The 137,497-nt window shown below is 35.3% G+C and overlaps 25 protein-coding genes, 1 non-coding gene and 2 pseudogenes across 29 annotated transcripts in view; 16 read left to right on the top strand and 12 right to left on the bottom strand.

Moving 5' to 3' along the window:
* Positions 1-9,805: 9,805 nt before the first annotated feature.
* On the top strand, positions 9,806-12,557 carry LOC108849668 (indole-3-acetic acid-amido synthetase GH3.5). Its single transcript, XM_018623259.2, has 3 exons — positions 9,806-10,339; positions 10,449-11,377; positions 11,760-12,557. The coding sequence occupies exons 1-3, from the start codon at positions 10,014-10,016 to the stop codon at positions 12,341-12,343; spliced, it is 1,839 nt and encodes a 612-aa protein (XP_018478761.1). The 5' UTR covers positions 9,806-10,013; the 3' UTR covers positions 12,344-12,557.
* Positions 12,558-23,499: 10,942 nt separating this feature from the next.
* LOC108808394 (G-type lectin S-receptor-like serine/threonine-protein kinase At4g27290) lies at positions 23,500-26,304 on the top strand (annotated as a pseudogene).
* Positions 26,305-29,286: 2,982 nt separating this feature from the next.
* On the top strand, positions 29,287-30,544 carry LOC130510714 (zinc finger protein CONSTANS-LIKE 4-like). Its single transcript, XM_057007299.1, has 2 exons — positions 29,287-30,034; positions 30,131-30,544. The coding sequence occupies exons 1-2, from the start codon at positions 29,504-29,506 to the stop codon at positions 30,284-30,286; spliced, it is 687 nt and encodes a 228-aa protein (XP_056863279.1). The 5' UTR covers positions 29,287-29,503; the 3' UTR covers positions 30,287-30,544.
* Positions 30,545-34,907: 4,363 nt separating this feature from the next.
* Positions 34,908-36,217, bottom strand: LOC130511916 (protein SPOROCYTELESS-like). Its single transcript, XM_057009771.1, has 3 exons — positions 35,594-36,217; positions 35,322-35,489; positions 34,908-35,208 (listed from the first exon to the last, which is right to left on the bottom strand). Exons 1-3 carry the CDS (start codon positions 36,077-36,079, stop codon positions 35,059-35,061), a joined length of 804 nt encoding a protein of 267 aa, XP_056865751.1. The 5' UTR covers positions 36,080-36,217; the 3' UTR covers positions 34,908-35,058.
* A 6,193-nt stretch (positions 36,218-42,410) lies between these two features.
* Positions 42,411-43,904, bottom strand: LOC130511917 (uncharacterized). The gene is made up of 6 exons (XM_057009772.1): positions 43,442-43,904; positions 43,276-43,353; positions 43,119-43,153; positions 42,972-43,027; positions 42,786-42,884; positions 42,411-42,678 (listed from the first exon to the last, which is right to left on the bottom strand). The coding sequence occupies exons 1-6, from the start codon at positions 43,844-43,846 to the stop codon at positions 42,620-42,622; spliced, it is 732 nt and encodes a 243-aa protein (XP_056865752.1). The 5' UTR covers positions 43,847-43,904; the 3' UTR covers positions 42,411-42,619.
* A 56-nt stretch (positions 43,905-43,960) lies between these two features.
* Positions 43,961-44,033, top strand: TRNAF-GAA (transfer RNA phenylalanine (anticodon GAA)). Its single transcript has one exon. It is a non-coding gene; the product is annotated as a tRNA-Phe (tRNA).
* A 595-nt stretch (positions 44,034-44,628) lies between these two features.
* LOC130511915 (NAC domain-containing protein 72) lies at positions 44,629-46,055 on the bottom strand. Its single transcript, XM_057009770.1, has 3 exons — positions 45,772-46,055; positions 45,409-45,677; positions 44,629-45,322 (listed from the first exon to the last, which is right to left on the bottom strand). The coding sequence occupies exons 1-3, from the start codon at positions 45,950-45,952 to the stop codon at positions 44,870-44,872; spliced, it is 903 nt and encodes a 300-aa protein (XP_056865750.1). The 5' UTR covers positions 45,953-46,055; the 3' UTR covers positions 44,629-44,869.
* A 3,805-nt stretch (positions 46,056-49,860) lies between these two features.
* Positions 49,861-52,461, bottom strand: LOC108852677 (ABC transporter G family member 9-like; annotated as a pseudogene).
* A 6,026-nt stretch (positions 52,462-58,487) lies between these two features.
* On the top strand, positions 58,488-60,017 carry LOC108855746 (uncharacterized). Its single transcript, XM_018629636.2, has 3 exons — positions 58,488-58,738; positions 58,811-59,016; positions 59,593-60,017. The coding sequence occupies exons 1-3, from the start codon at positions 58,649-58,651 to the stop codon at positions 59,816-59,818; spliced, it is 522 nt and encodes a 173-aa protein (XP_018485138.1). The 5' UTR covers positions 58,488-58,648; the 3' UTR covers positions 59,819-60,017.
* Positions 60,018-60,883: 866 nt separating this feature from the next.
* Positions 60,884-62,189, top strand: LOC108855745 (E3 ubiquitin-protein ligase RMA3). The gene is made up of 2 exons (XM_018629635.2): positions 60,884-61,045; positions 61,254-62,189. The coding sequence occupies exon 2, from the start codon at positions 61,276-61,278 to the stop codon at positions 62,032-62,034; it is 759 nt and encodes a 252-aa protein (XP_018485137.2). The 5' UTR covers positions 60,884-61,045; positions 61,254-61,275; the 3' UTR covers positions 62,035-62,189.
* Positions 62,190-62,303: 114 nt separating this feature from the next.
* LOC108852698 (beta-glucuronosyltransferase GlcAT14A) lies at positions 62,304-64,509 on the bottom strand. Of its 2 annotated transcripts, XM_018626195.2 has the most exons (5): positions 64,359-64,509; positions 63,372-63,980; positions 63,225-63,300; positions 63,034-63,149; positions 62,304-62,943 (listed from the first exon to the last, which is right to left on the bottom strand). In XM_018626195.2, exons 2-5 carry the CDS (start codon positions 63,955-63,957, stop codon positions 62,441-62,443), a joined length of 1,281 nt encoding a protein of 426 aa, XP_018481697.2. In that variant the 5' UTR covers positions 63,958-63,980; positions 64,359-64,509; the 3' UTR covers positions 62,304-62,440. The 2 variants fall into 2 exon arrangements, with proteins under 2 accessions (XP_018481697.2, XP_056862864.1); XM_057006884.1 differs by lacking the exon at positions 64,359-64,509 and having other exon boundaries at positions 63,372-64,069.
* A 1,114-nt stretch (positions 64,510-65,623) lies between these two features.
* Positions 65,624-66,261, top strand: LOC130511462 (exosome complex component RRP41-like). Its single transcript, XM_057008462.1, has 3 exons — positions 65,624-65,788; positions 65,907-65,985; positions 66,095-66,261. Exons 1-3 carry the CDS (start codon positions 65,755-65,757, stop codon positions 66,228-66,230), a joined length of 249 nt encoding a protein of 82 aa, XP_056864442.1. The 5' UTR covers positions 65,624-65,754; the 3' UTR covers positions 66,231-66,261.
* A 7,564-nt stretch (positions 66,262-73,825) lies between these two features.
* LOC130511615 (proton pump-interactor 1-like) lies at positions 73,826-76,856 on the top strand. 2 transcript variants are annotated; one of them, XM_057008837.1, is made up of 7 exons: positions 73,826-73,988; positions 74,340-74,727; positions 74,821-75,012; positions 75,093-75,272; positions 75,358-75,552; positions 75,649-76,272; positions 76,357-76,856. In XM_057008837.1, the coding sequence occupies exons 2-7, from the start codon at positions 74,374-74,376 to the stop codon at positions 76,633-76,635; spliced, it is 1,824 nt and encodes a 607-aa protein (XP_056864817.1). In that variant the 5' UTR covers positions 73,826-73,988; positions 74,340-74,373; the 3' UTR covers positions 76,636-76,856. The 2 variants fall into 2 exon arrangements, with proteins under 2 accessions (XP_056864817.1, XP_056864818.1); XM_057008838.1 differs by lacking the exon at positions 73,826-73,988 and adding an exon at positions 74,012-74,167.
* A 10,687-nt stretch (positions 76,857-87,543) lies between these two features.
* LOC130494330 (early nodulin-like protein 2) lies at positions 87,544-89,459 on the bottom strand. The gene is made up of 2 exons (XM_057009642.1): positions 89,236-89,459; positions 87,544-89,141 (listed from the first exon to the last, which is right to left on the bottom strand). The coding sequence occupies exons 1-2, from the start codon at positions 89,417-89,419 to the stop codon at positions 87,703-87,705; spliced, it is 1,623 nt and encodes a 540-aa protein (XP_056865622.1). The 5' UTR covers positions 89,420-89,459; the 3' UTR covers positions 87,544-87,702.
* A 4,498-nt stretch (positions 89,460-93,957) lies between these two features.
* Positions 93,958-97,654, top strand: LOC130510451 (probable alpha,alpha-trehalose-phosphate synthase [UDP-forming] 4; the record flags this gene model as incomplete). Its single annotated transcript, XM_057006781.1, is given in 14 exon segments — positions 93,958-94,340; positions 94,440-94,554; positions 94,665-94,766; positions 94,850-95,000; positions 95,081-95,169; positions 95,247-95,295; positions 95,451-95,551; positions 95,714-96,109; positions 96,198-96,365; positions 96,440-96,562; positions 96,655-96,742; positions 96,830-96,960; positions 97,068-97,169; positions 97,266-97,654. Coding segments are annotated over 14 exon segments (2,232 nt in total), but the record flags the coding sequence as incomplete, so codon positions are not given.
* Positions 97,655-97,690: 36 nt separating this feature from the next.
* On the bottom strand, positions 97,691-98,287 carry LOC130511574 (uncharacterized). Its single transcript, XM_057008734.1, has 2 exons — positions 98,105-98,287; positions 97,691-98,008 (listed from the first exon to the last, which is right to left on the bottom strand). The coding sequence occupies exons 1-2, from the start codon at positions 98,216-98,218 to the stop codon at positions 97,817-97,819; spliced, it is 306 nt and encodes a 101-aa protein (XP_056864714.1). The 5' UTR covers positions 98,219-98,287; the 3' UTR covers positions 97,691-97,816.
* Positions 98,288-99,884: 1,597 nt separating this feature from the next.
* Positions 99,885-100,286, top strand: LOC130511573 (S-protein homolog 9-like). The gene has a single exon (XM_057008733.1). It carries the CDS (start codon positions 99,885-99,887, stop codon positions 100,284-100,286), a length of 402 nt encoding a protein of 133 aa, XP_056864713.1.
* Positions 100,287-100,863: 577 nt separating this feature from the next.
* Positions 100,864-103,042, bottom strand: LOC108854604 (uncharacterized). The gene is made up of 5 exons (XM_018628208.2): positions 102,542-103,042; positions 102,147-102,409; positions 101,925-102,042; positions 101,607-101,815; positions 100,864-101,467 (listed from the first exon to the last, which is right to left on the bottom strand). The coding sequence occupies exons 1-5, from the start codon at positions 102,872-102,874 to the stop codon at positions 101,035-101,037; spliced, it is 1,356 nt and encodes a 451-aa protein (XP_018483710.2). The 5' UTR covers positions 102,875-103,042; the 3' UTR covers positions 100,864-101,034.
* Positions 103,043-103,316: 274 nt separating this feature from the next.
* Positions 103,317-106,050, bottom strand: LOC108854606 (uncharacterized). The gene is made up of 4 exons (XM_018628209.2): positions 105,768-106,050; positions 105,177-105,402; positions 104,998-105,102; positions 103,317-104,300 (listed from the first exon to the last, which is right to left on the bottom strand). Exons 2-4 carry the CDS (start codon positions 105,364-105,366, stop codon positions 103,591-103,593), a joined length of 1,005 nt encoding a protein of 334 aa, XP_018483711.1. The 5' UTR covers positions 105,367-105,402; positions 105,768-106,050; the 3' UTR covers positions 103,317-103,590.
* A 729-nt stretch (positions 106,051-106,779) lies between these two features.
* Positions 106,780-112,310, bottom strand: LOC108855212 (uncharacterized). 2 transcript variants are annotated; one of them, XR_008945244.1, is made up of 21 exons: positions 111,947-112,310; positions 111,734-111,866; positions 111,520-111,656; positions 111,385-111,430; positions 111,095-111,307; positions 110,519-111,025; positions 110,315-110,449; positions 110,031-110,246; positions 109,858-109,947; positions 109,516-109,760; positions 109,340-109,428; positions 109,000-109,040; positions 108,866-108,896; positions 108,657-108,779; positions 108,326-108,543; positions 108,139-108,234; positions 107,929-108,041; positions 107,673-107,808; positions 107,470-107,574; positions 107,120-107,378; positions 106,780-107,045 (listed from the first exon to the last, which is right to left on the bottom strand). XR_008945244.1 is itself a non-coding variant. In XM_018628976.2 (20 exons), the coding sequence occupies exons 1-20, from the start codon at positions 112,219-112,221 to the stop codon at positions 107,178-107,180; spliced, it is 3,150 nt and encodes a 1,049-aa protein (XP_018484478.1). In that variant the 5' UTR covers positions 112,222-112,310; the 3' UTR covers positions 106,780-107,177. The 2 variants fall into 2 exon arrangements, 1 of the variants encoding a protein (XP_018484478.1); XM_018628976.2 differs by having other exon boundaries at positions 106,780-107,378.
* Positions 112,311-115,618: 3,308 nt separating this feature from the next.
* On the bottom strand, positions 115,619-119,311 carry LOC108849285 (protein PELOTA 1). Its single transcript, XM_018622833.2, has 16 exons — positions 119,073-119,311; positions 118,898-118,980; positions 118,536-118,611; positions 118,276-118,350; positions 118,138-118,194; positions 117,772-117,817; positions 117,599-117,674; positions 117,424-117,499; positions 117,289-117,321; positions 117,108-117,176; positions 116,893-116,999; positions 116,658-116,730; positions 116,420-116,458; positions 116,235-116,329; positions 116,030-116,136; positions 115,619-115,948 (listed from the first exon to the last, which is right to left on the bottom strand). The coding sequence occupies exons 1-16, from the start codon at positions 119,121-119,123 to the stop codon at positions 115,875-115,877; spliced, it is 1,137 nt and encodes a 378-aa protein (XP_018478335.1). The 5' UTR covers positions 119,124-119,311; the 3' UTR covers positions 115,619-115,874.
* Positions 119,312-121,075: 1,764 nt separating this feature from the next.
* On the top strand, positions 121,076-121,614 carry LOC108851504 (uncharacterized). Its single transcript, XM_018624944.2, has one exon. It carries the CDS (start codon positions 121,223-121,225, stop codon positions 121,427-121,429), a length of 207 nt encoding a protein of 68 aa, XP_018480446.1. The 5' UTR covers positions 121,076-121,222; the 3' UTR covers positions 121,430-121,614.
* A 1,779-nt stretch (positions 121,615-123,393) lies between these two features.
* On the top strand, positions 123,394-123,898 carry LOC108851695 (uncharacterized). Its single transcript, XM_018625157.2, has one exon. It carries the CDS (start codon positions 123,501-123,503, stop codon positions 123,687-123,689), a length of 189 nt encoding a protein of 62 aa, XP_018480659.1. The 5' UTR covers positions 123,394-123,500; the 3' UTR covers positions 123,690-123,898.
* Positions 123,899-126,894: 2,996 nt separating this feature from the next.
* On the top strand, positions 126,895-127,428 carry LOC108851808 (uncharacterized). Its single transcript, XM_018625276.2, has one exon. It carries the CDS (start codon positions 127,044-127,046, stop codon positions 127,230-127,232), a length of 189 nt encoding a protein of 62 aa, XP_018480778.1. The 5' UTR covers positions 126,895-127,043; the 3' UTR covers positions 127,233-127,428.
* A 1,318-nt stretch (positions 127,429-128,746) lies between these two features.
* LOC130511465 (uncharacterized) lies at positions 128,747-129,232 on the top strand. Its single transcript, XM_057008469.1, has one exon. It carries the CDS (start codon positions 128,763-128,765, stop codon positions 129,042-129,044), a length of 282 nt encoding a protein of 93 aa, XP_056864449.1. The 5' UTR covers positions 128,747-128,762; the 3' UTR covers positions 129,045-129,232.
* Positions 129,233-133,202: 3,970 nt separating this feature from the next.
* On the bottom strand, positions 133,203-134,196 carry LOC108854696 (RPM1 interacting protein 13). The gene is made up of 3 exons (XM_018628317.2): positions 133,839-134,196; positions 133,672-133,758; positions 133,203-133,523 (listed from the first exon to the last, which is right to left on the bottom strand). Exons 1-3 carry the CDS (start codon positions 134,136-134,138, stop codon positions 133,389-133,391), a joined length of 522 nt encoding a protein of 173 aa, XP_018483819.1. The 5' UTR covers positions 134,139-134,196; the 3' UTR covers positions 133,203-133,388.
* Positions 134,197-134,440: 244 nt separating this feature from the next.
* On the top strand, positions 134,441-136,328 carry LOC130511463 (uncharacterized). Its single transcript, XM_057008464.1, has 5 exons — positions 134,441-134,790; positions 134,867-135,167; positions 135,262-135,420; positions 135,511-135,806; positions 135,882-136,328. The coding sequence occupies exons 1-5, from the start codon at positions 134,584-134,586 to the stop codon at positions 136,107-136,109; spliced, it is 1,191 nt and encodes a 396-aa protein (XP_056864444.1). The 5' UTR covers positions 134,441-134,583; the 3' UTR covers positions 136,110-136,328.
* Positions 136,329-137,251: 923 nt separating this feature from the next.
* LOC108854694 (dehydrogenase/reductase SDR family member FEY) overlaps positions 137,252-137,497 on the top strand; it is a 2,319-nt gene continuing 2,073 nt past the window's right edge. The window contains 1 exon segment of the mRNA XM_057008466.1: positions 137,252-137,497. This exon segment is cut by the window's right edge and continues 50 nt beyond it. Within this exon segment, the coding sequence (XP_056864446.1) occupies positions 137,312-137,497 (186 nt within the window). The 5' untranslated portion in view covers positions 137,252-137,311.

Genomic DNA, 137,497 nt, shown 5'->3' with positions numbered 1-137,497 from the left:
TTGGTTTCCAACCAAAAGTCATTTACTTATTTTCTTCTTCTTATATTTTTGTTGTATTCCATTTCCTTTTTTCGGAGAATATATTGCGAAAAACTCATTGATTCTTTACTATTGTCAACCTTTTATGAAATTTCATTAAAAATGGTTGGTAACTAATGAATGAATATATCCTGTGTAATTTTATTGTTATTGTATTACTTGGTTATTCAGAGTTGTATATTAACTTGATTTAATAACCTAGAAAATGAATTTCTCACTTGGCATCATTGCATTGCTATGACTTTGCTTATATTTCTGTAAAATCATCTACTAAATGAAGTACGACTTGCTAATTTTTTAAGGCATGGTACTTGGTTTGGCTTGTTCAAGTAATTGTAATTAGGACTTGAACTTAACTTGTTTAAAACAAATATTTGCTATATCAAGTATTTAAGTGAAAACAATTTGTTATCTTTTCTTTTTATTAAATTCTTTTTATTTGAATCTAATATTTTTATCTGATTTTAGTTACAGTATACATAAAAGATAAAATATGTTAAATATATAATAATATTTTAGAAACAAATAGCGAATAATAAGCAAAAACAAGTAATGAGATAAATAATGAAAGATATAAAGATATTTGACACTTGACTTACATTGCAAATAATAAGATACATTGGTTTATTATCTGATTTAAAAATGTCGACAACTTGATTTTTTAAGACGAAGCAAAAAAATAAACCAAATAAAAAAATTATGGTTCATCTAATTTTAAAATTTAAATGGATTAAAGTTTTGAAACTATCAAACTAGCTAATTTTTTTAAACAAAAAAAATATTTAAGAACGAAAAACAAATACAAACGAGTTAAATAGATAAGTTTTTACAGATTTGGTATTTAGCTTTCGCTTGTAAGTTTTGATATTTTAGCTTGCGCCTGTAAATTTTGATTTAAAATACTTATTATTTGGTTTGATCACTTCAAATATTCGATTTTATAGAATAAATACGGAGCGAGTAGCAGGTACGAGCGGAGAATCGAGTATATGTGCCCAAACCTAAAACTAATTTTCTAAAGCATTTCTAAGTACGCATTGATGTGAAATAAGCTGCTAATATAAATAAAATTAGATGTCAGCTATTATACAGAAGGCTTTAGATGTTATAATCATGGATTATCTTTTAAGAGTCTAATTGTGTTAACCTCTTTTTGACCCATCTTGTCAACTTTATTTTACACATGAATTTTATCCTAGCCTAAGGCAATCAAGTTTATGGCTACTTTTTCCCAAGTTTATAAGTACTTAGTGGGAGATAAAGATAACTAATCATGGCTGATAGAAAATATCAAATATTTAACTGTAGTGAAATATTGCAAAAGGTGAAACCGACACACTCATTTTCTAGGTTAGTAGGTTAGTAGCATGTGGTTTATATTTATGCCCATCCATTCTGTTGGTTGTGTTGTGTGTTCTCTTAAAAGTATTCTTACATAAATCATATGGTATTAATTTTAGTTATCTTAATAAACCTCTTACTCTATAGTCTATAGAAAGAAGTTCTCAAGTTTTTGGGTCTCTTATCTTACTAAATGAAGCCATGAACAAATAAACATATACTACCTCAGTTCCATAAAAAAAGTTTCAAGAGTTTTAACGTTGATTAAGAATATAATAAATGTTTACAACTTAATTTACTATTTACTTTTTTATACATTTTCCAATAAATATCTACCAATAAAATTTAATCAATTTGAATATCATAATTAATATTTTTTAAAAATATACAAATGTACTTTAAAAATATAGAAAATTTAATTTTGTGGAACAAGAATAAAATCTAAAAAATCTTATTTCGGAAACGGAAAGAGTATTACATCACTGAAACATTTGTAGTATTGTTATGAACATATCAAACGAAGCCATGAACAAATAAAACTGTTAGATCAGAGTACTAGAAAGATGGAAACTAGGCACATTCCAGTATATTCCCACAAAACCGAGATGTCGTCGAGTGATGTTTAACTAGGCCTATGTTTAACTATCATTTGGCGTTATCAATAGTCAAGACGGACTGGTTTATTTTGTAAGATTTGGAATAAACTACTGTGCAGTCTTAGTATAGGAACGAGATAGCCGTACAGTGACATGCCACTGTGAACAATTAGTAATTGATTGACTTCACAGCACTTCATGCCAAAAACATATATAATTTTGGAAAATAATTCGAACAAGAAAAAAAACCAATGAATAGTTTAAACCCAAATCCTATATTTAAAAAAAATAGAAAATTATCCATATCTACTTTGTTCAAAAAGTTTTGCTAATTGTAAATAAACTATCATTGTAACTATAACTATATTAGTTCAAAAAAAAAAAGAAAAAAAAACGGTATGATAATGCATTACTATAACTCTTGAGGAGTAAATGGGATATTTTCTTTTGAATGAATGTAAAAACTATTCAATCAAAACTTCTGTTACATCAAATGCATCTGTTTTGAATTGCAAATTACATTTAAAAAAAAAAAATTCAAAATCTCCTAAAACTCTTCAACCTTGTATTCTAGAGCCAACCCACACACACAATCCTTCCTCAAGATAACTATGACCTTTCCCTTTGACTACCAGCAGCTTCAATCTGATCAGTTTGTCTATACATTTGATCAACACGCGTTCTTCTCTTGGCTGCTCACCATGCCTACGAGCATTTCGCTCCCTCCATACACTATGCACCCAAGCCTGGAAAGTGTATCTGGTGATGAATAACTCAGTGGATGTAAATCTAGAACTTGACTGTGATACAACATCTAGAAGCTCATTCCGTTCAAAAGTGAATCTATTCTTCATAATCCCTCCAACCAGCTCCTTCCATATCGTACCAGAATATCGACACTTGAAGAATAAATGCTGACAAGTTTCCTGTTCTTCTTGGCATAATACACATAATGTATTCACTAAATTATTCCACTTCTGGATTTTATTACAAGTTTGCAATCTATTTCTAGCAGCCACCCATAACATGAAAGAGAATTTAGGAGTTGATTAGGGAAACCATACTCCGTTATTCTATCTACATTCCGGTTGAGCCTGCTTCATATATAACTAAGTCCTCTTTGTAGAAAAAATATTTGCAAACCGGTTTGGTTCATTTAGTAAAGATGTCCGACATTTGGGTCTGATTCTGCTTGGTTATTTGACCATAATTTAATTGAGATAACACGTATTTGGATGTAAGGATCCGTGAGATTAGTTTTTGGTCTATAAATTTTTGTGATCCTCACGATTATTTAAAACATAGATTAGAATATAGTAAATGAGACTTCAAGAGAGCCTAGAGAAATGAATCAATAATGGAGAGTAGTAAAAACAAACGAGAGAAGACATGGATTTCAAATTGTCAATGCTTCTTTCAATCTCAAGAGCTTTTGTCCTGTTTTAGTGGGCTACTTTAGTAGTTACCACTAAAAATATAAAAAGATAAGGATAAATAAAACTGAACATTTCAATTAACTTCTTGATCAAATAAATATGGATCACCATAAACATTTTACTTTCTCCTCCACGAACTATCTATTTCAAAATCAATAGATTATTTCATGATATGACATCACATCAAGTAATAATTTTCAATAATAGTATTACTTGTTTCTGGAAATTTTTGAGGCATGATTAATGAAATCGTAAAGGAAAAAGACTGTTTACGTACTCATTTGAGGGGGAATGGAGTTTTTGAAGTAATTGATTGAAGAAGCTAGCAAGATGTGAAGAGAAAAGATGTTAGGATTTATATTTTCTTTGGATTTGTTCTTTTTATTTGTTCAAATATCACTACAAGAAAACGTGGCGTTAACGACCAATGTTAACGACTACAGATTCGTGGTCGTAATTTTGGAACCACTTTACGATCAACTTACGACTAAAGCACAATTGGTCGTAAATTGGTCGTAAAGTTACAACTAATACATGTAGTCGTAAATTAGTCGTTCATTAAAGACTAATTTACTACCAATGGTAGCATTGATAGTAAATTGGTTGTTTATTAATGACTAATTTACGACCAATATTACATTACGCCATAAACTTGAAACCCTAAACCCTAAACCCCAAACCTCAAATATCATATCCCAAATATCATAAGTTTTATACACTTTCATACTCAAAATACAAAGTTTTATTTTTTAAATAAAATTTCATATATAATTGAGCAAACATGATGATAAGTTATATATAATTTGAAATGCAATATCAAGAGTTTAATAATAGTAAAACACAAATGGTCTTATATAATGAAACTTGATCACTCGTCATCAGAAACATCATCCACTTCATCATTTTCTTCAAATTCATCTTTGTTGGCTTCGAACGTTGTATCTTCTGGAAGTTCTTCATATCCCGGATTATGTTTAATAATAGTAAAATACAAATGTTCTAACACAAATAAGTAAGAAAATGATGAAATGGATGATGTTTCTGATGACGAATGATCAAGTTTCATTATGTTAGAACATTTGAGGTCATGAGGTTTGGGGTTTGGGGTTTGGATTTCGAGTTTAGGGTATAATGCATTATTGGTCGTAAATTAGTCATTAGTGAACAACCAATTTACGACCAATGACACGTGTGGTCGTAAATTGGTCGTTCATTAAAAACTAATTTACTACCAATGGTGGCATTGGTAGTAAATTGGTTGTTTATTAATGACTAATTTACGACCAATAGTGCATTATGCCATAAACTTGAAATCCTAAACCCCAAACCTCAAATATCATATCCCAAATATCATAAGTTTTATACACTTTCATATCCAAAATACAAAGTTTTATTTTTAAACAAAATTTCATATATAATTGAGCAAACATGATGATAAGTTATATATAATTTGAAATGCAATACCAAAAGTTTAATAATAGTAAAATACAATTATGTTAGAACATTTGAGGTTATGAGGTTTGGGGTTTGGGTTTCGAGTTTAGGGTATAATGCACTATTGGTCATAAATTAGTCATTAATAAACAACCAATTTACGACCAATGACACGTGTGGTCGTAAATTGGTCGTTCATTAAAGACTAATTTACTACCAATGGTGGCATTGGTAGTAAATTGGTTGTTTATTAATGACTAATTTACGACCAATAATGCATTATGCCCTAAACTTGAATCCTAAACCCCAAACCTCAAATATCATATCCCAAATCTCATAAGTTTTATACACTTTCATACTCAAAATACAAAGTTTTATTTTTTAAACAAAATTTCATATATAATTGAGCAAACATGATGATAAGTTATATATAATTTGAAATGCAATACCAAAAGTTTAATAATAGTAAAACACAATTATGTTAGAACATTTGAGGTTATGAGGTTTGGGGTTTGGGTTTCGAGTTTAGGGTATAATGCACTATTGGTCGTAAATTAGTCATTAATAAACAACCAATTTACTATCAATGCCACCATTGGTAGTAAATTAGTCTTTAATGAACGACCAATTTACGACCAAATGCACCTTTAGTCGTAAATTGGTCGTACATTTACGATCATTGTACGACCATTAGTCTTTATTTGGTCGTACATGTACGGCCAATTTACGACCACCCGTAAAATTCTATATATACCCATCGCATAGCCATTTGGTTGCACACTCACATCTTACTTCCCTCTCCCTTACAACCAATCGACTTCTCTCTCTATGTATTTTTTTTTAAGTTCTAGGTGGTTAGTTAGGTGATTAGATTAGGTTTGGAATTAGTTTAGGATGTAATTAGTTTAGGTTTGGAATTAGTTTAGGATAAAGTTAGATTATTTGTTTTAGATTATTTTAAAATAACTATTTGAATTTTTTATAACCATCCATGTTTTTTTTCCAGATTGACGATATTGTTTGGCTAGCGGTAGAAAGAGACTTAGAAACCGAGGAACCTCATATGGGAGTACCTTTTTCGGTGAGACGTCGGATCCATCAGTTTCTACCTCCCGCTCTTCAGACAATGTCCCCGAGAGCCAAACTCAGTTTTAATTATTTTGTATTTTGAATATTTTAATTTCATGAATGTTATATATTATGTTTTATGGAATTTATCAAATTTGTATTTTTTTTTAACTTTATGAATTTTAATTATTTAATTATTTTTTTATTTTATTTAAATAATTTAGTAATTAAATTTTACTGTGCGTTGTAAATTAGTCTTAAACTAACGACTAAGGTATATATGATCTAGATGTAAGGTAGTCGTTAATTTATGATCATTTTACCTCCACGTCGATGTACTTTAGTCGTAAACTCATGACTAATTTACATCTAATATACGACCACATTTTACGACTAATTTACGACTAAAATTGTACATCTGATTTACGATCAATCCTCGTAGTCGTAAATATACAACAGATTTACGACCAAATCTTTGAGTCGTAAATTTACGACCAATGTACGACCAATTGGTGATTACGACCAGCGTTTAACGACCAATCACAATTGGTCGTAATTTGGTTGTAAATCCCTTTTAACGACCAATTTACTACCAATTTTGTAGTCGTTAAAGTCATGTTTTCTTGTAGTGTATGATGCACTAGTTGTAAAAATGTTTTGATTGAATAAATTTTACATTCATTTAAAAAAAAAAATCATTTGTAGTTTTCTTAGCAAATTAATGTTGTAGATGTCAACTGGTAATAAATACTTAGTAACCATTTTAATAACTGGTAATAAATACTTAGTAACCAAAAAATGTAGCTGAGGACTTAAGCTTCGAGCATATCACTCTATGATAGGTTCATACTACGCAATAAAATCATCTTCAAGATTCAACGAAAGAACATGCGCATTTGTAACATTATGATTTGAAGTAGGGCAAACCCGATGATACGATTTGAGGAAGAAAACTCTTTTTGATATTTTATAAAAACACTCTTTTAGATTAAAGCTGTGAAAAATATGAGACATGTAGAAAAAGAAAACCTCGGAGATAATATCGGAAAGTCAACGGCAAAGGAGTTAATATTAGACTGTCGATGTCTCCTGCCGACGCCACAACCTTCCGCATACTATTAGCAAAACTAAAACTGCGAAAGAGTGTGAAAAGAGTGTGAGTGTACGGATTTCTTTTAGAATACTCAAAATCAGAAAAACATACACGCTTTCTTAGCTTTGGATATGACACATACGCGCATGATGCGTCCATAGTGCACCTGGTCACACCTGATTTTCGGTGGGGAAACATGTTGGGATATTACGTGTATAACAACCAAAAGAAATATAAAAGTAAAGAACATTATGAATCATCTAGATAACCACAAAATGTTGATATTCATAATAGTGAGCCATTTAAACAAGGAGAATACGTAAATCCAAGAGTTCGAATCACTTAAGACATTGAACTTTGGTATGGTGTACGTTCACCTTTGAAATTAGTCAGATTTTCAGTAAAACATTAAACATGGAAAAAAATAGGAGTTTGATAAAGTACAGAACCTCAATGTTAGGACACTTTTAACCTATCTTTGGTATTTGGAAATGGTGACTGATCGTCACGATTTGTGGGTCTTTGGTATTTAAACCATATTTATATCGCCTTTTGAAAATGTCGCAAAGCTAAAACACGTTTGATACGCTGAAAATTCAAAATTTATACCGAACACCATGATATTGGAGGCAAATGAAATAAAGTACTAATTTTCGAGTTTTTCTGATAGATATACACATTCTTTATACTTTATAGTCAAGCAAGTACCAAAGTATTTGACTCCATAATACAAAGACGAAACTAAGATTTTTTTTTTTGTGCTAAAATTTGGAAGATTGTTACGCTATATATATATGCACACGTCTGCGTACGAGAATACGAGATAATTTGTTAGGCACGATTCTAAACCCTATCCTATTACAGGCTTTACAGCGTATATCAGCCATTGGATTTTTTTATCTTTTTTTATCTTTTGCAGCTATCCAGACACTAATCTTACGTAGACGTACGTAATTCTTTGAATAAACTCAAGTAATATGATTGATGGACTTCTTCTCTAGAATACAAAGGAACATTCCGAAACAGAAGATTTACAGAAAATCGTTTCCGGCGAAAATCATTATTGTAAAAACAAAATAAAAACACATATCTAAAGTATATATGCTTGCTAATGAATACGTCTACCATCTAACTGTAACGTTTAAAACTAGAAACGTCAAATATTATCCGTTGGTGTAGTTTATGCAAAGTTTCACGTTGATTGTGTTTTATAAAAAGAAAGAAACTGAAATTTCCAAAAGAGAGTTCACACCAACAAATTTTTGAAATAAACTCATTTGATACACGGATAATAATGAACCAAACAATTTGATCCTGCAAAATAGCTAGTCAGTGTGAATATCTAATTTTCACATGCAGCAATTGGATTTGCTGTTTTTTTTTTTGAAAAAAGGATTTGCTGTTTTTGATAAACCGATTCCTAAGAAATTAGTAGGTTTTCAGATTTGGATATTTCGGACTATCAAAAAGATAATATTATATATATTCAAAATAAACAACGTGAAGGCACCAAACTTGTAGAACAGCAATAGTTCCGTACACGTGTCAACCTATCAAGTGTGATATCCAGCTGTCTGGTCCCCCCTCACACACACCTCTCGGATTCCTCTCTCGCCGTGATAACATTCCGTCTCAAAATAACTCCGTTTTCGAGAGATGTGTTTTAATACTTGTTAGCTTAGGGTATTAAAAAGGGTTAAAGTTGGTTTGCTGGTGATTCGTGGGACAACACGTACGACATTGCTGCGGATTAACCGGATATTGCCGGTTTCAGAGAGCTGGTCAACCGAGTAAAACCCCGTTATAAAATCCGTGCCCCCATCTCTCATGCACTGTTGTTATGGATGGATACTTATTTTAATGTCATGTATACTTTTTTATATTCTAGTGTCTAGCCTGATTGAGATAGCTAGTTAATGGATTTAATTATATGTTTTGTACATGATTTCTGAGCATGTTGGTATACTGGATGACTGATTTGAGTATTTTAGTTGCAAAAATAAAATATACTAGACTCAGTATTGCACCGAACCAGTAAACTACTCCCTCCGTTTCATATTAAATGTTGTTGTAAGGAATTTTTTTCGTTGCAAAATAAGTGTCGTTTTAAGTTTTCAATGCAAAATTTATTAATTTTATTATGCATTTTATTTTTCTATTGATTGAGATGTATGGGTAATTATATTTTTGTATGGAAAATATGTAAAATTTAATGATTTCTTAATCCGTGTGCATAACTCTAAAATGACACTTATTAAAAATAGAGGGAGTATTAATTAGTCACATTATTACTGTAATATAAGTTCGTTAATCTGCATAATCATGCATACCAAATATACAATGCAATTTTTTGGGGTAAATATACAATGCAGCCAGTTATTGATGGATATAAATTCAACTGTTTCCAGTAACGGCTGTGTAAAGTAAATTGTGATAATTTTCCTTTGCTTTTACAAAAGTAACATCTCCTTTTGCCATTGAACCATTATTTTGTAAAGTGATTTTCTTAACAACAATGCAAAACGTACGTACTGATGGTCTATTACAAGTCTCTTACAATTATATGCCATGTCAGCTCAAGCATATGTCAAAGTCTATATCTTTTCTTAACATAAAGTCTAAATCTTCATAACAGTTATAGTCGTACTCGTACATGTAGTTTTAAATCTTCGTAAAAGTGACTATAGCTTTTATATACACATTTGTTTTTTCCAAAAATAAATATCCAAAGTGCAAGTAAGTATATGAATTGCAGAGTACTAAAAGTTCTAATTATATAGTGATAGATGTCCCATGACATGTTATAGCAATTGACGATTACACCCTTCATCTTCCTCAACGTCCATGCCTAGTTCCACCTTCCTTTCATTCTCTTCTATATATATCAACACTTCTCTTTCCTTCTTCCTCACACACTAAAAGCTCCTAAAAACCATAAGCTCATCTACTCCACACCCATCTCAATCTTTTCCATCTTCTCACATTTACAATCTCTGAAACCAAACCATGCCTGAGGCACCAAAGTTTGAATCTTTAGATGCTTTCGATCTGACCCTCGACGAGAAGAACAAGAGAAAGCTTCAGTTAATCGAGGAACTGACCTCCAACGCCGACCAAGTCCAGAGACGTGTCTTGGAGGAGATCTTGACCCGTAATGCTGACGTGGAGTATCTCAGGCGACATGACCTCAACGGTCGCACAGACAGAGAGATTTTCAAGAACGTGATGCCTGTTATAACCTACGAGGATATCCAGCCTGAGATCAACAGGATTGCTAACGGTGATAAATCTCCTATCCTCTCTTCAAAGCCCATCTCCGAGTTCCTCACTAGGTTCGTTATTAACACTCTCTATTCTCTCTTCTTGAAGATGCTCTGTTTGTGCTCTGTTTTTGCTCTGTTTTTCAAGAGCCTTACAAGCTTTCGATATGTTCTTTAACAGCTCTGGGACATCTGGTGGAGAGAGGAAGCTAATGCCGACAATCGAAGAAGAACTAGACAGAAGATCGCTTCTCTACAGTTTCTTGATGCCTGTAATGAGCCAGTTCGTTCCTGGTCTCGACAAAGGCAAAGGAATGTATTTCTTGTTCATCAAGTCTGAATCCAAGACACCAGGAGGCCTACCTGCTCGTCCTGTCTTAACCAGCTACTACAAATCTTCCCATTTCAAAGAAAGACCCTTTGACCCTTACACCGACTACACAAGCCCCAACGAGACCATCCTTTGCCCTGACTCTTACCAGAGCATGTACTCTCAGATGCTCTGCGGCTTATGCCAACATCAGGAGGTTCTTCGAGTCGGTGCTGTTTTCGCCTCTGGTTTCATCAGAGCTATCAAGTTTCTTGAGAAGCACTGGACCGAGCTGGTACGTGACATCAGAACCGGTACACTAAGTTCCCTGATCACTGATCCTTCGGTGCGTGAGGCGGTTGCTAAGATCCTTAAACCGAGTCCAAAACTCGCAGATTTTGTGGAGTTCGAGTGCAAGAAGAGATCCTGGCAAGGGATTATCACTAGGTTGTGGCCTAACACAAAGTATGTGGATGTGATTGTGACCGGGACAATGTCTCAGTACATTCCAACTTTGGATTACTACAGCAATGGCTTGCCTCTTGTTTGTACAATGTATGCTTCCTCCGAGTGTTACTTTGGTGTCAACTTAAGGCCACTCTGCAAACCCAGCGAGGTCTCTTACACGCTCATACCAACCATGGCTTATTTCGAGTTCTTGCCTGTTCATAGAAACTCAGGTGTTACTAACTCCATCAATCTACCTAAAGCACTCACGGAGAAAGAGCAACAAGAGCTTGTTGATCTTGTTGATGTTAAGCTTGGTCAGGAGTACGAACTCGTTGTCACCACTTATGCCGGTAAGAAAAATGAGAAATGTCCTATTTTATAACAATAACATTCGTTTTCCATAAAAAGAAACAGTGCATACACAGAATTTTTGTTTTCAAAATAACGTTTATTAAAAAATTTAAAAACTTTTTCTTTATATTTGGATTTAGGGTTAGTTATCATGGTTTAGAGTTTAGTATTGAAAGAGTTGAACTTAGGGTAAAGTTTAGAATTCAGAGTAAAATAATCATTTTTGCTATTTTAGTGATTTTTCTGTTAAGTGCTAATTTTGTCGTAATTTTGTCATAAAAATAAAAATAAATAAAGAAATTTCTGTTAATTTATAACAAAAAAATATTACATTTTTAAGGGTCTAGTCTTATGTTTGTGTGCTTTGTGATTTTGACGCAGGGCTTTGTAGATACAGAGTTGGTGATTTGTTGAGAGTGACTGGATTCAAGAACAAGGCACCTCAATTCAGTTTCATATGCCGCAAGAATGTGGTATTGAGCATAGATTCCGACAAGACCGACGAAGTTGAGCTTCAGAACGCGGTGAAGAACGCAATGACACACCTTGTCCCATTTGATGCCTCACTCTCTGAATTCACAAGCTATGCGGATACAAGTTCTATCCCTGGCCATTATGTCCTCTTCTGGGAGCTATGTTTGGATGGAAACACACCAATCCCTCCTTCTGTCTTTGAGGATTGCTGCCTAGCCGTTGAAGAATCGTTCAACACTGTTTATAGACAAGGAAGGGTTAGTGACAAGTCCATAGGCCCGCTAGAAATCAAGATTGTTGAGCCAGGGACATTTGATAAGCTCATGGATTATGCCATCAGCTTGGGAGCATCTATTAATCAGTATAAGACGCCGAGATGCGTGAAATTTGCTCCGATTATTGAGTTATTGAACTCAAGAGTTGTTGATAGTTACTTCAGCCCCAACTGTCCTAAATGGATCCCTGGTCATAAACAGTGGGGAAGTAACTAAGATGGAATCAGAAACCGTGTGAAGAGATAGTCTTTGAAGTAGAAGGTTTGGGACTTGCAAAGGATAATCTCATGTCTCTGTAATCTTGATTTTAGTTTAGCTTCTTTTTTTTTGGTATTTTTTTTTATGCATAGCCCCTTTGGTTTTGAAAACCAGTTGTACAAAATCAAATCATATTTCTCTAAGCAACTCTCTGTCCTCTCTCCATCACTTTTTTGAGCCTCTAAACTTTCTAATTTAGTGCTTTACTGGCTGGATCCTTTATCGTTAGCAACGTTAAATTGCAATTTGCTAAGTTGATTTTGTTAAAAGCAAATGCAAAATCATGGATGGGTTGAAATGGCACCTTACTATAGAACTAGAGACATACTAGTCTTTATATAAATATAGGTTAACCATGAAGGATGAATACAGTTTGAGAAGAAGAAAAACAAAAAACAAAATGAAACACTGCTACTGAAAATTCATAAAATATACCATAATTGATATTATGTAACTTAGCTGTTTTAGCATGATCAGAAGGAACGTACGTAGACGCATCCACAAACAAATAATTTCCCATAATTTTCATATATAAATATCATCATCTTGAAAGTAGCAATAAGTATTAAAGAGAAGATAGATACATCATCATACATTCAAGTCTAGATACAAGTGTTCCCCAAGTAAGCATCAAAGACAGCAACACTGGCCTGGAATTAATGTTACTTTGGCAGGTCCATTTTTATTGACATATAAACAACCCATAAATTGAATAAAAAACTTACTGTATTTAAGTTGCATAATGCATACCATCTCTTTTCTCTGTAAATATCCCTCAAAACTTTGTGTGTAACTGCATCCAGAAGAACAGTTCATTATTCGGTCTAAGTTGGTACCTATGGCCTGTGGGATCTGACTTCCTGTCATCCTGTGTCGAGAGTAACATCTTTAATCAAAACTACGTAATATTGATTTTTTTTTCTCCTTGGCGACTAGTGGATGGGGAAACAAAACTTGTTAATTTTAATAGTGGCGCAGCAATATACATATTATCAAACATTTGTCATACTAGTGAAGAAGATTAGACTATATTATGAATTTTTTTAAAAATTATGAATTTAAGAAATAGTGTGACTCTTCTACAGCTGAAGTAAGGATTTTCTTCTTCTTCTTTTTTTTTCCATCTAGTGATTTTCTTCTTCTAATTATCAAACACACCCTTTACAATAAAAAGAAAATGTATGACTTTTTACAGATAGCGACCCAAAAGCCAGTCATATTGAACTACTACAACTACAGTGTATTGTCTATCATAGATACTTATCTATGTAGAGACAATATTTAATTACCGTTAAATGTTTGCAATAATTAAAAACTGTACTTGAGTACTATGAGCACTGACATTAAAGATAAGGTTGTCTTGTCTCATGTCACAACCCATTCTTCGGTGAGACTGATAATTAGAAGAAAAAAATCCTTACTTTAACTGCTCTGTTAATACTCTCTTTTAACTCTTTAGGCTTCGAATGGTAAAAGCGGTTCAAGCAGTGCAGATCAAGCAGATCAAGCGGATCAAGCAGGAGAAGTGTAGATCAAGCAGATCAAGCAGGAGAAGTGCAGATCAAACAGATCAAACAGAATATGCAGGAAAAATGCGGAACAATCAGAACAAACAGTTATTATAGTTCAGAACAAACAGTTATTATAGTTCTAAATGAAAAAGTCCAAATAAAGTAGATTAAATGTTTAAAAGATTATAATAAAATATATCAAAGTATATAATATATAAATATAATACATAAATAACAAAAATTATTGCACTAAATTAATAAAGTCACAATTTTAAAATAAAAATTTAATGATATATCTCTTCCATTATTGTTCATATTTCAATTATATTACTATATATTTTCATAATACATATCATAATTAAATATATAAATGAAATATACATCTCCTCTTCATAAGTATACATATTTAAATTATATTACTATATATTTGAGTGATACAAAATACGCATCTCTTATATTAGTATACATATTTAAACTATATTACTATTGAAATATGTATTATATTAAAATGATTATTTTAAAAAGTAAAAATTATATGACAAAAAATAATAAGTAAAGATATGATAATTTTGTATTGTTAAAGTTGTAGATAAAATAAAGTAAAAATATTATATTTATAAGACTAGATAAATATATTTTAAAGTTATATGTTGTAACAAAGTTATTTATTGACCAAACAAAAAAAAAGCAAATCAACACCACCAAATGTTAGCGGATGAGATCTGATTTTTTCACAAAAAGACAAAAAATATTGAACTGCATGCAGATCTTCCGCTTGAACTGCTTTTACAAACAGAAAATGGTGAATGGTGAATGCAGTGCGGGAGAACTGCATGTGGCGGGAGAACCGCACTTGTCCCGCTGTTTCATTCGGACCTTAATTAACATGATATTTTTTTTGTTTTCTTCAATATTCATCCATCCACGTATATTTTTTTATCAGCAACATTACAGACTCATATTTGTTATAATTATATAAAAAATAACAAATAGAATTAAATATTTATTTTGTTGACTTTTGATCTCAATCAAAGAGTATACATTTAGATCGACGTAAAATGAATAGAATTTACTTGGGACAAGGGCATAAACAGCTCTATTGGCTCGAGGATAATAAAACTGAAGAGAAGTTCAGGGGCGCGAGAATCTAACACCAACATACCCGTACAGAACCGACCGGTTAACTGCTGCTGTCTGTGGGGGACTCATATACAGAGTCAGGTGTACAGTTTTCTCCATAACAACCCTTTCAGATCACAACAAGTGTCCACAACCTTGCGTTGACTGGGTCCTATCGGAGCCGATAAACAGTTGAACACACGGTTGTTCACGTGATACTGTCTTTTTGTTGTCCTGAAGTTTTAACAGAGTTAAAAAAAGTACGCGTTGTCTGGTGGTTATGATGACAGATGGGATGAGGTAGCACAAGTGGTAAAGCCTTGAGGGCCAATGGTCATGCTCCTGAGTTCGAACCATCTGGAGGGGAACTACCTCTTCCATGTCACCAAATGCGGTACTGAGTGTTGGGCCTTGTCCTCAGCTCAGGTATAACCCTCACGGGTGAAGTGGACCGCTGCCTGATCGGGCCCGGAGGAATAATCCGCGTAAGTGGAGAACCCCCGGATTATCAAAAAAAAAAAGTTTTAACAGAGTTTATTATTATTATTTTACATTGTTTTAAATTAGGTATATATATAACTAATCAATTTAGGAAAGTTCATAAAAAATTTAAGCAAATCAAAAGAGGAAGATGGTAAGAAAAATGAAAAAGAAATATATAGGCTGTCACTTGTAACCACAAAAGGAATAAAAAATAGAAAAAAGGAATGAAAAAATAAAATAAAAGAAAAATTCATTCCTCTCCTAATTTGATAAGGAATAATCGTAGTTTTTTATTCCTTAAATCTTAAGGAATGTTAAGGAATCATAGATAACAAATATTCCTTGTAAATGGTGTAAATTGTAAGGAATGCTAAGAAATTAGCTATTCCCACACATTCCTTTGGTCACCATTTGGAGTCATATTTGATAAAATCTATAAGAGCTACTTTCTCAAAGAAAAAATGTTGTAAGAACTAAAGGTAAAGTTTATTATTAGTGTAAGCAATCTAGAAGCTAATTAGTGTTTTCTTATCCTCCATAGCCACCTTTTGAAACTTTTTGACTGAAATCATCCGCCATATATAGTGAATAGGTGTTTTCTTTTCGTTTTTTTAATTAAGGACGGTGAATGAAGAGTATGAAAGTTATTTGAACATGTGACAAACCAAAACATGTATCCATCAACCATACTAACTTTGCAAAACAATGATTAAATTTTATCATCAATAACGATATACATTACACTAACTTAAAACAGAGGTTTAAATTCAACTTCTGAGTAATGACTGAGTGATAACACTTAACACAAATTATTGAACTGTAAATTTAACATGTCATGATTCAATAGTAGTCAGTTATATATTAAGAATAGAGTCTACAAAAAATATACACTTTTATTTACTAAGCGAAGCTTTCTTTAGTTGTGCATGTATGATGTACCATTTGGATGCACCATCAACTATGCCCCATACCTGTGAGGTGGATCGGAGACAGTGAACCCATAGAAACACATTTCTGTAACTATAATAAATCGAACGTATTGAGGTAATAGACAAATGTGCGGTGGCACAGACAACTATTCGGTGTAGGATTTGGGAGGTCACACTTGGAGTTCACAATTGAACTTATCTGCTGAGAGTATGTTGACTTCTGACCGGGTCTCTCGGCATACCCCGCACGTGTGGCAGACATTGCTCTGGTCTTCTTTCGGGCGTACATTGTAGGCCGTATATACCGGACATCTTGGCCCGTTTCTACTGTTGAAGTAAAATGACATTGACTGACGAGTTCTTCAATTCCAATCTTCTTTTATCTCCAACTTTAAACCATCCTGTAGAAGACAAACAAGGATATAAACCTTCTGATTTATCCCCCACCCCCCAAAGTACTATTCGTCTCGAGTATTTAGCAACCGAGTCAACACTTTGATACAATCTCTTACAATAAATACAATATAATGTAGTACAGGGCATTTTCCAAAAATATGTAGTGCAGGTATATGTTTATTCATATTTATGCAAAAGGTAGAAAATTTCGATCTCCCTGTAATCAAGTTTTAGAAGGTAACTTTAAATACTCTGCAGTGACCAATTAACCATAGTCTATCATTATTTATGGACCTCCACAAAGTATTAAACTAACATTAATAACGAAACAGTAAACATGCCCATCTTAAATGAGTTTTGTTGCTACATTGGGACGATGACATGAGCACTATAATCTATCTTATTAAAACTGAAACATTCTATTGGATCTAACATTTATTCTATTGGACCTAACATTTATTTTGTAAGTTTTTAAATTAAATACACCTTATACTTTATAGTTAAACCTACATTAAATCACTAATGTTCCTTTTTTATACTACTATCCATGTTTCCAAACAATATACTTATTTCTTTATACTACTATAAATGTTTCCAAACAATATATTTTATATACTACTATCAATGTTTCCAAACAATACAATAATTAATCTTAGTTATTTTATATCCATCATTTTTTAAAAAAAATTTGTAGAAACGTCATAATTTCATAAATTGTAAAATAACGAACTTTAAAATTTGAATTATAAGATTACAAATTATGAAACTATTACAACTTAAATCAAATTAGATTACATATCGGTCATCCATTAGTTCAATCGGTTAGTCTCGGGTTTTAGTGATTTTTTAATATGAATATTTTAAAAACCTAAATTGAATTGTTAAATCTTCGGATTAACCGGTATAATCACAATCGGGTTTAATTTAAAAACACTGATTTAAATGCAAAAATATTTTAAATACACACTCTTTAAAAGTTACCAAAATATTTGATAAGTTATTAGTGAAATTTTCTATCGTAAAATATTCCACGCTTCCAAAGCGCGGATCAAGATGTAGTATTATTATAGAAGGATGATAAAATAATAATTATTAACTAAACAAGTTCATCATGGGCTGTTTAAACCCGGCACATTAGAATATACATGCATACACGCATAATGTCGGTATGCAATGTTTTTATGTCTCAACCCCATTGTTTTTTTTTTTGTTGTGAAAAACCATCATAAATATCTTCTTTTCTTGTCGTAATTTTATCGAACCAAATTGTTCATCCACGACCAACCACATGAAACTTGTTTACATATTATAATATGGCAACTTACATGAACTATGATGATAAAAATGAAACGTTAACCAGTGTGATGGTAGTAATTACTAAATATTACTATGCTTTTGTGATCATATTTTAATTAACGAATCAATTCTTTCTATTATATGACCCACATGAATTAATGAATGAGCTTGATTGCTTTAGTCTTTAGGATACCATCATTTCGACTTTTCGTTTTGCCCTAACAATTGAAATGTTAATTTAAAAATCTATACCACTGTAGAGCATCTCCAATCCCGGTCTATTTTCTACACTAAACTCTATTATAGAGTAAAATCTTCTCCAACCACATTCTATATCTCACTCTATAATAGTGCAACTCTATTTCTTACTCTATATTTGGAGTAACTCTATTTCTTACTCTATTTTAGAGTGAAACTTTTTTATTTATACTTTAGTCCTTTTATTTATCAATTTTTTTATTTTGTAACTATTTATTTAGTTTAATTATGCTAACAACACATAATTATGTATAAAACAATATATATATATATATATATATATATAACATTTAAAATTTATTATTATTAGCTAAAGAAAACAAGCACTAAAATTAAAAATATTTATAAGATAAAAAAACTCATTTCACAAACTGAAATTTGTTAATGATCATTTGTGAGAAAGATACATTAATGGGGATGTTTAAGTTAAAATGTATTATGTTGTTAGTATAATGTAATATAATTATTAATATAATATGTTTGATATAGATATATAATTTATGAAAAATAAAATGTAAAGGATCAATTTGTAAATTTTGTAAGTAAAAGCTATTAGTAATAAAATTAGAAAATATTATATTTAAGAATATTCTCTTTTAGTGTCAAATATAGAGTAAACCATTGGAGTGAAACTTTACTCTATTTTAGAGTAACACTATTTTAGAGTGAAATCTACTCTAATATACTATATAGATTTTTTTTTTTGCTAAAATATATATCACTGTAATAGTTACCTAATTTTTTTGTGTGTTCACTTCTAAAACATGAATGCCAACTACCGTTCTTTTAATTATTCTAGTTACAAACTTTAGGGTTAGTAATCTAGTTTACAACATTTTAAATCGAAGTTTATGACATCCTATTTGATTGATAATGAACAATTATAAACTCTAAAGAGTAAATGAAGCCATAATCGAAGAGCTAAAGAAGAAGATTAGTGCTTTCTTCTTTTCCTTTTCAGTAATGAAAGTCTCTTTGATATTAAAAAAATCAATTTACTAGATAAAATCATGACCATCAAAAGAATTAATGCTTAATTTCCGGGTCTTGCACATGCAACAGCTTATAGCCAACATAATGTTGTCAGTCTTTCATACAGCACTGGAATTATTATGTGAGATCCGTTAATATTATATTCAGGGCTAGTTTATTTTGGATTTATATCCCCTTTCTTTTTGGCATTACTCTCATGGATTCTTCGGATATGTTATTATATTTGGCCAAATTAAGTAACCCCTCTTTAAGTTACAACTAGATTTTGATCCGCGCTTTCAAAGCGCGGATTTATGTTTGGTGAACATTTTATATAATCACATTTATATAATCCGTCTTGTATATGCATTTATATAATCCGTCTCATATATGTGTTTTATATCCGGGTTTATGTTCGGTTAAAACTATATTGTACATGTATTTTTAGGTTTTTAATTTTGAATTAGATATTTTAAATATAAATCAATATAACAGTTTTATAGTTTTGATCGGTGTTTTGAAACCCGACTCGGACCTGCGGTTGAACGAATTACCGGTTTGTAACCCGGTATTTTTAATATTGTGATTTTTTCTAATGATAAGACAAATTCGGTGATCATAAGTTGGAAATTTGTTTAAAATATATTTATATTTTTCAAAATCGTTCTAAATGATAATGATTGTTGTCAAAATTAATAATTTTAGAATTAGAAAACCGGAATAATAGTATCAAACATGGAAATAATCGATGCAATATCAAACAAAGAAATAATCGCAGGTCGAAATTAAATTAGGAAACAAGTGATTAATGATAAATCAAAAAAATAATTAAGAAGAAACTGGCGCAGAATGTCCAGAATACCCTTAATGAATACAAAAGAAAGGTTCTTCGATAAGGTTAAAAAGAGTAAAAATCCAAAACATGCTTGTACTTTAATAGTATAGATTATGTTGTTTTATATGTCTTGATTTATTATATCAACTAAGTCGTACCTCAAATCGAATAAATCAATTTGATCCCAAATGTTCGACTACTAAACATACTTTAAGTTATAAGACTAGTTTGGACCCCTCGCTTTCTCCCTAGCTCATAGATATGACCAATCCACAAAGAGTTATTCAAATACTTTAGTATAGTAATAATTTAGTAGGTAAGGTTGTCTATCAATAAAACTATATATGCCTTTTATCAACTAATCCTGTGGGTAGAGTAAAGGCATGGTGTAGTTTTAATTGTAATGTTAACATCTCAGTTAATTTACATGCCATGATGATCACTGTAATTGTCATTTATAATGCTAGCGAAAAAGCTGTCGTAATCTTACTTAAACACACACACATATAAATTAGTGCCTGTGTGAACAAAAAAATTAATGCCTGGATTTCTCGCCCGTTAAATTTGACAGTACAATATTTATGCTATGTAAGGTGTATGTTTATTTTATCTTTACGGTTGAACCAATAACATTAATAAGTGAATCAACAACATATAAGCAAAAATATGTTAACTTCATCTTTCGATGAAGATTATGAATTAGCCTAATCTTTTGGTATGGACTACCTTCTTTTTTTTTTCTCTATTGTAACCAATACATATGTATATTAAACGAGCCATTTTTTTCTAAAAGAAGTATCAGCTATGGACAACAAAATATGTTCTCTGTTCACGGGTTGAAGTAATCGATTAGGTGTTTTTCTTCTTCAATTCAACTGTTTTAGATTTTCATTTTTATTAATATCACTTGCTTCATATACCTTTCGGGATACAATATCCCTTTTGAATTATTAGAATAATATTTAAACTTTATTATCCAGTGTGAAAAACTAACACATGTAACATTTTAGAAAAGAGTGAATATAAATTATTGGGTCGGTTTTTCATTTTATCATTTAATGGGAAACTAGAGATACTATTGCCAGGTCATCTGTTTTAAAGCTGATAAAGAAAACAATAAAACATGATTATGAAAAATATTTTAATGAAATCTCTTATTATATTATCACATATAGTTTTATTTATTTAAAACTAATATCATTCCAATTCTGGATAATTTAAAAACTATGCAGAATATAATTTGATCATATTTAGAACATTTATTAGATTTGTCGTTTAACATAAAAAACAAAATGGTCATCTACTAACAGTCCCATGGATATGGGCCAGGCATCGCAAAGACTGGTTAACATGTAGAAGTTGTGGCGCTGCATCTATCTGTGTCAAGGCCCAAATCGAGATGACCTCCACTAACCGAAACTTCGTTTCTACTAGCGCATAAGTTGAATCATCTATAGATTTAATGATGTTTGTTTACAATTACATCATTCTGGGATCTGTTTTGGTGGTATAACAGTTGTTTTGGTGTTGTTTTAAAATATTAAATATTCTAGAGCTACCATTTAAAAACAAAATCCAAATCCTTATCAAAATGTACAAATTCTATTTAAAATTTTATTAAATCTAAAATTTTCATAGTTTTCTCAAACACATGATCCAATAAAAATCCTCTCAAAAAGTCATAAAACACACAAAATCACATTTATACTTGATCAGCTGATTAACCACGAAATCACATTTATATTTGATTCTTTCCTTCATAAAATACCAGAAAACATAAATTTATGCTGAAAATCTGAATATGGACTTATAGAAGACGAACTAAAATTTTGATATAAACTTTCATTTCCCTGCGAAATCAGACAACAGTCATTTAAAACAAAAACACCTTCAACAAAAAGCAGCAAATTAATAAGTACAAAACTCTCTAATATGACCGAACTGTCAAGTGTCAACGACCACTCTGAATGCATCTTCAGATCATCACATAAAGTAGCAGATCAGTATCATTCACTAGTAGCTCTGAGGCTGTGACACTAACCAAACTGTCAACGACCAGGGCCGACATAGATCATAAGGACCTTTGGGCAAAAAATTTTTTTTGACTCTTTAATAGTTAAAGTTACAATTTTAGCATGTTTATTTAAAAAATATATTGTTTAAAATGTTATTAAATTTAGATATGAAAACATATAAAATAAAAAAATTAGAAATACATGTAAATTTATTTTTGTAGTTAACAAAATTTAATTTTTTCTTTAAAAAACACTTTTTCAAAAAAATTGAGCCCCAAATATCATGGCCCTGGGGTGATCGCACTGCAACCACAGCCGGCACTGTCAACGACCACATAGTGCATCTCAAGATCAAAGCATCATAAAATGAGAATGATTTCATCATCAATAGCAGGATTTCAAATCCAAACCCATCACACAAAAGCAACACCAATATAGAATTGTGTCAAAAAAAGATTATTCAAAATTACCGGGGATTGTATATTATTACAATATTAAAGTTAAGACTAAAAGTAAATCATCATTAAAAATACACGGTAACATATAAATCATATACTTATGTTAAATATTTTATCTATATTTAATATTAAACAATAATATTTCTGACTAAAAATAAATTAATTTGTATTTATACATGATGAACATCAAAATAACAAATCAATTTATGCTAATATTGTATTCATCCATAAAATCACAAATGTTATCAAAATAATATATTTAAAATGAAAAGGAAAATTAACTAAAAATAATTTAAGAAAAATATGAAAATTAGGATTAGAGCATTAAATAACACTAAAAGTTTGACAAATAATAAATATAATATAATATAATATTTTTTAAGAGAATACAAATATAGTGTTTTATAATTATTACTTTTATGTTTTTGTTTCAGTGTTTTCAAAATCTAAATTATCGAGAATATATAATGTTTATTGGTTAATGTTATTTTGTTGAAGTTTTATGGGTTGTGATTATTTACTAATCCTTACAGTGTCATTGAATTTTTTTCGTTTCACAAATACAATAAGTAGTTAATTTCAAATTTTCAAATTTGATTATTATTATAGAAAAGATTTTGATCCAAAATCTATATCTTATAAATGAAACTATAAAATAAAAAAAAATTAGTATATTGATTATCAATATGAATATTGGAAGTTTATAATTTATAATAATAAAGTAAAATTGTATCTAATTATAATTTTATTTTTTATAAAAATAATATCAGAATTAAAAATCGTTAGGTATTATATATATTATTAGTCCGCACCTTGTGTCTTGTGTGAACGATCAACTAGTATTTAAAAAAAAAACGTCATTACCAAATTCCAACTCTGTCCGGTTTCACAAGAGGCGCCATGGAAGCAATTAGTGGGCTTCCTCTGCTTCTCATCTCTCTGTTTTTAACCTTTCTTGTTGCGCAAGAAACGAATATTATAACAGCAGACCACAAATTAAAAGATGGGGACACTATTGTTTCAAAAGGTGGGAGCTTCGAGCTCGTTTTTTTCTCTCCGGGAAGATCAAGAAACCGCTATCTCGGGATTTGGTACAAGAAAGTCTCTCTTCAGACAGTTGTTTGGGTGGCAAACAGAGATTCTCCTCTCTACGGCCTCCCAGAGCCCTAAAAATCAATGGAAACGGGAGCTTATGTCTCTTCAGTGGCATAAGCTCTCTCATCTGGTCATCATCCTCTTTAAGATACCCTATTGTTCAGATTCTTGATACAGGTAACTTAGTTGTGAGAAACTCAGGGATGGATCAAGATTACATATGGCAGAGTTTAGATTACCCTGGAGATACTTTTCTTCCAGGAATGAAATATGGGATCAATTTTCTTACCGGTTTTAACCGGTTCTTGACATCTTGGAAATCTCCAGATGATCCATCAACTGGTAATTACACAGATAAAAAGGATCCAACCGGTGTTCCGCAGTTTTTCTTGAAGAGAAACTCGGTTGATAGTCTTCAGGGCTGGTCCATGAATGGTTTAAGATTCACTTGTATGCCTAACCTAGAACCTAACCCTATCTATCGGTATGAGTTTGTGTTCACAGAGGAAGAAGCTTACTACACTTACAAGCTTGATAACTCTTCAGTGATCACAAGAATGCAGTTTAACCCTAATGGAGCTTTGCAACGTTACACTGGGGTCGATAGTCATTGGAACTTCTATCTATCTGCTCGTGGCTCTTACGGAAGCTGCAACATCAATGATTGTCCAGCTTGTAGGTGTTTAAATGGGTTTGCTCCTAATTCTCCAAAGGCTTATTCTGATGGGGATTGGTCAAACCCAAAGGGTGTGTTAGAAGAGTCAAATTGAGTTGCGGTAAAGGAGAAGAACATTTTCTGAAGATTTCAAAGTTGAAGTTACCTGATACAAGAGCATTGTGGTAATGATAAGAGCATGGATTTGAATGAATGCAAAAGGGGTATGCTTGAGAAACTGTTATTGCTCACCTTATTCTCCTTTGATATTAGAGATGGAGGAAGAGGATGCATTATTTGGTTTGGAGATTTGATTGATATAAGAGACAGTATGATGAAAATGGACAAGATCTGTATGTGAGGCTTACTACTTCAGAAATAGGTAGGCTAAGACTTTGTGAAATAAAAAATATTGTGTTACATCTCTTGATCATTTTTTTTTGTTTGATCACAGAAAAGTATAATATCTAAGACGTGAAGGGCAAGAAAAAGATGATGCTCGTTATACTATTATCTACAGCATTGTTTCTTTTTTGCCTATGCATAAGTCTGACTGTATGCAACATGAGGAAAAGAAAGCAACTTGCAACAATAGGTAAATGATCATGGCTCTATGAAAGTGAAGTATAAGGATTTAAAAATGTGTTTATAAGTTTGTAAACTATTGATTTATTCAGATACTTTGCAGTGCGTTTTAGACCTTGTTTCCAGCAGGAAACAAGGGGAGGAAGATCCTGAATTACAGTTTCTTGATCTTCAAGTCACATGTGGATTCTCTGATGATAATAAGCTCGGACAAGGTGAGTTTGGACCAGTCTATAAGGTAATAAGTCACAGCTTCTTGTCCTGTTTTTCAGATTAAATGGTAAGATCTTTTTTATTGTATTATTTCACTTGTCTTCTGGAGAAGAAATCGCTGTAAAGAGGCTTTCAAGAACGTCAAAGACAAGGAATAAGAGTTTAAGAACGAGATCAAGCTAATTGCAAAGCTACTACACCGAAACCCTGTCAAGATTCTTGGATATTGCGTGGAGGAAGATGAAAGAATGCTTAGCATCAGCAGAACAAAATAAAAGCCTGGATTCTTTCATTTTCGATCAAGCGCGGCGCAAAGAACTTGATTGGCCTATACGTTTGGAAATAATCAAAGGGATTGCTGGACGGCTGATGTATTTCCATCAAGATTCAAGGCTTAGAATCATACACCATGATCTCAAAGCAATCAATGTTTTGCTTGATTCTGACATGAACCCTTAAATATCAGATTTTGGATTGGCTTGAACCTTGGGAGGAGATGAAACTGAAGCAAACACAACCAGAGTGGTTGGATCATGGTAAGACTAGCCATCTTTACTGACTTGCAACACAAGCTAACAGTTCTTTTAAAAAAGGGATTGTTTTATATCGTTCTGTAGTGGATATATGTCTCCAGAGTATCAAATCGACGGGTATTTCTCACTAAAATCCGATGTCTTTAGCTTCGGACTTTTGGTATTGGAGATAGTATCAGGAAGAAGAAACCATGGTTTCTGCAATCAAGAACACAAGTTTAACTCAGCTTATTTTAGTCTTACCTCAAAAGTACTCATAATTAACTTTGTACACAGAAGTTAAGGCATGTTAGTTAATCAATGAAGCTTTCAAGGAATCATGTACAGATGTTTCTGAAGTGTTGAGAGCAATTCATATCGGTCTGTTATGTGTACAACAAGATCCTATAGATAGACCAAACATGTCAACGGTGGGTCTGATGTTGAGTAGTGAATTGTTGCTTCTTGATCCCAAGGAGCCTTTGTTTTACAACGAGCGAAATCTCTTGTTTTATGACACTACATCGATTGATCTTGAGGTTCCTTCCAATAATTTACAAACCACGAGTGTAATGGAGCCAAGATAAACCTTGTAATCGATCTTTGTATATTCTATAGTATTCTCTAACTATTTTGTGTAAAAATGCCTATATATTGTAATAAAAGTGTTGAAGCCATGATCCAAAGTTTTCCTATTGATTTTAGGTGCTCGGTCTATTGTAACTTCCGAGTATTTACGGGGTGGACATAGAGTTCGGCAAGTAAGAAGTTTTACAAGAATTTAAAATCAGATTCATATACGTTTAGTGATTAGATGGCACAAACTGATGTTCACCATAAAAAGTTCAAGACCTAAAATTTGGCACATGAGAACGTAACAGACATAATTAAGATGACTGTTGTATCTAGTACTAAGAGATCTCACCTAATGCTTACACTACAACGTGGAGAATGTAAGAGATACCTAAAAACGTGAATGCCAAGAAGAGAAAGAAAACGTGGGAGAAAAAGAAAAGAGAAAGAAAAACGTGGAGAAAGAGGCTCGTGTATGATTCATCCTTCGGCCTTAACTTGTGGTCTTTTTCTCATAGACGTGTCGTCTTATGGGTTCTTCTAAACGTATGGTTTTCGATATGGAGCATTATTGGACTTACTGACAGTTTTATCCGATAACTCTTTATATAATATTCGTCTGTTCGTTTAAATACCGATACATAGAACTTTTATTCATCTTTAATCAGACAAAATCATTAAAGAAACTATGTACTACATCTGTGGGAGATAGAACTCAGTTCTTATCGGATGGCTTTGGATAATTAGACTAGTATATCCATTAATATCCTGCCAACTTAAACCAACAAATTGTTACCTAATAATAGCCAGATTTTTAAAACAATCTGAGTATTTAAAAATTTTAAGTTGTAATAGATAAAACTTTTAAATGGTTGAATATACCTCTAAAACCCATACATGCTACATCTCTTTATGACAACTGAGAAGAAGGGATGTATTCAACTATTCTGAAAAGAATATAGGAATAGTAAAACAAAATCGTATTATTAATAAACAGACAACAAACAAACTGACTTACTTTTATTTATTTTTGTTACAGCTTTGTACCTTTATATAAAAGGTGGCGTCAGCAATGCATATCCTCTAAAACCCATACATGCCACATCTCTTTATGACAACTGAGAAGAAGGGATGTATTCAAATATTCTGAAAATTCATTTATATAAATCATGTTCATTATTCAAAGTTCTGAACTGTTCTAAAGTTCTTATCCACACATTTAGGGAAGTAAAAGAGAAACCACAGTAAAGAAGCAAACTACCACACACCACAAACTTCGTGCATTCTGGTGGTTTTCATCTTGACATCTCATCTTCCTTTGATTCTTTTTGATTCTTCACGTAGGCTTTCCCCATATCAAAGCATGCCACATGTGCACAACTTCCTCTTCACATCACCATGTGGTTATACTTTATCACAGATTTAACTTTTATTTTTCTATACTGAGTTCGCCAGAGCCACATACACACACTCACCACAAATTATACAACCATATAACAAAAGAAGACATAAGAGAATTATGGTCCAAGTAAATCATACTCGGTTATATTATAAATGTTTATTCCACCACCCTCATACGAATATAATTTTTCATTTTATTATCTCTACCGCAAAAGCAAAGAAACACAAATGTTTCGGATCACTTTGGAAAGAGAAAGAAGTATGGGAGAAGTAAAAAAACAAAACAAGTGGTTATAAAAGAAAGAACTTAGAGAGAGAGAGAATACTGGGGCCCATTGGACTTCTATTTACGGTCCAGACAACGCCCAGGTGGGCTCACGTGGCTCTTTAGCTCATTGAGAACCTGATTCGTCCACGTAGGACAGGGCAGAATCTCTCTCTCCTTCTATCATGGCTGAGATCTCGCCACGTCATCGATTATAAAATCTCCACACAAAATATCTCGAAACTCAACCAAGAGTTGGTCGCCATGGGCCCATACGCATTAAGTGGTTTTCAAATTAAAAAAAAAACTATGGTACATATTAAACCAGAGCTGTATGTTCAAATAATGATATATACAAGTATATACTTATTTTAATAACCGAGGATTTAAACCCAATAACCAAACTCATTTGACATTCCTGTCATATGATATTCGCAATACCTAATCACGATTGAAATATCAGCGAAAAGACATAAAATATAATTTACAGTTCCATGATAAATTCTGCAATCGATAGATGAATATACAATAACTTGATTACCTTTCTATAAGACTGTACAAGTGTTATAATCTTTCCCTGAAAGAATAGTTATAATTGTAAGTAAGTACATACTAAAGTTTGGTTTAAACACACGAGTCTTTTGTTTTAACTTTCTGGCTTCTAGCATCTATGGCTAAATTAACCGACTGTCACAAGATGACTTATTGGTATTTATTGAGCAAATTGTACGGTTATGAAGCTAAAATGTCTCGAAAATATTTTGTTAAGTGCTAATAAAAGTTAAACAAAAACATCTTATCCCTAAAACTAAAGTCGAGGATAAGCCATAAATCTTAAACAATAAAGAATTACTAGCAAGTGAATTTTTTTTGCAGATATAGAAATAGAACTGATCATTGTTCCAACAAAAATATAATAAAATGTTTTTTTAGTGAAGATGCTCAAGGTCGAAGAAGAGATATGACCAAGGCTGAAGTCTATAATCCAAAAAATTAATATCCTACTTGCTGGTACAGTTGGCTATGAAATGAAGTATTACCATAGGAGTGATAATAAAGTTGCTGATAGAATAGCAAAAGAGACTGCTACGTTTGCGTCTATTGTTCCTAAACTGTATTTTATGGTGCCTAGTTGGTTGTTTTCTTGTTTAGAGGCTGATATGAACTTTGTAAGACATTGTTTTGGGTAATATGAAGTAGTTGCTGAGTTAAAAAAAAAAAAGTTGAACGAATCTCTTAATATAAAGATTAAACTAGTCTCTAATTAATTCAATACTCTAAGAAGTTAAGTATTGTTAAATAAAATGAGATGGTTCCTTCCTTATTCCTGACCACAGAATGACAGAATTGAAAAAAAACATGGGTGCTCTATAAAACAAAACCATTGTGAAACTGAAACCAAAGAAGAGAAATAGATTTTTTTTGCTGGACACAGAAAAAGACGAAACTAGCCTCTTCTTGCAACTTGCACTTTCCTCTTCTTACTGTCCCCAGAAAAAACAAGAACAAACAAAGGACACAATCTTGTCTCTTGAGAGTTGAATCTAATGGGAAAGAAGTGTGATTTATGCGAAGGTGTTGCGAGAATGTACTGCGAGTCAGATCAGGCGAGTCTATGCTGGCACTGCGACGCTAAAGTTCACGGCGCTAACTTCCTCGTCGCTAAGCACGCGCGATGTCTTCTCTGCAGCGCCTGCCAGTCACCCACGCCGTGGAAAGCCACGGGGCTTCGCCTCGGCCCCACCTTCTCCGTCTGCGACTCTTGCGTCGCTCTTAAATCCGCGGCCGGCGGTAGAGACGGCGTAAGCAGCACTGAGAGGATTCAGACGGAGAGTCCTGGCCAGGAGATCAATGGTTTCGATAATGACGACGGCGCGGAGTCTTACGATGATGATGAGGACGAAGATGAAGACGAGGAGTACAGTGATGATGATGAAAATGAAGATGATGAGGAAGAAGCTGAAAATCAAGTTGTCCCGTGGGCTGCGGCGGCGCAACCGCTTCCTGTAGTGAGTTCATCATCGTCTGACGGTGGAGGCGGAGGTCCGGTGGCGAAGAGGAACAGGGAATGTTACGATGTACGGATATGTCTTTTTCTCAGTCAGTTTTGTCCTAACAATTATAAGTTATTTTAAAAACTTTTTCTAAATGATGTTTTTTTTTTTAAATTGCAGGAGGAGATCGGATGCTCTTCAGCTCAAGAGTCAAACTGTTCTCGGCCGTTGAAGCGACCGACAAGAGAGGAACCAGTGTTCAAATCAACGGCTGCGGTTAACTCTATCATCAGATTAGAAGGAGAGAGTCTCCGAAACATTGAACGACGCCGTTGATATTCATCTTCTTCGTCGTTGTTTTCTCTGTTCTTTGCCATTTCCAAAACGAGGAGAGATCTCACAGCCGTTGATTCTCTCCTCTTTCTCTTTGGGTAAAATCACCACCGTTCGTTTCTTCTAACGAAAGACTTGTTTTAGTGATGAGGTAGTTCATTTTTTGTAATTTTAAATGTTTGTATTTGAATATCATTTTCTGATTTTGTTTATCTAAGTAATTAATTTGGATTCTTATGTATTGAAATGGTTATTATTAGATTCGAATTTAATATTTAGATTATAAGTTCATGCATCAAAGGAATGGGCGAGAATGGGTGACAAATGGACACATTGATTTAACGCAAAGAAAAAGTAAGTACTTGATTGTGGTTTGCGTTGTTATTTCGACCACTCAAAAATAAAATTGTGGGACTTCAGAAAATAGATGATATATATTTCAAGAATTTTTATGGTTTATGGGTCGTGAAAGTTTCTTTCATTCGCCAAGAACACTGAACCTGTCATATCTGACCTGTCTGCGAACTGTTTTCGATGGTCCATGAGGATAATGTCATATCATCTTCATGTTTACTTCCCTTAAGCTTATCTCAATCTCATCATCCTCGTTGATTCACATGATCTCATCTTTTTTGTATGCCATAGTACTCTGGATAATATAAAGAAATATTCAGATCTTACCAAAACACGTTTTACTTTGTTTAAGAAAATTCGGTGGCTTTCACTAGCGCTGGGATTTTGACCCGAACCGATTGGTCCAAACCGAACCGAACCGAGCATTAAGGAAATTGGTTAGAGTTCGGTTATCAAGAACAAACCGATCGGAAGCTGTTTTAAAAATGTTCGGTTAGTGTCTCGGTTCGGTTCGGTTCATGATATCCGATCGGTTAACCGAAATTTAACCTACCTATATATACATTTCTCCAACCTTATTTGTCGGCTTAACCTAATCAGTTTCTCTTTTTCTCTCAAACATGTGCCTTCGATTCGGCGGTTCTCAGTTCTCACCCTAGCAATCTCGTTCCCGTCGTCTGATTCTCACATCTTCCGACAACAAGGTAGGTTCTTCAATCTGTCATGTAGTTCTGTGTAGTTTTTGAGTTTGGGTTCGTTCGATTTGGGAGTTAAGGTTATCAATTAGGGGTTTATGATTTGTGTCAAATTATTTATTGATTACTAGTGTGACAGTGTCTCTTAGGGTTTGTCTATTGATTTCCAGTTTAGGGTTTGAGTTTGCAATTGATTTGGGAGTCGGTTATCAGTGTGAAAGTGCCTGGAATAATGAATTGGGATGGATTTGTTGTTTAGACGTTTAGGGTGAGTTCATGTCGAAGGATTTGTCAATTGATGAGTGTCTTGTGTGTTGTCTGTTGATACTCTCTTTCTCTCTAACTTGATTTTTCTTATTATGTAGATGGGAAATTGTGAAGTCTATGATGAACTACGTAGAGAGGGCAATTGATTTCATGTTTTGTTTGGTTCATCATTATGATTTCTTTTGGTCCCTGATTCTGTATTTTGGACATTCTCAGTATTATTTTGAAACTAGGTGAATTTCAAAAAAGTACGAACAATTATATGTTTTTCTTGTATTGATTTATGTTTGTCTTTCTGATGTTTTGTAATTTTTTCAGGTCTTAATCGAAATAACCGAAAATATCCGAGAATTAAAAAAAAAAAAAAATTTTTGGGTGAACCATTTAACAATTCGGTTACTTTCGGAAATAAGTTGAAAACCGAACAAAACCGATTTCCGAACCGACCCGAACCGAATTTAATTTCGGTTTTCTTCGGAACTAGTTTTAAGAAATCCGGTTAACCGAAAACCGAAAATTCGGTTCGGTTCGGTTTCGGAAAACCGAAATCGCAGGCCTAGCTTTCACAATCAAAGCATGACTATCGTCAAAAGTTTCAAGCTTTAGTCCATACTCTCAAAAGTCAAAACCAAAAAGTAATGGACATGGTCTTTATCCCATACGTTGAGTTTGACAATTAGCTTAAAGCCTTAAACTGTACACTAATTAATCACCTAACATTCATTCATTTATTCAACCATAACGTGATCTACATTTACACGAACGAGACATCATAAATGAAGGATATAAATTCAAAACTGAAACAGGTGACGAGACTTGTCTTTCCGAATCATTTATTGAACTGGATCGAACAGGCCAGACTAAAGGTGACAAGTTTTTAAAGAAATTCAGTTGTCATTCACTATGACCAAAAACGAAAAATGAAATGTGGTATTCAATACTTTTTTTTTTTACAATATACCTCCCAAACTAGTTTTAATCGGGGTGGACCAGCTATGAATGACTTGGTCAAGTTTGGAAAAATTGCTATATAGCAAATCATCATCAATGTTTTTGTATCAATTGGAATTAAATCAAACCAGATCGATCGACGATGAAGATCATAGTCACAAAAGGGTTTTAGTGTTCATACCAACTCCTTCATTGTTTAATGCGAAAATTCATACATGGCGAATCATAAAATAAAAAACAAAAGTGGACTGAGAATAATGAAGCCAGAGGAGATTCCAGAGATCTCTTGATTGAAATTTGATAGCACAAACACACACACGTACATACTCCTCTGCACAAATCTACCTAAATCTCATATGGTAGTTTCAAAGCCGAAAATGTAGTTTCTATATACCTAGCTGTGAAGAAGGTTGATCCAGTGAGCTTCTAAGACGCATTTTACTCATCTGTAAAAGGAAGATAATTAAGCTTTGGATAATCAAATTATATGCAGTGATGGTATTTAAAGACAACTCGTAACGATGAAGTAGTGTAAGCTTTAATGTCAAGTTTCCTTCTAAAGCTGTAACCTTCAAAGAGCACACAAGACGGATCACTGAATTAAATCAAGCAAAAGACCATTGATATTTTCTTTTTAAAACCCTAGGCTTTGACAATCTAATACATATTTTGCATCATAGTTAGAACAATAAGTTGAAGAACACGCGAACGTTCTGCGAAGCAGCTTAGTGGAACTGTTTATCTGATTAGTTTACTTTTAATGGGCCGGGTTTTTATATTAAGGGCCCATATGTCATATTTTCTGGTGGAAAAGAAAAGCTACAAATTTGACTTTTTGAGTATTTGACTCGATCAATATGTCAGACAACATATACCTTTTTTGTTAAAAGTAAAACAGACAACATATACTTTCTATTGAATATTGATATATATCAAACATACATTGAATTTAACAATTAAAAGTGCATGATTGATGCATCTTTACGAAAAACTGACAACATATGTATATCCAACACACAGTTCTACCTATATAACAATCGTAGAACACAGGAAGAGGAATCATAGGGACGACCTGTTAAATAAGGTGGAGGCTGAGATTGATTTATTCGGGTGAAGAATTCACAGAACATGGATGTTGCATTGCTTTGTGGAAATGCAAAGGTTTGCCAAACAAAGGAAGAAATTTTGGACTAAGGGACACATGGGGACTAATAAGAGAGGAGTAGGGCATCAAAAACAAAAAGAAAAAACAAAGAGAGGAGCATCCAGCATGTAGCTGGTCAAATGGAGTCTGGTTTCAATATGCGACGCCCAAGTATTCCTTCCCTTCAGTGGCTAGCGATGAAGAATCGTCTAGCAACGTGTGATCGAATAACAAAATGGGACTCAAAAATCAATGCCTTGTGTGTCCTATGCAAAGGGCCATGGGAATCACGGGAAAACCTACTTTCACATGTTCTTATTTAGCTTTCATGTGGGAGAAGCTGATAAAAGGGATGCTGGCAGAGAAATACACAGCGAATTGGGTTTGCATTACATATCTAGTGCAAACAAAAGATATTCCCGACCATGCATTATGTGATTTGGAGAGAAAAGATTAGAAGGAAGCATGGTGAGGCTGAGTCGCCACATCCTCTACTCATAAAATATGTGGACAAATATTGAGAAATAGAACTCTCTCATATAGGCTGGCAGGAGACAAGTACAAAGAGACACTTCAATACAACAAATCTTGATTCTTTTTTTTTTCAGTTTCACAATTCTTTTGATTTATCTTTCTCCCTCTCAATGATGCAGCACTCTAATGCAACAAAGGCTTTTGATTGAATAAATTTGACATTCTTTCATAAAAAAACTTTGCTTAAAAATTTCACAATCATATAATTTTTTTTTTGATGAAAGACAATTATATATATATATATATAAGATTATAGATGAAAGGAGGTGTTTGAAAAAAAAGAGATAAGGATCTTCTAGTGCTACTCAATCTCCCAGTTATAAATCATATATCTATCTCTATATGTTGTGCAACATCTTTGGACAAGCTAAAATGAAGAACAATTTGATATATTTATCTCATCAAATCAACAGGAAAATCAGACACAGTTCTTAAACCGAGGATTAGATGATAACCTGAATCGTGACATCATCATTGCATAACTAAAGAAGCACAAAATGGTTCCAAGCCCCAAGAGATCTGACACAGCTTTAGAGAGAGAAAAAGAAGAGATGTCTCATGACACAAATTAAGGAAGAGAACAGAGAACATATGTCTGAGTGTTTAGGTTAGAATCTCATAATAACAACCAAAAGGGTAATCAAAAACCTGATTCTTTCTTTCGTTCTAGCCTTCAGATGCATACACCAAAAAGGTTTTTCTTCTTCTGTTCCATAATTTTTTTTTTTTACTTTATTATATGAAATCAAAAAGACGATTTGTTTATATTCTATAGAAAGAGAAAAATGTGAAAATTCTCCAGAGATGTTTCAAAAATAGTTTAAGAACATTTAAAGCTTCAATGTCAAATCGATGGTGGATGTGTTGGGACTGCAATCACCAACTGATGTAGACACTGATGAAACCGGGAAGAAATCGTACTCCTTCACATCTCCTGTTTCGTTCCTAGGGTTTCCGTTCCAAAGTTCCTCCATTGAGCCCTAATACACCATTAATTGATAACAAGAAAACAAGATCAACAACTATAAATGCATATATATCTTTTAATATATGTTCAAAATGTAACCGTATGATTTGTAGCCTTGTTAAAAACCTGATTAGTGGGAGCAGAAGGTGGAGCTGAGTATCTGGCAATTCTATGATCGTAGAAGAAGCCTTGGTTCCTCTGGTCTGGTGGAAGAAGATGAGGAAATACTGTGTATTCCGAAAACCCACCACCGTTGGACCGTACCACATTTTGATCTTCATTGATACGTTGCTTCTACAATAAAAATAAAAATAAAGAAAAATCAAAACCCTTTGGATGCCAAAACCATTATCAATCATATTTTTCTTAGATGAAAAAAAAAACGATTGAAACCAAACCTTGAAGCAAACATCACAGTGATTATTGGAGGGGTTATACACTTGAGGATTTGGGATTGAAGATGGCTCTACAAAACCCCATGGAGGATAAACCGGGATCTGACCTGACCCGACTCCGCCACCAAGGAACATGCTTCGAGTGTTAGGCCCACCAGTACCGTAGCTTGGGAAGCCTTGTAGCACAACACCCGGGTCGGGTGAAGGGGTAGCGTTAGGGCTCGCTGCCAACGTATCTCCTCCTCCTTGGGCTTCGATCATGTTCTTTTTTTCTTCTTCGATTCTGAGTCGCTCGAGCCTTGCCACACCCATCCCTCTCAGCGCGGGTTTCTTCCGTTTTGGCTCACCTGTCTTCGATCCCGGTTCCCCACCACTACTCTTCTGTGGCGGCTCTGTCAGGCTCTCGCTGGAGTCGTTGACAAGGTAAGTGTTTCTCATAAGCTCGTTTGGGTTTTGGTTTGTTGGCGTGAAGAAGAGAGGAGTCACCATTGGTGATAATCACTGAAGAGGTTTGAGAGGGAGATGAAAAGAGGAGAAGGCAAATAGCTTTCAAATCTTATCTTATTCCTGATTTCTTTGTATATATGTCTTGTGTATATTTACTCAGGCAATCTACTTATCTTTATCTTTTTTACTTTGTGTTATTTCCAGGGACTATATGAGGATAAGCTTATCTTCTCCTTTTTTTTTACCTTAGAACTTTTAACCCCTATACTAGATTAAGGCCTTTTTCTTTGTCAAAGATTAAGGCCTTTTTAGTTCAAAATGATAAGTAGAAAAATACGCTTTTCCTTACCTTCTTATTTTTATAGTTAACCAGATATAATTATTCTTTTTGCTTTTGCATGCATGTTGAACTTATGTCTATAAACTCAAGTTACATTTGACAGAAAATGGGTTTACTCTAAATCACTAATCCACATTTTGTTCGGGTTTAAGTCGAGAGACATCTGCAGTATTATGTATTTATGTTAGTGTTTTGGATTATATAATCATGGGAAAGAGTAAATGAACTACTCTAGTAACTAAGTATAAGAGAGTTCGTAACTGAAATTATGCTATGGCACGAATGTATGATTGATTGATGCAGGCATTGGATCTAGGAAGAAATTCAACAAAACAGAAAGGTAGTTAGTACTAGCTAATCTTCACTTTTGTTGGTTATACCCATTAAATGGTGCATTCCTCTCTTTCGATTCTTACTCCTAATTAATTCATTTATATCAACCTACTTTTATCAACAATTGTAACAGACTAACTATATATATTGTGTGAGCGAAGAATGTAATATTAAAATCAAAGCTTCCAACTTTTTATCGATTTATTTCTGCAATATTTGTTCTTAGGTAATATTGTGAGAATCCAAATTTGGTACCGTCGAGGCAGCATATCGGAGGTTGGGGCAAGACTCACTCGTGATGTTTGAATCATACGGTCCAATAAAAACAGTGCGTGGTCACTAGTGTATAGAACCGGCGGAGAAGAAGATAGGTGTCGGGACGTGAGACCATTCGCCGATTGTAGCAAGCGATGTCTGAAGTAACGTGATTTTACTCAGCTCATGTCATCTAAAATAGGCAAGTCTAGTTACAGTCGCAGTTATATTTATCCTTTCAAATATACATATAAATACATATATATAACCTTTTTCAATGAAAATACATGATAATTATGCTTACAAGTAAATCTACGGTGTAGTTAAAAAAAAGTAAATCTACGGTGAAGTGTGAAATCTTTAGCTATAAATGTATTATATGAGAAGATATTTTCAATGTTGTATTAATTGTTAATTTCTTTACGCAAAATTTTAAATGCAAAAGATGTGTCTATCATATCTTATTTTATTTCTTTTAATTAGCTTTTAGGTATTTGAAAATTTTACTTTTTACCCAAAAGGGAAAAACTGGCTGTGATATATATGGTTTCACATGAGAAGATGATCACTACAGCAAAAGTAATTGCAAGACTCGTGAATTACGGAGAAGGTTGGGAAAAGTAGCAGAGTAGAAATGATGGCTGCATCATATAAGAAAAAACATCTTAAAGCTGCATCCATGTTAGTTCTTGCATCAGCCCAACACCTACAATTAGAAAATTATTTAGAGATATTTTGTTTATTGGCTATTTTTACACTAATCTTAAGAAAACAACTCTGAAATATATACATAAATTACACCGTGTTCTTATAATTATAAACATCTTCCTAAATTTTTCTTATATTATTTTCAAGAGTATCTATCATATACACAGATGTTACTCAGAATGATTTTGTCACAGTTAACCAATTAGATTCCATGAAAAATAGTCTGGATTGGGAAAAGTCCAAACCGCGTGACCCTTCCAACATATCTACCAAGCCTAGAACGCAAGGCGAGATAATAAACAAGGTATCCTAATATATCAATACAAAATATATAGTCATTTATATATATATATATAGAGAGAGAGATTGTATATTGCGGTTTAGCTTAACTAACAAAGTGTAACATCTCCTCTGATTACTACTAATAGCTAATCCTTGAGTTAGAAAAAAATGAGATGGTTATTGTAAGTTTAATTGTTTTTCACAGTCATTTTCAAAAAAAAAAAAAATTGTTTTTCACAGAAGATCATGTGATTAAAAAAATTAACGAAAACTGAAAGAATGAAATAAGAATAAAATGAAATAGCTAAACAATATATTGGTTACTGGATACAGTTTAACTGATGTTTTAAAAAAAAGAATATGTAATCGAATAAATAAACTAATATGGATGCATGATTTAGTATAGATACTGCTTAGATTGAATTGTGGGCTAGGACAATGGACGAGCGGAAGACCCCACATGTGCAAAGGCCGAGCGGAAGACCCCACATGTGCTTTCATGTTAAGTTACGAAGTGTGGCCCAAATGACACGTGTAAGAACGGGGACCACTCCTAGGGTTTATATTGCTGGATTTAGGCAGGCATGGAAAGATTCTTGGGATCGGTGAAGCATATTGTGTCCTTTCTAAGAATGATTGGATCCTTTCTTTCTTCTTCTTTGATCCTTTCAAACAATTTTTAATGCTCATATCTAGGAGAGAACCAAGATAACAAATTATATACAGTATATACTTTTATTTGGTTAATGAAAACGAAGTGAGATGCAATGATTTCTATTTTTCTTAACCATTTTTTAGGTTTTATTTCAGATGAAGTATGTTGCTTCCGTTTTTGAAAGCACCGTGATCAAATTAATTATGAATCGTAGAATATAACGATTATTTTGATTCCGAACAAGAAAAAACATAGACAAATTACCAGAATTGTAAAACCTATTTACATTTGTGAAAAACATTCACACGATATGTAATTACAGACATTATTTATACAATAAGATGCATTATATACTTTTGTTTCTTATAGCGATCTCTAAGTATGTCTTATATGTGCATATTCATGGAGTAAATGTGGACAATAGAGTACAAAAGGAGGCAGAGTGGGTGAATAAATGTGTGAATTTTGGGGCAGTGAGAATTATAAAACATAATAAATAAATAAATAAGGATTAAAAGAGAGCAACTGTTAGTTTTGGCTTTATACAATGATCTTCCTTATCTATCTATTTTCATACAAGCTTGCAAACCCTTCCTTAAACCTTCTTTTGGACCACATCTCTCTCATCTTATTTTTTTCATTTCTTCTTTTTCTGAGCAACATTTCTTCTTTTCTAAGAATTTAATTTCCAGATCTATATTATCATTACTTTAGATCTGAATCTCCAACTGAGATTCTCTACTTTCCCTCACTAGTACAGTTGTTGCAGGCCTCATTCAACTAAATTACATTTTTTTAGGAAAGGATTAACTAAGTTACTTTTTCGCCCTCGCAGCATCTAGATTCCTCATTTATCAATCTACTCACCGCTTGCATTTGTAAGCCTCTAAGCCGAACATGAAAATGTGCCAAACCGATGGGTTAAATTGGTCTAAAAACAATTAATTACCACACTTGGTTAAACATACAGGTATGAAGATAGCCTCCCGGGGGGGGATAAACTTACCATCTACTTTACGGAAACGGGTAAGTGGAAACGGAAGCGTATGGAAGCACATAAGCGAAATTTTTAAAAAATTTAGGAAGCGGGTACGTGTTGGAAACGTATATACATATAATATATATATATATATAATATATATATAAAATATAAGAAAATTTAATATAATTTAAGACTAAAAATCATATGATTTAAATATAAAATAAAACATTTATTAATTTATAACAATTTTGAAATGATTTCATATTAAAACTATAAGAATAACATAAATTAAGTTTAAATAAATTATGATAATAATTATTTTTAAAACTTCATAAATTTATTGACATAATATATTTAAATATGTGATATATCTTTAATAAAAGCTTCAATACATAAAGATAATTATAGTATTAATTTTAATATTTGTATATTTCTATTCTCTTTAATTCACTATTATTAAAATTTAGATTTTGTATAAACTAAAAACTATGTTTTTATATTTTATGAATTATGAAAATGGGTTTAAAAATAAAACGGAAGCGTGATTCCGAGAACGGAATCATAAGCTTCTAACGTGTTTTTAAAGAGAACATTTTGAAAACGTTTTGGAAACAAGATTCCGTAAGCTTCTATAAGATTTTGATTCCGATTCCGGTTCCGAAGCGGGAAGCGGACATCTGATAAAGCTTACGTGCTATCTAGCCATTGAGTTTTTTTTAATGTCTGATTAATTATGCTATAACGACGATGATAATACACGTCTAACTGCATCACTCCGAACCGTCTTGTACCAAGCTGAAAATTGCTTGTAATTCGTCTCTTTATAATCTATATAATCTGGTATTTTCTGGGGTTTGAATCTCATACCTCCGGATATAAAAGCATTAATGAATCTTTACTCAAACCACTGGACCAAATGGATTTCGCTTACCATTGAGTTAAAACTTGTAAATTCAGTGACAAAAAAAACTTGTAAATTAAAACTTTGGAATGAAGGATCAGAAACAATGTTAAAATCTGGACCGTTCAATAGGCAGAGACAAATTTGAGCCCCATTCTGTGTCCAAGAGTAGAAAGTTTTAAATAGGGTTGTGTGAATTTTTGTTGTGATGAATAATTTTTTCTAAATATTAAATAATTATAACAATAGCTATTGTCCCTTTCACTTGTTTCTTGTCTTGTTCTTCAACAAGACACTGCAACTATTTCAGGCTGAAAGTACAAATTGTTTTTTTTCTTCTGTATTTGCAAATGTGCTAGCTCCATATATTGTGCGGATTAAACATTAATCGGCGGTTATATAAGTAGTTTTTAGATATGGATAGATGGGCGAGTTTGAAAGGATTTCATCGGTTTAGACCTCGTGGAAGTCGAACTCATGATCAGCAGCAGCCTTGGAGAAGCCATAAACAATATGGATGGTTGGAAATATAAGGTTTAATTAATATCTATGCATGTCGTTATGTATGTACTCCTCGAAATGCATTTGCTTGAGTAAAGGAATTAAGAGGGGATTAATGTTGAGCGAGTTAGATACCCTTTTTGATACCCTTTCGCTTGAAAACATATAGCATGAAAAAAAAACATATACCATGATCCAACTGCAAAAACTTGTTATTTATTACATATCAAAATCACCAACCACCTATTTATTGTTCTCTAAAATAGAAAAACTTTATTATAGAGATAGATTCTGCTTCATTATATAAATATATAATATTATTTTATTTATTTTTGAAAGAAACTTTTTAAATTTTTGTTTTCTTCTAAATATAAATTGTCTATTTTTAAAAATAAAATTTATTTTAAATATATATTAGAAAAGGTCAATTTATACAATATAATCTCTCTATTTTGTAAAAGGAACTACAAAAAAAGCAAATTGACCTTGTATAAGCCTGCACATCCAGATATTCGGGTCGATTTTGGGTCGGGTCTTGTCGGAACCAGGTTCTTTGGATCTTAGAAATTTTAGACCCATATATATATATATATATATATATATATATATATATATATATATATCTATAATTTTTCGGGTTTGTTTCGAAACTGGTTTTGCCGGGTCCGATTCGGATCTATAATTCCAAACCCGTAAAATACTCATAATTTTTGGGTATAGTTAAAGTCGGATACCCGGACTGGATCTGAAAACTCTAAAAATACCTGAAGAACCGAAAAATATCTGAAGAACCGCAAAAATACCCAAAAATATACCCAAAATCAGATCAGAAAACCCAAAAGATATCCAATTTTTTTATTTGAATATCCAAATTATATTTTCTGAAAATCTAAAATTTTACCCGAAAACCCAAACCCAAAATTTTAAAAAAATATCTGAGATATCAAAACATATCCAATCATCCAAATATACCAAATATATTACAATAATTTCTGATACTTTGAGTACACTATCGGGTCTCGGATAGGAAGCAAATCCGGACCAAAATCTGCCCTTCCAAATAATACAGATTCAATAGGTACTTTATCATGTATCCGGATCCGAATCCGTATTTGTATTTTCGGGTTCAGATCTTTGGATCCGGATAAAATGCCCAAGCATATTCTTGAATATAAAATACTCTAACATTACTGAGCCATTTTGATTCTTGGGCAACTGATGAAAAACTTATTTTCACAAGCCTTAAATGGGCTTTGAAGAGGCCAGCTTCAAAGAACGTTACCAAGAAACAGAGAACTCTTTCCGCCAAGAAAGCCAAAAGATTGAGAATTTTAAAGCTTCGGTACTGGTCTATATTTGGTATTTTGTTAACATATAAAGTCTTAGGGTGAATGGTAAGAACATAAAACAGTCGTAGATGGGAAACTACTACTTCAAACAATCTTCAAACAACATAAGATCAAAATGTAATAACAATGTCAAGGAAGGACATGTATATATACAGGTGGATGTGTATATCTATATTACTTCTATATCCAACACCGAGCTCTTTGCACGAATTTGTTGTTTTGTCTCTACAATATCTTCTTTGCTCGGTCTACTTGAAAATATGTTGGGTCGCATTTTCAGTCTGCATCTGTTACTTCAGCTTCTATGTCCACTACCGCTGTTGAGAAACCCTTTCCTGCAAAAAAAAAAACAATACACCTCTTCTCACCATTGGATCCACAAGACTTCTCAGTTACACATTTGCACAAAGTAAAGCAGACATTTGGGTAAGTAAGAAAGAACCTTTCTTAGGTGGAGAAGAAAACCCATTCAGGTCTTGTCCGAAAGCAGTAGTTTGGTTGGAAAATTTCACTGGTTCCTTAACAAACTTATCATCCGCAACTGCATTTTCCCAGAAGTACAATGCTAATGCTTCAAAAACCGATATATTTCGATAAAAGCTAAAAGTTATGGATTCATCTTTTCAACCTGAGAATGGCTGAGTGCAGAAAGGGCAAAGCTGTACTTCATCGTCCAACGATGACCTGCAGCGATTTCAATATTTAGTCAGCTGATTTAGGAACAACAATTGAAAAAAAAACGGAGGGATTTGATTCTTGTGATAGACATCCTTACTTGAATATCTGAAACTCGTTTCCGCAATTTGGACACTGCACAAAGCGTATCAAAACACAAAAGTTCTAGCTAACGTTAACTCAAGAATAGCATAAATCTTTCGCCAAACTATGGAAAAGCTATCTTTAAGTTAAGCCAAAGAGACAAGAAGGCATACACTACTCTGGACAATATCTCGTTGTGCCCACCAAAGAAAAGCTCCCAACCCCAAAATTGGAACAATCACCACAACCAGCTGCAGAGGCAGATTTGTAAGAGAACTTTCAACTAAACCATACGCATACAAAATTAGATAAACCACAGAGAGAGTGTTAATAATTTACCCAGACGGATACAATAGCGTCGAGAACCCAACCAAGCTGACCAGTCATAGAGAGATAAGTCAAACCAATAGCCAAAGCGAGGTTCCCGAGGATCCTCCCGTTGTTCCCGTTGTTATCTCCGCCGCCGTTAAAGTCCAAACCTTTGTTACAGCTAACCTTAAAGACTCTTCTTTTACGATTAAGAGATCTCTCTCTTGTTAGAAAGACAGTTTCTTTCGAACCAATCATCGCTGGCCGTCTCTGACGAAGCTCAATCACGCTAGCTCTTAATAATCCCGACTTGTTTCCGAGCAGAGAAGGACCAAAGCTCCGTCCTTTGGAGCGTGGTCTGTTTCTTGGTTGCTTGTTGTAGCCATCGTGTATGGAGAAGGTACAAAGGGTAAGCTGCGGAGTCGAAGCCATCATCGTCTGAATGCTTTGGTTTGCTTGCCGAACACCAACGCTCAAGCAACCAACAAAAAAACAGCTTCGCGATGATATATTAAGATTGATATAAAGTTGAAATGGTAAGAAAACAACGCGGGGATAGCTCAGTTGGGAGAGCGTCAGACTGAAGATCTGAAGGTCGCGTGTTCGATCCACGCTCACCGCAAACGTTTTTTTCTCTGGGATTTACGTGTTTGAAACGCGGCGTTTCTCTCTCTTAATTTTACTTGGTTGAAAGGCAGCGTTTTAGGGATGCAAGGAAAACACAAGTTTGACTTTTAAAGAGAGACGTGGTTATTGCTTTAAACGCAACGTTTTAGACATGTAAAGAAAACTGGAATTTGACTTCAGTTAAGGCTTAAAGCTCAGTTGTTTTTTTTTTTGAGCAAGTCTGTTCCTTTAACATTTCTATCTTATGTCTTATTGTACTGCATTATGGTTTGATGCGATTGAGTGAGATATCCGATTCAATTTTTATACATCTATTAAGATTGAGTGTAAATATGGATTTTCAATTCCATATGGTAATTTAGATCTGGATACAATGTTAGAAACTCAGTGTCCCTATCTAGTGACCGAGAAGTGTGGATCATGATGTGCATGTTAACCAATGAACGTAACTTCTAAAGACGTTTATTCATTTATTTTGGAAGTTTCATTTTTCTATTCAATATTCATATATACATTTTGATTTGAAGTTAGAGAATTATTAATTCATTAATATATACTACTTGAGAATGTTGAATGCATATATGGTAATATAATCTCAAACAACCATTTTATTTTTTAAGAATTCGACGAATCCATCAAGGTATTGGTGGAACAATTATTATAACATTTCTCGCCCATTAAAACTAATCAAAAGCCCATTGCCTTACTGGAATCCTAAGCCTAACCGAATCGGTAGAAGGCCCATATAAATCCCTATTTATTTACATTAATTACCACTCTACCCTCTCAAGCATTATCACGAGAGTTACCAACCAAACCAAATGATCTCTCTCATTGCCTAAACTCATATGTCTGACCCGAAGGTCCGAACCCGCCACTACTCAACCCGCTCGAGCTGTACCCAAAACTCTGAGTCAACCCGCTCGAGTTCATCTGCGAATTTCTCAACCCGCTCTCCGCCTCTCCCTCCGCCGCTCGAAACGCGTCGTAACCTCCTCCTCCGTAACCGCTGCTCGCCGGAGCTAGCTCCGGGATGGGATTAAGACCCGCTAAGCTAGCCCAGTCGAAATTCCCGTTGAGAAGCGTCCTGAGCGAATTCACCCGAGGAAGATCGAAAGACCGATCCTTCATCTCCGGGAACGAGTCGAGAACGTCGTCGTGGTGAGACGACGAAGAAGAAGACGACCCGTTCGTGCTGTGTTCAGGTTGAACCGGAGCAACGGCTTGTTGTCTCTGAGACCCCGACGTCTTCTTGTAGATTCGACACAACACCCAATCATCCAACTGAAAAGAAAAAACAAAAAAAATTTAACTTTAGCGATTTATTGATCTGGAGGTTGAAGAAAGTGTCAAGCTTCTGTTTTGTTAACCTTGGAGCTTCCGTGGCTACGAGAATGCTCGAAGAGGCGATACTCGTGCATGATCCAGTTCGTTTTGGTGCCTTTTGGAGCTTTTCCCGCGTAGAAAACCAGAGCTTTTTTAATCCCGACGCGGTGGCCGTCCGACGTGATGATTTTGTCGGTACCCGTAGCTTTCCAGTAACCCGACCCGGCTACTCTGTTGGGTCTCGACCCGTTTGGATATTTACGGTCTCTCGGGCTGAAGAAATACCATTCCTTCTCCCCAAACAAGGCCTTACCTGTTGTTACACATACACAACACCAAGAACATAAGAAACTTTATGATTCGTAACAAATAGCACCTTTGACTTTGTTAAAAAGAGTGTTGCTTACTTGGCAAATCCCAAGGATCGAACTTGTAGAGATCGATGTCTCCGATGACTTGGAGAGAGAAATGATAGCCTGCAACTTTCCGACAGAGATACTGAACAAGAAGCTCTTCATCTGTCGGGTAAAATCTGAAACCCGGTGGTAAGCTCAACTGGGCTAACGGATCCATTTCTCTAACACCCATTCGATTCTTCAGCAGACAATTAACGATCTAAATGTGTTTTTAAAACTCTTAAAAAACCAAGAAAGTTATGTGTTTATGTTAGTCGATCTTTTGGACAAGCTGGTGATTAGCTGCTTTATATAGGCTGTGGAAAAGGTTAGGTTCTTCGAGGATAAGTACGGTCGTCCTTTTCTTACTGTTCAAAAATCTTAATACGATTTTCTTTGTGGGACCCATTTTAGCCATTGACATACTGCCACGTATATGAATCAGCCGACCTTATCAGTGAGCTGTACATTATTTCTTGGAGCGATATAAATGTGCGTAACACATAAACGAAGATTTTCATTTTTAACATGCGTAAGATTTTTACTACAATTATGAGAAAAGTCCTCTAAGTCATTGCATTAACTTTTGAGAAAACATCATCACGGTAATTTTTTTTTTTTTGCCATCTAAATCTAAAAGTATTGTATTAACAAAAGTCCGAAGGCCCAAAAGAGTACAAGCCCAATCAGACAAACATAAAGCCCGAAAAAACTACACAATCCGGAAGGCCCAAATACAACATGAAATTTTTTTAGGCCCATCAACAAACCCAACTCGAAGAAAGGCATGTCCACGCGTCGAAGCGACCGTCCACGTGTTAGACAACACCGCCCCATCTAAACACATGTCCCAACCGCTTCAGCACGGCTGACCGTCCGACGGAACAAACGCTGGTGAGAACCAATCGAATTCTCGTTTCGTCGGAGCAATCCGAATCCAACCTCTGAGACTTGTCCTCCGGAAAAACGCCGGAGATATAAACATCACCCTTCATCTTTATCGGAACTCTTTGATCGGAGAGAATCATCGAAACCAATTCCGAAATCTCAGCCAGAGCCCGCGAAGTCATCTTATCTATCCCATCACTTCCTTCATCGGTGCACACTCTCGATCCTCCTGAAGCGAAGCCACAAACACCACCAAGTCACAGCCGGAAACTGGAATCCAACAAGAGCTGCCGTCGTCGTCGTTAGAGAGACTTTGCGACACAGAAACAGAGAGCCGACCGCTCACCCTCGTCGACAAGGTGCAGCGTCAGAGGCGAAACCGATCATCCATCATGCAAAAGATGCGACGCCAGAGATACAGAAAAAAAAACGAAAAAACCGAGTAAAGAAAAGAAAAAACGAGGAAATCAAAAAAGCCGGACCGACGGTGGCTACCGGAGCCCACCCGTCGGCCGGAGACAGAAGTTTCGCGTCGGCGCTCTAGAGAGAAATAAGAGAGTTCTGGTGTACAGAGAGAGAACCTTTCATCACAGTACTCTTATATAATTCGTGTCTTCGTGACATTTACAATTTCTATTATTTAGTAACTTCAATTTAATTTACCTAAGCCTTTTTACATTCAATGATTCAACAATATGGCGTCGTTCTGGTTCATGAACCGTCAGGAAAAGTCGACACGTGTTGAGACATATGTCCTTTCTTCTAGAATTCTGAAAAGCCTAACAACGATGTGTATCTATCAGAGTTGTCCATATAATTGAGCCCGGTACGATTAATCTTTTCATGAAGCACTAAGGTTGGAGTCGGAAAAAGAAAAGGAAGAAGCACTAACGATTCGACAGATAAATCTATTGAGCAAAAAGCCTTAATAATCAGGCTCAGACACGCGTGGAATGCAATGTCCCCACTCGTGTGAAATGTATACGTGTTAGGAGAGTTAGGCAGGGCTTGGATGAAAGAGTCAAAAGAGACGAAATATAAGAAAAAATAATACTTACAGAAAAGACAGAAATTGTTGAACAAGTGTACATACCACAAAGTTCTAACTATAAACAATAGAAATGATACGTTTATTCGAGACACGTATTGCAGAATTACAAAACCGCCGTTTTGTAATTATACTGCTGAGCTTGTCTAACACATATAGACGACAAAAAAATATCAACAAAAGTGCATTTTCTAAGAAATTTACGTATGATGCTTTTTCCTACTTTTGATTCTTATATATTGTAAGAAGAATATTATTTATCAATTTTTTGTTTATTTGAATTAAATTGTATTTCGATCTTCAAAAAGCAAAACAAAATGTTGCTCTTTTGATAATGTATTCGAAGTTTTATTTCAATAATTGTCTCATTTATTTTGTTATATTTTAATAATTAGATAAAAGAGTGATTAGGGTTTCGTCCACTCAAGAAATACTATAAATGGCCTAAGAAGTTGACAAATGACAAGTGAAAACAATGGACCATGCTGGACAGGTCACAAGCCTTTATAAAATACATGTGACGCGCGATTCAAAGAACTCGATTCTTCTTCTTCTTCTTGATAATTCTTTTCTCTTTCTTTAATTATTATTCAATCATTTCGTTTTCGATTGCTTTTGTACTTTAGATTTTAGTGAACGTGGAGAATTCTTGTTCACAGAGAGAGGGACATGCTCACCCATTTCCTTGGTAAGAAAATAGTTTTGAATATTAGCAAAGATACGACAAGTTTGGTTCAACGATTTGCATAACTGCAAAATGTCTTGATAAGAAACTCCGCAATCGCCTTTTTTGTCGACCAAACTCCGCAATCGCTATTCAGTTATTAGTGCATATTATTCTTGTGATCTTTTGACAAAAAGTCAAATATATATTAATACATAACGATATGGCTTTGGAGGCAATGAGGTAAAATAGTCAAACCGTAATTTGCGATGATCCTGAACTAATTTAATAGATTATCCAAAAGTAAATACCATACGTAGAATACTATTTTATTATAAAATGAAAACAAAACATCATTTCTATATTTATTTTAAAATAAATAAATTAAATTATTAAAAGTTAAAATGTATGGACGCGTCTAATAATAGTGAGTTGTCCACATATATATTGCATGTCTCTAAAGCATGCTTTTCTTTGTGAAGTTGCATGTTTATTAAATCTTTAAAGAAGATAAGGTGAGGTGATAACGAAAGTTTGATCAAAAAAATAAAATAAAAGGCACGATGCTTTATAAATGCATATGACACATGTGTTAGACATCACTTAAATTTGATGCAGGATCTGGTTTGTATATATATATGATCCATTGGTGACTAGTCCGTTCTCAATTTTAGGCTATTTACAAAAACTGTAAGTGGTCAAGAGATCGATGATTTTAGGCCGATCCTTTTCTCGACAAAATGACAATATATTTAGATAGTTGTAACTTCAACACAAGCTTCAGACAATTACTCCATACCTTTAATATACGTCATATAGGTGCTAAAATAACCCTGAACTAAAATTTCTCTATTAGACTATTCTATAAAGACGTTACTTTTCCCTTTTTCTTTTATAACACAACGCTACTATACTAGAAACACAGAAAGTTGGCTTAACTTTTAGTTCATCTTCTTATTTGTATGGCATAATTTAAATTAAAGATTATTCCGCTAGCACCACTTGCTGATTGAAGTATCTAAAATAATGCGTTAATGATACTACTTGAAGTAGATAGTACGTTTACTATGCACCGCAAATATATTAGCTAGGTGTTCGAAGTTTAAAACCGCGTGAGGTCAAAAATCTTTCATGTACGAATGATTTCAACGTGTAACATGTTTTGAACTTGGAACACAACCAATAAGCAAACATTAAATTGGCTTTGAACTTATCCTTTGAACACACAGAGAACATGTTCTTCATATTACTACCTAGATTCTTATACCCCTTTATTGAGAAATGACTTATCATATGACCACTTGAGCCGGACCAAGTTAATCAATCCATTATAAACAAAACATCACATTAAAATATGCTAAATTATTTCAAAACATAATTTATCATATATCCTTACCAATGATTCTAACGGAAAAAACAACATTTGCAATAAGAACTTATTGGTGTTATACACTCGTTCTTACTCAAAAAGTGCTAAAACCAAAAGCAAAAACTGGAGAGAGCTAAATTATATATTATCCAGACTTGGTTTTACCAATCCTCATCAAAGCAATGTAAGCAACTACTCTATAACCAACAAGCATCAAAGCCAAGGCGAAGGCAGAGACTAATCCACCATGAAACCCTATGTGCTTAATACCTTCAAAGTCGCCGACATAACACTTCAATTTCCCATTTTCGCCACAAGGATACCACTCACTCTCCGTGTACTGACCCAATATCACTAGTTTATAGGTATAGTAACCTATTGATACATATTTAACCCAAGAGATGAACACTGGGACATTTCGAACGTAGAATCCTCCTGCTAACAAAAACGTCAGCATCATAACTGACCCGAGTGTCGTGGCTGTCTTCTGGTCCATCACTAGGGCACCTAGGGCTAATCCTAGCCCACCAGACACAAGGACGTGGACAAGGAGGATAAGAAGGGTCAGAAAGAAGTTTACAGGTTTTGGGTTTAAACCAGCCATCCAATATGTGATTATGAGAAAAATGGTTGGTAGAATAAGCTCCATTGGGAGATCACCGACAACTCGGGACATGAAGTAAGACGAGAGCCTGTACATGCCCGAGGAGCGTTCTTTCTCAAGCATTTTTCTCTCTTGGGGAAACGTGAAGATTTGTTGGAAAAGAGGGAAGAACGCCCAGAAAGATGACATAAAGAACAATAACCCTAGCTGCATCAATAAAACACAAGTATATTCACATTATCTATATGTTTTTACACAATGAAAATAGACCCAAAAAGTGTATTACCTGATCTTGTAAATGAGCAAGATCCGTTTTCCACCAAAGGAGACCACATAAGAAAGACACAAACAAAACCTGACCAATCTTTAGGCCAGAGAAAGAATCGTGTCGCCTTTGCTTAAGGCCTCTCTTCGAGAGAACACAAAACTGCTGCCACCAAGTTGTTGGCCAGTCTCCAAAATGCTTAGAATCTCCAAGACTCTCTATTGATTGGTTATAATGATCGTCTTGCTCTTTCAGATCATTGATAACATTTCCAATAGATTTGTTTTGTAAACAGCAACTAGACCTGCCTTCAAAGCCTCTGGTCTTTGAGATTCATCTGATCCAATACCTATAGATATAATATATCCATGTTTTGATATGAGATTCATCAAAGAGAAATTAAAAGCTTACTCGTTCAACAAGAAATCACGATGAGAGGCCTACCGTTTGCGATGTCCAAGAGAAAATCTGACGGGTTAACCCTTTCAACGGATGGAGAGTACCCAACGCTAGCAAAATAATCAATAGCGTTGGATCCAAGCCCGAAGTAGATCGGATTACCTTCTGATAAGAGAAGAATCTTATCAAACATATAAAACAACCTTGTTGAAGGTTGATGAATTGTTGTCACGACCGTTCTTCCACCGCGAGCCAGTTCCCACAAAACGGACACGATCCTCTGAGCTGTGGTCGAATCAAGACCAGAAGTAGGTTCATCAAGAAATAGTAAACTAGGGTTTATAAGAATCTCTTGCCCTATGCTAACCCTTTTCCTCTCTCCACCCGAAACACCTCTCAAGAAAGGTCCTCCTATGATAGTGTTCTTACATCTATCTAGACCCAACTCAGTCACGACCGCCTCAGCTTGTTTGATCTTGTCTTGTTTTTTGAAAGAGTTTGGAAGCCGTAGAAGCGCAGTGAAGACTAGAGTTTCGGTAACAGTTAAGTGAGGGTAAAGAGCATCGTCTTGAGTCACGAAACCGGTGGCTCGCTTCACACCTTTGGAGAATGGCTTGTTGTTGTATGATATGTTCCCTGTGAGCTTCCCTTTCCCTTCACTAACCCGCCCTCCTAGAGCGGTCAACAAGCTGGTTTTGCCACTTCCTGAGGGACCGAGCATAGCCAGGATCTCTCCCGGTTTAACGATCCCATTTACTCCCTTCAAGATGGTCTTATCTTCGGTTTTGCCTTTGCTTTGACCTAGCCAGCTTTTTGGTTCCTTCACCTTCACCGTGTACACAACGTTCTCGAACTGATCCAAAACATCAAGAACAAAACTGAATCAGCAGATCTATGTTAAAGACACAAAAAGATTGTTACAATAATTAAATTAGAGAAATTATCCGTATAACGTATATATATTTTTAATCAGTATATCGAAATTACACAAATGAACACTTCTTAACCTAATGAACCACATGTGTATTCTCCATTTATCATATGTAAAAAACTGTATATTCTCATAGAGTATGTATGAGTAAATAAATTTATATACCTTTAAAGTAATAGGAAGATTAGCCTTTTTAAAAATTGAAAAAGGAAGGGTTCGATCATCGTTGTTATCCTCAATCTGAGCTTCAATATCCATAACTTCTTGATTATCCATTCCTAATATTGATGATGCATAAATCCTAGTCACAGGTAATTATTCGATCGAAACGAAATAAAATACTCTTCTACTAATTAAAAAACTCTTAATTGATAAATCTGATTCGATAAGGAGAGAAGTTGAATGGAAATTTTGGACTGAATCGATAAGGAGAGAAAGTTGAATGAAATTTTTGGTTTTCTTGGCTCTTGGAGTTCTAGAGTCAGACGACAAACTAAAACATGCAATCTAATTTTATTACAAAAAAGTCGATTACTCAAATAAAGAGACATAGGGTTCACGTAAGCAAAGGGAGAGCGTTTCAAGGATATATAGACGGAAGATTCTTAGAAAAAATGCTTCTGTTACTCAGCACGCTTTTAGAGTGGGATGTTTGTTTCGATCCTTTGAAAAAGGAAGATTTGGGTTTAATAAATAACAAATCAATCAGAGATTTCTACGCTTTTCTTTACTTTTTCTTTACTAAAAAAATCTGAAATAACAATTAAAAATAAGAATCTTACAAAAAGTATTTTTACATTACTTTAATTAATACTTCATTTGTATTCGAAAGATTAACGTTTTAAGATTTTCCCACATTAATAATGATTAAATACATACTTTTACCTATGACTTTTGATTTTGTTTTTATTTTTTTTTGTTTCCCAATAAAGGTCTACCAATCATATTTTAAGATTTTAATTTATATTTTAAAAGAAAAATACATTAGTTAAAGTTCAAACATTAATTTTATAAATACAAAAGTAAAAGCCAAAACATCACTCTTTAAATATTAACGGAGTAAATATTTTATATATAGCAGCATTTTTACATTACTTTTAAGAAAGAAATATTTTGTAAAATAGGGAAAGAGAGCTCAGGAAGGTTTTCTTACAGACCACTAATTAAACTTACTAATTTATGCAAAATAAAGTAACAAACTATAATTATATAATAAATATGGTGAGTACAAAAATACTTTTAATAATATAATAAGGATAGACAAAAACATAAAAACTAACACGGAATCTAACAGTTCATTATTTATTCGTATATTCATTAATATTCTTATAATAAAAACCATACAAATGAACAACAAACTATATAGTGACATTTCATCACAAAAAACTATATAGTGATAATACTAACTTTAAATACTATATATATAATTATTTGAAAAGTATATCAAATATTGATTCTGTATTTGTTTTGAATTAAGTTGTTCATCGTCATTTGTTTTATCAAAGATGAATGATGGGTTGATGAATTCTTGTTTAAATTTTTATCAATAGAATTAAAAATTCTTGTTTAAATTTATTATTATTTTAGTATAGACTTAAGAACGTAGAGTAAATTATAATTAGAACAAATAAAACGTTAATAATCTTTGAAAATGAATTTCTCAACGTTAGTGATTATTTTTAATAAATATTTTTATGCTATTTGATCATTCTACTATTTTATTATTTTACTAACTGATACTGGCTCTTATTATTTTATTATTAATTATATTTTTATTTTTGATTGCTTCTTTTTGCAGCCCTTATAAAACCTAAAATATCACGTCGATATTTTATTTAGTATAAAATATCAATATTTTATTAATTTTAAAATATCTTAGGGTTTGATTTATTTAATCAATTGTATTATTTCATTAGGTTTTAAGTCGTTCTAATTGGATGGGGAATTTGTTTTTTTTTTTGACAACAGAACCAATAAACTAACATAAAACATAATGGCAATATAAAAAAATGTCTGAACGTAAAAGAAATTTAACCCTCCACTTAAGAAATCAAAGGTGGAGATTAGCAATTGAAAGTAAGAGATGACCACGCGATCATCCACTTACAACAACTTAAAGGGTTGTTAAAAGTTCACGAGCAGTCAAATCCCACTTTGACTTGGCATATTACACAACACACAACAAATTAATTACAATTTCTTTCAAACTCCCAGTAGCAACTTTCATTCTATTTTCATATACTCAATAAAAGAAGGAGAAAATAATAGGAACAAGAAAGGAACAAAACAAAACTATGAAAAGAGATTTGCATTTACTTGATTTTCGGGGCCAATTATTTAGAAAATCTGATCAATCAAACCTAATTACTAAACAAAAGAAAGAGAAAATAATAGGATCAAGAAAGAAACAAAACAAAACTAAGAAAAGAGATATACATTTACTTGATTTTCGGGGCCAATTATTTAGAAAATCTGATTAATCAAACCTAATTACTCCCTCCGTTTTTATTAATTGAATCTTTGTAAATTTTCTAAATAAAATATCACTAAATATTTAAATACCCACAATTCAACTAACAGAAACAAGTTACAGAATATAAAGAGTTATATCAAACAAAATTATAAACTTTATACATAAAAATTGAAAACCTCATGTAATTTGAAACAACAAAAAAATCCTCTATAATATCATCTATTAAAAAAAGCGAGAGTATTGCATGTGTTATATTTAAAATTCATCATTTCATAGTTGAACGTACGTAGATAACTAAAATTTATTTTATGTTTAGCTTCATGTAGAATATATATTACAATCTCAAAGATCAATTTTCTAAACTTCTAAAAATGTTCAGACAATAACTTTTTTGTTTGGATGTTAATCGGTCTTAACCCTTGTTCGGAAATGCGCTAGGCGTGATGCGTGCGGTCAGGACAGGCCTAGCTAGTTAACAGAAAATCGGAAATAAATCGGGGAGTAATCGGAGATTTTTTATAGATTTTCTTTTGTAATTGTAGTTATATTTTTTTTATAATGGGCATACAAGGGATAACGGTTAGCTAGTGTGGTAATTCTGGTGCTTAATATATTGAGATATATTTTGTGACCTAGTGTTTGTAAGTCCACAATTACAATTTTTTTGTTTATTTTTATCCCTTCTCAATAAAGGATACAATTGTAAATTCGAATTTATCTTCTTCCCTACCAATTCTGAAACCTAAAAAGACAGCAGACTGTTTTGTCCTGTTTTGTCCATTGATATAACATATTTTCGTCTAACTGTCATAATAAAACACTATAAACTCAAACGATTCACTGATTCTTTTTGCAATTATTCTGGAATTAAGGTCGAAGGATAGCAATAAGGGTAAAAATTGGATTTTGAGTTACGCGTTTCAAGTTGATAACCGGCCGTGTTTTCAAAACCACGCTTCTCGGCGGTTAGAAATCGGTTTACTGTATAACACAACCGAATCAGTTCAATTTGTTACGGTGACCTAACGTATCACGAATTCTCGGCCGCTAAATTGCCTATGCGGACGAGTTTTAGAACAAGGGTCTTAACACAAAATGATTAGGGGTGGGCAAAAAAACCGAACCAAACTGATTGAACCGAACCAACCGAACTGAAATCGATTCGAACCGAACCAAAGTCTACTATCAAACAGTTAGGTCTAAGATTTTCCCAACCCGAACCAACCGAACCGAATCCGATCCGAACCGAACCACGTTGAACCAAACCAAACTAAACCAAACCCATAACCAATGTGCATATTAGCAATATTGTACTAAAATCCTAAGACTAAAGTCATTGCTAACTTTATTAATATTTTCTTTTTAGTTTTCTATTTACTTTAGTTAATTTTTGTTTGATTGTGTTCTTATAAACATTTTGTAGTTTGTTAAGGTTTTTGTTTCAGTTTTACATTATATTTAGTTTACATAGTTTATTTTGTAGAGGCATTATTAACAATGTTTTTTTATTTTCTATTTATTATAGTTAATTTTGATTTGATTGTGCTCTTATAAATGTTTTGTGTTTCTAAAAGTTTTTTTCGATTTTATATTGGATTTAGTCAACATAATTTAGTTTCTTACAGTCGTCAACACGATGATTTTATGACCATGCGTTTGTGTTTTAAAACCGAACTGAATTCAAACCGATCCGAGTTCAAATCGAACCGAAACCGATCCAAACCGAACTAACTATGGTTTACTTTGGTTGGATAAATCATTGAACCGAATTAACCAAACCCAACCAAACCCGAACCGAACCGATAAAATAACCGAAGTGCCCACCCCTAAAAATGATATTAGCGCGGGTCCCGAGCATGGAGATAGGCTTTTAGGCCAGAACCTTCAGATAATCCAAAAGAAAAATAATATATTGAGCATTCTAAAGCAGAACTCAAGCCTAACCCTCTGGTCCACTTAGAGAGGTTTGAATTTCTTTACTGACCGTTAGCTGAGCACAACTTCTGGGGGTTGCAACCCCCACATGAGATCCATAAAACACACCAAACTTTTTATGGCCACTCTCTACTCTGCAGTTTTACATACTCCTCACATAAGTCTTTAACCATAAATTTTCTCACATATCGAGTCCGCTACCAAATACATTAGGGGACTTCGTAGGAGAATAAGTTGAAGAAATGGTTGCAGAGACGGGGATGGTGATGGTAGGTGTTCTAGGACTATGGGCCCGATTTGTTCGAAAGCCACTGCTTGAGTTCACCTGTGAAATTATAAAAGTCGCCTCTGAAGTCGTGTCGAGGATGTGTGGACGGGATACAGTTTCGTACAACTCGTCTCCTCCCATCTCCTGAAGAAGGTGGTATGCAAATGTACATGATCATTGTATTGACAAAATTTAGAGATACAAATAGGTTTTGTTTTTCTTATCTGTGGGTTCCCAATTATATATGTAAGTATACATCTTTTGAAATGTTAAACCTATTGATTGAACATGAACAAGTTATTTACAAGAGTCTCTAGAGTTTGAAAGAATGTTACCAACATAAACAAAAACTAATAATAATACCGGTGGTCATGTACATGTAGCCAATACTAGAGATGAGCGTTCCCCCATGGCCACCGGGTCATCGTTGTGGGGGATAATTGGCTTCCCAAACACAAAGAATGAAAGGGTTTAAGTGAGTGAATTGGTGTTAGTTGTATCTCGTGTTCCACCTAAAGCTTATCCACCTAAGTAAGTGTCTAATGAGATACTCTTCATCCATAGAACTTGTTTCTCGTGGAGAGAATCCCGCATGTCTAGATAGCTAGCTAGGGGGTTTGCAAAAAGTGGACGCTTCACTAGACTACTTTAGATCCAGGTAATAAGTTAATATGCAAGTTCTTTCAAAAAGTAATTTAGATCGGACATTGCAACGACGTTGTGTTAAGTTTGGTTGAAAAGCCGGTTAAATATTTTTCTCTTTATTCTTTACAGTTTTTCATGTGTGATATTAAATCCTGTTTTCGTTTTTATTAATTCAATTTGCCTGTTTATATATCATTGTTGATGTGTTGTTTATAGCATTAGAGTATAAAAATTTTGTTTGGTGAGTTTGAATAATATAAGTATAACATCCCGAACTGTGATATGTAAAAAGACTTAAGAAAATTGATTTGATTACCTATATCACCAAAGTTAACTTACTTTTTCTGTCACACATCAATTTAGAACTCTAGAGTTAAGCGTGCTTGGGCTGGAGTAGTGAAAGGATGGGTGACCTATCGAAAAGTAATTCGCGATACCGTGTAAGTGATACCAAAGCACGGAAAAATGTCGGGTGGTGATTATAGGGTAAGTAAATGATGATTTCGAGCCTTGGAAAATTAACGACCGACCGTCGGATGGGATGGGGCCCACAGACCGAGAAAACGGGCGTGGGTGGCCCATTAGCCGTGAGCGGATCGGAGCGTTACAATAAGGTTATATTGGATATATATTTGTAAGTAAACTATTTGAATGGTGATTTGTGATCAGTAGGAAAATCAAAACGAAAAGAGTATTAGGAAGACTTAAGTAAGAAAAAAAATTATGGAGTTCATTCATATAATGAACCATATAGTATCACGTAGATGATTATGTTACTAATGAATGATTCTTCGGTTTTAAGCTTTTGTTCTGTTAGACTGATAAAGAAGTCTTCGACATACACATCCAACTAGAATTTCTATAAGCATCTCTTCTTTTTCACTCTTCATTTTATTTTAAATTTTCTTATATTGGTAACATGTTCCAATCATGTAGGAATCTGATTCCCGTGTTAATATCTTTTCACGTTTTTAGGCATTTTCCAAGCTGTTTTCCATTTTGAAACGATCAAAAAGAAAAACTAACTTTGATTCCATCACGTTAATTTCAAAGAAATTAAAAAAAAAAGAAGAAGAAGAAAACCAATCTCTTTTTTTTTTGCCATAAACAACAAAGACGTCTCACACAAGGAAGCACATGTCCACCTTTAGCTCTACGCATCCTTGACTACCATCCATTTTTCCTTCAATTTCTTAGATAAACTTTTCCAAGATACAAAAGTACTTTTTATTGAACCATAAGAATAATTAAAGAAAAAGGTGAGATACCCACTTCAGATAATGAAATGGTAACGTGTCTTTTTCCGTTAGGCGATATGATCAAATCTGAGCAAACAAAGTTGTCTTTATATCTAATCTAAAGGAACGTTTTGTGAAAGAGAGCGAGAGTAAGGTGAACCCATGGCGTCGAAGATTGTCTCAGCCATAGTCTTTGTATTCAACCTTGTCGCCTTTGGTCTAGCCGTTGCTGCTGAACAAAGAAGAAGCACTGTAAGTCTTTATTAAACGCATCCAGCAAGAAGATGATTATCTGATCTCTTTTCTAATTTTTTGGTGGGGCAGGCAACGGTTGTGCAGGACACTGAGGTGCAATACAACTATTGTGTGTATGATTCTGACAGAGCCACAGGGTATGGAATTGGAGCCTTTTTCTTCTCAGTTGCTAGTCAACTCCTTATCATGCTCGTTAGCCGTTGCTTCTGTTGTGGGAAGCCTCTCAAGCCTGGTGGTTCACGCGGTCTTGCCCTTGTTCTCTTCATTGTCAGCTGGTAATATTTTTACCTTTTTGTTGTTATTTAGCTCCATTAGTTTCAAAAAAAGGATTTAGCTCCACTAGTTCATATCATATATATATTCCTTAACTTAAGCTAGCCTGGATATAACTGATTCTAGTATGCGATTTTGACTAAAATAACTGAAATTAAAATATGATTTAAATCCAGAGTCAAACATATACAATCGAAGCTTGGTCTTAGTACTTTATGTTATGTTGTGGGCTTCCGTCCAATATATTAGAAGAAGGTATACTGGATTAGAGATTGATGATAGGCTGATAGCTAAGGAACACAAACGTGTTTAAAAACACAACGAAATAGCACTGAACTCTCTCCGAGAGAGTCTCTCGTCGGTCTATAATGATATTAACATAATAACATCATAATATATATATATATATATATATAACGATCAGCTTGCAAATTCCCATTCTCTTTCCAAACTACTAATGTTTCTATAGTTCAAATCTAACATAACATAAGTATTACTAATCCAATTCTGCTTCAATCTATCTCTGAACTGATCAATTCTGTTTTGGTTTTGGGATTGTTGTTTTCTTGGCGAAAAAGGATGTTCTTCTTGATAGCGGAGACATGCCTATTAGCTGGATCAGTAGAGAATGCATACCACACAAAGTATAGGACTATGTTCATGGACAATCCTCCAGACTGTCAGACTCTTCGTAAGGGAGTATTCGCTGCGGGTGCTTCTTTCGTCTTCTTCAACGCTATTGTCTCTCAATTTTATTATTTCTTTTACTCCTCTGCTGCTCAGGCCTCCCCCATGCCTTACTAGAGGACTTCTATTCCACAAAATATTGTTTTTATTTCTTATATGCTATGTGATTAATATATACTATTGTCATACTTTTGGGGTGTTATCTTTCTATTGTGTGACAGCAAAATGATATGAAGCTGAGGGTAAAACTATGAGTTTGTAGATTGATTTGTATGGATTATTGCATTGAAATGTTTTTTTTAAATTACCAAATCGTTTATTCATCTGGTTCAAAAGATAAATGTGAACCATAACAACTCGTAGCATACTTTTGTAGTTAGCATGGGATCCCATAAACACCAATCCCCATCAATCAATGGAGATTTAAAAAAAAAAAAAAAAATTCAGGTGGTGAGTGATCCGAGCTTGACGAAATCAGGGGTTAACTGGAGCTGGAACAAGACTTTGGCGTCTTTCGAGAATGAGTTATCAGAAGAAGCAAGTGATGTTGAGAAGGCTCGTAAAGTGTGGGAGATCAGTGAGAAGCTCGTTGGATTGGCTTAATGAGACTTTTGCTATCTCCTTCCTGATGAGCCCTCTTTCTGCCAAGCGATGAAAAACATAGAGGATGTTCTGAAAATTTTAGATGTCTGATTCTATTGAGGAATTTTTTCGTTAGCGTCTGTTGAGTGTAGATGTGTTTGGCGAGTAGCCCACCATAAAGAAAAGAAATAAAAGTTTGCCAATCTTTAAGCTAAGCTTTAAGAGGATCAATCATAATCTGATGAAGCAGAGAATGAGCGTTGAGAAGTTCATTTGTCTAAAAGAGCATCAAACATATACCAACATCTTTGTGCATCAGATAGCTAAATTTAACTCATATGTTTGGTTTTACCAAAAAAAAAAAAAAAATTTACTAACTGCATACCAAGAATCATCAGTACTATCTTCACATGATCATATCCTCCTAGCCTTTGTGTTTGTTGTCTTGTTTAGCTGTCACAGATCGTTCAAGCTCCCAAAGAAGAGAAATACATGTCATCAAGTCCACACAAAAAAAAAAACTAAAAAGATTTAGTTGGAACAGAACCGAGTAAGTGGTTGGTCAGATATTTATAGGGATCCCTTCGATAATATTTTAATTTTTCGGAACTTAAAAAAAAACAAAGACAAAGACAAAGCCAAAGCCATCACCGTCGTTGTCGTTAAAACCTCCATCATCATCATCATCGTCATCGTCGTCATCGTAAGTTTGACTTATAGAGCGAATTAACATCATCCAATCCCCCCTCGGCGATCTATTCGGTAGGTTCTCTCTTCATCATCATCATCATCATCATCTGTCTTTTGCTGTGGATTGGATTCTTATTCAGAGAATTGAAATCTGAATCCCTGTTTATATATATTGATTATTCTGATCTATAATGTTTTCCCGTTGCATAGTTTAAGCAAAAGAGAAGAGATTTTGATTAGAAGTCACAAATCAAAGAAATTAAGGTTATTTTGGTTGTAGATTTAGCGATTTTTGCCTCTCCATGGACATGGAAGGAAACTTCTTCAGCTCTGATGATGGCTCCACGGTCAAACAAAAACCTAATCTCGTCACGGTTCCAACAGGATCTCAATCCAACGAAAGCAGCGGATGTTTTGATTGCAACATCTGTCTAGACACAGCTCTTGATCCGGTGGTCACTCTCTGCGGACACCTTTTCTGCTGGCCTTGCATCTACAAGTGGCTCCATGTTCAGCTCTCTTCTTCTTCTTCTCTCTCCATCGATCACCACCACCACCACCACCACCACAACAACAACAACAACAACAACAACAACAACAACAACAACAACTGCCCTGTCTGCAAATCCAACATCGCAATCACCTCATTGGTTCCTCTCTACGGAAGAGGCATCTCTTCTCCATCCTTTGACTCCAAGGAACAACAAGACTCGATACCTAGTAGACCTTCTCCGTCAAACAATCCCACCACTCCAGATTTACCTCTGCGACAACACCGAACAATGTCTCCAACGTTTCACAACCACCACCGATACTCCTCCCGTGGCTTCACCACCACAACTGAGTCAACAGACCTTGCTAACGCGGTGATGATGAGCTTGCTGTACCCGGTGATCGGGATGTTTGGGGACATGGTCTACACCAGGATATTCGGAACCTTCACAAACGCGATAGCTCAGCCTTATCAACAAAACCAGAGGATGATGCAGACTGAGAAGTCTCTTAATCGGGTATCCATTTTCTTCTTCTTTTGCATCTTCCTTTGCCTCCTTCTCTTCTAGTTCTCTCTTGTATACACTTTTGTTGTAAATAGACTGTAAAAACTCAAAGTCGCTGTGGTATAACAACTACATATACACTATTGTCCCTGTGTATTGCATATCTACGTGCTTGTAACAAATCGTCATGAACCATATACATGTTTGATTGAGTCTCATATGAACATTTCAACATCTCTGTTTATTCTACAAGTTGCTTAGTTGCCTTTCTTGTCTCAAATCAATTATTGAAATAACTAAATGTTATTTTGAATAGTTTTTTTTTTTCCTATGTGAAGAGAAGACGTGAGTTGGTATATTATTTGGTCACATTGTAGTAACAAGTATACGTTTAAATTAGACATGAAACATCTAAAAACAAAAACCGCCTCTAAAGCATTCAGCTGTGTAAGTGTATCGAGAGAGCCGCCTATCTACATTTCCTTTGATCCGATGTCGAAACAAGTCTGCTAACAAGCTCCTGTAACCGGTTAGCTCCAGGGCCAGGACTGATCCTTGACGGATCGCCAACCTTGGAGCATTTATGTTTGTCTAAACACCAACCACCAGGTGTAAAGTTCTTCCCATCATTACCTTCTCTACTGAGCAGCTCTTTATCGATCTTGTCCAAAGCAGGATCGTTGTGTTTGAACTTGCGGGCAAACACAGCTCCGCTTGCAATCATCCTCTCCGTGTCGGTGATGTTGAGTGTCCGAGGGTGCTGCTTTGGAGGACGGTCCCATGAGATGTAATGCAGGTCGTGGTTAACCACCGTGCTCGAATACTCTGGTGTGTTGCATATAACGGTCTGGAAGTATCCTTCCGGCGTGGAGAGGAAGTTTGTGTAATACATTAGGAGTGTCCGTGGAAGATTGTCCCATCCCCAGATGCAATATTCTACGAAGGACCGTGATAAAACCATCCAAGCAGAACCTTAAGATTCATTGAAACATGCACACAACTTAAGCCACAGGTTTCATAATCATTACCCTTCTTGTTACCGAGTTAATGAAATTTCATTACCAGTGAATAGTTTGAATGCAGTAGGCATGGTTCTACGAGGTGTAACCCAGAAGACATCTGATTTCTTAGTCGAGTAAAGCCCCGGGTCTATGATCAGAGGCTTTGCTCTTTTCTCTCTGCAATAAGAAACAATCATTACGCACACGTCTCAAAGTTTGTTGTCAGTTATAAAAAATAATAAGAATCATTACGCTTTCCAGCCTAGTTTGCTAGTGTATTCGATAAAGTTGAGGTTCCGGTCCAGCCCTGTGAATGTATGAATAAGATCTGCAAATGAAAAAAAAAACTAACAATGATGATCCAATGATACAAAAGAAGACGGTAATGTGTATACGTACCATCTTGAGTCACTAGAGGATAATCTGAGGCGCTGAGGTTGATGAACCAATCCCAATCTTTACTCTTCTTCAAAAGAATGGCGCATGCATGAAGCGTATTAGCGACCATTGTGGGTCCTCTATACGTTACGAGGTTAGCCTTTGTGATCATGTGAACATTTCCAACGTCGGTGAACACAGGATCTTCACTCACACGTTTAGCCAGCTCGATTCTTTCTTCGGCAGGAGACTCGAGATCGAGATGAACAACGTATTGGTTCCTAGGATGGTACAGTGCTCGTAACACTCTCCATAGAGAGTCTAAGTCGCCTTTTGAACCTGAAACTAGATAACCAAAGCGAGGACTAGACTGTACATGAGGAGGAGGAGGAGAAGAGGAGTGGTTGTTGATCTTTGACTCAACGAAATTGACGGTTGTTTCGTTTGTGGATGGTAGATTATCTGAGGAGAAGATGAGTGAGTTAATGGAACGCACGGAAGAGAGGAGACCCATGTTGAAGGATGCAGCTGTGAGGAATATGAACATGAGAGAAGCCATTGCTAGAGGAAAAACCCATCTCCTTTCTGAGTTTGATGAAAACGCCATTGAATAGTCTTTTCATAAAGAATCTGAAAATAAAAAGGTTACGTGATTAAAAAAAAATTAGGTCAACGTAACAAGCTCTTGTGGGAGGATCATGAGAGAAGCAAATATATTATCACAAATGAAGATTTGCTATAACTTTAAATATTCATCGTTAATTCTGAAAAGAAAAGTATCAAGATTTCGAATTTGAATTTATCCCGAAATAGTCGATGAGGAAAACGAAAAACAAGGGACTCACGAATCGTAACGACGTGATCGTCACAAGTATCAGCCGATCATAAAAATAGTTCGAAAAAGACATGTCTGAAAATAAGAAATACTCTCTCGTTCTATCGACCAATCAGAACACATTTTAAAGATGTGATGACAATGGGGAATTAAAAAGCAGAAACAAATAAGACCTGGTTTCTTAAATCTTCCGGGGACTTGACGTGAGAATGTAACAAAGCTCCGGGGACTTCACTATCCGAGAGGAGTCGAAGATTTATTAATCTCCTGAGGATTTATTAACTAAACCGTAAATAACTCTTTTGTATAAAAATAGATTTAAAGAAGTAAATCTGATCAGACTGGCTTATATATAAAAAAAAGAAAGAAATCTGAGACTGACTTGGAGAACAAAGAAGATGAAATGAAACTGAGAGTTATAGAATTCTTCTGGATTTCAGTTTCCTACAAATATGTTTTGGTTTTAACTCACTTCCTAGAAACGGTGCGATCTCTTTTTGACTTTGATTTATGGGGAGTCTTTTTCTTTGGTGCAAAAGTTAAAATTTATTGGGAGTCTTTGATTTACAAACAACATTTATTAGTTTGGTTTACCATTTCAGTTACATAGCTTACTGATATTATGCATCATATACATGCTTTCTGATGTCAAAATGAGTAACGAATCCGTTAAAACTTAAAATGCTTATATTGATTTTCTTAGAAAAATTGTTACGTCAAACACCTATTTTGTGGTCCGCATTGCATGGTAAGTAAATTATTAAATCTTTAAGAGTTTAAGTCAAAAAAAGTTTTAAGAAATATATTGATGAGTTACGCAAGTTGTATTGGTTAGTGCTTTTGAAATGACCGAATGACTGCTTCTAGTCTAATTCAAAAGGACAAGTGTGTTGATTTGCAAAGGAAGTAATTAGTCTATTATCCAAGAAATTAAGAATTATGCTTTTAACTTATTTGAGTAAATAAATCTGTTCACATTTCTCTCATATACACTACTATATAAAACACAATTTGATAATTAGAGGATAAACGAATAAATATGTTGGTATTGGCCATGTAATAGATTATTTTCTTTATCTCTCAAATATGTGATTGATTATTTGTTTTCTATTTTTTTTGGTCAAATATTTGTTTTCTATTCTAGATATGGATTGTGTTTGATAATTGTGCAAGAACAATATTTAGATAGAGCTAGCGATATAGACTGATAATGTAAAGGACCTAGATCACTGTTTTTTCTTCTTGGAAAACGTAATGCACATTATACGTTGAGTTCACTTTACTTTGCTTTTAGTTGATTGTTGGCAGTTGGTAGTTCCTCCCACCGTTCGTCGTATTCTTGTGTGTGACAATTTTCTTTCCAATAGTATTTTCTTTTATAAATTATAAATTTGCTGTGACTGGAAGGTATATAATTTTTTTCTGATTTGGCACTAGTTTGACTAAAGTTAGATATTTTTGGAGATTATTGGTGCACAAAAAAAAAAGAGATTATTGGAGAATACTTATACAAATTTTACAAACCACATTCTCTTTTCAAGGGTTCTGACCTCTATTGGACACGTCCTGATGGCCGTGGATTCCACCAAGTGCCGACCTGCCTGTAAAAACCCTTTCTCTTCTTAAACATTAACATTCGTCCCTGCAACAAGAACCCATATGAAACCGGTGAAACATCTCTTTTTTGTGACTAACCCAACTTGAAATTCACTCTCTTTCAGTGCTTCAGACAGGTGCTGTGAGTTCAGCTTCTGGGTCTGCTTATGCTGAGTTTGGTAACACAAAAGTCATTGTCTCAGTGTGAGTGTATTAGATAACATTTGTCCACATCGTCTGTTTTCACAATTTGCTTCTTCTTTTTTTCTGTCGACTAATTCTGTTTTGGCGTGTGTTTGGCTTGTTCTGTTAGATTTGGGCCAAGGGAGAGTAAGAAAGCAACGAGTTATAGTGATGTTGGCAGATTGAATTGCAATGTAAGCTACACTACTTTTGCTGCCCCTCCTGCTCTTGAGAGTAAGGTACGTGAAGTTCTATCGCGTTACTGATGTTATCAAATTGTAATTTTGTATTGGGTTGCAGGCGATGTTGGATAAGCTTCAAGAGATAACTTAAGAAACAAGTTATTCTAAAGTAAAGATAGGTTTAGGATAAAGATAAAGATTCCTAGATTCAATTGTAATAGGATAAGTCAAGTAGTTTCTATTACCTATATATAGAGATCAAAAGTGTAAGAAGATCTCAAGAAAAGAAAAGTGTAAGAAAGCAAAGGAAGATTAATAAAACAAAGAGAACGTTTTATTAACTTGTGTTCATATTCACTATATTTGGTATCAGAGCAAACCAGGTTATTGTCTTTGACGAAGATCGATGGGAGACAAAGACGATAAAGACGTCAAACCGCAGGGAAACATGCCCGCTGTACCGCCTTCGGTGAAAACACCGATGCTCACGACAACAAACTATGCAGTATGGACTATGCGCATGAAGGTGTTGTTAAGGTTTCATGATGTATGGGAAACCATTGAACCAGGTTCAAAGGATCAGAAGAGAAACGACCTAGCTACTGTCATGATATTCCAAGGAATTCCGGAGAACCTTATCCTACAAGTTGGAGATCATGAATCTCCTAAAGAGATATGGGAAGCATTAAAAGCATTAAATCTTGGTGCTGATCGTGTTATTGAAGCTCGGTTGCACACATTGATGATTGACTTTGATCGTCTAATGATGAAAGATAATGAATCGATAGACTCATTCTCAGGAAGGATGTCGGAATATGTAGGAACAGCGGCTTCTTTAGGTCATACGATGGAAGAACCAAAACTTGTAAAGAAGTTTCTTTCTTGTCTGCCAGACAAGTTTCTACAGATCTCTGCAACCCTCGAACAAGTTCTTGACCTAAATAAAACAAGATTTGAAGATGTAGTAGGACGTCTCAAGGCGTTTGAAGAGCGTTGCCGAGGAAAAGAACGAATGAAAACAGAAAAGATTGAAGAGCAAGGGAATCTTCTCTACTCTGATCATGGAAACAGAGGGAGAGGACGAGGAGGAAACAGAGGTCGTGGCAGAGAAGGAAGAGGAAGAGGGCGAGGCAGAAGCAGCAACTCATACGAGAAAAAGGAGAAAAGAGACTACTCACAGATTGAATGTTTTAATTGTCATAAGAAAGGTCACTTCGCATCTGTTTGCACCGAGAAGAAGGATGATCAGGAGCTTAACAAGACTGAGACAGAAGCAGCAGAAGTAGCACTTTACTTACACGAACTAGTGTATCTGAATGAAGAAAAGGTAATGCCTAAAACACTTAAACCAAGCAAGACTGATGATAAGAGTTGGTTCCTTGACAACGGAGCTAGCAATCATATGACAGGAGAGAAGTCCTACTTCTCAGAACTCAACGAAAATATAAAAGGCAAAGTAAAGTTTGGAGACGGTTCATGTGTGAAGATAGAAGGTAAAGGATCAATTCTCTTTGAAGCAAAGACAAGAGAACAGAAGCTTCTTACGGATGTATACTACATACCAGACCTAAGAAGTAACATACTAAGTCTCGGTCAAGCCACTGAACAAGGTTGCGATGTAAGGATGAAAGACAATTACTTGACTTTAAGAGATCCAAACGGGAGACTATTAGTGAAAGTACTAAGATCAGCTAATCGACTCTACAAGATATCTCTCAAAGTAGGTAAACCTACTTGTCTTCTCTCAAAGATAAGTGAAGAACCGTGGAGATGGCACGCTCGTCTCGGACATATTAGCTTCAAGACGATACGAAGTATGGCAACACAGGAGATGGTTTTAGGCTTACCAGATATCAGCGAAGTAAAACAGTTGTGTGATTCTTGTCTAGTTGGTAAACAGACAAGACACAGCTTTCCCTCTGCAACTCAGTACAGATCAAAGCAAGTCTTAGAGTTGTTACACGCCGATCTCTGTGGGCCAATCACTCCAGCAACCTTGGGGCAAAACAGATATATATTTGTCATTATAGATGACAACACGAGATTCATGTGGTCTATATTACTCAAAGAGAAAGGAGAAGCTTTTGAGAAATTTAAGACCTTCAAAGCACTCGTGGAGAAAGAAGTAAACAAAGCTATTATAACACTCAGAACAGACCGGGGAGGGGAGTTTACTTCAAGAGACTTCTCTCAGTTTTGCAGTGACAATGGCATCAGAAGACACTTAACAGCACCATACACCCCTCAACAAAACGGTGTTGTTGAGAGGAGAAACCGAACTTTAATGGAGATGACGAGAAGTATGTTGAAAGCTATGAAAGTACCCAACTATATGTGGGGTGAAGCAGTTCGACACGCAACGTACTTGATCAACCGGGTTCCTACTAGAGTTTTGAAAAATCAAACTCCTTATGAATGTCTAAAGGGAAGAAAGCCAAGTATCGGACATATAAGAGTTTTTGGTTGCTTAGCTTACGCGAAGATCGATTCAGTTCTACTAAGGAAGCTCGACGATAGATCACAATGTCTTGTTCATCTAGGTATTGAACCCGGATCGAAAGCTTACCGTTTATACAATCCAAGCACCAAGAAAATAATAGTAAGCCGCGATGTGAAGTTTGATGAGGAGAAACATTGGAACTGGAATAGAGGAAAGCAAGAAGATTCTGGTATGTTTCACATGACGTGGGGAACTAGTATAAACAAAGGAAAGGGTCCATTCATTATCTCACAGGAAGAAAATACAGAGGCTCAAACCGAAGCTGAAACAGAGCAACATGAAACAGAGCAAAACGAAACAGAACAGCTCGAAACAGAGCAACACGAAACAGAGCCGGTAGATGAAAGTGAGAACAATGAACCAAGGAGATCAACGCGACAGACGAAGACTCCGAGTTATCTAGACGACTACTTACTACTTGCCAAGATCGAGTGTGAACTACTCCTACTCTCCATCAATGACGAACCAGCAACATATCGAGAAGCAAAGAAACATGTTCGTTGGACAAGAGCATGTAAGGATGAGATAGATTCTATCAATAAGAATAAGACATGGACATTGGTAGATAAACCTCAAGGAGTTAAAGTCATCGGTCTAAAGTGGATTTTTAAGATCAAGAGGAATGCGGATGGAACAATCAACAAATTCAAAGCGAGACTAGTAGCGAAAGGATATGTGCAAGAACACGGAATAGACTTTGAAGAAGTGTTCGCTCCAGTAGCTCGCTTAGAGACAATCCGACTTCTAGTCAGTTTAGCATCTGCAAACAACTGGGAGATTCACCACTTGGACGTCAAAACGGCATTCTTGCACGGAGAGCTAAACGAAGATGTCTATGTTAGTCAGCCTGAGGGATTTGAAAAAGAGGGAGAAGAAGAGAAAGTTTTCAAACTCTCTAAGGCATTATATGGACTAAGGCAAGCTCCTCGCGCTTGGAATACTAAGCTCGATCAGATACTTAAGAAGCTAAGGTTTAAAAGGTGTGCAAAGGAGAGTTCGGTATACAGAAGAGAAGAAAGAGACGAGCTACTCATCATCGCCATCTATGTTGATGACCTTTTTGTTACAGGAAACTCTACCAAGATAATCAAGGAGTTCAAAGCTTCAATGTCAAAACAGTTTGAGATGTCTGATCTCGGGTTATTAACCTATTATCTAGGTATTGAAGTAAAGCAAAGTTCAACTGGAATCATCATTAAACAAGAAGCATACGCAAGGCGTATACTAGAGGAAGCAGGTTTGGCCGACTGTAATCCAAACAGCATTCCAATGGAGTTCGGCTTACAACTATCCAAGGCAATGGAAGAACCGGAAGTTGACGCTACTCAATATCGAAGAAGGATTGGATGTTTAAGGTATCTGATGCATACTAGACCTGACATGGCATTCTCAGTTGGGATTCTAAGCAGGTACATGCAGTCACCAAGAGAGTCACACGGAAACGCCTTGAAGCAAGTATTGCGTTATCTACAAGGAACTCTCGGGCACGGTCTTGAGTTCAAGCGAGGAAGAACACAGAAGCTTGTAGGCTTTAGTGACAGCAGTCACAACACGGATCCGGATGATGGTAGGAGTACTACAGGTTACTTATTTTGCTTAGGAGAAACACCAATAACATGGTGCTCTCAGAAACAAGACACGGTAGCTTTGTCATCCTGCGAAGCCGAATTCATGGCTGCAACGGAAGCAGCTAAACAAGCTATCTGGCTACAAGACTTGTTAAGTGAAGTAACAGGAAAAGAGATGGAGAAGACAATGATCTTGGTCGACAACAAATCGGCTATATCACTGGCTAAGAATCCGGTTCTTCACCGAAGAAGCAAACACATCCACAAGAGGTTTCACTTCATTAGAGAGTGTGTTGAACGCAATCTCATTGACGTTGAACACATACCCGGATCAAGACAAAAGGCAGACATTTTAACAAAAGCTCTAGCAAAGAACAAGTTTAAAGAAATGCGAGAGATGATTCAAGTTCAAGATTTCCTAGAAGATGGTTTGAAGCTTAAGAGGGAGAATGTTGGATAAGCTTCAAGAGATAACTTAAGAAACAAGTTATTCTAAAGTAAAGATAGGTTTAGGATAAAGATAAAGATTCCTAGATTCAATTGTAATAGGATAAGTCAAGTAGTTTCTATTACCTATATATAGAGATCAAAAGTGTAAGAAGATCTCAAGAAAAGAAAAGTGTAAGAAAGCAAAGGAAGATTAATAAAACAAAGAGAACGTTTTATTAACTTGTGTTCATATTCACTATAGGCGACCACTCCGTTGTGATAATCATGTGCCAGTCTTGCTATACCGGATGCTGGGATTATGGTTTATGACCTTATCACAGCTGTTTCAGTGGTATCTTCATGTTACAAACAAGTTGCACTTATTCCTCTGCACTATCTCTTAAGCTCATTAGCGTTTGATGAAGAAAGTAACACATAATTTGAAATAAACAAGATTGCCATGTGGTCGAGCTTTGAGAGACATATAAAGCTACTGTTGATCTCCTGATTCTTTATTCTGAAAACACTGACTTTGAAAATAAAAATGCCTGCTGCGGTTTTGAAAATCTTGCATAGGTAAAATCCTTATGATTGACCCGGTTAGAGAAGAGGAAGGATGTGAAAATGGAAGCTTGATGATGACATGCATGCCATCTCGTTGTGAAGTTACTCATCTGACCATCACTGGTGAATGGACAAGGCCTAATATCAACGAGGTATGCCCTCCAATAATACCTCATCTCCTTTTATTGCTTCTTAGAGACAACGGTCTTTCGTTTCTTGCCATTGACTTCATCTAATTGTTTCCTTTGTCTAGAAGCACATGACATGAGGTCAGTTATAGCACAAATTAGATTGTAGCGTGTTCATACCTTAGCACTTAATTATGAACCAATTGGATGATAGGAGCGTGTTAGACATGGTTAACCAAACAAGTTTCAAAATTTTGCAGGCAATGCATCTATGCGTGGATGCTTGTTCCATACTTGGAGAGATCATGCGGGATTGTTTGAAACAAGCTGCGTTAGCTTCCGATGAATGAACATATTCAAGAAACTATGGATTGTACCTCAGCCATATTAAGAAACCGGTTAAGCGTGTTTAGGTAAAATAGATTTTAGACTAAACCTGTCTGGTGTGGCTTAGACCGATGTATTTTCTCTACGTCAAGTTTGACGGAGTTATGAAATGAAATCCAGTTTTGTACCCAAAACTGAGTCAACTTTTCATGTACTCCTATTTCTCTACGCACAATTTCCTATAGGCTCCCTTAGTCTTCTATACCCCTTTTTCATAATTCTATTTTTGATCAAAACATTAAATCCCTAATCAAATCTTTTTCCCCTCTTCAAAACTAAACCCTAACCCCCCATAGATTAGTGAACCCATGGACAAGTATTTAACTTCTATACCTTTCAAATTTGAAAAAAATATTTTAAAAACGTTTTTAATCCTATTTAATTGATTTTCGTGAAAATATGAAAAAACAGTTTTTTTTTTATTTTTGAAATATTTTTATCAAATTCTATAAATCAAATAAAAAATATTCACGTTTCCGATTTAATTTTATGATTTTTCGTTAGACATATAAAATTAAAAAAAAAACTATCTAATAAAGATTGAAGAGTGAGATATAGGGGCATGAGAGGAATTGCCTCCCTAAAACTTAAAATGTGTATTTCTATTAAACACACAAAGACACTCCAAATCTTCGTTTTCTATATTTATATTAAGAACAGTATTCAGAAAGTTGAGGCTTATTACACTACACCAAAAAAATAAAAGAGTTTTGCATCTCTCTTTACTCTTTATCTTAGAGGCATGGCGGAGGCAAGAAATATTCTTATGGGGGTCAGTGAGCTTAAACTGAGGGTAAAAAGTATTTCAGATTGGGGGCATATACAATGGACCTTTGTAATTTACACCAAATTTAAATTTTTGTTGGGGTCAGTGAACCCATCCTATTGAACGTGGCTCCGCCACTCAGGCATTCTTGTTCACGTCACGTGTTCGTGCTGACAATATTGAGTAAAAGCAGCTAGGAGGGTATTTGAGGAATTTCAGCTTACGTCTGAACTTCAGCTCGTGTAAGAAGAGTACGATGCAAAGAATCTTAATACGCATGACTTGATATGTGAAGCGGAAACAAAGAGAGAGAGGAGAAGACGTGTGTCTCTGACAAGTGAACAGCTGTAACCACGAGACTTTTAACGTCAAAGAAGACTTCCCCCACGTTTTCAACACAACCTAACAACTGTTTCTTTCTTCTCCACCTATTCCCACTTTTTGTCCTCTTTGATTTTTTGATTTTTTACCTTGAACAACTTTTGTCTTCTTATTAAGAATGGTTCTCAACTAAGAAAACGTACTCTTTCAGTATTTCGTTAACTTTCCATGTTTACTAAACGATGAATCTTAATATTTTGTTAATTACTAATCACCGTCTAAACCAATGAGTAAACTCGACGGATAGAGATGGTAACAGATTGTTTCATTCTTTGGTGTATCTACCACCTTGCCCACCCTTGGCTTATAAATTATAATGAAATGAAAAAAACATGATAATTTGTTGGACACATGAATGAAATGAAATACCACATAATAAAGTCTTGAAGATAAAAAAATTCCAAGCACTATTTTTATAAATGTGGTTACCAACAAACTAGTTTGATGTTAACTAAGATTCTATATTAGTTAGTTAGTTGGTTTTGATCGAATATTGTTATCCACACTATTTTATTCTATACCGATTACAGTGATCCTACTAGTTACAAATCCCGCAATGATCTTTTAACTCTTACAAATCTCTTTCGGTTTAGTAAAAAAAAAACTCTTTAGCCGCAAGACCCGTGACCACCACACACACACACACCTCTCCATGCTTGCAATTAGCAAGTTTGATCATTTAAAAGCATGTGTCTTGTATTTCCGTCACGTTTGAAAGTTGTTAGTTACAAAAAGGTCATGGGCTCTACAGCTCTACAGTTTTGTATCCAAGATTTAACAAAAAAAAAAATCTTGCAATTCTCAAAATCAATTTACGAATATAATCAATGTTTTTAAATAAAAGATTATAGACATGTATATGAACAAAACAAGTAGGAAGGAAACCAGGAAAGACCCAAATCAGGGTTAAAAAAAATCAGTAGATAGAGAGAGTAAATATTTACCCACTTTGGTAAAATATATCTGACTTTAATGGGAGAGAGAAAGAGAGGCAATTCGTGGGCTTTTCTAAAAATCGAAGATATATTTAGATTTGAGATCTGACCACCACAAAAGTTGATCTCCCTCTCCTTCTTCTTCTTCCTCTTCCTCAGATCTCCACTTCTCTCCCCTTTCACGGTAACCCCTTCATTTCCTTCTATCTCTCTCTCTAATTGAAAACTTGTGTGATTAACAATCTATATTGACTTTGATTTGCTTTTCGATTATTGCTGCTTTTTTAATCTCTTCTGAATCATTTTTGATCGTCTCTAATTTGACTTCCGACAATTGTTTTCCGTTGACTCTGCCTTTTAAAGGTTTGATCTTTCCCCTGTTCTGTCTGTACATTTCGAATCTGCTGTTCGTATGTTTTGTCTTTTTCCCCCGAACTGATCTTGTCTGTATATATATGCATTTGATATTGAATTAGATCCTTAAAGTTTAATCCTTTCTAGTTGCGATCCACTGACGTATCGATGTTTGGATCAGGATCCTCTGTTTTGATTTGCTCTGTTTCGAGAAGATGGGTGTTGAGGTTGTAAAGTCCGCCGGTGGATTCGAGGTAGCTCCGGCTCCTTTCGAAGGAAAGCCCGAGACGAACGGGAAGGCGGATAAGGGCGCCGCCATCAAGTTCGGCTCAAACGGCGAGCAGGCGCCGAAGAAAGCCGAAGAGAAGAAGAATGTGTTGATCTCTGATGTGCCAAAGGACGCGGCGGAAGAGTGGCCCGCGGCGAAGCAGATTCGGTCTTTCTACTTTGTCAAGTACCGTCATTTCGACGATCCCAAGATCAAAGCTAAGCTCGATGTAGCTGATAAGGAGCTTGAGAAGCTGAACAAGGCCCGGAGTGCTGTTTTCGAGCAGTTGAAAGCTAAGAGGGTAAAAGACTTTTTGTTTTTTTTTTTGGAACTCTCTGATTGAATGGTGTCTGTAGGGTTTGACTTTTTGGGAGTTTCTTTTTTGATGCAATAGGCGGAGAGATCTGAGTTGTTTGACCTGTTGGACCCGTTGAAGACGGAGCGTCAAGGGTTCAACACCAAGTTTGATGAGAAGAGAAAGGAGATGGAGCCGTTGCAGCAAGCTCTGGGGAAGCTGAGGGGGAATGATGGTGGGAATGCTCGTGGGCCTGCTATCTGTTCTTCAGAGGAAGAGTTGAATAATATGGTAACAATCTGTACTTTTTTATTTTCACCTGTTCTGTAGCATTCATTCTCATTTGGTTTGGGGTTTGTGGAATAATGTAGATATACAGCTACCAGTATCGTATTCAACATGAAAGCATTCCTTTGACCGAGGAGAAGCAGCTTCTCAAAGAGATCAGGCTGCTTGAAGGGACGAGAGACAAGGTTATTGCTAATGAGGCTTTGAGAGCTAAGATCAAAGAATCTATGGGTCATAAAGATGATATCCAAGGTCAAGTCAAGGTAAGAGAACTCGTGGTTGGTTACTTTGAAGTTTTAAGTGTGTAGAAGTTGTTTCATATGTGTTTTTGTGATGCTTTTCTTGCAGGCAATGGGTGCTGGCTTGGATGGAGTGAAGAAGGAGAGGCAGGCAATTTCAGCAAGGATTAATCAGCTGAGTGAGAAGGTGAAAGCAGCGAAAGACGAGATTCAGGTCCTGGAGACTGAGCTGAAGACTGTGACTGAAAAGAGGGACAAAGCTTACTCAAACATTCGTGAGCTTAGGAAGCAAAGAGATGAGACGGTATGATACAAAGACACATACTTTTGAACATGTTCTTGTGAAAGGAGAATGGTTTTGTGCAAATATTGAAAACACTTTTTGTATGTGTTGATACAGAACTCTGGATTTTACCAAGGGCGTAATGTGTTGAACAAAGCTAGAGACTTGGCTGCACAGAAGAACATAGAGGAGCTCGAGGCGCTCTCCAATGCAGAGGTTGAGAAATTCATCTCCCTCTGGTGCAGTAAGAAGAATTTCAGAGAGGATTACGAGAAGAGACTCTTGCCATCGCTTGATGCTAGGCAGCTTAGCCGAGATGGAAGGATGAGGAACCCTGAGGAGAAGCCTCTGATTGCTCCAGAGGCACCGCAATCAAAGGCGGCAGCACCTTCTCAAACTGAGGTTGTCCCTAAAGCTAAGGCAAAGCAGCAGCAGCCAAAGGAGGAGCCAGTTTCTGCACCTAAACCAGAAGCTACTGTTCAGAAGACTGAGAAGAAAGCTAAAGATGCAGCGAAAGTAAAGAATGTTGTTGCTGCTGATGAAGAGGATGATGAAGTTTATGGTCTTGGAAAGCCGCAGGAGGAGAAAAAGGTAGATGAAGCGGCGTTGAGAGAGATGAGAAAGCAAGAGGAGATTGCTAAAGCCAAGCAAGCCATGGAAAGGAAAAAGAAGCTGACAGAGAAAGCTGCTGCTAAAGCTGCTAAAAGAGCTCAACTGGAAGCTGAGAAGAAAGAGAAAAAGGTAACTACACTTTCTTCTTCTTCTTCTTCTTCTGTAGTATATCAATGCTCTCTCTTTCCATTCTAATAACTCTCAATCTTGCAGGAGAGAGAGAAGAAGGCCAAGAAGAACGGAGGCGAGGCTGTATCTGAGGAAGTTCCAGAAGCTTCTGAGGCTGAGAAGGAGGAGATTGAAGCACCAGTGGAGGAGAAACCACAAAAGGAGAAACAAGTGAGGAACAGGATCCGCACTAGAGGAGGACCAGAAACACTCCCGAGAGCTATCCTCAAGCGTAAGAAGGCGACTAACTACTGGATTTATGCTGCCCCAGCCGCTCTTGTGGCACTGATGCTTCTTTTCTTGGGTTACTACTACGTTCTCTAGATGAAAACGTAGTGATCAAGCGAGGCCTGCGTTTTGTTGTAGTTTGGGATAATCTTTAAAAGCTTCTTTTTGAGGATGAGACTCTTTAAGCTTATACCTCCTTTACATACAGAGTAGCGACTCCTCCCTTTATAAGTACTTTCACATTTCACTTCTTTGTTCTTTTCTCTTTTGTTGTTGAGGGCTTTTAACTTTGAAGTATGAAAACAGTTTTTGTTACATTTTATAGCTCTGATAGTGTTAATTATCATGACTAATGAGTTTGAACTTTTTTGAATACAAAAAAACCTTAACTTTTGCAAAGATGCAATTAGATATAGATCTTCCATTCTACATGCATTGTGTTGTTGCAACGCAGAGTCCATGGCTACATGAGACTGTCTAAGCTAGTAGCAGGAATGAACGCTAACATAATGTTCATAGATCATAAACTCTGACTTCTTGTTACCTACTAGCCACATATTTGTTTTATGGTAACTATTGAAAGTATTCAATTTCACTAACATGTAAGGTTGCAAGTTTGGGTAGCTCTGGCAAAAGGAGTTCTGAATGATCAGTATGCAACAAGCTGAATGGAAATAAAAAGAATCATCACCGATGAAAATCAAGACAAGCTCTTCCTCTTTACTTTTAGATATTTGCTTCAAGTCTCTATGCATAGTATTTGACGAGAGAAATAGAAGAAGGAAGAGTGAAGCTGCCTCACCACCAGCTCTAATTGCAAAACTGATTGACAAGACAATGAGATAAATTCTCAATCATTCAAAAGAAGGACATGAGTCTAGAAGGGGGTTTACGGTTCTGGTTTTCAACTAGACAAAACTAAAGGATGAAGAAGGAAGTAAAGTGAAGGAATTTTTTTTTTATTAAGTTCTTAAGGAAAAATTTGTATAGAGAATCATAAGAAAGGACACACATAATTGTAACAGTTTTTTTCTTTTTGAATTAAATTTAACATTCAATTAGAAAAAAAGAAGGTTGCAAGTTTAGGATTTGACTAGAGATGATTCCCTTAAACTAATATGTTGGAATATTTGTGTGTTTAAGGACTGTTTTTTACAACTTTGATTCAACTGTCTTTCCTAAATGGGGGTTTACTAAGCTAGTATCAGGAAAGAACATTATCGTTAAACAGGTGAATGAAAGAAGGTACTGGTGGTTCTTTATACAAGCTTAGTCTCATAACAAATCTGGACAATATTTTAAACAAATGACTTTTGTTCAATCTTTGTGCTCCATGTATCGAAAGATGTTTGAGAGGGAACTTGGTGATTGGTGGGTCCAAGAGAGAGACAATGCGTATCAGTGGTCATTGTGTCCTTTAATAACACTTGGCCGATTCGTAGCGTTCGAAACATGTTTACATCATCGTGGGGGCTACACTTGCGATGATACAATGGCTAGTTGTTACGTGTTACTTCTAATGGCCTTGGAAACTTAGCTATCGTCTTTAAATGCTTTGGTATCATTCACAATAACTTTCCTTACGGTTTCAGATAACTGAGTTTACTGTAATTAAACTACCTTTTGCTTTTTGCAATCATCAAATTAAGATTGTGAACTAATTCTTAGCTTCACAATTTGTTTTTTTGCTAAAAGAAATCTGCTAGTTTCAATTATTTGCTAATTATCCGTAAGACAATTTTTGCGCAATGAAATTATTCAGCATCCGTAAGTTTAATTATCTATACTATTAAAGCAAAATACCTAATAGATTTTTGTCCTTGAGTTTTGAAGTTATTTACCAGAAACTGCCACTATCTTTTTTTAATTTAACATAATTAATTAAAATCGACCATAAAAAAAAAGGAACCAATCGTTATCCAAAAGAATTCAAGCATTTAAGTTTGCCAAAAAGGAAAGAATTCAAGCATTTGGTAATTATAGAATCATTCAAAAAATTAATGATCCCGAAATACTCTCCTATATTAAATACACGAATTTTGCATTTAATATTTAACTGTTATTTAAGTTTATATTTAAATAAGATATATTTAATTTTGCACACTCTCAGTATATGTGTGTATGTGTTCAGTATATGTGTGTGTATGTGTTCAGTATATAATGTGTGTATGTATGAGTATATATATGTTCAGTTTCAGTAATTTTGCATTTTTGTATATTTCTACTCTTAAAAATTTCCCCGTACGTACACCAACCAATTAGATTAGGTGACGTACTTTTTCTCTCCCAGGCACGAAGGTAGAGAACGGTCTTTAACCCCGAGACTCTTCACTGCAAGCAAAGTTGACCTTCCTTTTTGAGTTAACTTCCACCAACGTCTGCTCTTCTTTTTTCAAAAACCATTCCCTTTTGGGATTGACCCCCGGATAATAGACCTCTCTGCGCATTATCCTCCGGGTTCATCCCCCGACCTAGTCGGAGGGACAGCCGTCGCCGGCCTTCTTCACCGTCAGAACCTCCTGCTTCCGACGATTCCCACCATGGCGAACCACTTCGGTCAATTGCGCAGCATCAGCACTCTATTTCTCCAAAAGTGAAGAACTCTCATTCAGTTTCTAAAGCTCTCTGCAACTTTCCCACAGTCTGTGGTACTTCCTACATTGTTGCAACCGGGTTTTCTCTCTCTGCCGCTACTACACAATCGTCATCTCCGTGAAACCTACTACTCTGTGTAGTCTCTGTCTTTCACGGTCACACCGCTGCAATGGCTCATCGTTTCTCGAGAGCAGACAAAGGAAAATGGCAGGAAGAGCCTAGACCACCAAAGAAGCCGCTGATCCGAATCCCTGAATCCAATGTGTCGGATCTCATTGAGAAGAACAAATTTACTCTGATTGGTAGAGTCACCAATCCCGCCATACAGAAAACAAGAGCTCTGGTCGATTTCTTTCTCCAGCATTGGAATGTAGTGGGAAGAATAACTGGGCGACCACTCGGACCGAACCTGTTTCAGTTTAGCTTCGAATCTGAAAAAGATATGCAGGTCATTCTCTCGAAGGCACCGTTCCATTTCAAACGATGGATGTTAATCTTGCAGCGTTGGGAACCGGTTGTCTCTGACTCCTTCCCAGACCGCATCACCTTCTGGATCAATATCCACGGGATACCTCTCCATTACTGGAATGATGGCGCTATTGATGCTATCGGAGAAGCTTTGGGACCGATAGTAACTCGGGACGTTGATAGAGCCCGCCTTAGAGTACAAATTAATGGTCTCCAACCTCTTATCATGTGTATGGATATTGAGCTACCCTCCAAAGCAGTTGTAGAAATTGAGCTGGAGTATGAGAACCTTGACAAACACTGCTTCCTCTGCAAATCCCTCTCCCATGAAGACAATGACTGCTATCTCAAGCCACCAAGAACTAATGGAGAACGACGCCATACGAGCACTTCTCAACAGAACACACTGGAGAAACTGGAAGAAGAAAAGAGAAGACAAGCAGACAGGAGATATGCGCGACAGAATCAACCCTCCCATCGGGAAGGAGCTCGATGGACAAACTTCAAGGCATCTCGAGATGCACCTCCTGTTTCCCAGGAGGTTTACTCCAAAGGCACCTCGGGCAGAAGCTCTGGCTTCGAAGAGAACCACCGCCGATATGATGACAGGACTCTGCGTGAGTACAAAACTCCATCGTATGACAATCGATCATCACAGAAACGCCAATATGATCCTGCCCCATCGGTTCACACCTCTCAATGGCGTGTACGCGAAAGCCAGGAACCTAAAGAAACTCGTGTCTCTCCCTCTAGAGAAGCAAGCTCGCAGTCTAAAAGATCACCAAGTGCCACTGCAGAAGTAAACAGAAAAAGGAATCTGGACTCTCGTCTCTCGGATCCTCGAACCAATAGCACTAACAGGGAGGACCGTCCATCTGCAAAAGAAAGACTCTCTGTTCACACTCAACGAACTAGCAGTAATGAAAGGAGGGACTCAGAAATTACTCTAAGCCAAGAGCGTCTGCCTGCTACAGAAAGACTCTCGACGCAAACCCAAAGAATCTCACCGCTGGAGCGTCTTGAGGTTAATGCTGCCTCAGAGAGAGCGCTGGTTGTTGATAGCCAAACAAGGGAGGAACCCCACTCCCCAAGAAACAACATGATTATTACTCGACCCTCGAGTTCAAATGTCTTCGGTTCTGGAAGATTGGGACCTGGAGAGAGATCACCGATCAGAACTCTCAGTGATGACAGGATTCATGTTTCCCTACGCTTGGGACCTCTGTTATCGGATAAAGAGGAAGAAGATGCGCAACAAGCTGACCTGCCCTTACTCTCTAAAGCAGCCGGCAAACGAAAAGCTGATGGAGAAAAGCCTACAAAGAAAACTTCCCGTAGTCTAACTCAGGGCGTTGCGGTGAAACGCAGGAGAACCACCAAGGCACAGAACTCACCACGCAGAGCTTCACCACGAAAGAATTCACCACGTAGAAACCCTCCTCGACGCAAGCTTATGGCTGATGCAATTGTCGCTGGAGGAGGGTTATCTGGTGTGTCTCGCAGTACACCAAAGGGACCTAAGATCATTCCGCCAATTGTGAAGAAGGGGAAGGATTTTCATCCTCCTCCACCATCTCTTCCTTAGCATGTGTTAGCTGGAACTGTCAAGGGATAGGGCCTACCTTGACGGTCCAGCGAATAAGGGAGTTTCGAAAGAAAATCTCCCCAGCGGTCTTGTTCCTGATGGAAACGAAGAACCAAGATGAAGCTCTCTTCAAACTGTTCAAGAACTCGGAGCTCAAGAATCACTTCACAGTCCCTCCGATTGGGGTAGCAGGCGGACTCTCACTCTCGTGGAAGGATAATATACAGGTGGATATCCTATTCTCGTCACCAAATATTATTGATACTCGTATTGAGGCGTATGGAATATGTAGCTTTGTGTCTTTCATTTATGGCAATCCGGTCGCCTCCGAGCGACCTGCCTTCTGGAGAAAGCTAATGGAACTAGGGGAAGGTCGAGATGAATCATGGCTCATCACGGGTGATTTTAACGACCTACTGGATAACTCGGAGAAGGTTGGGGGTCCGGCTCGATGGGAAGGTTCCTTTCTCTCGTTTAGGAGCTTTGTCTCCCAAATGGGGCTTTGGGACCTTAAACACTCCGGCAACCACCTCTCCTGGAGAGGAACCAGATACAACCACTTCATCCAATCTCGACTCGACCGCGCAATGGCGAACTGTTCCTGGTTTGAACAGTTTCCAGCGGGGCGTAGCGAGTATCTTCGGTTTGAAGGATCGGATCATCGACCTATAGTCATCCACTTCGATGTGGCTTTGAAGAAGAAGAAAGGCCTTTTCCGGTTTGACAGGAGACTAAAAAAACAAACCGGAAATCAGGCAGCTGGTTGCAGATCACTGGTCACAAGAACCATTTGAATCTGTCCTCTCCAAGATCGGGCGGATCAGGCACAACATTATACAGTGGACTCGGGAAAAGAATTTAAACAGTAATCTGGCGATTAAGAAAGGCCAAGAAGACCTTGAGAAAGCACTCTCCAGTTCCTGTCCTGATCAAGACCTAATCACGAAGCTCACATCACTATTGGAATCAGCCTACCGCGAGGAAGAATATACTGGAGACAACGGAGTCGTATTTTATGGCTGCAGAGTGGAGATCGCAACACCGGGTTCTTTCATGCCTCGACTAGAGGAAGACGAGCGACAAATAACATCACAGTACTGGAGGACGGGTCAGGAGCGGCTGTATACAAAGAAGATGAAATAGTCCGATCAATCTCGAGCTATTATTCTAATCTCTTTACAACACGAATGTCAGATTCCTCTTTGGTGGTTCAGGAGAGTATATCTCCATCAGTTACCGCAGAGATGAACCAAACATTGATCTCCTCCCCATCCCTACTGGAAATAAAGGAAGCCTTATTCTCCATACACCCAGACAAAGCTCCGGGACCCGATGGGTTCTCAGCGAGCTTCTACCAGACTTTCTGGGACATAATCGGAGATGACGTCTCAAAGGACATCCGAGCTTTCTTTGCATCGGGATCCCTGGACCACCGTCAAAACGAGACGCATGTGCGCTTAATACCAAAGGTCTCGCGAGCCCGCAAGATCGCAGAGTATCGACCAATAGCCTTGTGCAACACACATTACAAGTAATTGCAAAGATTCTCACAAGGCGCCTGCAACCTCTTCTTCCGGGGCTTATCTCGGTCCACCAGTCTGCCTTTGTAAAAGGACGTGCGATTGCTGACAATGTTCTTATCACACACGAAGTACTTCACTATCTTCAACACTCAGCAGCCACGGTCCGTTGCAGTATGGCGATAAAGACGGACATGAGTAAAGCCTATGACCGTATCGAATGGAGCTTTCTACGCAATGTTCTGTCCCGCTTTGGCTTCCATGACATATGGATATCTTGGGTCATGGAGTGTGTAACTTCGGTCTCATACTCATATCTGATTAATGGCTCTGCGCAAGGACAAGTTGTTCCCTCCCGCGGCATCCGACAAGGCGATCCTCTCTCACCGTATCTCTTTATCCTTTGTACGGAAGTGTTATCGGGTTTATGTCTCAAGGCACAATCCAGAGGAGAGATTATTGGCGTCAAGGTGGCCCGCAACAGTCCGGCAATCACTCATCTCCTATTTGCGGATGACACCATGTTCTTTAGTAGAACGGATGCGAGGAGCTGTTCGTCCCTCATCTCAATCTTGAAAAGATATGAGGCGCCCTCGGGCCAGTGTATAAATCTGGAAAAATCGTCGATAACATTCTCTTCAAAGACCCCGCGCGAACTGAAAAGGAAAATTAGGAGACAATTTAACATCACCAACGATGGCGGCTTAGGAAAGTATTTGGGATTACCGGAAAACTTTGGACGCCGCAAAAGGGATATTTTTGCAGCTCTAGTTGACCGGGTTCGCCAAAGATCACATAGTTGGACGTCTCGTTACCTCTCCGGAGCAGGGAAGATGATCCTACTCAAAGCGGTGTTGGCAGCAATGCCGACTTACGCTATGTCCTGCTTTAAGCTACCTCTCTCCCTGGTTAAGCAACTGCAATCAGTGCTTACGAGATTCTGGTGGGATCTCACCCCGGATGTGAAAAAACTGTGCTGGATCGCTTGGACTAAGCTCTGCAAACCGAAGAGTGCTGGAGGCCTTGGGTTTAGAGAGATTGCTGAATTTAATGACGCAATGCTTGCAAAGATCTCCTGGAGATTACTGAAAAACCCTTCTTCCCTGCTGGCTCAAATCCTCTTTGGTAAATATTGCCACAGGTCTACTTTCCTCGACACAATACCGACGACGGGAGCATCTCACGGATGGCGAGGAATCCTGATTGGACGGAATCTCCTACGGGAAGGTTTGGGATGGGCTCTAGGATCAGGCAACTCCATCAAACTATGGGAGGAGCCATGGATCTCTACGTCGACTCCACGAGCGATCATCGGCCCCCCCACGAAGGAAAACCAGCACTGGTGCGTCAGCAAACTGATTGATCCTATCTCCAAGGAATGGGATGTCAAAATCATCAGAGAAACAGTCCCTCAATATGAGGAAGAAATATGTAACCTGGTTCCGAGCTTCTTTCCGTTGGAAGATGAACGAGCTTGGTTGTTGAATGCTTCCGGAGTTTACACGACGAAATCAGGCTACGCCTTAGCTAAACTCTGCAATGGAGAGCAAGAGGATCGGGATTTTAACTGGAAGAAGTGTGTATGGCAGGTGAAAACTGTCCCAAAAATACAACACTTTCTTTGGAAAGCAAACAGTTGTGCCTTGCCTGTTGGAGCTAACCTTGGAAGCCGAGGAATTTCAGTGTCTCCAATCTGCAAGAGATGCGGCGCTATGGAAACAGAGGTCCATGTCCTTCTACAATGCCCATTTGCGATCAAGGTCTGGGACTTAGCGCCCTGTCTGCACAAACCATCCCCAGAAGCTATCCATTCGGTAGCTGAGCTTCTCCAAATTTGCTGCAGGATGATCTCCCTTCCCCCTGTGGGTCTTGGAACCACTCCCTTGTACCCCTGGATCCTTTGGATCCTTTGGACTAATAGGAATAAATTGATGTTTGAAAATAAATTCTTCTCAGAGGAGTCCACAATTCTTAAGGCTATTCAGGATGCTCGAGCTTGGACTGCAGCTCAAAGGGCTATGGAAACACCTATAGTACCACACTCTGTGGTCCCGTGTGCTAATATTTTCCCTGTTGCTAACTCTTTTACATGGTCTTCTTACTCGGATGCAGCTTGGGATAGTACGACGGGCAACTGCGGGCTTGGATGGCAACTTCGTGATGCTACGGATGCTGTCTCAGAGAGCTCGTTTTCTCACCGACGATGTGTTCCTTCAGCTCTGGTAGCTGAAGCTTTGGCGGTAAAGGCTGCTGTGTCTGCAGCTCTATCTTCTCGGGTCGTTAGGCTTCATGTCTTCTCAGATTCGAAGAACCTCATTATGCTCTTGAAGACTCAAGATCAACATGTGGTGCTGAAAGGGATTCTCCATGATATCAGAGTTATGGCGCTCTCTTTTGATTCTATCTTGTATTTTTTCATTCCGCGTTTAGCAAATTCTGTTGCCGATGCACTAGCTAAATCGGCTCTGAACTCCTTTAATCTTCCTGTATCTGCAACTCTTTAAATTTGGGTCTATGAATGAAGTAGCTGTTCGATCAAAAAAAAAAAATATGTTCAGTTTCAGTTTATATCTGTATGTGCCTATATGTGTCTGCATATGTTTAGAATATGTGTATGTGTGTGTTCAGTATATATGTTTTTATATGTTTGTGTGTATGTAGAGGTGCTGATTGTTTTGTTTTTGTATTAAGTAGTCAAGCTTTTCGTTAATATGTGAAGGAAGAAAGAATACTACCAGGTATCAAAGTCGACAAGGATACGATCTTGCCGGTCTTGGTGAACGTTGTAAGAAGTACTACGCAGCAAGTGCCTGTTTTTTTGTGAAAATTGTATATCTATAGATTCATGCACCGATCAGTTACAATCACATTGTTTTGGGATTCATATCAAATCGTTTTGTTTTCATATCAAATATCTCACGAGGATGCATGCTATGATTGCCCATCTCTTAAGCAATATTTCAAGATTTGGCAATATTGTATAATCTATTTCTAATTATAAAGAAAACTGATAAATGGTTTTGTACCTTTTGAAAAATGTAAAAAAAAAGTTAGCATTAAAAACTAATTACCAACTGTATATTATATATGGCTATATTAAACTTAATGCTAACTTAATTTTTAACTTAAAATATTTAATTAATATTTATGTATTCATATACAACAATATTATATTTTTAAATAATGATTCTCCATTATAGCACGGACTAAAACCTAATATAACAAAAAAATTATTTTATATAGCGCATGTCAGAATTTTCTTCCAAACTAAAAATTTTAACATATCTAAAACATATAAAATATATATGTACACAAAAAAAATTAAAACTTGAAAAATAGTTAGAATATATAAATCATGTAATTTTTTTTACAGATTTCAGTTGGATAAAAAATTGTCGACTGAAAAATAATCCCACGCTTTAAAAGTGCGGATCAAAATTTAGTTTATACTATTAAAGCAGAATTCTTCATGTCGTATGACATTAGTTATTTTTAGGAATTTTATCTCACTATAGGTGTTTTTATACTTTCCGGAAACAAATACTTGATGACTCTTTTCTAAACAAGGACTCTCTTTTTGATGAATTTTCTGATTTTGTTAATGACAGAGATAAGATACCAAAACTATAATATTGTAATATATTGTTAAATCATTATTTCGTGTTTAATGGGTTAAATTAAGTAAACTCACATAATTTTAAATACATTTTAAAGGTTGTTTGAATATAATTTTTTGTAAATTCAAAATGATGAATATATATATACATTTTACAATAAGCTTTAGTTTCTAATCATCACATATTTCTGATTGAAAATAATGTATTTTTAGTAAAAATCTTATAATAAATATTTAATTTTAAAAATCTACGTCTAACAAGGTTAAAACTTTTTCGAATCTCAAAAATTTAGTTCACATAAAATTTCTCTGAATTATATTAGACACCTAAACTTAAATACAAATTATAACTTTTGTTTAGTGTATATAAGTATATAATTGTGAAAAACTATGAAAATCCACTAAATAAATTTTATGTTAACAAACAAATAACCCGCGCTTTTTAAAGCGCGGATCAAAACCTAGTTAAAGTTTAAAACGCACTGAACGATTCGAATCCATTGACCAATCTAAGGTGCAAATCAGTGTAGGTCCATACTCTATAGGTTTCTACTGCCGACAGAGAGAAGAAATAAGCATTGAATTTTGTAAAGTAGTGACCGTTGAAAAATCACAAAAGATACAAGAACAATGAAAATACAGCAAGACTTGTAAGTATTTTTGTCAAAATCCTACAAACATAATTAAGTGGAAAAATAAAAAGAACTTTCTTGCATTGATGATTTTTTGTTTGTTCAACTTTTCTTGCATTGATGATATTGACATAAAGAAAAGAGAAAGTCCTTTATGCCTTTTCCCTTACGTGGGCTTTGGTAGGTAAATGAATTAAATTACAATTAGCCTTTAATGCCATTGTAAGAGAATAGAACTACACAAAAGCTTGGTACGATCCTCATCCAACTTATTAATATCATCCACGCAAATCTAAACATTTAGACGAAATATATAGGATTTGCTTTGTTTATGTTATTAAAAACTTTACTACTTTGTTTTGGTCTCCTACACGAGTTAAACGAAGTAACTGCATTCTACCACTTTGTTCTTAACAAGCCTTAACATCGCTAGAAAAATGCTAGTACCAATCGGAGCTAAGGCTTGTTACAACGCTGAAGCCTCATTTGATTATAAGACAAATTTTGTCCCCAAGTTAAATCACATTTACCTCAAAACGTAAGTAGTATTAATCACAAAATTAAATACCTTTGAACATAGTTATCATGTTTAGCACAATATAGTGTGACTCTTATTTATTATAACAAAACAACAATCCAAATTATCCAACTATACTCAATAATACATAATTACGATGGAATCCAAAAACAATTAACAAAAATAAAAAAAGGTAGAGACACGAATGAAACTAGCCTCCAAGTGTGTTCTTAAGCTGACATAAACATGGTTACAACCAAACTTACAACTGTAGTTACCGACATAACGGTCATACCATTGGCGGATGACTTTTCCTCGACTGGAGCCTCCGACGGCGAAGTGATAGCACCGGAAGAAGATGGACCATCTCCAGACGGACCCACCGTCGAACCTGACGGAGCATCTCCCGAGGGACCCATCTCCGACGGAGAGTATGCTGACGGAGCATATCCGGAAGGACCCATCGCTGAGCCTGATGGAGCATCTCCCGAGGGACCCATCTCCGACGGCGAGTATGCTGACGGAGAATCTGACGGCGAATAAGAAACAGAGGAAGGAGATTCTCCCGGAGCAGAAGATGGAGACACGGCGTAAGAAGATTTTGGTGACATTGGTCCTGGCGGTGAAGAACCCGGAGAATATGACGGAGGTGCTGGCGGAGAAGTCGCCGGAGAAGATGACGGAGACACAGGGGAAGATGATTTAGGTGACATTGATCCCGGAGGAGAAGTCATTGGAGCAGAGGACGGAGAACCAGGGGAAGAGGATTTAGGTGGCATCGGTGCAGGTGGAGAAGTCGCCGGAGAAACGTGAGAGGAAGATTTAGGTGCCATTGAACCCGGTGGAGAAGTTGCCGGAGAAACAGGGGAGGAAGATTTAGGTGCCATTGAGCCCGGGGGAGAAGTCACCGGAGCTGAAGACGGAGAAACAGGGGTAGAAGATTTAGGTGGCATAGGTGCCGGTGGAGAAGTCGCCGGAGAAACAGGGGAAGATGACTTAGGTGCCATTGAACCAGGTGGAGCAGTGGAAGGAGAAACAGCAGAGGAAGATTTAGGAGCCATTGATCCCGGCGGAGAACTCACCGGAGCAGAAGACGGAGAAACAGGGGAAGTAGATTTAGGTGGTGAAGGTGCGGGTGGAGAAGTCGCCGGAGAAACAGGGGAAGAAGATTTAGGTGCCATTGATCCCGGCGGAGAAGTCACCGGAGCTGAAGAGGGAGAAACAGGGGTAGGAGATTTAGGTGGCATTTGTCCCGGTGGAGAAGTCGCCGGAGAAACAGGGGAAGAAGATTTAGGTGGTGTATGTGCGGGTGGAGAAATGGCCGGAGAAACAGGGGTTGAGGATTTAGGTGGTGTAGGTGCCGGTGGAGAAGTGGCAGGAGAAACAGGGGAAGAAGACTTAGGTGGCATTGATCCCGGAGGAGAATTTCCCGGTGCTGGAGCTTGAGGAGGAGCCGGATTCCTAACAGACAAGACAACGACAGTAAGCTTTTGTCCCTTCTTACAGTTATCTTCATTGCCACTGATGAAATAGAACGGACCAGAACGTTCAAGCGAGATCTCAGACTCTCCATCATCCACTTTCTTGATCGGATTCTTGGTATTACATCCGTCGTAATCAGCCTTGTTCACCTCTAGCACCGAGTCCATTCCTTTAGCATAGCTGAAATCTGCAAGAATCAAACTAAGAGTCTCAGACCAAACAAAAAACACAGCAAAAAGTAATTACATGACTAGTGAGAAAGAGAAGCTATATGTACATACAGAGTGTATCGTGTACTAGGAAACGGCTCTTTCCAGCCCAAGATCCATAGTTTTCCCGCGGGTTTGGAACCCACGCGCCGCTACCTCCGACTTCAAACCTCCTTGCATCGGTAAAGAACGTAGAGAAAGAGAGGAGTACCGTGAAGAGGAAGAAACAAAGGCTATAGGTTCTTAGAAACGCCATGGCTTCAAAAGCTGAGAGATTATGAGATAAATGGGTTGTGTGACTATGATGAATATATAGCAATTAAAGGTTGTTAAAGATGAAATGAGGAAAATGGGAATAGGGGGGGCTAAGGAAAGTGAACGTTTTGTCTTGATGATAGGGAGATGTCGACTAATGGGCCACTACGTGTTTAAAATTGAATCTCGTATCAATTTGCTTCTTCATTAATACAAGAGTCAAGAATTGTATTATATCATCGAAAATTGTATCATATCATCGAAAAATAGAAAAGTGGTACGAGTATATTGCGCGTTAAACATCTATAGAACCGTATCTACTACTATCTACCGACGTCTTGAAAATTGTATTATATCATCGAAAATAGAAAAGTGGTACGAGTATATTGCGCGTTAAACATCTATAGAACCGTGGCAAGAATCGGATTCAATACTAAATCTCAGGTAACTTAAATGATCGTTTTGAGGATATGACTAAAACGAATCATATATCTACCATTTCCCATAGATATGAAATAGTATGAGAATACGACAACGTCTTAAATCTGCATCTGGTTCCAAGAGGACAATTATGAGAGGAACCGTAAACATGAACATACACATAGCTGTTGATCTCAAAGAGGACAAAAAATGGCGGCTATGTTTTTTAGAAAAGAGAGGAACCGTAAACATGAACATACACATAGCTAGTAGCTACTTCTTTACACGTTAACTACAACAGCAATGCTCCAACTGTTGCTGATGGAGTCATTACCATCACTAGTTATCGTTATTTCTCATACAGTGTAAGTTTCATTTTGCTTTCTTCTGAACTCTTTGAAATAAAGGTAGTTTTATGACATACATCAACTTTATGTAGAGACTGTGGACATAATGAGTAGAAAGCAAATTGTCGTGAGAACTTGTACATGTGTAAGAGAGTCTTTAACAGTACATAGTAATATATATATTTTCTCCCCCCATTCATTCGATCTCTTTTACAATCTCTGATTTTAAAAATTGTGTCTAACATTCACATCTTCTTAATCCTAGCTGCTACTGCTGTCGTTGTTGCCTCTGTGTGTGTGTGTTTGAACTACATTATTGATTACCCAAGGAATCTCAAAACTCTTGTCGTCAGTGGTTTATTGCGATTTATCCTCCTCGAGATGGTTTCTTTGAGAGAGTGAGCTTTCTGAACCCAGCGTGTAAAAGCATACCTACAAAGAGAGAGAGAAGGTTATATAATAACTATATTTGACTTGACCATTGGTTAGTTAGTTTGTTACCTGAATAACTCACTGCAAGAGAAGAGAAAAGAGCCATTTGAACATTCAACAACGTAAGAAAAAAAAACAACGTAAGAAGAACCATAGTCACTGCAAGTAGCAGAAGTAAAGAAAACGAGTTTAGGCTCGTTCTACTACACACATAACCCATCTAAAAAGTTTCATCTAGAAATGATTATTTCTGAGACATCCATCCTTGTTTGGGATATTATTCGACATCTATCATTTCAGTTGTGTTTTTGAGACTAGCTCTTTTATCTTTATTCCGCGTTTAGAGAACTCAGAGACTGACTCAGTGGCAAGGTCAGCTCTCGTTCTTGTAGGCAATCTCTCCGTTCTTGGAGTGTAGTAGACTTTAAGTTCATGAATTAAATAGTTGTTTGACCAAAAAATGATTTAATTTTTCTCTAAAATTATCACATCAACCTATTATTTCATAGTGTCTGAACAACAGGGATACAACCAAAACAAATTATACAGAAAATCGGACATAGGCATAAGAACATCTCCAAAAAAGATTATCTATTTTAAAGTTTGCAGAACTCTATATTTAAAGTTTTATGGTGTTTTTTTTCAAAAACAAAACTTCAAATTTTTTAACTTCAAAATTATTTGAATTATACATTATTGTCTTTATATTTGTTATAGTTAATATAAATTGATAAAACTTGTATAAATACTAAACACATATATAAATATATTACAGCAATATTAATTTAAAAAATTACATTAAAATATAAAGTTATAAAGAGAAATACATAATCAAATATTAAACTATAAGAAAATACCACATTTTTGTTGTCTAATTCTAGTTTTAAAATATTATAAATTTTATTTAATATTTTTGAAATATAATAAATTTTATTTAATATTTTTGAAATATAATAAAAAATTAAAATATTATACTACAAAAAATATTAAATTTCTTTTGTAATATTCTTGGTGTCTATGTTTTTAATATTTAAAATTTTATTTTAATTTCTTATTTAGCTTTATGTTTAAAATTAAATTTATAAAAACTAATTTTAAAATATCTATTAAATATAAAAGTTTTAAAGATTAAAAACGATAAGCAAAAAATATTTAAAAAATATAAATGTGATTTGTAATTGAAATGACCAAAATGCAAATAAAAAGATGAAACTTCAAATTTGAAGTTTTAGGTAGTAAAACTTCAAATATAGAGTTTCACTCTTAAAAACTTCAAATTTGAAGTTTTAGAGTTCCTTTTCGGAGAACAAAAAATCATATATTTGAAGTTATAGAGATTCTTTTGGAGATGCTCTAAGGCCAAAGTGTCAGTTTTTTTTTCACATTCAAGTTTTTCTAAAAATAACTATAGATTGTATGAGAGCGTCTCCAAAAACACTCTCTATTTTGAAGTTTCCTAAACTCTATATTTGAAGTTTTAAAATGTTCTTTTCCAAAAGTAAAATTTCAAAAATAACTTTAAAATTATTTTTATTTTACACTATGGTCCTTATATTTGTTATAACTAATATAAGTTCTCAAAATTTTATAAATAACTAACACATATATAAAATTATTACAGAAATATTAATAAATAAAAATTTACATTAAATATAAATTTAGAAATTGAAATACATAACTAAATATTAAACTACAAAAAATACCACATTATTCCACAAAATTATTTCCGTAATGCTCCAATATGTGATCAACTAGTGCATTTTGAAGTAAGAGATGACTCTCTTTATTTTAAATTTGTAGATTACGAGCTAAAAATTGTTGATTATTAGTGTTGTTGTAATATTTAAATTTCTATAATAATTATGTCTTTATGTACCTTTTTAAAAGGTTTTTTATTAAGTTTGTTTTGTAATATTTTTGCTGTCTAATTTTACTTTTAAAATAGTATAAAGCTTGTTTTATATTTTTTATTTAATTTTATGTGTAAAACTTAAATTTGTAGAAATTAATCTGAGATTTTGAGATATAAAGTTTTTTAAAGATTAAAGTGAGAAATGAGAGAATATTTAAGAATCATAAATATAATGTATAATTGTAGGATCAAAATGTAAATAAAAATATAAAACTTCAAATTTGAAATTTTGAATAGTGAAACTTCAAATTTTGGAGATTTTCTAAAGCCGTATTAATGGATACACTATTAATTAAGCAGTGGTTTTGAAATATGTGCATAGACAAATATATAAAATACATCTAAAAATGAGAATACCAAGTTAATGATTATGAAAAAAAGATATTAGATTTTCTTACTTTATGTAAAAGAATTACAATAAATGAATCCAAAAGGTAATACAATCTGCACAAAATCTAACTAAAAAAAATCTACCAAAAATATATATATTTTTAAATCTACCTAAAATACATTAGCATCTTAGTTAAGTTTTAAATCAAATCTCTGTACGTGGCCAAGTATTTAAGTTGGAGAGATTATATGAATATATGGTCAAACACATTAGTATGATTCAAAACATTAACAGTATCTTAAACATATAATTTGGATTTCATTACTTTTGTGGAAATCAATTTACCTAAAGTTGATTTTAAAAGTTCATTTCAACATGATACGTGTCACATAACTACATAATATGGAGATAATAGCTAGAAAACATGTTTTACCACGACAAATATAACTTTTAATTCCTTTTGTTGTTTTCCTTCACCATGCCAGCGTTACATAGGCTCTTATAAATAAGAAGAAAGACGAGACCATCTTCTCATAACTTTTATATTCATCTTCAGAACGAATATTGATAGAGAGAGAAAATGGTGAGGCCAAGACTGCTTGTTGTGTCAATGTCGCTTCCCGTTACTGCTAATAGGACTGGAGAAGAAGCCTGGTCTTTCACCATGAGTCCTGGTGGTCTAGTTAGTGCTCTTCTAGGTAAGAAGATCGTACACAACTTTGACAATGTAGCAATTAATGAATTAACTAAACACAATAAACCGATTAAATATATTATACAGTAATTAATTTGTGGTGATATATCTCTTAAAGGTTTGAATGAGTTTGAGACCAAATGGATTGGCTGGCCTGGAGTCGATGTTTATGATACGGTTGGAAAAAAGGCACTCTCCATTGCTCTAGCTGAAAAGGTACGTATAGATTTTGAAATCTCATATATATTATTGTAAAAAGAAAAGGGAATGGTAAAAAAATAATCAAGACCTTGTTCGTGTCTTAATTTTTTTATTAAAGCCTTATCCATGTCTTAAGTTGTTTGTTAAAGCCTTATACATGTCTTAGTTGATTTTTAAAACGCTTGACTTTGATTTGTAGGGGTGTATTCCGGTGTTTCTGGAAGAAGTTTGTGATCAATACTATAATGGATATTGCAACAATATTCTGTGGCCGATTTTTCACTACTTGGGAACCCCACCAGAATATCGTAACGATGCAACCATAACATACCAGTCACAGTATGATGCATACAAGAAAGCAAATCGTATTTTCTTTGATGTGGTAAAAGAGCATTATCAAGAAGGAGATGTGGTTTGGTGCCATGATTACCATCTTATGCTTCTTCCTCAATATCTAAAAGAATACAACAGTAAGATGAAAGTAGGATGGTTTCTCCATACACCATTCCCTTCCTCCGAAATGTACAAAACCTTGCCCTCGCGATCCGAACTGCTTCGTTCTGTTCTTACTGCTGATTTAGTCGGGTAAATATCTTTTACTTTTTAACATGTAGTAACTATTTTGAATTTGAAAGTAAACTATTACTCTCTTTTTTCATTTCTCTCGTTTTTTTTTGTTTCTAGTTTCCATACCTATGATTTTGCAAGACATTTCGTGAATGCATGCATGTGTATACTTGGAACCGAAGCAACATCTGAAGGAGTTGTAGATCAGGGAAAATTCACTCCTGTAGCTGTTGTAAGTATCCATCTTGAAAATCTCTTAAGATCGATGATTTGTTAATGATTTAATCATTCTCCTAATGAAAATGAATATTTTGGTTTGTTTTTTTCCTATTTGGATATTAGTTTCCCATTGGGATAGAACCTGAGAGGTTCATAAACACAAGTAAACTCTCTGAGGTCACGGAATACATGAAGAAGTTTAAATCAGATTTTGGGGGAAGAAAGGTAAATTAATACTTTTATATATGATACTTGATGCTTAAAACTTATAAGGTAAAATGATATAACATAATTATGTTTGTTGACAGTTGATATTAGGTGTTGATCGTCTCGACACGATCAAAGGGATTCCAAACAAATATCAGGCATTTGAGAAATTTCTTGAGGAAAATGAAGATTGGCGTGGTAAAGTTTTGTTACTTCAGATTGCAGTGCCAACAAGGAATGGTATTGGTGAATGTAAGTTTCTTTCTATCTCTTCAATTTCTTCAGCTAATATGCATCAACCGATAGCATTGTGTTTGTGTTCTATATAACAGATCAAAAGATCAAAGACCAATGTCACGGAGTTGTTGGACGTGTTAATGGTCGTTTTGGTTCTATCTCTTCCGTTCCAATAATTCACCTGGTTTGTTATCTTCTCTCTTTTATCCTCATCAAGTCATACGTTATAGTTTCTGATAAACATTTGTCTTTGTATGTTAGGATTGTGCTATTCCCTTTCATCAACTATGCGCACTTTACGCCATCACAGGTAATTTTAGTGTTACATTTGATGATCTAGTTACATATATTCTAATACGATTTGATAATATAAAGAAAATTTGAGCTTCTATTGTCAGTTTTGAATTCCTAACACACTCCTAAGATAATAAAAAAAGAGTTTACTTTCTTTCTTTACGTCTTCAGATGTATTACTTGTAACATCTTTGAGAGATGGAATGAACCTTGTGAGTTCTGAGTTTGTTGCCTGCCAAAATGCGGAAAAAGGAGTTCTCGTTCTAAGCGAGGTAACTTAATTTTGATGGCTCTGATGTTAAGTATATGAATTGTCTTTTTTTTCTCTGGTCTGAAATATATTTATGAATCTAATATACCAACAATTTTTTAAGTAAAATAATATACCAACAATTAACATTCGAAAGTAATATATTTTTGTATGAGTTTCACAGTTTGCAGGTGCTGGTCAGTCACTTGGTGCTGGAGCTCTTCTTGTGAATCCTTGGAACATTAAAGAAGTTTCTAATGCCATTGGAGAAGCTCTAAGAATGTCACCTGAAGAAAAGGAGAAAAAACATCAAATCAATTTTCAGTATGTGAAAACTCACTCTACTCAACAGTGGGCAGATGATTTCATGAAGTATGTGACAAATCCCAATATTTATTTTCTTTAAATCTCATCTCAACTAATTGTTCTTATAGATAAATACAATTTTTTTTATCTGGTTAGTAAACTAAATGAGGTTACAAGTAAAACGGAGCTAGAAACTGGAAAATCCCCACATGAACTTCCACAGCATGATGTGGTTCAACAATATTCAAAGTCTAAGAATAGGCTGCTAATTCTTGTAAGTGTTATATCATATATGTATCAAGACGGTCTTCTACATTGCATATTATTTTGGTCACTTATCTTCAACTGTACAAAATGTTCAGGGCTTTTATGGAACACTCACTGAGCCAAAGAAAAACCAAGAGAGAAGAGACGAAGGGATGAATCTTGAACTTCACCCACAGCTTAAAGAAAGTCTAAAAACATTATGCAGTGATCCAAAAACAACGGTCGTTGTCCTGAGTAGAAGTGAAAAAAGCATATTGGATCAAGTAAATGTTTTCTCTCTTCTTTTTAAATTGTACTTACTTTCTTTTTCACTATGGACTTAGTATCTCGAAAACAGAACTTTGGAGAGCACGATATGTGGTTAGCTGCTGAAAACGGAATGTTTTTAAGGCATTCAGCTGGGGAGTGGGTGACGAAGATGCCAGAAAACATGAACTTGGAATGGATTGATGGTGTCAAGGTTAGTATATAAAATATATTTTAGAATTCAAGTTTGATAATTCTACTTATACCCTCATGTTTTGATTCTTTTGTGGTTGCTTTCGTCTACAGCAAGTATTCAAGTACTTCACTGAAAGAACTCCAGGATCCTACTTCCAAGCAAGCGAGACTTCGGTTGTATGGAATTACCAATATGCAGGTGATTTACTTTATACATATATGTCTTTTTTAAACTTCTACTCAGGATAACTACTGAAGACAACTACTTGATATTATATATTTGTAGATGCTGAATTTGGGAGAGCTCAAGCAAAAGATATGTTGCAACACTTGTGGGCTGGACCAATCTCTAATGCAACAGTGGATGTTGTCCAAGGACGCTACTCTGTTGAAGTCCATTCGGTTGGTGTAACAAAGGTAACTAGTACTATTGTTTTCATATCTTTTGTTTATATATCATCAATCACCAATAGATTCTCATTTTCTTTGATCTGTCATATGTTCTCTCTTCTCTGTTATCTTAGGGAAGTGCAATGGAGCGTATCCTCGGAGAAATAGTGCTTCAGAATAAGTCAATAACTACACCAATTGATTATGTCTTATGCATTGGTAACTTCTTGGGGAAAGTAAGCTTCCTATGTAACCAAATATTGATTATACCTATCGTATATAAAGCTATACATATCCATGGATATTGATACAAGGGTTGATATATGTTACAGGATGAAGATGTTTACACCTTCTTCGAGCCCGAGTTAACCAAGAAAACCATGTCTTCTCCTTATTATGGCAGTGGCCCCTTCAAGAAGGTGTCATCGACCGTTGTTAACGTAAAGGAAGAGAACTACTTCTCTGTGGCTGTTGGGAAAACGCACACAAAGGCTAGCTATTTCCTTGACTCAGCTGATGATGTTGTGCAGTTGATCCACAAGCTTTGCACACACAACAATCCTTGACTCATCATCATATGGTGCCCTGATGATCCTCTTAGAATTTTTTATGGCTAAAGGGCACTATTAAAGACTTTGATTTGCTGTTTTTTTTTACTTTCGCAAAACTCATTACTGTTCTCTGCTTTTCAGTTTATCTCATTGTCTCTTTGACTCTTTTACTGTTTCTCTATTTGTCTTTTTCATTAGTTCTATAATGGAAAGAAACTCTTAAGAATATTTTTAATGGAACTGACAATACAACAGAGATGAACATAGGAATATAAGGGTGAAGAACACTTGGACACACACACACATGATCTTGATATTTTGAAAATGAAAAATCAAAGAATCACAAGAGGCGCCTCATCGGTTTTGGCAGGTGCAGTCTCTTGTGCTGGTGTCTCAGTCTCAGAAGGAGCTTTCTCATCAGCCTTCTCAGCTTCTGGAGTTGGCTCGGCCTTGGTTGCCTCAGAGGAGTCCTCTTTTGTCTCACCTTCCTCCTTCGCCTCTTCACTAGACTCTTCCTTCTTCTCCTATGAATCAAAACACATCGGCAACAATAGTTTCATCTTAACATGAGTTTGTTTAAACAAGACACAAGAAATGATCAAATGTGATTTCAAAAAAACCTGAGTTAATGTGGTATCTGCCTCAGTCGTGACATCCTTGGATTCAACCACAACATTTTCGGTTGGTACTTCAACGATGTCAGATTCCTTAGGTACGCTCGCACAGCCTCCCATGTTATTTATTTATTGAAAAGATTAGCTTGAAAACAAATAAGAATGGAAAGAGCTGTCGAGCAAAACAAAAAGATAGATGAAGGGAGATGCCTGTAAAGAGATTTATAGGAGACTGTATATATAGACTACAGCTATTTCAGGTAATATTCAGATTCAATGGTAATGACACCTTCAAATCTCTGTCACGTCCTATTAATCCTGAGGACAGCTTCATTCCCCACCGTACCTCTCTGTCCGGTTTAGGGACACAATAACATTTCCTGGATACAGAAAGCCGCTGAAATGGTTAGTGTCTCATATTTCGAAAACTGGAACATATGGCTTTCTGTTTTCTCTCAGGCACAAAGAATTATCTAATTCTTGATCTGGCTGGCTATTATGGCTCCTAATGCCACTCTGGAGAGAAAATCGTAGTTCATTGGTGTGAACTGGTTTCTTTGTGTCAAATATAGTCCGATCGTTATATAGATAGATAAACAAACATTTGCACATGTATAGATTGGTAAGTCTGTTGAATAATACTCCCTCTATGTTTGATGTTAACTGTTTTTTTTTTCATCAACTAATACAGAGATGTTAAGTGTTGTTTTAACATTTTTTTTATAAAAAGAGTGTGTTTTAAAATTCTAATGCAGTTTTCATTTTTATACTAATAAAAATATATTGATTTTATAAATAATTTTATTTATCTCAAATATTATTGATTGAATATGTACAACTAATAAAAAATTAAATGTATTTCAATTATTTTCTTAATTTGTGTGAAAAATGTCAAAGTGACATTCTTTATGAAACAGAAGGAATAACATTAAGTTCTTTTTTCTTTTTAATTTGTTCACATTTATTCATTTTCACCTCGATTTTCAAAACTTTCAATGATCATTTGAATATTTTATAACACCTTTTAAACCATATGTACTCACAAATATATTTCAGTGAGACTTTTAATAATTTTAATAATTTATAGTTGATTTTTAAAATTTAAAATATAACATATACGAAAAATATATTCATATAATTAAACAAAAATATTAATCAATGAATATTGATTCTTTAATTTAATAGTAAAATTAATTAATTGCAATAGAGAATCAAATCTTTATTATTCAATATCATTAATTTATATATATATTAAATATAATTCCGTAACTTTTATTTAAGAAAAATAAATTTTTGCAAATTATTAATTAATTTTATATTTTTAATTTTTATAGTTAACATAATAAAGATATATTTTATATTTAGTTGGATCAAATAATCAGTGACATATACTGTAAATATTCTAATAATTTAAACATATTTCTATAATAACTCTAAAAGTTATTTTAGCAATAACACATCACTATACATATGTTACAATGTTTTTAAATTAATATATAAAAGATTTTATTCAGACTTGAAAGCTCAGGATCATGTACAGAATCCCGAGAAGCGGTCAAGGCATAATTTATTACATTTTCAGAGATGCTTTGCCCATAAAATTGAAGATTTTGTTTGAGAACATTACGTACGCCTAAATACGAAGCAAATCATAATCTAAGTTGAATGAATGCATGGCCTCGTAAACAAGGTTCTATAAATTGGAACATTTTCTACCTTACACCTATGTCTCAGCCGCAAAGCTAGAGAAAACAAACACACAGACACACACCAATCAAACAAAACGATGAATAGGCTCTCGTGCTTTTTGATTACCATTGCATTGATCGTTGGGTCTGGTAACGCAATCTGGGAAAAAAACAGTGTCCACTTCAAAAGTTCTCTTCGTCCGGGCAACACTCTCAGGATTCGTTGTACATCGAACGATGACGACTTGGGTGTTCATTTGTTGAGCCCTGGACAGACCTACGACTTTAGTTTTCATGATAGTCTTTTGAAGACCTATTTCGATTGTACCTTACACCAGGGTCCTAATTTCTCGTTTCATGCAAGTTTTACAGCTTATAAAAGTGGTGGTGGCATTATTCGTTATGGTAAGACCAATTTTTGGGATGCTAGAGAAGATGGCATGTACTTCACACACGGTCAAGAAGCTCCCAAGTTAGAGTATAAGTGGACACATGTTTAAGTCGATTTTTAACATCATCTTTGTTGTAACGTGTAATCAGTATTGGAATAATAAATATTATAATTAAACTCCATGCGTTTGCATTGGCTATTTACTTTTACGTGTGTGTCAAAATTTGGTTAATGTGATAAAATATTATACATTTTATATTAAATTTGGGGTTATGTATAAGTTTATGTGCATTGTTCTCCAAAATGTTACGATTAGATGTTTTATTTTCTGTGTCATTAGTTTATAATGAATAATAATTTATTCTTTTGTGAATAATTTTATTTTAATCTCATTTGAAAGCATAATAAATTAAATATTGGTTAGAAAAAGATATTCAATTAGTATATCAATCTCAGAATATTTGTAAAGATATTCAAAATATCTGCGGATAATTAAGTTAGTTAATGAAAATTTTAGTTTAGACTTTTTAATTATTGTTATTGATATTTATTAAGGAAAACAATCTCGATTTAATTTTTAAAGAAAACAAACTCGATTACTTTTTAAAGAAAACAATTTATTTTCTTTTTCTGTGATATCTTTTTACCATGATGCCGGCTTTTGAGATATGTTATCCTGACTCTGATGGAAGAAACACTTGTATACAAGTGAGGAGGACTATATACTAAAATGTTACATACAACAAATATTCCAACGTTTTCCACTAGATGAGAAAAATAAAAGAGGAGATTACAAGTTAATTGCAAAAGCACTGCTACATAGAAACAGAGAATCAATCAAAGCTACAGAGACTTGATCAAGACCCAACAACATCAGTTCCAACACTGTTGAGACGGAAGTCATGAGACCGAGCCAGCTCAACAGCGTCCTGAACCCTAAGCCTGGTTCCTTGCTGACCAACCACAGTGGCTGCAATCGTGGCAGCCAGCTCTCCCATCCCTTTCAAGTCAGTGACACCTCTCAAGATACCGTATAAGATCCCTGAAGCGTAGGCGTCTCCAGCACCACACGTGTCAACCGGCACGCAAGGTGATGGAGGGATGTATATGGCCTCTCCTTTGGCTCCAATGTACGACCCGTTGATTCCATCGGTCACCGAAACAAACGGGACAAAGTGGCTCAAGTACCTTGTCGCTGAGATAGGGCTTTCATCTGCTGAAAAGTGACAAAACGCTCTTGCTTCATCACTGTTGGCAAATATAATGTCTGCATAGTTGCCCACAATGTCCCTGAATCAACACAAAAACAATCAGAAGATTAAGATAACTTTGGATCCCAAACAAACAACAAACTCAACATCAAGACTCTAGCTCTGATGCTTCAGGTTAAGACGAAGCTATAGAAGCAGAAGGAGTCAAAGAAACTCACCAGAAATCATCATAATGCCTCTCAATGCAAGACACATCTGATGCAGTAACAGCAACAAGGGCTCCATTTCTATGAGCTTCTTCGCAGGCTTTTGTTATGGTCTTTATAGTATCAGGAAGCTCAAACAAGTAGCCTTCCACAACAAAGACATTTGTCTTTGATATCAAACTAGCCAAACAAGAATCATAATTAACCACAGAAGATGTTCCCTGAAAATTGTACCGTTTGTTATTCAGTAAAAATAAATAAATAAAGTTAAAAAAATCTTTCATTTAGTAATAATATTGGGATATACTCTTTTAACATATATTGTCCTACCTGATATGCAAGCATGGTACGCTGTGCATCAGGAGTGGTGAGAACGATCACTGTTCCTGTTGTTCCATCCATGATTGGAGCAGATAGAAAATTTACATTTGCTCGACGTAGTTTAGTCCTACAGAACATAATATGAACTGCCCTTTGTGAGTAAATCAAACCAACCATCTAAAAACATGCATGAGCCATAAAAGACTAGAAAGAGAGAGAGTTGTGGTGTACCTGTAAAAGCTACCGAGAGGGTCACCAGCAATACTGCCAGCCATAGCGACATTCAAGGGGCGGTCGGTGATGGATGGACAACCTAATCTCGCGAGAGCGACAAGAGTGTTGGACAGTGACCCTCCAGCGGCAGCTTTATAGCTGCAACCATCCATTGCTTGCAAGACTCTACCCCTCTCCTCGTGATTGATCAACTTCCTCGTTCCTTTTTCTAAGCCTAGTTTCTTTAGAAACGCATCATCCACTACTCCAGAGAAATCTACCTACAAGAATCAAAGGTATAGGAGACAATGGGCGTAAGAAAGTAAGCATTTTTAGCATCAAAGATCAACACTTTTTTCAACCACAAGAACACAGAGCAATGACATTTTAGGACTCAACCATAGAAAACTGACCATGGCTTGGCCGAGACCCAAAACATCCCATCTCTCAGGGGAAGAAGAAGAAGTATGGGCTTGTGTCATTTCCTCGTCATCTTCGTCTTGGCCACCGATGCTCTCGATTTGGCATTCATCCATATCATCCAATTCTCCTCCCTCTCCACCGTTTCTAGAAACCATGAGACCAAGTTGCCTCTTTTCCGCTAAAGAATCAATCCTCAGGTTCCATGAGCTTCTGAAACCGCCGAAAAAGGAGGTTCTGCTGCTTCCTTTTAGTTGATATAAGGAGTAAACAGGAGAGAGAGAAGAGGCAGATGGAGGAATTGGAGAGAGGAGAGAAAGTGCCATGTGAATGGAACACAAGAACTAATGGTTTCAGAGACCTCCAGAAAGTGTATCTCTTTCGTAGTTTTGGGATGAAGAAGAAGAAGAAGCTCACGTCTCCATCCAAAACTCCAGAAAGAGAGAGGAGGAAGGAACACAAGAACTAATGGTTTCAGAGACGGCTACGAAGAGGATAAAATGTCTTTTTACGCTTCCTTTTTTTATTTATAATATAATAAAATAATCAAACTACTGATCATTGTTTAAATTATTTCTATTTCACTAATAAAATGATGTCTATTTATATAAATTTTATTTTTGGCACCTCTGTTTTTTAACATATCTCTTGTATTAGATTATTACAAAACTAGTATTAAACACTTGAAAACGTATTTCCCCATGTTTTTAGCATTTGACAATTTGCTAATCTCTTTTATAGGAACAGAAAAGAAAGAAGATCAAAGTATTCTAGCGGCAAAATCTTCAACAACCACTTTCCTTTACATCAAAACAGAGACAAGACACAACTAAAAACAAAATCAAAACATTCGAAAACCCAAAGCTAAAGCCAGAGAGAGGGAGAATAACCTGAAAATATTACTCCAGAGTGAGAGACTCCAAAGATGATCGATCTTTAGTGCATCATCGTTCATTTTCTCTAAGAAGCAGAAAGTACCAAAAGCCAAAAGAAGAGAATCAACTAGCAAGAATGCACAATGCCCTAACTCTTAAAAAAAACCCTACAATATGTTTGGGAAGTGTGAGTCCAATCTCTGCTGCAACTCTTTCACCTTCACCGAAAGCTCAGTCTTCTGCTCTTTATAGTTCCTTAGTAGATACTCCTTCCCATCTATCACTTCTTTAAGCTCTTCCACTTCCTTTCTCAACATCTCTATTCTCTCTCCCTCCTTTGATCTCGTTTCCGCTGACTCATAATTGTTCTCGCTCTCCATAAACCCGTTACTCCAAGGTCCAACAGGAGATGTCTTGCCGTTGCTACCCAAGCTGTGATCAGCGATTGCTTTTCTCAGTCTCTGAACTTCTCTTTCTGATTCGAACAGATCTCTGTTCATCGAGTCTAGCTGTGCCTGGAGATGGCTAGAGTGTGCCCTTTGTGCGTTATACGAGTTTTGCAGCTCCAGAATCTGTTCCTGCATTTCCAGTACCATGTCGTCACGCCTCTTCAGCTGTTGCCTCAGTTTCTGCATTACATCTCGTTTGCTGAAGATGTCTGAGCTGGTTTCAGATACGCAAGGAGAGTCCGAGCAGGTCGAATGGTGATTATATGGTTTTGGGGGCAGTTCCAAGCGATCAGGAGAAGAAGTCCACATGACCCCGTTCTCTTTGCTGTATGATGGAGCAGGAAGCGTCACAAGAGGCAGTGAAGTGTCAGATGCAGATATTATTTGCTCGTTTGGCTGCTCCTCTTTTCCCTCCACATGCTCAGTTCCTATAAAGAGAAAAGAATAGCAACGTCTGATAGATCTGACTACTCCTCTCGTATACATGGATAGAGGAAGAGGATTCACAGATTTTCCATTAAATGAAAGCAGAATTCAGTTGCAGATATAAATGGTACGAATCTTATAAATATGGTTTCTAGATGATGACAACTCTTGTAATTATTGCCAGCAGTCAGTAACTAGAAACAGCCGTCGTTAGGATAGAATCTGCTTCCCTAGTGCAAGCTTTTACTGATGCCATATCAATGATAATATGCCACAATATCAATAATTATTAAGGCTCAACCAGTACTTTCTTTTTGTAACACAGGGCAAAATCAGTACTTAAAAAGATGAAAAATCTTGTAAACTGAGTTAAGCACTCTACAACTTCAAAATGGAGTCCCTAGTTTTTTTTTTTAAGTTCATACATGACCATATCAAGTACATGTTCTCTAACTGCCAGTCAACGACAACACTAGGCAAGATAATACAAAGCTAGAACACTAAAGAAAAATTCTTCCAACGAGATTTTTACTGACATAGTTTACACTTCAAATGTTGATGAAAGGAAACCCAGTAAGAGATGATGCAAGGCATGAAAGTAGCATATAGTTTTTTTTTTCATTTTAGCAGCTTATACTGATATTTATCTGTAACAAAAAAAATTAAAAAAGAAAGAAAGAAAGTAGCAAAGTATAAGACCTGGAATGGAGCGGAAGCAACAAAAATCATCATTATGGGGACATGAAGAGGTGTTGGAGTGCAAACAACAACCCAGAGATTTTTCCCTCTCGGATGTTCCATTGGCTATAAACAAACAAACAAACAAACATATTCATTCAGGGATGAAAGCTAGAACCAAAACTACAAAAGCAAGTAACCTTTGAATCCACCAAGAGAGGAGGGAGTGGATTGAGGAGGGTTGAAATCAAGAGACGACTGCCTGAGTCTCCAACCAAAGCGGAAGGACAAAGTGCTCAACAAGGCACCCCCTGCAATCAACATCCAATTCGGCCCACAAACTTTCTCACCTCGCTGCTGCTTGGAAAAGCCGTTTCTTCGTGTACTCATTGTAACTCAAAACCGTCTCTACCATCCAAACATAACCTGCATACATCGATTACGAGATGAATACAATATGGATATACAAGTCAACCTGAACAATTAATTCTTAAAAAAAAAAAAAGCCAACAAATGCTTAATAATACACAAAGGAGATGAATCAATGGGGGAGGATATGATAAAAGAGCAAGTCTCCGAAACGGCTTAATATACGAAGAGAGAGAGAGAGAGAGCGAGAGATACTTGACTTGAACATGAAGCTAACTACTACTAACAGCATTAATTGCTACCCCCGAAAACATCGCAATCACAATTCACTACTCAAATACAAAGGTGTCGAGTGAGTGAGTGAGCGAGCGAGCGAGAGCTAAGGAGAGGAGAGGAGAATAATAATCGCAATACCAACGAACCTCATTAGGATAAACGATGGACATTAGGGCTCCATTATCTATCCCCCTTTATTGACTCTGTCAATTTCTCCTGGCTTTTTTTTTTCTAATCTTCGCTCTTTCTCTCGTTGTTGTTGTTGCAGTTTCTACAATCTACAGAGTCTCTTTCAGAGAAAATCGGGAAGAATCCGGGTTTTCGCGCGATGATATATGGTTCCGTAAAACTTTTACAATTAAACCTCCTCAGAAAATAAAATAAGCGGAGGAGCAAGAGGTTGAAGAGACGGCGCCTCACACTACTTCGCTTGCTCCTTATTGTTCATACATACTATTAGATATAGAAAAATAATACTACAGTAATAATAATAAAAACTAAAATTACCGCACGCGTCCCATGGATGACGCTCCCGGTGGTTGAATAACCCCAGCTTTGAAATTGTGTTTTAATTCCATTTTTAAATTAAACATTGCATTTAATTGGAGATTCTGATTAATTTAGTTTATTATATACGGTAGCTCCTCAGATAATAATTCCCTAACGATTTCTTCATTAGGAAACCTAACCCAAACAAAAGTGCCAAAAATTAAACTCCACAACCAACATTCTTAAAAGCCTTTGATTGAATACACCAAAGTTTGATGACCAAACTGTGCATATTTTCCAGTATGTGCAAATTATATTCACTTCACCACCTAGATGATAAAAAATCAGAAGGATCAAATCATATCAAGAAGCTAAACAAATGTAGTCAGAAGAGAGCTTTCCAAAAAAAATTGGACCACTATTCATATTTCCTTTCTAAGCGATTAGTGAACATATGTAATACAAACAGAAGCACATGATCTTGATGAATCTAAAATAAAATTCACATACATAAACATAGTTAGTCCTTTCTGTCAATGCCTCATTAATAAGGCCACTACTCTTTTTTTTTTTTAAAGTGCTGCACGAAAGATAATAATATACGTGGCAAAAGAAGTAAGAAATCTCTATATAAATCTATTGAAAACAACAAGAAAATTGAAACGAGGCTATTCGAAACAACATTGTATTTACTGCTAATGAGCAATGTATACTCTACCAAAACATTTATAAAGGCCACAATACAATATTGTAAAAGAAACATATGAAGGGTAAAATACAGTAACAATTTTACCCATCCCCAACTCAAATAACTTGCAAGCTTTAAAAAAAATTACAAATAAATGGAGAAATGAGATGAACAATTGAGGACAAAACTCTAGAGAAAACAACATAGAGCAAAACACCCCCTCTTCCCCAAATGCTAATCCGGATATCTAAAACCAAAGATATGAGGGCTCAAATGAGCAAGAATAGATGTCAAAAAAACAAAAACAAAAACAAAAAATACCTGAAGACAGTTTTCAGCTTTTGAGGGACAGTATATATAGTTCACAAGAGAAAGATGATCAGCTACTAGAAGCAAACGCAGCAAGAGCGTTAGCTTGAGAAGGAGGTAGACCACTTATTAATGGATGCAGCTGATCGCCATAAACCGATATCAGGTGGGAGAAAGTTCTCCCTACAATTGCTTTCACTTCAGCTTTCTCCACTGGCGACTCCACTACTTGCCCAAAGATTTTAACCAGGTCCGGAACATGTGACACGATCTATTTTTGCATATCCCAAGCACAAGGATTAATCCCCAAAATGAAAATGTTCCTGTAAGAACTTGAAAAGTTTTAGTGGAAAAAAAAGTACCTGTGGATTGGATGCCAAAACAAGTGAATATATACAGCTGTATACAGCCATGGACTCCTCTTGGTCTTCCTTTAGAGGTAGACATTTTAGCAACACTGGAAGTACCTGGATTATATATAACTTATGGAATGAGTACAGTGTTTCCACAAGGTTCCATGAGGTAAGCAAACAAATAGAAAAACTGGGCTAGTCCGAGATCATACTTGATTTAGTGGGACTAACTGAGGATGAACAACAATCATCCTTGCGGTTGCACCTGCTGCATTATCCCTAACACCAAGGTCTGTCTCTGACTCCCCGAAAAGCGGGTAAATTCCACGTAGCACATCATTAAAATATCTGGTATTGAATCAAGGGAAGACAAATGTGGCATGTGACAGAAAAAAAAAAGACAGAAGATGGACGACAGATAAGCATATAAATCAATGGACAAAAGTCTTTACGCCTTGAAAAGGATACTTAAGAGCAGTTTCACCCCCGTTTTTGCATAGCTCTCCGACACAGAAAGCTGCATTCCTTCTATTGGTTGCATGACGTGACCCCAGTTCTTTGAGCACCAAGGGCATTACCCTCTGCCAAAAAAAATATTCACAATGTTTGGTTTTAATATAGTTTCAACATATAGAAACGGATCATAGAGAGCATAAGATATAAGATGAGGAAAATCACATCAACATAGGCAGCGATTGGAGCACCCATGTCTTGAGCAACTTCAGCAAGACTGGCAACTACCATCGTCCTATCCTGTGGAGGACGTGAAGCTTTCTACAGAACACAAGAAAGTGAAAGTAAGCGCCTCCAACTTCAATGAAACAAGTTATGGGGATGAATGAATGCTGTAGTTATTAATACGCACTGCGAATTTCATCAACGGTTCGAAGAAATTTGCAAAGACGGGCTCAAAATGAGACCCCATACACTTTGCAAAGGCCGGGAGGAGGTCGGAAACTGCATCCATGAGAACTTCATCATGTCCAGCATCATCATCATCGTCATCACTCTCATCTTCTACCTGCTGGCAAGCTGCTTTCTCCCTCAGCAGCAGCAATGTCGCATCAACAAGGGCTGGTAAATCTACGAAACAAATGTCTTCAGCACAAGTGTCCGTCCAAGAGTAGAAATGATAACTGAATATCATGAATTAATTTTTTTATAAAACTGACTCTAACAAGAATAGAGAGACCCACAGTTTTGAATGGCTACGTAACCATAATCCTTCATGATATCTGCAATGCTCAAGCAAGCCTGAGCTACAACCTCCTTGTCGTCATCTTCAGCCATGGTTTTGATATATATATTCATAACGGTATCTGCGGTGGACAAGAACTGTTTCAATATCTTCTAGTAATTCTTGTTGTTATGAGAAGAGATCAAATTGTTGTGTAATGTGGATTACCAAGAATTTCATTTGCCTTCCCACTTCCATCCTGCATAAGAACCAAACACTCAGAAAAAAAAGAAACTGGAACGGTGGGGAGGAGAGGAGAAAAGTGGGAGAAAGATAGTAAGATTCAAGATCAAATCCCTTACATTATGAGTCTGGAAAATGGCATGTGCTGCGGCCAATATATCTGCAATTCCATCAGATAAAAAAAAAAGAGTTACGTTTAGATACTCAGAGTAGAATGCGTCTCTAATGCTACCATCATTGTCAAGTCTAACCCATAGATTACGTTAGCTTTTAAAATAATAACAGATGCGATGAAACTGCATATTTCTAACGAAAATGAGTGGACATTATATTGCACATGATATTACAAAAGCAAAGGGCCTAGAAAATTGACCACATATTGGCCGCAAGAAGGAAAAATCTACATCTAACAATGACAATCAATGGAACAAGAAGTTAGATAATAAACAGAAAACTCACGTTTCAAACCCGTGATTGCTTGAAGCCGAACATCTTCATGAAAATATCCAGAATGTTTGTCCATGATCTTCAATGATTCCTCCAGGTAGCTGATAAGTTAGTTAAGGAGCAATGAAAAAGGATTCTCGTATGAAGTTCAAAGAAAAGAAAAAAGTTAAGAGAAAGATGAAGGATACGGTGCAAAAGATGATTTAGTGTGGAGTGCAAACAGGCCAAGAGCTTGAGTTGCAGCTGCCTTCTCATCCAAAACTCCTGTTCTTACGCTTATGTTCCGAATCCTGGGCTCATCATGAGCTTCATCATCAGAGGATACCCCACCAAAATCGTTCACATTTTCATCGTCTGACTCATCAACGATGACCGCAGACCCATCATCAAGATTGCACGAAGTAAATACTAACGGCATAACGCGAGGTAAATACTGCAGAAGAATTGTTTTGTTTTTTTTTTGTTTACTTAAACATACTCAATGGAGTCAAAGCTGTTATAAGTCTATTTAAAAAGAAATGTATACACACCTGGGCAAAAGTGTCATCCAATATTTCAGCTATGTTGCTGAAGAATCCATGAGTATATTCTCGCAACTCACTGAACTCCAATCCAAATCCCTGAAATTTTGGTGATTTGTGAGCTCTCTCTTCCACAAAAATGACATACTTAGTTCAAAGATACAGAACAGTAAGGTAATTACTGATATTGCGGCATCAATGAAAGGTGGCAAAATGGCCTCCATCCCTTCTCTCCCAACAGACATTGCGACAATCCCTACAAGCTCAGTAGACCTTGCACGGGCACGAAGATCCTCGTCATTAGTGAGCACCATGAAATACTTCATCGACTCTAAAACCCTCCCAGCGTATGGATTGAATGCTTGCTCTGCAGCAGCAGCAACCGACCCAATTGCCGACTGCAAGGAAGTAGCACAAAGATTAATATCAATATTTCAAAAACTCTGGCAAAGATTTGTTTGCGTACCATGCAAGTCTCTTGCAAATTACGCGGACTATTCTGGAGAGCTGCCATGAGCTTCCCCATTAAAGGATCAAGGTAAGAAACAATCTCCTCTCCCATGTTCTCACAGAATGCTGCTAAAGCATAGTATGACTTCTCCTGTGAACAGTAATGAGAAACGTTACTAATAAACTAACGTTTCCATGTTATCATGCTTTAAATTTTTACCTTCACTTCCTCAGATGTATCTTCAATCGCATTCAGAACACACGGAAGAAAACTCTGATAATGTGACAGGATCTCAGGCTGAAGATACTCTGCGAATTGGCCTAGTGAAAACGATGCAGCCCCTCGAACCATTTTCTCAGGGTCTCTCAAAGCTCCCAAGACTATATTCAGAACAATGTCCAGCTTCTCTTTGATAAGATCGTAGCAACCCTCTGATATAACACCTAGAGCAGTTACAGAAGCTTCACGAAACTTCAGATCCGTACTCTGACAATAAGTGGAAGAAAACTCGAAAACAGTGGGGAAGACATGCTTTGGGAGGTTCATAGCTAGTGTGTCGATAACTTCAGCAGCTGCACGGTCGGTAGCGAGATCATCATCATCGTCTTCTTGATCGGATGACTCGGCGAGTAAGGGGCACATAACTTGCAAAATCGGTACGACTAGCTTGTGTTTTTTAAGGGAAGTGTATTTGTACTTGGCCAACCATGAAACTATTTGGATTGCCTGGTCAATGAATGGAGTAAGGCATAAGGAATCATAACTCGAACCTCAAAAGAGAATAATTCTCCTAACCTGGTGGCGGGTGCTACTTTCAAGGGTCTGATTACATGAGACTTCAAGAGAGAACTGCACGATTGATTTGACAGAATCACCAAGAAGAGGAGCAGGAGACTCAATCAGCTCATCAAAAATCTCAAAAGCAAGTATAGCAACATCCTCCTCGCCAGATGCAATACATTTTCTCGCTACGTTCAATATGCTGGGGATGAAATCTCGGAACTTGACCTGATAGAAATGACATAAGCACATCGCTACAACAACATTAACCAAATTAAACTGAGGAGAAAAGTCGCTAGACATACCACATCATCCCCGTCGCTGGTGAACTCAAGAAAAGAGCCAACTGCCCTGGTACATTACAGAGTTGTGTAAAAACACTAGAGATACCGTAAAAAAGAAAGAGAAGAGGAACAGGTTGAGGAAGTAAAAAAAATTACTTGAGAGCAGCAACTCTGACACGACTACTGCTTTCATCTTGCATACACTTGAGAAGAAGAGCTTGCAAGTCAGCAAAGTAAGGCCTAAACGTGTTCCCAATAGTTTCAGTCAAAGAGCTGAAAAGGATCAACGCCACCTACATTACAAACAACAACAAAAAAAAACAAGATTAATTAAGCTAAGTAATAATATACTACAAAAAAAGGTACATACTTCACGGTGATCCTCTTGAGCACTCTGACTACACTGGAAGAGAAACGTTAACAAGTCAGGCCACTCTCCAGCTGGAACAGCGTACTTTGCTACCACACTCACAACATTGGCACTAGCACGTCTCACAGGTGGACTGTAAAATCAAAATTAAAATAAATAAATTTTTAAAATCCCAATTTTAAAAAACATAGAGAGGGGAAGTGAGAGAGACACCTATTCTCTACGGTGATGCTTTCGATTAAAGACTGTTTAACTTCCTGTTTCGTCTGCGGAGAAAGCTTGGCCCAGTGTCCGGTGATTCTTTTACGGAGGAGGACGGCGGCGAGCTGGCGGACGTTGGGGGTTTTGGCGGTGCGGAGGTGCTGGACTAAGGCGGGGACGACCTGAGGATCCTTGGCGAGGCGTTTGATCTGATCCTCGGCTTGGCGACGAGCGTCGTTGTCGGGCATGAGGAACTGGATCAAGAGAAGCTCCAGAGATTGCGCCATGGTTGAATTTGGTTGATCTCCTGAAGCAGACAGTGGCTGCTGCTGCTGCTGCTTGCTAGAGTTGTCGGAGAATGAGCAGGCGAATAGGGTTTTTGCTTTTCTTCGTTTTTTTTGTTTTTTTTTTACTTTTACTTTTACGGTTTTTTACCAGGTGAATTTTTATATATATTAGTCGGTATCGTATTGTTGATTTATTGGTAGGAAACGTAGGTTTATATTTGACTTAAATGTCTTACAAATTAATTGGATGAAAAAATTTAGAAAACAAAGTTTATATTTTTTTTATAAAAAGGATATATGCTTATTTTGTAACATTATCGATATGAAATTGATCTGTTATATTTTATAAACTAGGTGTTTTGCCCGCAGTTGCGGGCTTAATAATTTTACAAATTACTAAATAAATATATTATCAATTTGAGAACCACTAAAATAAATTATTTTCATGCTATTGATATATTTAATAATTAACTAAATATTAATTTTATATAAAATAAAGTTTTTTATTTTAATAAGATATTTTTTATTGCGTAAAAAAGTTTGAAAATATTCACATATATATACATAAAACTATATACATGTATTTACATTTATTTTAAAAATATTTTGATGTAAAAATATTTTGGATCACATAATATATATTTTTTAGATAATGATGAGAATTAAATTAATAAAATTCATTTTTAATTTGTGAGTAATTCTATATTAACAAATCTAATCTAATTATTTATTAAGGGTAATAAAGATTTTAAACGCTTTAACTTTTACCGTTAGAGAAGAAAAATCTTTTTGAAAATAGTAGTATAAACTAATTTTTCTTTTTCAGTTACATAAAATTAATTAAAAAATTGGATCACAAAATTTATAATTTTTAGATAATGATGAGAATCAAATTAATGAAATTCATTTTTAATTTGTGAGTAATTCTATATTAACAAATCTAATCTAATTATATATTAAGGGTAATGAAGATTTTAAACGCTTTAAATTTTACCGTGAGAAAAGGAAAATCATTTTGAAAATAATAGAATAAACTAATTGTTATTTTTTTTAGTTATATAAAATTAATAATTTTTCTTGATTAATCTTTAATTATGTATTTTCTGTTTTTTTATTTATTTTAAATTTATTATTAAAAGATAATTTCAGATAACCACACAATATATATAAAAATTATCTTTTATGTTTAAAATATATAGGTTTCAGATAATTCTTCTTGTTATTAATATAATTTTCATCACTTATTTAGTTAAAATCATTTAAATTCGTTTTTATTCTGTAGTTAAATTATATATTTTATTATATACGAAATAAATCTTAAAATTCATTTAATATTCTCTTTTAAATTATTTAAATTTAATAATTTTATTTTATTATATAGAAATAAATCTTAAAAGTCACTTAATATTCCCTTTTAAATTATATAAAATTAAGAATTTTATCTGTTTAATATTTAGTTATATACTTTATGTTTTCAACTTTATATTTAAAAAATTCAGATAACAACACAACATACATATAAGAATTATATTTATAGTTTAAAATATTTTTAGATTTTGGATAAATCTTACTATTATTAATTTTAATCAATTATTAATCAAATAAATTAATTTTTGTTTTTATTTTTAGTTTAATTATATATTTTAAGTCACTTAATATTCTCTTCTCAATTATATAAAATTTTAAAAAATTATTTGATTAATATTTAGTTATATACTTTATGTTTCCACCTTTATAGTTAAAAAAATTCAGATAACATTACATATTTATATGAATTATATTTATATTTTAATATATTTTTAAATTTTGGATAAATCTTACTATTATTAAGTTTAATCAATTTAATAAAATAAATTAATTTTCGTTTTTATTTTTAGCTTAATTATATACTTTATTCATTAAGGGTAATATCGATATTAACCGCTCTAAATTTTAACGTGGGAGCTCCGTTGCGAAAATTTACTTCGCAAATAATAGTATAGATAAAATTTGTCAACGTCACTGGTTTTGGAAGATTTTAAAATTTAGTTTGTTAAAACTTTACAATAGCTAATTTGTATGTGTGGAATGCTCATAAGTTTTAATTATATGAACTTTAATGGCATTCATACTAACAGCAAGTACTGAGAAGCAAGTAACCTAACCGGTAGAAAGAAGATCTTGGTCCAATGGTATTGTATCAAATGTAAAAACACACCTAACGTTCATATGAACATTTGTAAATTTCAAAATGGAAATGCATGCGTATAAGAAATCAGGTTTTATCTATCTATTATATTAAAACAGAAGTCATGAATTCTAATTCATATGTGATTTCAAAAAAACGGATTACTTACTAAACTTGGTCACATTGCAATTTTATCTATGATTAATCTTCATATTAAATAATATCATTTATTATATTCATTTTTATTTAAACTAAAAATAAATATTAATTTAAGAAAATTCTAACAAAATCTTTAAAGAATCTTTTCAGAATCTTTTCAATATTTATTTTCGAAAGTTGATTAATTTCAATTTTAGTTGTCATAAAATATAATCAAAAATTTAAATTTAATTTAGTTTTGATTTGTAAACAAAAAAAAATTATATAAAACATTGTAATGATAATAATAGCCACTTAAAATGATTACTTTTCAAAAATACATTTTAAAAAGATTTTAAAAAGATTTTGTTGGAAAGCAATATCCATTTCTGTTTAATTATATAACATGTATAAAAATTAACTTATCTTTAAATTTTGTATATACAATAATCTATTATATAAACTGAATAAACAAAACAAACTACTAAAAGTAATCTAGCACTTTGAATTGCGGGTCAGAATTATAGTAAACTAAATACAAAATAATTCTAAAGTATGGCATTTCTAACAAATCTAACATTTTAATTAAAACTACTATATTAAATTAAATATGATAAAATTATTTAAATCTCAGTTCAAAAATAAATATTTTAAATTGATAAGTTAGTATATTTTATTTTCATAAATATAAAACATTTATTCTAAAAATATAATATGTTGGTAGAATGGTTTAACATTAATAAACTATATAATACATGTATAAAAAGTTAAATTTTCTTAAACTTTTATATATACAATAATTTATTATATAAACCGAGTAAACAAAACAAAATTTTCAAGAAAATATAGTATTTTGAATTACGGATCGGGATCACAATAAATTAAATATAAAATACATGCATAATAAAAAACAATATATATATATATATATATATATATATATATTTGTGATCATTTGAAATAGTTAGTTAATTAACAGCCTGAAAACTATAAAATTATTTTAGTTGAAATAGTGATTTAAACATTTAAATATATAAATAATCTTAAAATATATACCAATTAAATAAACCAAATATTATATAAACATGAAAATAAATATCCGCACGGTTGTGCGGATCAAAAAATATATGTTATAGATTACAAAGCTCAAGATTCAACAAGGTATAATGTTTCCTATTGATTGAAACACAAAAACGCTGAAAAAAAACAGGAACGACTAAATGTAAGAGTTGCTTTCTTAGACCACAGTAACAAAATCTCACTTTAAGCTATAGAGCAAAGACTAAACATTATAACGAGAGAGACCTATATGATTTTTGTATTGTTTTCTATAGCCGAAGGATATATATTACATCTCAATGTCTTCGAGGTCTGGTAATGGGAACCTGAGAAGAGCTGCAATCCCAGTGAGTGTTGCCAACTCTGCAAGTTCATCAACACTGTATAAGAGAGTTTGCCACAATTAAGAAAAAAAAAAAAAGAGATATAAAAACAAACACTCACGTTCCCCTGAAACATGCATCGACGAGAATATAAAAGCCTCTCCTCCTGAATCTTTCACCGACTCAACCAAATCCACATACTTCTTCCTTGTTTTCACGTCAGAGTTCCTGCACATAAGAATTATATAACGTCAATCACATTTGCCTTTCGAAATTACAAAAAGTCGTCGAATAAGGATTTAGTAAACTCTTTTCCATTACTGAACCTGAAAAGCTCATCCGTGATGAGAAGTGTTTGGACTGCCATTCGCTCATGAGCAACTTCTACGTGTTTTGGCCCATAGCATGCTCGAGCTGGATCCTGGATTAAATAAAGCAAACGAATCTCAAGACGCATTGAAAAAATATTCTTAAAACGGATGAGAATCTCTTCATTGCAAAAGAACCTCACATTTGAAAGCATGGTGAAGAAATCGTTGAGAGCTTTGACCTGCAAGAGGCAAAATTCACATCAAGCACGTACAGTCCATTTCAAGATGAATTTAAATAAGCGACCAGAAAGAAAAATAATCCAAAAAGACAATATAAATTCTTATACGCTAAACCAATTCTGAGTGAGCAATTCAAAAAAAAAAAATTGAAAAGAAAACCATGTAATTAATCAAAGCTAAATTGACATTTCAAATCACCTCTTTTGCTGCTTTAGTATCTTTGATCATATTCATCACGTTGGGGGCATTTAGAACCTCTCCTAGGCTATGTCTGTGCACCAAACACAACGTTAGAAATCAAAGGAAAATTTTTGAAGGCTTTATAGAAAGTGAACAAGCAAAACAATACAAAAAGCTTAGACGTGATTTTTCTAAAACTTTAGGAGATCATTATTTTAACAGGTTTGCATAAACTATTTAACAGAAAAACTACCTATATCCAGAGTTTGTGTGCACCAGAATTATACGTGATTTGTTCTCAATTATAGGTCTCAACTGTCTTCTTTCAGCTTCCAATAACAAATGACGATGAAACTGATCCTGAAGAAAATAAACAATCAAAAAAGCTTATCATGTGTGCATTTTGTACAATGATTTTACCCTCTGTAAATTTAGAAATAGCCTCGAGATACAAAAAAAAAAATTTACCTTTGTAAAGCCGGGACTGGCGATCACTGCACAACGAACGACACTGAAGTCAACATGTTTCACAAAGGCCTGTGATATTCCAATAGTCTTTTAGAATATGTGAAACTCAGGTACGCTTTTTGTGGCGTTACAATAAAACAACAATACGAAACATGAATAATCTGAGAACTACAAAACAAACCTGCAGAACATTCTCAAAGAATTTCTTCAAAGCCTACAGAAAAAAACAAAAGAAAAAATTGAAGGGTTAATATCAGATAAATTCCATCAGCCATAGTTTTGGTCATGTATGTAATGAAACTGTGCAGGAACATACAGATTCGTAACCAGCAATAGCAGGCCCATGCTTCCTAGGAATTGATGTTTCTATTTTTGCACGGCTACTTGTGATACTGCAAATCATTAGACAATAAAGCAAACAAGATCAGAAATGAAAGATTTTATTTGACTCCATTCATACTTCTTCAAACACAAACTAGAGTAAGTAGTACCTTCTGCCGACAAGGAAAATTTGTCCAAGTCCTTCTTGCATTAGAACTACAGCGAGATCAGCACTAGCAGCGGGATCTATGCAAGGGAAAAAAAAAGTAAAATAAACCTGAGACCGGAATAAATATTGATTTCCAGGCCTATGAGCATATACAAAATCAAAAGAGCAGGATACCTGAAGCCTGCTTGAGTGTATCAAGAGCCAGTGAGTCCCAAATTCCCTGAAAGTTACACATGTACACATATCCAATTATAACAGAAGTTTTAGAAAAGAAGCGAAAAGTTCAAATCAATCACCAACATAGTAAGCAGGCTGCTATAGAAACAACATCAAGACCTACTATCTACAGCAAGATAGCTTAAATGGGATCGTGTACTTTAACAAGCATACTTAAAAGGCAATTTGACACTTCTAAGCATTCTAAAAATAAATATTAAAAGATTGTGGAAAATTAATCAGATATCTAAAAAATATGTAGTGCCGCTGCTTCATTCAAAGTTCCGAATGGACTACATGATCTAGATTGCAGGAAGCATCTACCTTTCTCAAAACAAAAGGTCGTTTCAGCTCAATCTCCAAAGTATGGAATGCACCAATCTGCAAAACAACACAAGCTTCAGCACACACAAACAAAAAAAGAAAAATATATATATGATAAAAGTGAGCGTGGAAGCCTACCTTGACGTGATCATTCTCCAGGATATTCTTCCCACGTATGCGCAGAACAGCCGCGTCTTTGTCATAGTCCACCTCCTATAATTCATATAAATAAAGAAAATTGAAGACAACCAGAGGATAAAATTAGACAAAGACACCTTCCAAGACCGAAGGGCTAAAGACAACCCATATGAATGCAAAGCAATATACTACTACATTTATTGTGATGGCAGCAGAAAAGTATTAATAAAATGTGCAAACCAAAACCCATAAAAACATACCTCAACTTGTACTTCGAGCTTCAGTCTAACCCGCTCAGAGTCTCTTCCCCCACCAGGTACCTCTCTCTGAACCTTTCTGATGCCAGGGAAAAACAATAAAAATCGTAAACGCCTTTTTAATAAATGTTCATAATCCAGCACTAGTCTCAATCAAAACCATACTAAGAACACAAGTGGCAAACATAAATTCCTTGCTTGTTATTAACTTGTCAAACAAAACAAAACAAAAAAAAAAAACAATAACTGCTAACTCCATGCATGATATAATCGATAACCAAACACCAAGATTTTCATGAAATTCTTACAAAACCCCCAATGAATTTTACAAGGTGAATTGAATTTGAAAGAAAGGGAGAGTGTACCTAAAAGTGACAGCCATTACACTATCACCAGTAGCAATGAGGTTATAAGCATACCAGAGATCATCAGAGTCCTCAGCCACCATCTACCCTCAAACAAAATTCACTCAGCAAAGCAATTGAATTGCAGCTAAAGCTTAGGGCTTCAAACATGAGCCACCAAAGAATCAAATCAAACCTTAACGCTTCCGGGTCCATTACGAACGAAATCCCTGCGAACGATCTTCATCTTGTCCGGCTTTTAAAGGATACGTTCTCTAACAGAACCTGTTGACAAGGGCAGTTGGTGGATGAGAGCTTCAGAGATTCAATCCAGGAGACGCACAGATTCGATTTCGACAAAAGTCTCTCTCGCTTCGCACCTTCTCTCTAGGAAAAGGTCAAACAGCTCTTTATTAGTCCTAATGCTATTTTATTCCAATTTTACTAGATTAGGACAGGCCATAATTTAATACGCTAAGTGTATTATTAATAAGTTTTGTCAATTCAAATAGTTATGATAAGAAAAAGCTTTTCGGCGTCAAACGATTTTCATTACATAGCCCATTTGGGCATTACAAGGAGGTTTTGAAGAGCATCTTATAGCCCATTTGAGTTTAAGGCCCAACTATCAAATCAGTGACCAATGGAAAGCCATAAGTGACACAAAAGTCAGTAGATAGATACATTTGAAATAAATACACAAAACCGATATCAAATCTAAACTTGTCTACTGATAAAATACAAGTATGGTAATTGCTGATGATGTTGGACGGCGTTGTGATACGTTTCTGTCGGCATTAAATTAGTTTCTCCGATTAAAACACCTTTCGTATGTGGTCCACTTCACTGCCAATTTAACTGATTAGATTTCTGATTTTTTTATTAGGGGTATGTATGACATCATTTGGTACTAGTTTTTTTTATTTGTGAAAGGTCATTTTGGTACTAGTTGCCCAAAAAGAAAGAATAAATTCTTATCAGATCTTCCTTTTTGTATGAAATTCGTATTAGATCTTAGGTCATTTCTTTCTGGGATGTTGACATGTTGAGTCCAATTAAGCTTTTTCATTATAACTTGCTATTCTATGCAAAAATTCAGTCAAAAAAAAAAAAAAACTTGCTATTCTTAACTGAGGCACAACTTTGAACGATGTTAATGCATGGCGAGACGTGATGAGTGCGCGACTGAGAACAATATATTTATTTCATGAATTTGAATGATATCGATTCATTTCGCATCCATCTCATCGGCGTCATCGCATCTCCATAGATAAGCAGTTATGTTTATAAAGTTTATAAATACGAAAACAAACCTACAGAAAAGTGGACTATACATATATATATGTGTCTGTACGTGCGTGTCATCAAGGACTAGGTCGTGGCTTAGGTAATTAACAATTATTTAATTCAGATACAACTTACAGTCAACTACAACTCATACCTAATTATAAATTGCCTAACTTATACGATTTCGATACATATATTGGTTTTATGTGACTATATTACAGCAGCCAAGTTGTGAACGCGTTAAGCTTGACATGGCCTTTATAATTGTTTAAACGATACTGATTTTACTAACATAAATTAATAATGTCTCCTCCTTGGAGAATCAGAACAAAATATCTGATATTGCCATAAAGTATTAGCACAAAATCTACAATCTGTAAGCTCCAATCATATGCCAAATGATATGTGATTAGAGTTCCAAATCATATACTAGTAAATTTTAAAATCCATATCCCTTGTATCCTTGTTAATAATTTTTTTCTCAAGTGCAATAAAACATCCGACCAGCAAAAAATAGTTCATGAATTTGTCAGATATGGCTTGTGTTCTACAATATAAAAGTAATAATATCGAGATAAAAAAGATTTAGACAAAAGAGATCTAGAAGACAACAACAACAAGTGCAGTTTTCTTGAAAACGATGTGTTTACTGAGTTATTATATTAGTGAATTAAAAATAAAAAACTCATATTATTATAATCGGTAGATTAGCGAAGACCGCTAAACGCTAATGTGTAGTTGAGCGTGTACGACGCGGTTATTATTTATCTATTTAGATAAATGAAAAAAGCAAAAACAGAGAGTCATTGTCACAAACAGTGAAGAAGCAAAACTCTCTTTACCTATATAAACGAGACAAAGAGGTCTTTCTTCTTCACAAGTCATACCACCAAACTTCCATTACAGCTCTCTCTCTCTCTCTCTCTCTCTCTCTCTCTCTCTCTCTCTCTCTCTCTCTCTCTCTCTCTCTCAGAACAAAAGAAGAAAACGCAAGAGACTTTCTAGATCCTTCTTCTTCCTCTTCTAATCCCTCACCTGATTCTCAAGTTATCATCGACCATGATCTCTGTCGTAATCCTCGCTGAGCTACTGGTGGAGTACACATCAGCTCTCGCTAAACTCACCGCCGGGATGCTTCCTAGACGGCAAGGCGAGGACAGAAACGTCGTAAGAGTTGGCGGTTTCATCTTGCCTTGTCCTTCTCCTTCGAGTACTAACCGGTCGTCGCCGTTTCCTGACTTTTCTTCTCATCTCGTAGACTTCTGATCTGCTCGAAGACTTTTTAATCAAAGACTTTGCTTCGGGTCTTCTCCTCTTTCTTGATCTAAACTAAGAGTGACGGCTGAGGTTTTTTCCACTGAGTGTATCTCTGCCTCTCTTTCTCTAGATTGTGATGAACTCTGTAAATTTTTGTATCGAAATATAATAGAAAGTTATATATCTTTGATGAACTCCTGATCTTTACCTAATGACGTACGATGATAATCTTCCAAGAATTTTTTTTTTTTACGGTGTTATGCACATTTATGACGATGAATAAGTAATAACTTCAGTTTATATGACGTCAGAAATAGATGAAAAATAAGAAGGGAGAAGAATATAACTTCTCTAAGATAAGTTTTTTTCTGAATTATATGGAGTATACTGACAGATTAATCACGTGTTGTAACGTTTCGGTCCTATATTCCTAACAATATTAAAATGTTAATTCTATAGAAACCGGGATTTGAATTTTAGTGGCTTTACCGTATTGAGTTTTTTCTTCAAATTATTTACCATTAGACAGGAACCCAGTTTAAGTTCATTAAATTATCTAGCTTCCAACTCCGAATGTTCAACTGTTTTGGTCTCTGAGATAAGTCGCCTTTATCTGTTTAAGTTCATTAAATTATTTAGCTTCCAACTCCGAATGTTCAACTGTTTTGGTCTATGAACTATATACATTCGAAGTTTGGTTAGAAGTCAATTTTGGACCGTGAAGACTTTCGGACGATTGAAAACGATTTAGTTTCAACATAAGCATGGGAAGGTAGAGGTAGGCAAACGGGATTTTGTAACTACGGATAGAAACAAGAACTTGAAAGTTCTTAACATTGTCGATCCAAAAAAAAAGTAAGAACTTGAAAGTAAACAGATTTTATCCCATTTTATTTTCTCAACTTAGGTTTGGAACGAAAAGTGCAATGGGAAGATCGGCAACTAATAACTTATGAAACATTAATAGTTTTACAAAACATTAGCAAATCTTTAGTGTATTTTTAAAAATGATAAAAATAACAGCCATGGCAAATCAAAATAACATAAATAATTATATTTGTATATTCTTACTTAATTATCACACGAATATATTCAATCTAATATTTGAAATGATTTAATTTTTAATTAGTTTAAACAATTTTAGTTAGATTCGAAAATTTAATATGATTTTTTTGTTAAACTATTCTATAATTTTATCTTTAGATATGAAATTTAAATTTCTTTTTATAAAAAAAAAAGAACTACTTCAAACATTCTAAAACACTTAAAATATTATAAGATTTACAAATTCTATAATAGTTAGTTTTATAATATCTTATGAAATAACAAATTTAATAACATTAAATTTTAAAATAATTTTTAATATTGATGATTAAATATAATACATTTGTCAATTGAATACATCGACTTTAATAACCAAAGTTTGTCAGAGGGAGACAACACCATGCTGCTATACTAGCGTATACAAAGAATGACAAATCATCCTGTTTCCCAACAAGAATGAAATATATATCAATATGTATATATATGTGTCAAAATATATATGATGAATAAAGTTTATTTTATTTAAGAAGTATCGTAGATGGATCTAGAATAGATGGAAAAAAGTTTTTTTTGATAAAAAAATAAATAAAACTGAAGATGACCAACTCCATCTGATGAAACATTCACAAGAAACTTGAGCTATGAAGATGCGATGTCACTGCTGGTGAATTAACTAGGTGATGTCACTGCTGAGCTATGCTAGTAAAAATAAAACACATGTGAATATCGGTAATTGACTAGAGGAACAGCTAATGATATTGTGTACGCGGTTCATTTTTATATTTTGTCTGTTTTAAAGAGAAATATATTTACTTAGATGATAAAAAAAGAGAAATATATTAAAATATGAAACACGAGTCCGAGTAACGACGACCAAAGTGGAGAAACTCTGGCTTCTTTCGTCTCCCTCGGTCTCTAACAAATAAAGAGAGTTCTCTTTCTCACAAGTCATTTAACAATTTGCAGCTCCCAAAATACAATACAAGAAACTTCAAGATCATTCTTCTCCGGCCAATACTCAAGTCTCATATCGATCATGATCCCCGTGGTAATCGTTTCTAAGCTACTGGTGGAGTACACGACGGGTCTCGCTAAACTCATAGCTGTGATTCTTCCGAGGCGGCAAGGGGACGGCAACTTCGTACGGATTGGCAATTTATCCGTGTATTGTCCTCCTACATCGTCGCCTGTTCCAGACTACTCTTCGCATCTAGTGAACTTCTGATTAGCGACTTTTCTGGGAGAAAAAAAAAAAAGAAAACTTCTGATCATCGACATCGATGTTTTTTTCCTTCTAATTTTTTTAATCAAGTAAATGAATGACAGCTGACGATTCTTTTCGCCATTTTGGATACTGAGCAGGCTAGAGATCTGTCAACATTTATTGTATTGAATTATATAATAGAGATTATGATAATGACAGCATTTCCTTAATTTATGATAACTAATCATCTGTTCTGTTCGGGTATAGCAACTGTCCCGGCCAATGATGATTTCCAAATGTTGGTATGCTTGTTGGAAATGTGTAAATAACGAATGCGTGATTTTACAAATAAATGGTTTGAAAATAAAAGTGGATTAAGTGGAACGAATTCATTCAGTGATCTAAACTTTACAAGAGAAACAACAACAGAGATACAACACAGCCCAAAACTAGGAGAGTCCTTTCAACAAAGTGGAACGAATTCATAGTACTTAAAAGTATTTGCCATTCAAATCAAAATTAAGATCAAGTTTTCATATAATACTTAAGTACTTAAGTGTTTGACGTTTTAATTGGTAAAAATATGTATTTTGTCTGATAATTAGTAGAGAAATACATTCAAATATCACTAAATCAAAATTTTGTTTAAACAATAACATACAAAAGAGAAATCTTTAAAATATTATTTATTAAACTGTAAAAATAAATATATTTATATAGTTGGGTTTAGAATTTAGTGATTATAGTTTAGATTTTAATATTTAAAGGGTGTGATTAGGGATAAGGTTTAGGATGCAGAGTAATCTTGTGTTTTTATTTATTAATTAATAAATGCTATTTTGAAAGAAAAAATTTGATGTCTTTTTGACGTGATAAAAATTAAAATTTGCTATTTATGAGTTTTACCCTAGTAGTATACGGTTTGCTTGAAAATAAGCGACCAATGGAGAAAAAAGAATAGTAGACAAATACATTCGAAATAAAAATCCGAACAATGAAAAACTATAGCAAATGTAAGCTTGTTGCTATTGATAAATAAACAAGTATGATCAATTGATCATTGCTGATGATGGACGGCATTGTGAGACGTTTATGTCGGCATTAAATTCGTTTCTCTGATAAAATAGCTAACATGGTCCATTTCACTAGCAATAAACAACTGAATAGACTTCTGAAGATTTATTAGGGTACAACATCAATTAGTTAGTTGCACGAAATATAAGACTTAAATTCGTATTAGATCCTAGCCATGTCTTTCTGTGATGTTGACATGATGAATCCAACTAAGTTAGATCATGCAACTGTTATGTTATTCTTAACTTATGCAACTTTGAATATAGATAATGCGGGACGAGATGGTCACGACTGATAAATGGAGAGCCAGAAAATTATTGTAAACATAAATTTAATTAATTTATAAGGGATTTTAAAAATAACAGTTGTAGATGTACCGACATGTGGTAATACATGACTAGTCTGAACTATTTTGGTGGGGTCAGTATACATCTGTATAATTAAAAAAAAAACAGTTGTAGATGCAGGATATTTAAGTTAGAAAACTGAAAATGAAGGTGGAAGGGAAATAGAAAGAAAATAAAAGGTTGATGACTTTTTTTTCGCCAACTGGTATTGTGACAACCCGTCCCGTGGAACCACCTGTCCATAGACCCAAGCTCACAGCGCTGCAGCGCACCGACCCCAACCTCTCCATTATGAGTTCTCACTAACTCCATAATTAGGTAGTTGGTGAGGTTCGAACCCCCGACCTCACCCTTTAACAGCATTCCACAAGACAAGCTGTCACCAATTGATCTGCAGGTCAATTGGTGACAGCTTGTCTTGTGGAATGCTGTTAAAGGGTGAGGTCGGGGGTTCGAATCTCACCAACAACCTAATTATGGAGTTAGTGAGAACTCATAATGGAGGGGTTGGGGTCGGTGCGCTGCAGCGCTGTGAGCTTGGATCTATAGGCAGGTGGTTCCACGGGACGGGTTGTCACAGGTATTTTATTAATACACAAAGAAATAAAAGGTTGATGACTTAAATAGAAAATAAAAGGGGTCAAAAACAATTTTTATTGGGACCAGTTCATGATATTTAAATAAATACAAAACAATTTTGTAAATTTGGCGGGGTCAGCTGACCTATTATGCCCTGCGTAGCTCCGGCCTCTCAGTCACTGATAAAACAATATAATTTTTTCAAGAAGTTGAATGCTATCCAACCCGCTATCTCATGCTATCTCCAGGCATAAACGGCTACGTTCATGAAATATCAAACTAAAGTAAAAACAAAATTGTTTGCTTTAGTCTAGAAGGTGGACTAGATGCCTATAGGTGTTGTTCGCCAAGACTAGGTCGACGCTCAGGTAATTAACAATGATTTAACTCGGATACAACTTACAGTCAACTACAACTCATCTCGAATTTAAAATTGCCTAACTTATACGATTCAATATTATTTTGTGCGACAATATTACAGCAGCCAAGTTGTGAACGCGCGAAGCGTGTGATATGTCCTTTATAATTGTTTAAGCGATACTCTTGTGTCATCTATATACTTTTATAATATCTCCTCCTCGCAGAATTAGAACAAAATATCTTATATTGCCATACAGAAATAGCTCAAAATCTACGTCTGTAAGCTCCAATCATATGTCTAATTATATATGTGATTAGAGTTAAAAAAAATGAAGAAGTATTTTGTCAAAAGAAAAGAATGAATAAGTATCAATATATATAATTTATATATAAAATATATATTATATTTTTCAAAATATGTATATGGGAACTAGAAGATAAAAGCACATTTATTTTTATCAGAAACTTAACTGAAGATGACCAACTCCATCTGATAGACATTCGCAAAAAAAAAAAATCGAGCTATGAAGATGTGAAGACGTGTTAGAATTCTGTTTATTAATCTCTTGAAGTGTAAGTGAACTTTAACCAAAAAAAAAAGTGAACTTTAACCCCAAACAAGGTTGTATCGGCTGAGTAATGTTTTTTTATATTTTTCAAAAGTGATGCAAGTGCTGAGCTATGTGTGGTAGTAAATAAAACACATTTGATAGATAGGAATTGATTACAGGGAACAGCTAATGCCTAATGTGTACGCGCCTCTTTTTTTTTTTTTAATAATTTGACTCTGTTTAAAGAGAAATAAATTAAAATATGAAACACGAGTCAGAGTAACGACGACCAAAGTGGAGACAGTGGCTTCTTTCGGCTCCCTATCCTCCCTCTCTATATAAACAAATAAAGAGAATCATCTCTTTCTCACAAGTCATTAAGCAATTTGCAGCTCTCGAAGTAGAACTCAAGAAACCTCTAGAACATTCTTCTCCGGCGAATATTCAAGTCTAACTGATCGATCATGATCTCCGTAGTAATCATTGTTGAGCTGCTGGTGGAGTACACAACATCTCTCGCTAAACTCACCGCTGGGATTCTTCCGAGGCGGCAAGGGGACGGCAACTTTGTAAGGATTGGCAATTTCTCCGTGTATTGTCCTCCAAGATCGTCTCCGGTTCCAGATTTCTCTTCGCATCTCGTCGATTTCTGATCTGTGACAAAATTGTCAATGTTTTTTTATTCCCTCCTATTTTTTTGAACGAGTAACAACAGCTGAGAATTATTTTTCTTTTGTTCCTTTTGGATATTGAGCAGCTGCAGGATAGAGATTTGCAAACATTCATTGTATTGAATTATATTATATTATAGAAATTATGATAACTAATCATCTGTTCTGTTCTGTCCGATCGGTAATTGTCCCAACAAATGATGATTTCCAAGCTTTCTTGTTGTGCGACAGAGGATCATTAAGATTCATGATTGGGGCTCCAGTCATGAATATTGCAATATCGCAGAAAATTAGAAACAAATGTTGCATAAAGCAGAATCGTACTTTCGGCGGAAGTCCTTTGCACAGAAAAAAAAAAGACTTAGAAGTCTTCACCAAGTCTCTGATCTCAGGGTGAGACTGATGCCTGCAGGCATCTATTCGAAACCTTGTTCCTCCCTTCTCATGTTATCTTTCTGTTTAAACTCAGTCTTATGTATATTGCTAAATAGTATTTACTAAAAACAATTTTGTTGAACCAGAACATTTTCCAACTTATTTTGCTATTTCTAATATATTATTTTTATTAGATAACATTCTTCTGTATTAAACGCTATTGTTGCATCTGTGCGTCTTAAATATCTGATGTGCCAGTAAAATGTCCAACACTCGTAGATCGGACGTCTGGGGGGTATGGGGCCGCAGGCCTCCGCGGTACGGTATGCTTTTTCGATTTAGGAAAATTACTATTTCTATTGAGAAAAGAAAATCGGGTTTTTGAGGCTGTATAAATATGGGTCTAAAGGTTTGTAAATTATTATCACATCATTAATAAGAAACCCTAAACGGGTATTTGCCTCAATACGTTTTTTTCTCTATTCTTTTTTAACCTAAACGACGGATGTTCACAACAGCTATTTATATAACAAATATATAAATGAGTTTAAAATACTATTATGCTAATCCAAAATTTTTATTAATAAATTTCAGAATTGACCGTTAAATACAGCACATTTCATTGTAGAATTATTTCAAAAGATATAGATAAAAATTTCACCAAAAATATACGATGAAAAACAACTTTACTAATCTAAATAATAAAATAATTTAAACAAAAAAATCATATTCATTTTTGGTGACATGGACTCCAGTTTTTTGGAATATTTTAAACGAAAATATGAGATAAATCTAAAAGGCTAGAAAACTAATAGAATGTTCTTAAACCAAGTAGACAGATACATACGAACGAGTATTTATTTATATACTTTATTGGGTAAGTGGTATATGAAAAAGCAGCAGCTCATGGTATACGCCGTATTGGTATTGTGTATTTGTGTGCGTAACCACCATGAATTTTGTCTTGTCACCAACACTGTGACAGTTTTGTCTACAGCGCGTGACACGCGGCAAATGCTAAAAAGCAAAAAAATAAATAAAACTAAAAAAGAAGGAAAGCGACATACGTGTGCAAGTAGTAGGTCTTGGAAACACTGGGAGCTTTAGGTTTATCGCCTATATAAAGAGATTAATAAAATGTACGGTGTCTCTCACTTCCGACACAACTCTCCAACAAAGATAAAGAGACGGATACTTCTAGATATACGGCGAATCCTCTCATCTCCGATCATGATATCTGTTGTTATCATCACTGAGCTACTTGTGGAGTACACGACTGCACTCGCGAAACTCACGGCCGGGATTCTTCCGAGACGGCGAGGAGACAATGACGTTATACGGATTGGTGGTTTCTCACTGCGTTTTCCTGCTAGATCGACACCTGTTCCAGATTTTTCTTCTCATCTAGTCGATTTCTGATCTGTGCGCAGCCAACTTTCTCAGATCTCAATTTTGTGTTTCCTCCGGAGCTTTCTAGGAGATTGTGGTGCCCGAGACCTTTTTTTTTCTTAAGAATCTTTCTCTAGATTTGGGGTTGATCACTTGATCACAGCTTTGTAAAAATTGTATCGATCGAGTTATATAATATATATTATGATTTTGATTAACTCTTAATCTTCCAGCGTATCTTAGTTTTGATATTTCAATCTTTTATATTCGTAGAGAACATGATGAAGAGCTGATGTTTTTTGGCTTCACTCTTGTCTTCCGACAAGACGCACTTTGTCTGTTTAGACTTTGTTCTTTACCTTCTAAACCATCGTAGAGCCAAGTGGTTGTATGACGATGGTTGCAACTTGTAAGTTTTTTTTTTTTTTTGGTAAACATGTTAAGAAACTTGTAAGTTATAACTATATGAAAGTAATCAGTCAAGTTAGTAAAACCCGAAACTATCATTTTGACCGGTATATGTTATTATGGAAAATTAGTGGAATGAATAAAGCAGAAGGAGAATATTTACTATAATTAATACTAAAAGCATTAAAATTTTAGAAAAACTGAAATAAAGTTAAAACAAAGGAAAATATTGCAGGTCATATTTTAAGTTCATGTCAAAGCTACATCTTATACTTTTAAATAATTATTACTTTTTTAGAAGATAAACACATATTTAAAATTCTTTTTCTGTATTTCCTACATTAGTTGCCTGTCAATGATTGTCAAACTTACCTTACTCGTAGTTTTAGACATTATTAATTGGTCTGCTTAGACCGGAACCCCAGTGACACTGAGCTGAATATCATACCCACCACGAGTTGAAAAAGAAAACGCATGGACCTCGGTGGTCATCTGACATCCACACACAAGAGTTGGGAAAGAAAAATAATAAAGCTCGTGTGGTATAAAAGTCAGGCTTGTCGTCTTGCTCCAATGTCTATCGTCCTATATATGGACCATTTTTATCGACAATTAAGTCGACTTACTAGTAAGAAGTATCTTAAAATTGACATTTATGGTAATTAGACATTTAATATGTGGTAGGGTATGGGTATGACAAGTCAATGCATGTGGATTTTCTCAAAATTATTGAAAGTAATCAACTACTATTGGATAGTCACTTAGTTTCGTTCACTTATTTATTTGATTGATAAAATGTGTCAACGTGTTAGTTACATTGATGTATACACATAGAAAAGGAGAGATATATTGGAGAAAATTAAAATGGGAAAAGGAAGGTTAGGTGGATGAAAGGAAGTGTTCAAGGCAGAGTGGATGGATTTGTAGAGACACATTAAACTACTCGTAGACGTTTCTCTATATTCAGAACTTATGAGTTGTGGTTATGGTTAATACTCAATTCCATACTCCTTTTTCAAATTTTGAAATTAAGTAAGAAAGACAAATCTTGTGATCGTTTACAAGTCCTCTCTTTCTCATATAGTTTAGACTTTATATGCTCATATTCGAGGATGTGCGTAGTGTTTATTTTTACTACTCAATGTATATATGTGTTAATTGGTCTTCACTCAAAATATATACGGTATCCTTCTTTATCACTGGTTATTCTTGATTGACATCCATCTTCCTATATATTGCGAGTGATGCATGCACACATGAATTTATAACCTAATTAATATTTTGTATTAGTGATGTTCCCTAGAAAAGATGTGCAGCTATGTGCACCTATAAGCAAATATCAATGTGAAAATGACACAAATCTATTATCTAACCCAAACCATCATATAACATGAATTATAAATTCATTCTATACTTTAAATTAAAATAACAATAAATAAATATAAACATAACTAAAAAATGGACGCAAATAGCATCAACACGATTAATCAACGCCTTGCTTTAACTCACTAGAAATCTCTTTATAGTGAATTTGTTCTAATTTATGTCTCTATAATAGAGTTCCTCTATTTTAAAAGAAAATATATAAGAATCCTACTTTTTATCTTTATATTTGGAGATGAAAATAGCAATATAGAAATGAAAATAGCAAATCTCTAGATTTTTCTCTATAAATAAAAGAACTCTATTATATAAACATATATTAGAACAAATCTATTTCCACAATAAAATTTTCTATTTTTGGAAAAAATATAGAAATAAAAATAAAAATACATTGAAGATGGTCTAACACGGTACATCCACTAAAATGGAAAAATCTATGGCCGGTGGAAATATACAAATCAATAAATCATTTGGATATAAATTTGTCACTTGCCTCAAGACTAGTAGACTCAATTAAAAAGGTTATTTTATTCTTCTTTTCTACCTGTAGTTTCATTAATAAATTAAAAGTGTGCTTTCTTGAAGGTATAAAATTCTAAAACATATAGTTTAGATTAAATTTTGCAATAATTACTAATTTTACGAAGGTAAAATATAGACCATGTTTGGTGGTTAAATTCAATCCGGGAAGTCATGGGTTCGAGTGCTACTGAGAAGTAATTATTTTGAAAAACTTTCGGATCTAATACGGAGAAGCATGCTAACATGTGGTCACTGGTGGAATTTAAATGGGGTGATCACCAGCTCTAATGGACATTTTGGCGGACTTCCCGGCTATATTCCGGTGGACAGTCATTGACGCTAATCGGATTCTCTCGAGGCTCCGAATACCAGGATCATCAGAAAAAAATATAGACCATTAACATAATTTATGCAGTATTGCACAACAAAGAGGCAAACTGCCAAGGTACGAACAGTATGAAAGGGGACACGTTCACACCGGAGTTGGCGGCTTTAATGAAATTAACTAGGACGCGTCATGGTGTCAGCCGTTCATGTGTGGACCTAGTTGTATCACTTAATTTTGATATTAATGTGTGTTTTAAATACTATCGGTTTTAATTTTGTAACCGAAATACTACTAGTTGTTACTCCCTCCGTTTCATATTAAGTGTCGTTTTAGAGAATTTTTTTCGTTGCAAAATAAGTGTCGTTTTAGAGTTTTAATGCAAAATTTATTAATTTTATTTTCTATTCTATTTTTCTATTGGTTAAATTGTATCGGTAATGATATTTTTATATTGAAAATATGCAAAATTAAATGCTTTCTTAATCCGTGTGCACAAATTTAAAAGTACACTTATAATGAAACAGATGGAGTAATTGACAATTTTTGTTGCAAAGTTACAGCTAATCTCCACCTTTAGATCCGATAATGGTGAACCAAGACACAAGACTACTGTCGGGACAAAAGGGAACAAAGTATCATGTTGATTTTGATATTATCTTGTGTCAATATGAAAAAAAAGAAACAAAGTGAATCATATAGAAATATTTCATAAAATATTTATCTTATTCAAATTCTATATTTTGGGAAACCTAAAACGTCGAGAAAAAAATTACCACATGAAAATTTTCAATATATCGCTTTCAGTTAGTTTCATGTCATGTCACTCTTTTATTTCTCGACTCACACGACTTTGGGGACGCTATGTCTAAGACACACTGTTTATTTTAAAACAATATCCAACGGTTGGTGTCTTAAAAGAACAACATCATTTCCATTTGGTTCATTATTGACTTGTTAGAGATTCTAGAACCCATTGGTATCATCGCACAAAATCAATTTTTTTTACTTCTTTTCAAAAGCACGGAATCAGTAAAACCCGTACGGTGCACGAAGGATGCTAAGTTGAATAAACAAAGGAAGAATCTAGACATCAACACCAACCACCTCTCCTATAAAAAAAACTACATTGGTTTATTCTCCCGCTTGAACATTCCTTTGAATATTCAGACATCCATTTAAAACTTGAATCCGCAGCAACATTCCAAACTCGCTATAGATTATTCCTCGGAGAAATTTAGATGCGCAGTTAGAATCTTTCGGTCTCGCCAAAATTGCCGCCGGCATTTTATTCCACCGTTCCAGACTTCTCCTCTCATCTTGTCGACTTTTGAGTTTCTCTGATTAGTTAATAGATTGTAGTAGACTAGCAGCCGTCAGCAACGGTCGAGATTTGGTCGCATCTCACTCTGTTTCGTTCTTTCTTTTTTTGCACACTCACTAAAAATTTTGAGAATGTAAATCCTAACTGTCAAAGCTTTGGATATCTTACAGAGAGCTCTCTAATATATATCTTAATGTTCTCTGTATAGGTAAAAACAGCCAATAAAAATATCGAAAGTGATGTTAAGCAATTTTGGTTATTCACAATGCAAAATATTCAGCTAAAAGATAGGCATTGTTATTACACACAGACTCATAACATTCGTCAGTCTCAAGATCACAACAAAGTCCTTCACTTGATTTGTGCTTAACAAGGCGAGCAGCCACATTCAAACACAACTTCTTCCACTACCTTAATTGTCTTCTACTAAGGGCCTCATACCACGCACGGTGCATCTTAAACTCTTCCACAAAGAATTTTCCAATGCTTCACAATGCGGCGTCCATATTGCGCAAGGTGCAGCCACATCACAGACATAACAGTAGCACTACACACACACAAAACAAAAAAAAACAGAACATTACACACGTGTTACATTAAAACCCTTTGAAGCTCTGTGGTAGATAACATAAAAACCCTCATTTTTCGAAACAGCAAATCGATCCACATAAAAGACCAACACAAATCTACCTCACCTGGTTACAGTGCAGTGAGTGATGAGTCGATTCAAATGGATACTTCAAGCAGAGATGCCTTGGATGTGGGAAGTCCCTACAAGCCACCTGAAAAGAAGAGAATCGCCTAAAGACCCAAACTTTACATGAAAATCAAAAGCACCCAAGAGTCGATTAGAAGCAAAAACCTGGCCTTTCTCGTGTAAGATCGCCACATCGTCGTCATCACCTCCTTCTGGGTTACCGGAGAAGCTCTGCTTCCGTGAGTCGAATGAATCGTTGGGGTCGAAATCGAGGATAAAGCAATCCTCTTTCTCCTCGAAAACCTTCATATCCTGTCTTGTTTTGAGACAGAACATGCCTCTGAGAGGAGTACCTTCTTCTTCTTCTGGTGGTATCTCCTCGCTGCTGGTGAGTTTCTTTCTTGTGTTGGTCTTCCTCTTCTTCATCGCCTCCCACAGATCTGCTGTTATCTCCACAATTTCCATTTTTCTTCGTTGTTCAGACTGTAAGTTTTCTATCTTTTTTCTTTTGTTGAGAGTTTTTTTTTTCTCAGAGGTGACCGTTGGCTGTGTCGACTCGATTTGATTTAAAGAAGCAGCTGTGTCGATTCGATTTCTTTCGAATTTTTAATTTTGCGACGAAACTGGGTAAGGCCTTTGGTGAATATGGGCTCAAGATAAACCCAAATTAATGGCTTCAAAAAGACAAATCTAGACAGTATTAATTGTACAGCCCAACTAAAGCCCATTAAAGGCTTTCTTCACCAATCCGGTTTACGACAAAAACTCTTGTCTTCATTCGCAAGAAGAGCAAGAGCCCCACCGTGTTCTGCAAACATATCCTTGGTTTCAATCTTTAGAACCCTAAATCTCTGGGGATTATTTATATAATAAGATCCTCTAGAATTGAAAAAAAAAGTTGGGTCTTTGAATGAGACAAATGGGTGGTTCTTCAGAGACGAAGATCTTGCAAGAACTCATACTCTACGCAGCAAGCGCTGCTCTCAGCTGCTTGGTTCTCTTCGCCGGGCTCAAACACCTCGACCCTAATCGCGAGGCGTCCAAGAAAGCTCTAGAGCACAAGAAAGAAATCTCCAAGCGTCTCGGCCGTCCTCTTATCCACACCAATCCATACGAGGTCGTTTCGTATTGTTTTTGTCATTCTTTTTCTACAAAGGAGCTAAAAGCTAGAGCTAACTCGTGTCTTGTTACAGGATGTAATAGCATGTGATGTGATAAATCCAGACCACATTGATGTGGAGTTCGGTTCTATCGGAGGTTTAGAGACGATCAAGCAGTCATTGTACGAGCTTGTGATCTTACCCTTGAAAAGACCTGAGCTTTTTGCTTACGGGAAGCTGCTTGGACCTCAGAAGGGTGTCTTGCTCTACGGTCCTCCTGGTACCGGGAAGACGATGCTTGCCAAGGCTATTGCTAAAGAATCAGGAGCTGTTTTTATTAACGTCAAGGTTTCTAATCTCATGAGCAAGTGGTTTGGTGATGCTCAGAAGCTTGGTAAGTAAGTAAGTAAAGTGCTACAAAAAGTAGAGAGTTAGGCTTTATTTATTTGGTTCTGAGGGTTTCTCTGTTTCTGTTTTTTTTTTTTCAGTTGCTGCTGTGTTTAGCTTGGCGTACAAACTTCAGCCTGCTATCATTTTCATCGATGAGGTTGATAGCTTTCTTGGTCAGCGCCGTTCGACGGATCATGAAGCTATGGCGAATATGAAGACTGAGTTTATGGCTTTATGGGATGGATTCTCCACTGATCGTAAGTTGAATAGTCCTTTCTTTTCTACATGGATTTGTTTTTTTTTTGTTTTGTTTCTAATGAGTGTATAATGGTTTGCTTTGGTGTTAGCGAATGCGAGGGTTATGGTTCTTGCAGCAACTAACAGACCGTCAGAGCTTGATGAAGCGATACTGAGGCGTCTTCCTCAGGCGTTTGAGATTGGAATGCCTGATCGCAAGGAGAGAGCAGAGATACTAAAAGTGACGCTGAAAGGAGAGAGGGTTGAGCCTGGTATTGACTTTGATCGTGTAGCTCGTTTATGCGAAGGGTATACTGGATCAGACATCTTTGAGCTTTGCAAGAAAGCAGCTTACTTCCCTATCAGAGAGGTCCTAGAAGAAGAGAGAAAGGGGAGACCTTGTCCGGTAAAAGTTTTTTAAACAAGGGAATGTGTTCAATGTTGTTGCATTGCATCCACCAAAAGTTATATTGATTTGCAGGTCCCTAGGGCGTTATCACAGCTTGATCTGGAGAAAGTTGTAGCCACGTCAAAGAAGACACAAGTTGCAGCGGGGGAGTACTCTGGACTGAGAGTGTCAAGGGAACCAGATGAGGTCCAAGCAGCGTTAAGTGGAATCTCGAAGCTACTAGTCTCTCAGTTCATTAACCTTCAGTCAGATTCTCAGGGTTCATGGCAGCGCGACCCTGAAGAAGAAGAAGACTCCTGAATGAAATTCCAGATCAACTTTTATTACAAAACGTTCTGGTTTTCAAAAGGGGAAAGTTTTAGAGCTTTCAAACAATTTCACTCTGTTCTGTAATAGTGTCTTTTATAGAATGCTTCTAATTTGGTTTTGGCTGCTGTTTACCAAAGAGGCTTTGATCTTATTACTGAATTTATCTTGTTCATAATTTGATCATGTAAGTGTCAAATCTTTCTTCACTTCCATGGTTCTCTCAATTATTAGGGAAGAACCGGGCGAGCCTTCCTCTTCTCCCATGCAATGAATATCTTTTAGGCGCTAAAGAAGCTAGGAATCTTCTAACAGGTCTCCCACACTGTGGCTGTTATACTGTGTGCTGACTGCAATGAGCCGTTGGGCTGGAAGTACGAGAGAGCCTACGATGCCTCACAAAAGTACAAGGAGGGCAATCTTTATGTATTGCTAGTGTTGAATTCATTATTGGAGTGACTCAAAAACTGTACATAGATAAAACTTGGCTTTGTCGCTTCCAATCTTTATTATGTATTTTCACAAGCCATCATTTATTATTTTTCAGTTCAGAGTCTCTCTCTGCGTCTTGTTATTACTGTAGTATACGTCATGTACTCTATATAAGGTCTACGTAGGGGTTAATTTGCAAATAGTAAACACTATATATGACTCTCCCCTGTCTTTCAGTTGCTCGTAAGAAAACCATGGCGGGAAGCATATGACTAGAGTTGTCACATAAGGAAAAGTCCATATTCTTGACAATTCATCCAGTTTTGGGATGGTTTTAGCGCTGGTGTTGATCTCTTCTCCTTGAATGAGGTCAAAATCAGATGATTCAGTGTCAGTTCCTTTTTCAGCCTTTAGAAGGATGAGTACTCTTCCATTAGCCTATCATGTCATTAATTTTCCCATCTTCAAAAACCCTTTAATCTTTCTTTCAAGACATGTCTATTTTCAACATGTTTCTGGATGTCATCATATTCATGACTACAAACACACAAATCATTAAAGTGAAGTGACACACTAACGTAACAAGTCCACCCTGAGTAGTCACTTGAAAAATACTGTTATAATTTAAAAATCTGTGGGGGTCAGAAAATCTCATTTTATTAAATGAAGCCTAGATTTTGACGGAAATACACTTTTTTTTTTTTGTCTTTTCTCGCTCTGTATAACGTCATCATAGATCTACTAACTCTCTCTCTCTCTCGAAGATGAGTGACGAAACAGCGTCTTCTTCGTCTCAGTCTCCGGCGGCGAAGAAGAAGAAGAAGAAGGAGAGTTTGGGATGGATGGAGTGGATGAGAGGATGGAGCAGCGTATTCGGGGAGATACTCTTCCAGAGGATCACTGCCTCTCATTTGCTCAACCCTCTCCCTCTCCCTCCCCTCAACGACCTC

Source organism: Raphanus sativus, chromosome 4 (assembly GCF_000801105.2).
Source record: "Raphanus sativus cultivar WK10039 chromosome 4, ASM80110v3, whole genome shotgun sequence".
Taxonomy (NCBI): domain Eukaryota; kingdom Viridiplantae; phylum Streptophyta; class Magnoliopsida; order Brassicales; family Brassicaceae; genus Raphanus; species Raphanus sativus.
This window is presented reverse-complemented; position numbering and strand designations above follow the sequence as displayed.

Coding starts and splice junctions, on each gene's coding strand:
- LOC130511465 (XM_057008469.1), top strand. CDS start 128,763: ATGTACGGTGTCTCTCACTTCCGACACAACTCTCCAACAAAGATAAAG.
- LOC108854606 (XM_018628209.2), bottom strand. CDS start 105,366: ATGAGTACACGAAGAAACGGCTTTTCCAAGCAGCAGCGAGGTGAGAAA. Junction 105,103..105,176: donor CTCTCTTGGTGGATTCAAAG/GTTACTTGCTTT, acceptor GTTTGTTTATAG/CCAATGGAACATCCGAGAGG. Junction 104,301..104,997: donor TTGCTTCCGCTCCATTCCAG/GTCTTATACTTT, acceptor TTCTCTTTATAG/GAACTGAGCATGTGGAGGGA.
- LOC108851808 (XM_018625276.2), top strand. CDS start 127,044: ATGATCTCCGTAGTAATCATTGTTGAGCTGCTGGTGGAGTACACAACA.
- LOC108851504 (XM_018624944.2), top strand. CDS start 121,223: ATGATCTCTGTCGTAATCCTCGCTGAGCTACTGGTGGAGTACACATCA.
- LOC108854696 (XM_018628317.2), bottom strand. CDS start 134,138: ATGGAAATTGTGGAGATAACAGCAGATCTGTGGGAGGCGATGAAGAAG. Junction 133,759..133,838: donor TCTTACACGAGAAAGGCCAG/GTTTTTGCTTCT, acceptor TCTTCTTTTCAG/GTGGCTTGTAGGGACTTCCC. Junction 133,524..133,671: donor ACTCACTGCACTGTAACCAG/GTGAGGTAGATT, acceptor GTGTGTGTGTAG/TGCTACTGTTATGTCTGTGA.
- LOC108849668 (XM_018623259.2), top strand. CDS start 10,014: ATGCCTGAGGCACCAAAGTTTGAATCTTTAGATGCTTTCGATCTGACC. Junction 10,340..10,448: donor ATCTCCGAGTTCCTCACTAG/GTTCGTTATTAA, acceptor GTTCTTTAACAG/CTCTGGGACATCTGGTGGAG. Junction 11,378..11,759: donor CGTTGTCACCACTTATGCCG/GTAAGAAAAATG, acceptor ATTTTGACGCAG/GGCTTTGTAGATACAGAGTT.
- LOC108854604 (XM_018628208.2), bottom strand. CDS start 102,874: ATGGCACTTTCTCTCCTCTCTCCAATTCCTCCATCTGCCTCTTCTCTC. Junction 102,043..102,146: donor CCTCTCGGTAGCTTTTACAG/GTACACCACAAC, acceptor TATGTTCTGTAG/GACTAAACTACGTCGAGCAA. Junction 101,468..101,606: donor AGGCATTATGATGATTTCTG/GTGAGTTTCTTT, acceptor GTGTTGATTCAG/GGACATTGTGGGCAACTATG.
- LOC108851695 (XM_018625157.2), top strand. CDS start 123,501: ATGATCCCCGTGGTAATCGTTTCTAAGCTACTGGTGGAGTACACGACG.
- LOC130511915 (XM_057009770.1), bottom strand. CDS start 45,952: ATGGGTGTTAGAGAAATGGATCCGTTAGCCCAGTTGAGCTTACCACCG. Junction 45,678..45,771: donor CGATCCTTGGGATTTGCCAA/GTAAGCAACACT, acceptor GTGTAACAACAG/GTAAGGCCTTGTTTGGGGAG. Junction 45,323..45,408: donor GTAGCCACGGAAGCTCCAAG/GTTAACAAAACA, acceptor TTTTCTTTTCAG/TTGGATGATTGGGTGTTGTG.
- LOC108855746 (XM_018629636.2), top strand. CDS start 58,649: ATGGCGTCGAAGATTGTCTCAGCCATAGTCTTTGTATTCAACCTTGTC. Junction 58,739..58,810: donor CTGAACAAAGAAGAAGCACT/GTAAGTCTTTAT, acceptor TTGGTGGGGCAG/GCAACGGTTGTGCAGGACAC. Junction 59,017..59,592: donor GTTCTCTTCATTGTCAGCTG/GTAATATTTTTA, acceptor TTGGCGAAAAAG/GATGTTCTTCTTGATAGCGG.
- LOC130510714 (XM_057007299.1), top strand. CDS start 29,504: ATGGGAAAGAAGTGTGATTTATGCGAAGGTGTTGCGAGAATGTACTGC. Junction 30,035..30,130: donor GGAACAGGGAATGTTACGAT/GTACGGATATGT, acceptor TTTAAATTGCAG/GAGGAGATCGGATGCTCTTC.
- LOC130511573 (XM_057008733.1), top strand. CDS start 99,885: ATGAATAGGCTCTCGTGCTTTTTGATTACCATTGCATTGATCGTTGGG.
- LOC108855212 (XM_018628976.2), bottom strand. CDS start 112,221: ATGGCGCAATCTCTGGAGCTTCTCTTGATCCAGTTCCTCATGCCCGAC. Junction 109,948..110,030: donor TCATTGATGCCGCAATATCA/GTAATTACCTTA, acceptor CCAAAATTTCAG/GGATTTGGATTGGAGTTCAG. Junction 108,897..108,999: donor CCATTTTCCAGACTCATAAT/GTAAGGGATTTG, acceptor GTTCTTATGCAG/GATGGAAGTGGGAAGGCAAA.
- LOC108852698 (XM_018626195.2), bottom strand. CDS start 63,957: ATGGCGTTTTCATCAAACTCAGAAAGGAGATGGGTTTTTCCTCTAGCA. Junction 63,301..63,371: donor TCCTCTAGTGACTCAAGATG/GTACGTATACAC, acceptor TTTCATTTGCAG/ATCTTATTCATACATTCACA. Junction 63,150..63,224: donor AGCAAACTAGGCTGGAAAGC/GTAATGATTCTT, acceptor TTCTTATTGCAG/AGAGAAAAGAGCAAAGCCTC.
- LOC130511463 (XM_057008464.1), top strand. CDS start 134,584: ATGAGACAAATGGGTGGTTCTTCAGAGACGAAGATCTTGCAAGAACTC. Junction 135,421..135,510: donor GGATGGATTCTCCACTGATC/GTAAGTTGAATA, acceptor CTTTGGTGTTAG/CGAATGCGAGGGTTATGGTT. Junction 135,807..135,881: donor GAAAGGGGAGACCTTGTCCG/GTAAAAGTTTTT, acceptor ATTGATTTGCAG/GTCCCTAGGGCGTTATCACA.
- LOC130511462 (XM_057008462.1), top strand. CDS start 65,755: ATGGCCGTGGATTCCACCAAGTGCCGACCTGCCT. Junction 65,789..65,906: donor CACCAAGTGCCGACCTGCCT/GTAAAAACCCTT, acceptor ACTCTCTTTCAG/TGCTTCAGACAGGTGCTGTG. Junction 65,986..66,094: donor ACAAAAGTCATTGTCTCAGT/GTGAGTGTATTA, acceptor TTGTTCTGTTAG/ATTTGGGCCAAGGGAGAGTA.
- LOC108849285 (XM_018622833.2), bottom strand. CDS start 119,123: ATGAAGATCGTTCGCAGGGATTTCGTTCGTAATGGACCCGGAAGCGTT. Junction 118,981..119,072: donor ATGGACCCGGAAGCGTTAAG/GTTTGATTTGAT, acceptor GTTTGAGGGTAG/ATGGTGGCTGAGGACTCTGA. Junction 116,330..116,419: donor TCTTCACCATGCTTTCAAAT/GTGAGGTTCTTT, acceptor TATTTAATCCAG/GATCCAGCTCGAGCATGCTA.
- LOC130511916 (XM_057009771.1), bottom strand. CDS start 36,079: ATGGTGACTCCTCTCTTCTTCACGCCAACAAACCAAAACCCAAACGAG. Junction 35,490..35,593: donor ACTGTGATGTTTGCTTCAAG/GTTTGGTTTCAA, acceptor TTTTTATTGTAG/AAGCAACGTATCAATGAAGA. Junction 35,209..35,321: donor CTTCTGCTCCCACTAATCAG/GTTTTTAACAAG, acceptor ATGGTGTATTAG/GGCTCAATGGAGGAACTTTG.
- LOC108855745 (XM_018629635.2), top strand. CDS start 61,276: ATGGACATGGAAGGAAACTTCTTCAGCTCTGATGATGGCTCCACGGTC.
- LOC130511574 (XM_057008734.1), bottom strand. CDS start 98,218: ATGGGAGGCTGTGCGAGCGTACCTAAGGAATCTGACATCGTTGAAGTA. Junction 98,009..98,104: donor CAGATACCACATTAACTCAG/GTTTTTTTGAAA, acceptor TTTGATTCATAG/GAGAAGAAGGAAGAGTCTAG.
- LOC130511615 (XM_057008837.1), top strand. CDS start 74,374: ATGGGTGTTGAGGTTGTAAAGTCCGCCGGTGGATTCGAGGTAGCTCCG. Junction 75,553..75,648: donor GGAAGCAAAGAGATGAGACG/GTATGATACAAA, acceptor GTGTTGATACAG/AACTCTGGATTTTACCAAGG. Junction 76,273..76,356: donor CTGAGAAGAAAGAGAAAAAG/GTAACTACACTT, acceptor TCAATCTTGCAG/GAGAGAGAGAAGAAGGCCAA.
- LOC130494330 (XM_057009642.1), bottom strand. CDS start 89,419: ATGGCGTTTCTAAGAACCTATAGCCTTTGTTTCTTCCTCTTCACGGTA. Junction 89,142..89,235: donor CCTAGTACACGATACACTCT/GTATGTACATAT, acceptor TGATTCTTGCAG/ATTTCAGCTATGCTAAAGGA.
- LOC130511917 (XM_057009772.1), bottom strand. CDS start 43,846: ATGATGGCTTCGACTCCGCAGCTTACCCTTTGTACCTTCTCCATACAC. Junction 43,154..43,275: donor GAGATATTGTCCAGAGTAGT/GTATGCCTTCTT, acceptor CGCTTTGTGCAG/TGTCCAAATTGCGGAAACGA. Junction 42,885..42,971: donor CTGCACTCAGCCATTCTCAG/GTTGAAAAGATG, acceptor GGGAAAATGCAG/TTGCGGATGATAAGTTTGTT.